The 144,179-nt window shown below is 47.4% G+C and overlaps 3 protein-coding genes and 2 long non-coding RNA genes across 5 annotated transcripts; 4 read left to right on the forward strand and 1 right to left on the reverse strand.

Moving 5' to 3' along the window:
- Nucleotides 1–13,384: 13,384 nt before the first annotated feature.
- Nucleotides 13,385–36,313, forward strand: LOC126538334 (phospholipid-transporting ATPase ABCA3-like). Its single transcript, XM_050185195.2, has 7 exons — nucleotides 13,385–13,579; nucleotides 15,247–15,425; nucleotides 21,063–21,191; nucleotides 24,074–24,191; nucleotides 30,857–31,011; nucleotides 33,654–33,809; nucleotides 35,657–36,313. Exons 1-7 carry the CDS (start codon nucleotides 13,393–13,395, stop codon nucleotides 35,978–35,980), a joined length of 1,248 nt encoding a protein of 415 aa, XP_050041152.2. The 5' UTR covers nucleotides 13,385–13,392; the 3' UTR covers nucleotides 35,981–36,313.
- A 2,595-nt stretch (nucleotides 36,314–38,908) lies between these two features.
- LOC126538322 (phospholipid-transporting ATPase ABCA3-like) lies at nucleotides 38,909–68,144 on the forward strand. The gene is made up of 12 exons (XM_072286881.1): nucleotides 38,909–39,102; nucleotides 42,570–42,622; nucleotides 45,588–45,856; nucleotides 46,886–47,073; nucleotides 48,351–48,511; nucleotides 50,309–50,605; nucleotides 55,881–56,159; nucleotides 58,105–58,402; nucleotides 61,282–61,465; nucleotides 62,993–63,183; nucleotides 66,506–66,848; nucleotides 67,983–68,144. The coding sequence occupies exons 1-12, from the start codon at nucleotides 38,909–38,911 to the stop codon at nucleotides 68,142–68,144; spliced, it is 2,619 nt and encodes an 872-aa protein (XP_072142982.1).
- Nucleotides 68,145–70,695: 2,551 nt separating this feature from the next.
- LOC129386720 (phospholipid-transporting ATPase ABCA1-like) lies at nucleotides 70,696–97,109 on the forward strand. The gene is made up of 3 exons (XM_055074846.1): nucleotides 70,696–71,270; nucleotides 74,863–75,076; nucleotides 96,588–97,109. Exons 1-3 carry the CDS (start codon nucleotides 71,053–71,055, stop codon nucleotides 96,960–96,962), a joined length of 807 nt encoding a protein of 268 aa, XP_054930821.1. The 5' UTR covers nucleotides 70,696–71,052; the 3' UTR covers nucleotides 96,963–97,109.
- Nucleotides 97,110–100,097: 2,988 nt separating this feature from the next.
- LOC126539321 (uncharacterized) lies at nucleotides 100,098–104,057 on the reverse strand. The gene is made up of 3 exons (XR_007601281.3): nucleotides 103,961–104,057; nucleotides 101,442–101,553; nucleotides 100,098–100,258 (listed from the first exon to the last, which is right to left on the reverse strand). It is a non-coding gene; the product is annotated as an uncharacterized lncRNA (long non-coding RNA).
- Nucleotides 104,058–130,006: 25,949 nt separating this feature from the next.
- LOC129386721 (uncharacterized) lies at nucleotides 130,007–136,520 on the forward strand. The gene is made up of 3 exons (XR_008614022.1): nucleotides 130,007–130,115; nucleotides 134,471–134,559; nucleotides 136,399–136,520. It is a non-coding gene; the product is annotated as an uncharacterized lncRNA (long non-coding RNA).
- The last annotated feature ends 7,659 nt before the right edge of the window (nucleotides 136,521–144,179 follow it).

The raw sequence follows: 144,179 nt of genomic DNA on the forward strand, positions 1-144,179 counted from the left end.
GTCAAAAGCAACACAGAACCGGGCATTACATTACGTGAACTGACCTGTAGTTCACACAAAGGAATGATCGTATAAACACGTGAGGAGCAACTGCTAACTATCGATGGAGTTAAGAAGCCCACCAACCTGAACTATCTAAGGGCATCGCACTTCGTTTATTCTGAGAAAATCAATAAAATGTGCATAGGTGCGTGCAAATATATCACATTTGTCGCCGCAACTTCAGCGATGGCTATTAATGGCGCAAATTGGGAATAACACAGGGCGCGATCGAAGAAGCGCGACTCGGAGACGTCTATTCGCTGTCCAGTATGCACAATTTTGTGACATTTAGTGCGATCAGAAATACGTTCTAAAGGCCATAATAAAACTCAATGTAGTTTCACCTTCAATGCATCCCATTTCAACTTACTGAAGCCACACTGTAAATATAAGTCATCGATTCGCATACCAGCTTCTAATGTTTCTCAGCCGGCCCCTTACACAGGAGAAGGATGATGTGTCGAAAAATACGTAACGCGAAACCACCAGCATTTCAAAGAGGAGCAGGGCAGATTGCTTATTCCTGTCGATGTACTCGGCCTTGCTCTGCTTATTACCCTACGCTTTCAACCCTTTTGCAAGAAATTTTCTGCCACACACACAATATACACACCGGGCACGTACCCAGAGGGGGTCCCGAGAGGGCCCGCCTCCTCCCCACCCCCGAAATTAAGCGGCATACTCCCCCTCCCCGCCCTCGTCACCACTTGTCACACACATTTCTAAATCGCCGACAAGTCAATCTATTCGGTGGTCAACATTCTGCTGCCTTTTACAGCGAAAGCTGTATATGGCTAACCTTCCGTAGTTTTTTCAGCGTCCGTCAACAGAAAAAATCACAATGTTGGGCCGATCTAGGTGATTGTGCAGAAAGGCTCCAAGCTCAATGGCACATACCCCTGTGGGCTCAGAAACCTCTAACGCGTCCTTCGGTATCATCGGGATGGGCCCACGTATGGGGAGTGCTTAACGCTTGCTTCACCTCCGCCGTGGGTTGGCCCGGCATTGCACTACCTTCGGGATGCACCACCTATGCGGAGCGCTTAACGCCTGCACCACCCCCGCCACGGGTGGGCCCGGTATTGCACTATATTTCAACGCCTGCGTTACCTTCGCCGCAGGTCGGCTCGGTATTGCACCACCTTGGGGCCGACCCGCGGCGGAGGTGAAGCACTTTGCTTTTCGTTTGAGAGCTTTGACTGTCGTCAGCTTTCGCTGTCATTCCATCTTCACAGAGTAGAATGGTTGTCAATTTTTTTACACCTTTTGGATGGCGGTAGCTATCGGCCTTTCCTGAGGTTTGAAGGCCAGTTTTCTCCTCAATTCGGTGCCCGCGCCATTAAGTTTAGTTGTTACCATCTATTCAACGAGCACGCGCATCACTGTTGCTTCGTTAGTTCAACCTTCTTTGTCTATACTGATCCAGGGACCAGGAAAGCGATTCGGTTCGTAGTCAGCCGGTCTGTGTGCTTGTGCAACGAGTTACAGCCGGAGAAAACGCCACTTGCGTTTAACTTTTCCTTTTGCTTCATTATTTCCTCGAGTGACAGCTCGCCGCAACGCTGGCAGATCTTCGGAACCATATACCCGCGATATGGGTTAGATAAGGTGGAAAGTAAGATAACGTGAAACAGCGTCCATCATGAGAGCCTGCAGTTACCATTAAACCCATAAGCAATATGTCTGTTACATATTACTTCCTCCGGATTTTCCCTAATTGTACAGCACTTTTCGTACAAAACTGGCAACTGCAAACAAGAGTCGCAAGGAGTTGAGAAATTAAGCGATTTACTAAGGGAGAAAGGCAAGGCAACAGCCAAACAGGAAAGAAAACTGAAAATTAACAAATTTAGCCATTGTTTGTGAAAATATTTATGGATTAACATCTTTTTATTTAATAAGGAAGTTGTAAGAAACGCCGCTGTGAGGGTAGAATCATTCCGTGTGTTTTGAATGACGCATCCACAGTTATCAGTCTAGCCGTCTGATGTAGCCACTCCTCTGCTGGGGTTATGTGGGTGTTTTTCTAACCTTGCGAAGTGAGTGCAGTACGTCTAGAACCGCAAACATCCTGCGCTGTACGCGCTTGTACAGTACTGGTGACCACGCATCGCAACCCAACTTCCCAAATAACAACACGAGTCGGTTTTGGCACTTAAATTGGTAGAGCAGTAAACGAGAGATCGAAAGAACTGTGATTGTTCCACAAATATATATATATATATATATATATATATATATATATATATATATATATATATATATATATATATATATATATATATATATACCTTCCGGAGCTAATTCAAACAACACTACTAGACAGCTTTATATTACACTTGCACTTCTTTGCTTGTTCTTGGCAGTGTTCCTCCTGCGCTTCTTTCATGCGCGAGTTCATATGATGTGGTTCCTTGTTTGCCAAGTAACGGAGAGATATATTTCGTAGGCGTACCTGTGAGATACACCTATTTCAATTCTGTTTTGCGGGTTTACGCGTCCTTATGGGGAATGGTGGGCGTTATTCACATTTGAATTAGTAGAGGTACCGCCACCCCCCACCCCTCATTTGCATAGAAAAGTTACCTTGGGTTACCCCCTCCCTCCCCCCTCCCCCACACACACACCCGAAGAAATATTCTGGGTACGTGCCTGATACATACTGGTATCATTTCAATCACCAGGTTGTTTAACGTTCACAAAATTGCGAGTGCGCGACATTTTTTGCATTTCGCGCCTATCGTAATGCAGTCTACATGACCGGGCTCGATCGCCTAACCTCGTGCCCTGCCACTCAGCTACATATCGTCGCGAGCTAGAATTGTACTATCGCATGACATATAGAGCCAGGCTCTGCTGTAGTTAGCGGCTGAAAATAGTAGTCTGATCGAAGTTACGTTACTGTGGTGGAAATATGCTCAGAACGTCAAATGTGCGCTGCTTTTGTCATTTTTTAACACAAAATAGTGTCGGCTACCCATTTTAATGTTGAAAGAAGTGCCTTGATAAAAATTGCTTTGTTTCGAGTGTATGCCCGAAGGCATTTTACTTGTGTGATGGTCACAGCCTGCTTAGTGCATGGCGGGGAAAGAAAAGGCGATCCTGTCCTGTTTTATCCATACAGACCAAGTCCAGAAGATAATGGCTGTAGTCGAGACAAGGCACATTGAGTTGCAGACCAGTAAGGAATTTTCGTATCGGGACATCTTCGAAAGACGCCACGTCGAGGATTACGAGGCAGACATGCCTGGCATTGAAGAGCTCAGGTTGAAGGACAAGAAGCAGAAGCACTGGCCACCCAAAGGAGCAGCGGAAGTAAGTGGAAGGAACGTTTCACACTCAGTGTGCCGATTGATACGAGAAGTTGGACTGAAGCTATCATTAAAGGCCTGCCCATCGTTAAGTGTCGCTTAAAGCGAATACATTTTTTAGGTGATTTAGCCCGTTTCTGTGGTTGGTTGGTGGCAGAACTCGGGAAGAAAGTTATTCGTTGGCTCAATCACTCATTCACTCGTTCACTCACTATTCGTTCGTTCGTTCGCTCGCTCGTGCGCTCGTTCGTTCGTTCGTTCGTTCGTTCGTTCGTTCGTTCGTTCGTTCGTTCGTTCGTTCGTTCGTTCGTTCGTTCGTCCGTCCGCCCGCCCGTTCGTTCGTTCGTTCGTTCGTTCGTTCGTTCGTTCGTTCGTTCGTTCGTTCGTTCGTTCGTTCGTTCGTCCGTTCGTCTGTTCGTCCGTTCGTTCGTTCGTTCGTTCGTTCGTTCGTTCGTTCGTTCGTTCGTTCGTTCGTTCGTTCGTTCGTTCGTTCGTTCGTTCGTTCGTTCGTTCTGCTCTGCTCTGCTCTGCTCTGTTCTGTTCTGTTCTGTTCACCTACATTCACAATCAACGTTGATGCTGTCTGCATGGTTTTAATCACCTCTATGTTTGTTTTATGTTTATTTGAACAATCCCTGCTTCACACAACCTGCACACACCCTTCGCCTCCTCTCTACCACTATCATGACTAACTACTCCTTAGGACACTTTCACTCTTTCCCTTAGAGGTCTGTGCTCCTCATCCTTGTCGAGGAGAGTGAGCTACGTGTTATGTGTAACATAAATAGGAGCGCGAGGTGCACAGTGCAGCTTATGCTAAACCGCCATAGAAAATTTGTGCCGAATATTTTGCACAGAGGTGGCATTTTGTATAGCGAGTTTAGTAGCATTAATTCGTAGCATCTTACCACGTTCGGTTGCATTGATTACGATTTCCCTCCGCAATAAATTCCAACTGCGCGTCGTGCGTGCAGACGCCACTCACTTGTTTCGATTCGGCGGCAACGGGTCGGTTGAGCGCATCTGTCCAGAAAAAGTCGAGAGAGAGAGAGAGAGAAAATGATAAATGAAAGGTAGGGAGGTTAACCAGGACCTAGCCCGGTTGGCTACCCTACACTGGGGAAAGGGAAAGGGGGACGGAAAGATTAAAAAAATAAGACAGAGAAAGTCCACTGGAGATATCAGTCGGTCAGATATCAGTCGAAAACACGGTGTTCGCCGTAGCCTTTACACATGGGGCATGGTAACCCACATTTTGAGTGATAAGGGCATATTTTCACGGCTTATTACCACCAGGTCATATTCCAGTGCAAAACAAAAAGAAAGTTCGCATTTCGGGGGATGCAGTCGAAACACTTATTTGTTGCGGGCGTAGGCTTCGTGCGGATCTCTGTTGTTCTGCGGTAGTTCTGACTGACTGCTACTGCTTTGCTTATCTTCCCTCAGACTCACTATTTGAGTGGTTGTGAGGCTGTGCGCAGCCGTTAATTCTTTCTCCCCTCTGCGGACATGCTCGCTCCGATGCCTTCTCAGCGTCGTAGCGTAATTGTCGCGTTCATTCTGTACACGTCCAGCTGTTGCTTGAACAGGATGACACAGCTAATGTCATTGCAGTATTCCGTGGCGCCTACGTTCCGGCTCACCGCACCTGCTTTCCCGTCTTCGTGGTGCTAAAATTCAATTTTAAAGTTCTAAGGTCCAGTATCCCGCAGCGATGTACAGACTATGGTAAATACCGCGGGAAAGTGGAACGCGTGAAGGAAAGGGGCGCGCTCCGCATTAACTTCTTCAAGACCTCAACCCATCAAAAGTGGCAGTCACCTTATGGCTTATGACAAGACCTCCTTACAACAGGATTGGCCATATTTTTCCTTCAATTTTATTTTTCACAATAGTTGCATAATTCTGTGTTCTACCATGCTTCTCTGTTTATAATAGTTTCTGTATTTTAACCACGTGGTTTCGGCACATCACGCTAAGAAAATTAGCCTATATTATAGTCTCCCTGGAAAAAAGAGGGCTCTAAGAAGGTTAATTTTGAACATCTTGGTTTTTTCAGCTTAGACCTAATTCCGAGTGCACAAGCGTCTTTGCATCCTACGCCAACCGGATGCACTCACCGTGGCCGGGAATCGCATTTGTCTCACTTCGCCCTCGTCTGCTTAACTCCGTAACCGTTGTTTTGTCTCGCGTTTGCCCGACCCGGAACGCTCCCAGAGAGAAACCTGAGCACCTCATTTCGTTTGCGAATATTGTTTCTAAATGTGCCTTCCAAGGTACTACGAAGGACGATGCACTTTGCTTCGTTGGCCGCCTAGACTCCCATCCAAACTGGTTCATAGCAGCCGATACAATGTCTGCAGCGGCGAAGCGTCAGTTCTTTATCGTCAGGGGTAGGCCCGTGTCACCGGGGCGCACGTAACACCGCCTCTCAGTGCGCCTTTGGCGTTCAGCTCGCGTCACGTTCGTTGACAACGGGAGGAGCCCATGTCACCTGGCCCCGATCTGCGTCTGCGCTGCCGAGCCATGAACAAGAACTTCCGTATAACATGCGATTGAATATTTAGCACTTAGCGAACTCGTGCTAACAACGTCTCATTGTTTATTGGTCTGAGGCACTGGATCGCACGGATGGCTTCGTTCCCTTTGGCAGGAACCGTCCATGTCAGGCCTGGTGATGAAGCATGGGTGAAGAACATCTACTGTAGAAATGAAATTGGAAAAATTAAAAAAGTAAAGAAACACACCTAATGAAGCCGCGATTCGAACAGAGGACTTCACACTCGCAAGTGCGATGTTTCGTCACATCGTCGAAAACGAAGAACGGAGAGTAGGCTTATCTGCTGTCGATTAACGCAAGTCGCGCATGCGCACAACGCTCGGCCAACCGCATCAAATCAGGTCCCCAAGCCACGGCTGGTTGCTAGCGGCAGCAGCCAACGCCTACGCCGCCGCTTTGTCACATCGCGTTCTTTTCCGCATTTTGTGCTACAGCTTTCAAAACCGAAAAATATAGCTGCGGAAAATGTAGCTAGTTGAAAACTGTTCAACATGATGTTTTCGCATGCGGACCACAATCAGGCATGAGAGATTTAGCTAATAAAGTGATTATAAACATAAGCGAGAGGCTTTTAGCATTTAAAAAGTTTGTCTTTTACCTTCCGCAAACCGAGGGTAAACGAAACGTTCACCAGCATGCACAAGGTGACTACCAGCTCAACTCTGGTCGCTTTTTTGTGCAGCTTGGCCCTTTAGCTGCGACACACGGCATATATATATATATATATATATATATATATATATATATATTAGAAACGAAGGTGCACACTTACGAAGATTGCATCTTTAATGGTGTTAACGTTACGGCCGGGGTACGGCCTTCGTCAGAATAAAAAGTTTTTAATATATATATATATATATATATATATATATATATATATATATATATATATATATTTCAGGCAGGAGGAGCACACATGCTAAAAAGATGTTTTAGTCTGAGGCGTAAGCAACAAGTAAACGTGCCTTTTTCTTATGTGGGCTCAAGTAGTGGTGGCAATCACGGCAGTAAAACAGGCGGGCACCCAAAGGTTGTTTAATGCATTTCCGAACCGACAGGGGACCATCGTGAAGGTCAGCCTCCGGCGATTTCCGCATCCGAGCATGCCGGACGACTCGGACAACTACCGGGCGAGTGTCTCGTACATCCTGGGCATCGCCTACCTGCTACCATTCTGCATGCGCCTCAAGGGGATAGTCCAGGACAAGGAGACCGGCATCAATGTGAGCGGCAACTACTGAGGGTTTCCTTCCCGCACCCTACGCGTGCAAACACACACAAAGAAAGAGAAAGAAATGAACACAACATTATTTGATTTGATTTCACCGTGGAATAACTGCGACTATTTCAACTTCACCGAGGATAAAAAGTGAAGGGCAGAAGAAAGCTAAAATCAACAGGTCGAAGCGCCTGTCGCATCCGAGCAGCACATGCTTCGTTATAGTAGTGACATTCTTTATTACTCCGTCTGTAGGTTTCCTTAAGTACAGATAACGAAGTTTATTTGACCTACGATGTTTCTGCCCGATATTCAGATCCAGGCTACCTTGAACAGGTAATCTGTCCACTCAGCGCTGGGCGATGTTGTCGTTACCCATCAGGTATCATACACCCTTGGTCGATAGCTTTCGGGGAGCCTTCAATTTTGCGTGAAGTAACGTCCAGCGGAGCATCTCAGCGGAGTCGCGGAACCTGCTGTCCGCGGGATTATCGAACGAACATGCACTGAACGTTACACGGTGGAAAGCCTCCCACAGAGAATATATTCTGGGGTATGTATAAATGAGACTTGAGCTTATGCGCCTGATCTACGTGCTTGCAGGAACTGCAGATGATCATGGGTTTGTCTAGTCTGGTTCACACCCTGGGTCACCTCATCACGGGAGTGGCACTGACAATGCTATACTCCGTCATCCCCATATTCTGCATGACCGTGCTGCCGAGTGGAGGACCTGCTGCCAACCACGCGTACCTTCAGGGTGCCAGTGTCACGTTGCTTCTGTTTGTGTTCTTCATGTTCTCCGTGATGCTGTCATTCCACGCGCTCCTAGTCGCCACCATCTTCATAAACAGTAAGAATGCGCATATTGTTCCCTCGCGTAGGTGGTAATTGATGTCTTGATCAGCAACTTCTGTTGCACTCAAGTTCGGCGTACTCAGCGCTGCAATGGTGGTGCAGGGGCGGTACCTTTCTGTCGCTTATCACAAGGTCGAGGATTTGATTCCCGGCCGAAGAACGGCCTAGCTGATGCCTTGACGGGGGCAGGATACAAATGCGCTAGTGCATGCTACGTGCATTTTGTGCTCTTCAAACAACTCCGGGAAGTCGAAATTCGTCCACAATCTTCTAAGTAATTTCTTTTATTTTTTTTATTTTGGGGGGGGGGGGGGGGAGTTATAAAAGTTCAACGACACATTGCTCCTAAAAATGTATAAGTTGTCATGAATCATAGGCGTTTCACTGCCCACAAACAAATAATCTTAGTTTGGCGAGCACACAAAATGTCTTCATGAAAATATATAGACGCTACTGATCAGTCAAAAGCGCTTTTTGCAGATTTTTTGGTGTCCTGAAGCACGCTTTGCAGATTTTCTGGTGTCCGGATTTTGGTTAACTCCCAAACAAAAAGCGTTTTGCCTACCACTCTAAGACTAATTTGCGCCCAACTACAGGTAAATAGCATCAACTCTACGTAACAAGCAGGGACCTCAACGTTGTGATTTGGAAAAAAATTCGAGAACGGAACTTGGCAAAATGTTAGCCAAAGTTGATTTTATATTGTTTCATCTCCGCATCTGTAAAGAGCGCGATATTCAAATCTTCCCCGCCTGCTTCCATGAAAGACGTTGAAATTATAGGCGAATATCTTCGTCCTCGTCGCCCTCAGAAGTGTACGAGAAGCGCTCAAGTTCGTGCTTGTTGCTAAATTAGCGCTATATTAAAAGTCTGCCTTTGAAAAAAGTTTGTCCTCGATTCTCCCAAATTTCCCAAATTAAGTTCATTGACGTGAGCTAACGCATTCTTGAAAAATTGGTTCTTTCGTTGTGGAATTACAAAGTGTGATATGTGACCATATTGTGAGACGCTGACGAGGAGGACGTTTTAGACTTGGTAAGAAGAAGACGACGCTCTGGATTTCGCGCGCTGTTTAACACCTTGTCAGCTGGCAGAATTATTGTAAATATCCTGTAAATATACTTATGACTTCTTTTAATGCCTTAACATTTTTGTTGGAGGTTCCAGGATGAATATCAAGATGGATTTAAGCAGCGGGTCCTCCTTGGCTGCATCTACAATGCAAGCTCAAGGTGAGGATGCTTCGGGCACGTCGGCACCCACGCTTACCGTCATTCTCTCACAACCCCGCAACCAAGACCCTTTTCAGGCCCTGACGACACTGATGTTGAAGACTGCCTTTAACTATATGAGCGGTTGAGCGCAAGACCATCATGCTCGCTAATTTGATATTTTACCTCGCGAGCACGGCACGCGCCTGGTTTCAGACCGACGAGGAGGAACTTACTAGCTGGGATATTTGTAAACAGAAGCTCAAGGATTTGTTTGGCGAGCCTGTTTGACGTCAGCGCACCGCCAAACAGACCTCGCTTCGCGTGTCCAGACTTGCGCTGAATCCTACCTCACGTGCATCCAGGATGTCTTCGCTCTGTGCCGCAAAGTGGATCCGAAGATGTCCGAACCTGCTAAAGTCCCGCATGTCATTAAGGGCATAGCAGATGATGCCTTCCACCACCTTGTGTTCAAGAATTCTTTCACGGTGCAAGCCGTTATTACCGAATGCCGGCGGTTTGAAGAAGCCAAGAGTCGCCGCATTGCTCACCCATTTCCCCGTCTACCCAACACGGCTGCTACGTCCACCTACGAAGACCTCCGCAGTCCGCCTACACCCAATTGCTCTGATGACATCGTACATATCATCCGATGTGAAATAGAAGCTGGACCTCCTGTCACGACCACAACCCATGGCCTAGACAATGGCCAGGCAACCATCTCATTGATCCAGTTCGTCGTGCGCCAGGAATTGGCCAACGTTGGTTTGACTAACTTCTGCTCAATTAATTGGCCTGACTACACTCCGTCCAGCGTTCTCATACGCAACCGCAGCCTGAACGCTCGTACGCGGTATTTAACCCGGCCAAATTGCGCACGCCAGACGAAAGGCCTATATGCTTCACTTGTGGCCGTATCTACCATATTTCACGACCCCCTGTCCTTACCTCTCTTCCGACAACCCTCATGCTGCTCCTCGGCTCCCCCCGCAAACACAGCCAGTAAATTCTGACATTTCTCTTCCTAGTCGCTCTAGCCACTCTCCTTCGCCAAGTAGCCGCTTCTCCCGATTGCCCCCATCTCGTCAATCCCCGTCCCCTAGCTCCTTCTGGCACACCCATCCAGAAAATTAATGGGTGCAGCACCTGGAGAGGATGCGCCCAAAACGACCCGACGCGAAAAATTCTCTTCTGACCTTGCCCAGACATCGTAACCTCATCAAAGTGAACGTGGATTGTGTACCTATTACGGCTCTGATTGACACTAGCGCGCACGTATCTGTGATGAATGCTAAGGTTCGAAATTGTCGCAAGAAAGTCCTCATTGCTGCCCCTTCGGCTGTGGTCCGAGTCGCCGATGGTGGAACAGCAGCCTTTATTGGCATGTGTCCGGCTCGCGTGAGTGTCACCCAACATCATACTTCTGTTTTATTTGATGTTCTAGAGCACTGGGTCCTCAGGACCTAATCCTGGGACTTGACTTTGTCTACACATTCCGCTTTGATAGACCGTTCTGTTGGCGTTGCGCAACTCGCTGTACCTGCTGCTATTGACCCTCCCGATAGTGCTCCGATATGGCTGTGTTCCACAGAGCATATTCACCGCCCTCGTCGTACCGTTACCTACATGGGTGTTTCACCCGTTCCACCTGTACCAGACGGTGACTACATCGTATCCCCTAATACGGATGTCCTGCTCTCGCATAACGTCATTTTTAATCACACCGTCATTACCATTTCAGGCAAGTCCTGCCTTCCGTTTGTGAACCTTGGACTTTATACACAAGTACTCCCGCGCGGAATATCTCTGGCGCAAATCACGCCGGTCAGAGACTACCACATTTCGGCTTTAACTTGTGACAGCTCGTGTGCAACTCTTGCTTCGCCTCCAGCCCCTTCAGACTTGAATGCGCTAAATAAATTGATTGCTCCAGACCTTCCGCCCCAGCATGCTCAAGAACTAAGTTGCCTCATTGCCTCGTACTGGGACATATTCGACCTTGGAGAGCGCCCTCTAAGACAAACATCTGTCGTAAAACATCGAATAAACACCGGTGATGAGAGCTCGATCCATCGGCGGCGACCCTACCGCGTCTGGCCTACTCGTAACAACATTGAACCTTCTTGCAACCCATGGGCATCCCCTTTGTACTAGGTAAAACGGACAACAGTTGGTGATATTGCGTGAAATATCGATGCCTCAACAATACAACAGAGATGGACGTCCATCCCCTACCACGCATTGACGATGCCCTGGATTGCCTGCATGGAGCAGAATATTTTTCATCCATTGACCTTTGCTCCAGCTTCTGGCAAATTGCCGTCGATGACATGGACCACGAGAAGACTGCTTTTATTACTCCTGATGGTTTTTATCAGTTCAAAGTGATGCCTTCCGGTTTATGTAATGCCCTGGCCACATTTGAACGAATGATGGGCGCCCTCCTACAAGTTTTCAAGTGGTTCATCTGCCTCTGTTACCTTGGACGATGTGATCGTTTTTCCTCCGACTTTTGCGACGCAACTCAAACGCCTATCGACGATCCTATCTGTTTCCCGTCACGCGGGGCTACAACAAATTCATCCAAATGCCACTTCGGTCGTTGTGAAATTTCTATGCCCGGGCATTTCGTTTATTCTTCTGGTGTACGCACTGCATGATCACGATAAAATACGGGCAGTCAAATACTTTCCCGTGCCAACATGTGCCAAGGGCGTTCGCAGCTTCTTGAGCCTCCGCTACTACTTCCGTCGGTTTGTCCGAAATTTTGCGGACGTTGCACGCCCTCCTAATCAGCTCCTCAAGAAAGACGCTGCCTTCAATTGGGGCCCTGAGCAAGCTGGTGCTTTGACCGAGCTGATTGGGCTGCTTATACCTCCCCTCCAATTCTCGCTCATTTTGAAGCGTCAGCTCCAACCGAAGTCTGTACCGGTGACAGTAGCTACGGTATTGAAGCTATCATGGCCCAAAAACAAGGGCGAGAACGTGTTATTGCCTACGCCAGCCGCGTTCTTTTTCCTGCTGAGCAGAAGTATTCTATCATCGAACGCGAGTGTCTGGCTCTCGTTTGGGCAGTGTGTAAATTCCGCCCCTATTTGTATGACCAGCAATACATAGTCATCACTCATCACCACGATCTGTGTTGGCGTTCGTCCCTGAAAGATCCTTCAGGGCGCCTTGGCCGCTGCGCTCTGCGCCTTTAAGAATACAACTATTCAATTGTATACAAAACCGGCAAGTTAGATTAAGATGCGGACTGCTTGTCGCACCATCCGGTCGACCCACCTGACGTTTCTGCGACCGGCATACTTGCCACCGTTCTCTATCTGGCTGCTTTTCGCGATATTGCAGCCGAACAACGTTGGGACGCCTCCTTACAACACCTTATTCAACGGCTCACTTCAGCGACACCCGATCCCGACACCCCTTCGCATGTTTGAACTTCACGATGACATATCGTACCGCTCTAACACGCGCCCGGACGGCCCTGGCCGACTCTTCTTTGTGCCTGAGCATCTGGGTCAGACTTTTCTCGCCCAGCTTCACGATGTACCGACTGCCGGTCACCTTGGTGTGTCACGGACTTATCACTGCATTCGTTGGCGCTTCTTTTGGCCTGGTCTACACCATGACATCTGCCGTTGTATCGCTGCGTGTGACCTTTGTCAACGACGCAAAATGCTGACCACACTCCCTGCTGGCCGCCTTCAAGCACTTGATGGGCTGTGTTATAAAGGGTCGTCTTTTTTAAACGAATTATCATTGTTGTAATCGCCGAGGAACCTAATGAAACACAATGTGTGTGGTTACTTTAGTATAATAGTAACGCTGACTTCAATCGGAGTAGCAGGTGAATATCATCGTAGCTATAAATTGTAATGTTCTATGCTACTACGTGCCACAACAGCAATATAATTATGAGGTACGTCGTATATTTGGAGACTGAGAATTCATTTTGACCACCTGGGGTTCTTTACATGCACCCAGTGCACGGTACACGAGCGTTTTTGCACTCCGCCCCCATCGCAATGCGGCCGCCGTGAATAGGGTCGAACCCAAGACCTCGAGCTCAACAGCCAAATGCCATAACCACCGTGCAGGGTGAAGGGGAGCTCGGGAGCTATAGCTCAGGATAAAAATTACTACTGCACGTAATATGCTCGCACTCCATTTGCAGCAAGCATGGCGGTCATGTTTGGCGTGTTCTACTGGGTGGTTCTGACTCTGGCTGTGCCGCTGATGATCATCGATGGCATCACGCCTTCGCTGGCGCATTACGTGTTCACTTCAGAGTCCAGAAAGTACTACTCGTCTTACACGCCCTGTCTTGGCACTTACTGGATCCTTAAGATGATAGGCATCGCCGTTGACTTCGATGGTGAGTGCGACACCCTTTCGCCATAGGTTTTCAACGCGATAAAGAAAAAACATTGCAGGCATAATAAGGTACTTTAATGAGCACTTCAAACAAATAATGAACGCAATAACGCAGCATACAATGTGTAATATTGTTACAAAGATCACCCATGCATTCCTGTGCCTACTTCCACTTCACAGCATCCTTCAGCGATCCTGATACTGCAGTGGGGACCCGGCGACAATTGAATAAATTTCGGAATTCGTCTCAACAAAGCATTGCCATCTTGAAAGCAAGCAAATTATTGACGATGCTCTTATTATTCGCAGTAGTTTTGCCTGCAAGTCTAGGATCGCTGAGTTTCATTCAGTTACAGTTTTCGGAAAATTTATCCTCGAATGCTGCATCCTCCTCCATAGGGCTGCATTGTATCCATGGAAATCTGGCCGTTTCACTTGCATTCTGTTCATATGCACCGAGACGGTATTTCTAATACGAGATTGCAATACGAGATTTTTATTATTACGAAATTGAAGTTGTATACGAGATTTCTATTACGATATTGTATTCCTTTCAAATAAATCCTTCCTCTAAGTAGCTGATTACGGCTATAGCAAAGGTGCGGCCTCGTGCGTTCCAATTACTAAAGCAGAAATAATGTAAAATGAAAATCGTTACAGGATATGAGCTCCGGTGAGTGCTTGTGCCTTCTATTTTTCCGCAAGCACTTATGCCGACCTGAATGCAATTGAAGCCACCACTATCTGTCAAGGCATAATAGGTCGATTGCAACTCTCTGCCAAGGCCATTGAGGAAACAGGACGAAGAAGACTATACATGTCGCACGCGCAGTGCTGTATAGGTTTGTAAATTTAAAGGTGGTAGCCCAAATGGTTCGCATGCGTTGTGCGAAATGCAGTGAAACTCGTTTTGACAACCGCACTACCGACGAGCATGCTTAGAACAATACAGGCTGCAAGCGTCTGCGTAACCTTCTACAAAAATGGCATATAACGAACGACCAGACCCGTTCGCCTGCATTAGAGTGTGTTGACGCAAACAGAATCGAGCGCGCTCCGACGTTCTAGCGCGTCATTGCCCAGCCACGCGAAACCAGGCTCCGCCCCTTCAGTAGAAGTAGGAATTGTTTTGCATTGGGATCACCTATGAATGACAGCGGCTCGAAACCGCGAAATGTTACATTACCAGCCATTTACGTTGTGTGCTGCGGCTTTGCTGTTAGCTCAGCAAATTTTTCCGTAACTGAACTGCTAGGCGAGCGTGACGTTTCGTGTTTAGCGACTACGCTATACAAAAATGACCACAATAGGCGTAAGTTTGATGTCCGTTAGGGCTCTCTGCACCTGGAAAAAGACAGTAGGCGGCGCCAGTATGTAGCAGCGGTTATAGTTTCATTGGATGTTATATAGTGATAGCTCTGTTGCAACAATATCGCGGCAGTAGTTGATCATTCAATCATTAAAAGTGGTAATGCAAATGTCGATTCTATTGCAATACCGTCGTTCGAGCCAGCCACATGGATCTTACGGCTGTTTTCAACAAATTCGTTTAAATGCCAGAGCCGGTGCCTTCATAGACTATGTCTAATTGAAGGTGGTTCGGCATTGTATACCTTGCCCATATTTCGATCTCGACGCAGATTTGGAAAGACTCATGTCGTTTTTCAGGAGCTGCTGGCTGGGATCTGTTCTGGACGTTCGCATTCGGCTTGGACAGCATCACCATCGGCTACGTGGTCACCACGATGGCCGAGAGTTTCGTCTTGATGCTGTTTCTCATCTGGTACCTGTCCGCAGTGCTTCCCTGGAACAGCAAGACACCGCGGCCTTTCTACTTCTTGCTGCAAGTACGGGTCTCGAACCTTCCTATAGCCGACACGCACCAGGCTAGGAGAAGCCGAAACTTTGCGAAAAGGTTGCTCGGTACAAGCTTTCGCTTAAAATGTTTATTATTCATCGAACGTTTTTGCGCTTTCAATTTCTGGAAAGAGAAGCTTCCAATGAGCCCTATGTAGGGATTGTGGTCATATCCTTCAATTCGTATTTTGTTATAAATAGCATATTTCTGACTGCAAACACTTTTTTTAAACATATACACAATATATATTCGACTTACGCCTCTGCTGATAAATCAACTGTCCAGGAGAACATAATTTGTATAAAAGGCCAAAAAAGTAATACCTTATTTAAGCTAATCAGATCGGTTAACTTACTAACATAAACTTTAAAGCAAACGCTTACATTCGAAAGTTGAAAGCACTAAGTCTCAGAGAAGCCTAACTGCGTGTCTCTACATTTCCGGAAGGCCATGTGGATCTATGTAATTGCCGTCAAGTTACCTATTCAATTCAGTTCCTTACGCACGCGACGCTTCAACGCGCGGCTAGCTGTCAAACCCATCTCTGAAGTAGGAGAGCGGCACAAAATTAAGCCGCCACCGTGCTTAGCCGTTCCCACGAGGTGATGCGGCATTCTGTGCATCTGCCGGTTAAGCGCATTGTCACCAGAGGCAAAGCGCGCCGCTTTATTGCAGAGTTTGGTAAAGCTTCACTTTAAGTCACCCTGCTACGTCACAGCGGAGTTGGACAACAAGCATCACCTCGCATTCCTGCGTGCTTAATGTTGTCGAGTGAATAATTTGATGGCAGTTATTGGTGCAAAAGCGTCAAATAGCACATTGAGCGAAAAAACCGGCCTCTGTATTCTGCAGCGGCGAACCGGAACCTAAAGTTCCATTGGCTGCAACGCCAGGTCACGAGCGCACCTCGACAAATTTCTATTCGTTGCGAAGCCATGGCACGAACGCGTTTTGACGGAGCAGACTGGGCGAAAAAGAACACCTTCTGCCGTGCTGGCGAGCCAGTTTTTGCGTGAGGGGAGAGGGCATTAACGTGACGCCACGTCACCCTCGTTCTCGCTCTAGAAATCCGGCGTGTGGCGCCCGAGCCAGCACCCCAAGCTGCTGCTGCTTGCTGGCTAGGCCAGCACGTATGCTATGGAAGCATCAGCATCGTCGGGGACCGCAACCTCGGCAGTAGTGAAACGTGGCCGTCCACGCCAGTACACTGCAAATGAAATACGCAAGCGGCAGAACGCAGCAAAACGAGCGATGAGGCAGGCAGCGAAAATCCACTATTGTCAACTCGCCCGATACACGGGGGGCAGAACGGGCAGCAGCGCAACGCGCTAGGAGGCAGCACCAAGCCATTAACGGATCGCCAAGCAAAGCGTATCAAGTGGCCGGAGGACGAAGCCCTTCGACAACGCGAAGCCGTAGCGCGAGGGGTTACAATACGAACACAGCATAAAGCATTAATGCATTCGCATTCACGACTTATAGGAAGTGCTTAGGTGTCCTCGGATTTTTTTCTTTCTTCAGGAATGGGGTACGTTCCGGAAAGTAGGATCGCAGAAATAGAATTTCATGCCAATTTCATTTACCTTTAATTAGAAACCTGCTCCGTAATATTTGTATTCAGGCAGTTAATTGGTGTAACCTGCTTAGTGAATTGATAGCTGCAGTCCTTCTAGCAAATGACGGCCCCTTGGACAGGCAGTTCATCTGCAGCGACGCAATGGGAGTGAGTTTAATAGGTAGTTTTCTTAAAGGCTTCGAATAAAATACGTACACTTGTCACGGAATAAAACGCGACATAGAGCATTTAGTTGAGCCTTGCATATGCGCAAAGTATTGAGAGTACTATGTCATGTCGCTAGCAATCTGGTCACCAAAGGTGACGCGGACTACTATCTAAGCGTACGCGACAATATTACGTCACTGTGACACGAACTACAGCCGGTAAAAACAAAAGTATGCGCGTTAGTTAGTCCTAAATGGACGCGTTTCATTCCATGAACGCTGTGCACACTGCATAGTACACACCACAAGAAAAACATAAGCGGTGGTATGCAGCATCAGACACCGCGTGATGATTGTTTAATGAGAATAACCTACAATTTTGGAAGGCTCACCTTTAATACACCGTTATAACGAGTAACATTTACTGCAATAGCAATTATACAGGCGCTCGAGACGCTTTTGCACCGTCGCCACTGTCAGGCTGTCCTGCTGTCGACGACGCATGCGCAGATGCGGAGGTTTAGATCATATAGTGTTTCATACAATTACTAAAGGAAACAGCGCCGCTAGTGTCTACGGGAGCTGCAAGCAGGGTGGTGCTGTGCTGCCAGCATGGGAACGATGTTGAGTATATGAATTTGCCGAAACTACATCCTTAAGGGTTTCGTGGCTTTGTAAGGTCATAATTTTCAACAATGTACTGCGCTTTAAATAATTAAAGAAGCATAATTAAAACTGTCCGACGGCAGGATGCGAACATAAGACTTCCAGCCCAGAGGCCGGATATTGAAAGCATTACGTCACGGAAGCAGGTGTTTCTCGTGAGCAAGCCAGCGTGTTGAGACGCTTGGCACGTTTCGATTTGACGACCTCGACTGGAGGAATCGCTGCAATTAGTAGGGATAATGCACGTTTTCAGTGTCTCATTGCCTTATCCATTTAGTAAACGTATAGACGGCTACGAAGTTTAGGTGCGAGAGCAAGATGATAAAACGTGATAAAAAAAGCCAAAACAGTGTGATGCCACAAGCACTAAGGTCACACAAATCTACGTACTGACTATCATATCCATGGTGGCTGAACAATCGCAGCGGCAGAGTTCCCTCTGGTAATTATTGTAGGCAACTCTGCGATTTAGATGGTCTACCGAGACACGGAGTGCGTTCGGTTGGAATGATTACGAAACCAAATGGACGCACTGTCAAAGCTCCACTCAATCAGCTCAGTGGCAGAGCCATGACGGCGTCTGCCTTCCGCTGTTACTAGGGGAGCTGTGCGCTCGCAGCTGTAGGCATGCTAACTTTCCTGCAGAGCTGCGTTTCATATGCCCTGGTCAGAGTGAAATAGACAGGAGACGTATTCTCGGACGGTCACTTTTGGCGATATCGCTTTCAGCGTGCGCTTGTCGTCTGGTCGTGCCAAACCGGATGAGCTGATAGGATGGTTGAGCACTGTGTCTCCTGAAAGCGATAGTACGCTGAAAGTGGTTATCCGAGGACGCGTCCCCAGTAAGCGTCAAGTTATCGCTATCTAATATTTCACTGGGTATAGGCTAACGGCGACGGTTTCCCGTCCGTCTCATCTCGTACGCCATCGATGTGCGAAGCTTCCAAATCAGTTTGAGGCGTCTCATTACGTCAATGTTGTGAAACACCTGGGAGCTGCCAGGATGCTCTTCTGCCCAGCAGCAGTTAGCTGCCTTGCGTGCTGCGTGGTGCCAGCATGTTGCATCCGCGTATGAATGCAACGCAGTCCGACGAGTTCAGGCGCACCGCTGAGCGACACCGCCAATTTCTTACCGTGGCAGCACGTTCGACATTGATTGTGTGGCAAGTTATTGCGCAAATGGTGTCTGTCTGTCTGTCTTTCTTTCGTCTCGTCCTACTGAAGTCTCCTCCGATCAGCCGAAGACTCAACACAATACAGAAAACAAAAAAATCGCCGACTTCATCATAAGGCTTAGCAGAAAAACCTCAGCGGCCAGGAGGAAAATAGCGAAGATTTAGAACCTTTCGTTGCTGGAGTCTTTCATAACAATAATTTCACCGAAAACACTAAGCACAGGATTGTGACGTTTTCTGCGATATCGTGTGCAGCTTTAGCTATGCGTATTCCTGTCGGATCTTACACAGAGAAGAGTACACGCGTGACTACAATGTTTGTTCACAATTTCCACAGAAAAACCTTTGCTGAGCAAAACTACTTTGCTCAATCATTCCTTGTAAATTTCAAATCCCGGTATCGTCGCGCTATTTCTCTACCACTGTATATTATGCTACACTAGTCGCATTAAGACTCACCGCATTCTACTGAATCCTGCAGGTCACGTGACCAAGTTTGTCACGGTCGCAGTCAGTCACTTTTGTCGAAAAGCTGTCGTTTTGGATCAGTCACTCCCTGCTCGGTCATTGAACTCTGCGGCGAAGCTCTCAAGGCTGCTGAACGAATCAGCAGTGCACGAACAGGACGTCTGATTGCGCTGATGTTTGTTTTGCGCGCCGATGGTGGTGGGAGCTGACACGTGCGTCACTGCCAGTCGCGTTCTTTGTTCTTTTTTTTTTGATGCAGCAGGAATCACGAAAGAATAGCTGACCCAACTGACAAACTTATTAAGTCGCCTTGACGAACTCGTCATGGAAGTATAGGTAGGTGATGAGAGCGCCAGAACACAAGTGACAAGCAATGGGAGGCCAGTATGTCTGAACCGACGAGATGTAGACTCTCGTACGGCCTGTCGGTGCAGATGACAGAAATGTTTCTATGTTTAAGGTAAACAACAGCACTTACTGCGCTGCCTTTATGCTGCTCGCTGATGAAGACCAAAATTTTTGTGCGAAAGTAGGCGCCAACGGCACCATTCAGTAAGCATTTCAGTGTGGCGACTGGCAGACAGCGCTGTGTGATGTTTTGTCGTACGGAGCCTACGCCCAAGCGCTCGCAAGAAGGCTCCAAAATTGGTCGCCCAGACACCTAGTCCTGTTATTTTCTTCTCCGTTTTTCGTGCTACTTTATGTCATGATGGCCGCCAAAACTCGCTGCTTGAACGCCAGTCACAGTCGATCCCGCTGCCACTGCCAATCGAGGATGTGAACGCGCCTTTATGCGCACTTTGGTAACAAAGGCATCAAAAAAATAAAGGCTGGAACTTGCCGTTTTCAACGCTCCCGCGTCTTCTCGTAAAAAAGCGCAAGTTGGCGGGGAATTTCCGCAGTAGTGAAAAAAGAAAATACAACAGTATCCTCTTCATATATATATATATACATATATATATATATATATATATAGCTTTTAATGAAGTGGCAGTAACGCTCTCAGTAAATTATGGCATGATTGCGCTAATTTCATTTGTGTAAGTTGCGATTGTACAAACAGACGACGTTTTGCTGCAAGATAGTATACGTGCACTCAGAGGCATAGCTTCCTGCATTTTTTATGCATCTGTCGGTCGTTCTTTTCTGTACATCGTTCTCTCTTCTTTTTTTTTTGCTAGTGGGATAGCTGCATACAGTAAACCTAGATCGTTTCTGTTATGCAGCGCCTAGCAACACCAGCTCCTCCATAACCCACTCCAACCAACCGTTTTCTAGCTCAAGTTCTTCATCGCGGTGAGACTTGTGACGTCGGCGTCTATGCGAAAGAAGAGATGCCAGGGAAGAGGCGTCCTTGTGACTGTAGGGACACACATGTTGTCCAAGTTGTTCTTTCAGCTTTGTTTCGCATAGGAAAGCTGCCTTCAGCTGTGATGCTATAGACTCTCCCACCCCTCCTTCCCAAGACTACCGTGACTGCGTCCTGCACGGAGAGTTCTCTTCTGAAAGAAAGACGCGGAACTCTTATAAGGAGCTTGTAGCACGCAAAGTCAGTCAATCGCGTAAACGGAACATTTCGTCAATACGCTCCGCAGGTCAGCTACTGGATTCCCTCAGAACAGACTGCGGACAGCACCCGGTCTAAATACAAGCGGATGCACTCGCACCACGAGGAACCACCTGAAACGTCGCTGGTCGTGGCCAGTATTCGGGCGGTGACGCTGGTGAGGCTTGAATCTGCCGTGCTTTGCCGACTCTGTCATGCCCAATCTGTTTATGTTTACTCTGTTTTATTTGCCCTGGTGGGCAGATTACGTTCTGAACATGTGCGAACTTAGTGATCAAGCAAAATTAGCATGGTAACTAGCGCACTGCTCTTGGTCTTTTTTTTCTTTTTCTTTTTTTTTTTGCTTGAGCTGGGGTTGAGATTGAGTTGCGTTGGCTGGCAACCATGCGTTGCCAGCCAACGGAAGAGATCGATGGTCTGCTATTGAGCAACAAGGAGCCTTGGTTGCATTCCCGCGCTAACGTAAGCCTATCATGTAGCAGGTGATACGCTCTTCGTACCCTTTCTCTGTTCTGTATATGTTGGAGATAGTGCGCCGATCTCAAAAGCTGTAGAGCACATGAGAGAAAGAGAGGCAACGAGATCTTGTTCCAGCACCGGAGCTCAATCTCCACTGACAATTATTTTCTTCGATCTCTGGCGCCAGCTAAGCTCCCACGCCGCTCGTGGCGTCGCCTGCACCTCGTCTATGTCGCTGGCGCCACAAAGGACCGAACCAGGCTCGGAGTTCTTTCAAGCGTTGCCTTGCTATGCGTCGATGCCGTCAAAACGCCAGCGACGATTTTGAGCAGTTCTTGGCGTTTCGGCTTTTCGCCTCTTACAGGACGTCAGCCGACGCCGGCAGAAGCGCCGACTGTTGGTCACTCTCTTCAGCTTGTCGGGGCACACCGCCAGGCATGTAAATTAAAATGTACTTTTACGAGATTGATGTGATCGTCCGGAGCAACATGCAAAACATACCAAGTGCAACAAGTTGCAGCGCTTGCGAGCAGCCTGGTACGTCACCTCTTATCCCCGGACCCCGGCCCCCCTACTAAGTTGACCACAATCGGATACCACTGCGAGAAACCACGGAACATATTTGGATTCGCAACCTCGTGAAAAAGTCATAGCTTATTTTGGATAAATTTCTGTATGAATCAACGTTTAACGCGACTGAAAAATGCGACCGTGCGCAGCAACCACTCGCGTAGTTCACCTCATCGCCTTGCAAACTGACCCGCAACAATACGTCCACTGTAATAATCCATGTAATTAGTTCAAACTTATTCATTAATAAATTGGGGTTAGTTATTATCTATTTCGATTTTCATGAAAGTAATGTCCGCATCTCCGAGTATCCAGCTCAACTCAAGAAATAGAATTATGTTATCTGCCACAGGTGATCTTAAAATTCTGTATAATAATAAATAACGTACATAGCGCCATATAACTTACTATCCGCTTTAGCAACGTAGTCAAGAAACCCAGTTCTTCCAATATTTAAACAAAGGGGAGAAAGGTCACTTACCTGCGCACCCTGAACATGGAATGGGGTCCATTATCCATTATCATGACGGTCAACTTCTGCGTGCACCGAGGCGGTTCGACCTTAAAACTTAAAACACCGGAGCGTGTGGCACACGCTGTTTAATACAAATTAGCGTCACGAAAGACTGTTTCGTTTAGCATAGCATATCTATTTCAGTAGTGCAAAAGTCGGACAAACACGTGTTATATTTCATAGAGAAGGTGATAAATGCAAAACAGCAACTCCTGTTCAACAAATGAAAATAGTTAATTCGTAGCAATCTTTCGCTTGGTGTTCGGTGTCCCTTTCGGCCCCGTTCTGTTCGTCCTTCCGTTTCGTGTAGTGCCATCTAAGCTTGATCAAGTGAATCTATGTGAATACACCAACATTGCACGTTTACCAACACTATTTGTGGGCGCACGAACCTCCCACGCGATATTTTGTTATAAAGCCGCCAGGTGCCTACACACATCTGCCCAAAGCCCAAGCTATTACTAGAATTTGCTAGAATTCACTACATGGCGCTTGCCCACTGAGGTTTCTGCCCCAGTTTTGTACAGCGCAGCTATTAGGTGCCTGTTCCTGCGGTGAGCGTCGACGTATTACCTCGTAAACACGCGAACAAGCACAGCAACGGACGAGAGCGAACGTGGAGCGCAGCGGGAGATGAAAGAGGCGATAGCGAAGAGAGCACGAGGGGGAAAGCGCAGGAGGGAGTATTGCGAAAGCGGGACAACAAAAGCGCAGTGCCGCACAAGACGGACTCTGCGGCGACGATGGCTACGAGATGGCGCCAGAGAAACGCGCGTCGTCTGTAAACCAAAGCGCTGCATGAGCGCTGGTCTGTCTGCGGCGGCTGCTTTGAATCACGCCCACGTGGCTCTCACGCGCTTCGTCTCGCGATCTCCCGATTAGCGAGGCAGTCGCGCCACACTTCGCTCCGTTCGGAACGTGCCACACGCGACAGATTGTCCGTGCCAGCCAATATATGCCGAAATGAAAACATGTATTGTGCTACGCTCAAATTTTGCATTACAGAGTATCGTAATCATCGGTGAAGTTTTTTTTGTACACGTTTGGGGTTCTAACGATGTCAGTTCGAGCCTTTTATTGTGTCATATGTTGTCATTCAGAGTAATACGTTTCATTTTAAACACTGGACATTCGTAACAAGTTGTGTTCACAGGGGTCACTTGTTTTTAATGAACGCTGTGTCGATGTAGCCTATGCGACGCGACGACACGCTGAACGCCGTGCAACTAAGATGAAGGTATTGTCGCTCAGATTTATAGCTGGTAGAACACGAGCACGAGTGCTCATAGTAATTCGGATAAAATGAATGAACCAGGAAACTCATTGTTTTCGCTGGTAAGCATGTGCAACCAATTATCTCTCATCGTGCACGTTTCCAGAAAGTTTGCTTATCGTCGCGCACAATTCATCTGTAAATATAGTTCTTGCGCAGGCTCTTCAAGTTCCAAGTTGTACACACTTAGCAGCCAACTCAAACGCAATTTCTTTCTATGCAGAAATTCGGACACTTGACAGCACTCGACTCCGTGGACCTCAAAATCCTCGACAAGCAAATCACCGTCATCCTCGGTCACAACGCAGCAGGCAAGACCACCATCCTCAAGACATTGGCCGGTTTGTATATGTCTCTGTAGAAATCATCACCGCGGTAGCAAGTACATGCGTTCGAAACGAGAAAGTGTGAAATGAGATATGCAAATCTCCCTATCTATGTATGTACTTTTCCAACCGCTTTCCGGCTTACCTGGGACATTGGGTAATCCATGGTCAAAGCCCAGGTAGCAGAAACCGATCTAGAAGGTTTAAATTTGGGCTTGTGCAAGCCAAGAAGTTGTCTACAATCTGGCTTGTACAAGCTGAGCAACAGCGCTAGAAAACTCCACAAGCACTCCTGAAGCAAAGCTAATGCTCCCTCCGTATTCTTCTTAGGGAAGTCTTGGAAAGCAAGCTGTTCGTTAGGCTATATGTAGAACTTACTTATGAAGGTTTATTTTTTTTGCCCGAAAAAATATGAAGCTTCACTGCAAAAAAAAAAAGTTAACTAATGCATATGTTAATCGTCCGCTAAAGCAGATCGCTTCCATAAATGTGCTTTTCTTGGAACAGGTGGCGTGATGCAGAATTTCTAGGAAATGTACATATATTCAATGCGACTGGCTTTGCCTTCAAAATTTAAGCGCGCCAAAAGATGCTAATCTGAAAAAGTTCAGCAATGTGTCCTACGTAAATGCATGCTTTTGCAAAGGCATACATTATTAAAAGTAGCCGCATAGATTCTACAGTTTGTCATAAATATGTAAGAGTACAACGTTGAGGGCCTGTGTATGACATGCAAACATGTAAACATGCATTTCAGCACTGAAATTAGATTCTTCAGAAATGAATAGACTATCGACAGCATGATTACGCTTTGCAAGGGAACAGAGCTTTAAAAATTTGGGTATACTGCTAACACAGGAAAAATTCATGCCAGACACAAGGGTGTCGAACGAGGCACATTGAAAAGACACCTTGTAAACATACTGTAAAATTCTTCTTCCAAAGCCAGCATTTCATAGCAATATTTAAGGGACAGCAAAAACAGCAAAATACAAGATTTTAATGTTGCATATTATGTACATGTGCTTTCCTTGTGAGGATTGTGACCAAATATATGCATACGTAATGAATGGCATGCCATGCTTTGCATTCTTTAAGTACAATACATATGTTATGAATGACATTTCTAGAAAAACTCTTTCCGCATTTTGACAGGATAAGACCGAAGAAGAAAGGCATGTGAGCTGGTGGAAGGCGCTGTGGCTTTAGAAGAATCTGCGGTAGTTAAAGAAGGGAGGACAAGGATAGACTCACTTACAGGAAAACCAGAAATAAAGAACGGCGTGCTTAGCATAGGCATGGCTAAGAAATAATCTCTACATATATCTTTAAATAGCGAAACACTATGTAACGAGAGATTTCTCCCCATTGACAGCTGTCAAGCGTATACAACTGTATATTTTCAGAAATGAACAAACCATTTTCAAGAATTTTGGGAGTAATTCCATGCTAGATGAACATGCCAGTTATGAAATTACAATATCTCGGGAAATCAATTAGAACACATCATGTTTAGTTGCTTGTTTTATGCATGCCTTTTCAGTGATTGTCCTCGTTATACAGAACAATGGCGAAAAAAAAAATATGACACGAACACTCACCATCATTCAGGTACCAAAATATAGAAGTATAAGCATAGTGCCAGAAGACCGGTATAATTCACTTTATAACTTAAAATGGCAATTCATGTTCACCCAAAGCATCTCCCATGTTCTTTTGCTGCACGGAAGTAAACAGTTATTATTGCTTTCCATTACTTTTCATCTTGTAAGCAAGCGGACCTGAACATCAGTTACAACTGTAATAAATGCATGTAATGCTCCTAGTCCGGTTCCAAATTTTTTTTTGTCGGGTATAGAATCCGCCAGAATGTGTACAAGTTTCCCTGTGACCATATTAAAGCACAATTTTGCTACAGGATGCATAGATGGTCCTTGGAAGTTATCTGGCCATTGTCAACAGACATTTGAAAATAACATGTGATAGTTGACCTAAGTAGAGTTTAGAAACCCAAGACAAAATATTATTGCGTTATCATTCACTTAAATCTTATATAAAACTAAGTCATTTTAACGAGAGGTAAAAGTGCTAGATGAAGCTGATTTGGTTAATTATATCAGCGCAGTCTAAATTTCTCTTTAAATACTAACTGAACACTAAACTTAACGTAATATGTCTACTCCTTGTCCGATCGCAAAGCGCAACTCTTGCACCAGGTGGCTGCTGTTTGGCGAATGTCATGAGTCGTCACATTTTCCCACGTGGTATATCTTCGAATAGCTTCTGGAATAACAAACCATCTAGTCAAACAATGCAAGTAGCACACAGCATCAGCAGTTTTTCCTGATATCTGTACCATTGTCACATAAGAACGACTATGCGATTAAAAAACATTTTATGGAAAATCAGTTCTATGCGACTGCAAATGGGAAGACGGCTTATAATAGAGAAACTGTCATCCACTCGGCTTAGCTACACTGGGTGGATAACAATTTTCTTTTTCAAATGTGTCTATCTCTTTGTATATATTTTTTGTTATTCCAAACGCCGTGAATATTGTAAGAGTCACCGCACTTATGCTTATTCAATCAGCAGCCCTCTAAACTTAACTTCAACGACACTGTAGACATGCAAGTCCCTGAGGCTCTTTTTCTGCCGCTTGCTTAGCGTGGTAAAGTTTCCACCCAAGCTGTCCGAAAATCATGTGTAGGGTTCCTGCAGTAAAGCTTATTAAGTCCCGCCTCCACGTAAGGGAGAACCGCTGTGTCTGAAAAAAATAAACATGCGAACAAAATGAATTCAAAGCATAAAACGCAAATATAAATATGATGGCTTTTACAATGACTGCAAGAAGGCAGAGATGAAAGCCCCAGAAAAAGTAAGCAGAACAGCAAATGACGCTGGATGATATGCGTTATAGAGAAATTACTATTGCAGCAATATGTGCACAAAAACTGCAATGTGTAAACAGCAATGGTGTAAAAAAGTCACACCTTAAATCACTGCCTAACAACAACTCAAAAACATGAATCCAATGAAGCCACAAAATGCCAATAAAATAATAAAATCACCTTTACGTGCATATGAAAGGCATTTGTTGCCCGTGGCACGAGTTATTTATAAAGAAAAGGTGCTGGTATTGTACATACATAAAGCGTTTCCTTACATTGTATCGAAAAGCAGGATTGGAGCTCTGCCTGGATCTAATGTGGTAACATTTTCTTTGTTTCTCCAAGGGCAGCTCGTAATCTGCCATGCCATTCTGCCAGTTTCGTTTGGAACACTGAGAGCTGCTAGGACCCTCTTATTTGGATTTCTTATACTGTTCTCATGTCTGTCATTAGTGCGTAAATGACTGAAAGCACTAAAAAACTGACAAGAGCCAGGAACATTTTGACAACTTCGACGGTAGCTAATAACATGCCACGCAACGCACCTTCAGCATGCATAACTATACCCTATATAGCTGCGCATATTCTCTCCTTCCTCTAAGGTCTCTAAGTCCCAACCGAACTCTTTTTTGCTAGTGTCATCATTCCCAATTTGAGGTGCAACGTGTCTCGAGATTATGTCACTGTGATTGGTATTCTTCGCTTAAATATTGACCTCACTGAACCGCGGGCAGCATTCACCTGGGAGAAAGCTTGCATTTCGCATATCTTCATAATTTGTATCTCTTAAGCGCTTGGTTAGTACAGGAAGAAGCATCAAAGGCTATTTTACACAATGGGCAACAACGGCGTTCACAGAAAGTCTTACTTTGTTCTGATGCGCTGCTTTGATTCTTGTTCTTCACAGAATAAAATCAATGAACGTATATAAAAAGCACGTGCCTCTACGTCTCGATGTAACCAGTCGGAGGGACGCATATATTATCCGCATTGTGTTGCAGTTCTAACGCCTTCAACAATGTAATATACATCACTAACCAGTATAAATCACGTTTACATAAAAACAGCACCAGCTTAAAAAGTTGGCAATCGTCGACTATGAGGAAACTACGCGGCGCGTTGGTGACAAGCGGTTCCCGCTGTAAAAACTTCAGCACTGACAACTGATGAGAACGGAATTAAATAATACTGCGCCAACCAAAATGTAATCTCAACTAGAATAGTTTATTAAGTTGTGCCCGCAACATCAGACGTGCGGCGAGGAAATTTGAAACGAAATTGAGGAGTCGTTCCACTCTGTGAAGGTGGATGACCAGTGAAGCTGTAGCACATCACACAGGGTTAGACAAGGGTAAACTTTTTTTTTCATCATTTTGTAATGGCAGTGACGATAGTTTTGTGATTACTGTGATATAGATTGATTCGTTCGATTACAACCTTATACAGAATCTTGCTGCAACTTAAATCTATACAAGAGCTGTGTTGAGTAGTTGTGTTGACTCTGAGTGAACCATTTCTTGTCTGGACTTGAAATGTCCTCATTGCAGTCTCCAATGATGATCACAGGGGTAGTGTCATCACGGCTAGCCCATGCAAAGTGCGTGGTCATGAACTTCTCGATATCCAACTTGGGTGTGCCTGGAGAGATATGCGCAGTGGTTATCACAATTCTGTCATTCGTTCGCACGGCACAGACGTCCATCCCCACAGTCGCTGGCATTGTCTTCTTGCGAGTCAAGAGGTCAAATGTACGTACATTTTGACCTTTGCGTGTATGGCAACGCCTCCTGCTCGTAAGTCAGGCCTTGAACCGGACGGGGCTATTGTATTTTTCACTTGATTACGGGGGTATGAGCCATTGATGATCGCAGTTATCGACATGTTGTTTTCTATGTTGTATGCGTTATTAGAAAGTATGTAACCACTGTTTGTTTCATTTTGATGAGTCTGTTGTGTCTGCCTTACGAGGCTATGAACCATTGCATTTTTTTCTCACTTAAGGGGGTATGAGTGCTTACGAGGGTATGAGCCATTGATGATGATAGTTTTGTTGGCGCACATATACAGCTTCGCTGTAATAACTGACATGCCCTAATTAATGTGAAACAATAATCGAAGATCTCAATGGTGGTAAAATTGTGCACCACAGCTTTCAAAACCGGTAAAAACATTGATCACTTACCCGAATGATGCGTCACCTTCAACGCAGAAAGACACAGAGAATGTGATGCACGCATAGACTTGACCTATTGAACCAGTTAGGACGCGAGAAAACCACGTGGAATCAGTGCATGAGAGAGCCAGCGTTGGAAGCGGCCAAGCCACAAAAGTGCAGCAACTGTATCGCTACGCCATGCTATATTAGCATGCGAAACTTATACAGCTAAGTTGTCTATGGCTAGGATCCTGGGAATTTCTTGTGCCTCAACGGCGACAGAAAACGATAATCATCAATGGCTCATACCCGTAAATGCAATAGCTCATAACCCCGTCGAACCCACGTCCCAAGGGTTTCCCAAGGACAGCAACCCGATGCTTTCTTTAGCAGGCTGCGCCACAAATCCAGTGGGTATATGTGCTGCTTTAAAATGAACCTCTCGCCTACTTGGGTCACTCAGTATGTGCTTCTGGATGTGCGGCAAGCGAGGGAACAATTGAGCGTTAGCAGGCACTGGTGCTTGACGTTTGTCGTCTCGGAGGCCCGCGCGGACTTCTCGGCAGCGCCCCTAGAAGGCGCTGGGGAAGCGAGAAAGAGGAAAATAGCGAGAGCTTGGTGGCGCAACCCACCGCCCCGTTCCAAAGGGGACGCTGATAACATCCATCCATCCATCCATCCATCCAGAGGAGTCCCGCTGGAGTACACGCCTAATATATAACTCGCTTCAACGGTGCTAATACTTTGTGTCGCTATATTGATTCAACGCTAAACGCATTGTCAACGAAAGTCAACGAGAGATGGATTCTGTCGAATTTTTGTTGTAGGCAGGCATAGGAGTGCTAAAAGAAACCATGAAAAATTTCGATGTCAGCATTTTGTGGGAAACTCTTGGCATGGTGACTCGGCGCGGCTTTTGAAAGCGCTACTGTAGTTCGTCTTAAAGGAGTTATATTCGCTATCATGCCTCTGAACGTCTTTGACAACATTTGCAACGCTGCTTTCTTGCGTTTTTGTTTGTTTTACCACACTGAGATGAGGCGTTAGCTCGAAGAAACAAAGGAAAACATGTCGCACTGCTTTGCTGCAGGCTATCCTAGTTCAGAAAAGGGGCTACATGCGCTATAGGTTTTAAACTAGGCACTTTTGAATGAATCGCGCCGTTTAGTTGCACACAGACGAATGCGCTAAGGAAAATGCACGTTCCCATTTGTTTTATCACGTTCTGAACACTGCGATGCGAAGTGACGCCTATATAGTACCGAGGCACCATCCTAGCGTCCCACTGGATGGGTGATAATCAGCATATGCATTCTAACTAGTCAGTAACTGGTAACTGCTGCACTCAGCGTTGGAAAAGGCAACAAAAAACTGCAAGCACGAATTTATGTCCTAGTTATTTTGTCTTTGTTTTTGTCTTTTACCACCTGCAATTAGTATTTAAGAAACTTTGTGCAACTTACCAGCACGGTGAACTAACTCTACGGCCTGTTTTACACATTATTTTCTTCGTTGCTTCGTGGTGATGTTTCAAGGACTTTGAAAATAGGGCCAATCGTGTTCGTACTCAGATGGCTGCTTATTTTCGTCCTTCTCTTTACGCTAGCGTGCTTCTTCCTTTTGCCCCGGCGCAGGCATTGTGCGTCCCACAAAAGGATGCACTCAGGTTTGCGGCTATGACGTGGTGACTCGTTCGTCTTTTGCGCGGAGGAATATCAGCTTCTGTCAGCAGGACGATGTATTCTTCGCCGACCTCACTGTCTACGAGCACCTCATCTACTTTGGACTGGTACGACAACAACTACACCGCACTTGTTAAGAAAATTCATAAGCTCGATTCGCAAAGGTAATTTTTTGCTCCGGAGCGCTGTTTATCATTGGCCGACCGCCTTCGTTAATACAGTGTCACGATTGGTTGGCACTTGCTCTTATGAACAGGGACAGCATCACATCTGTTTGTCTACGGGCCCTCACTTTTCGTGCCCTCATGAGGTTTTCCTTGGAGGGATGGGGGAAAAGGAGGGTGAGGGTAGGCCGATTTATTTTTAAGAGAAAACATTATTTTCACCGGTCCACTACAACACCGTTTAGCGTAACTGCCCATAACGAGCAAACTAACCCCCCCCCCCCCCCCCGAAATCTGTGACGTGCAATTATAGTTTTTGCGACTCCTCGCAACACTTTCTAAATAAACGCTTCAGTTTTTCAACATTTCCTCTCATTCATGTCGTAAACATTGTTCATGTTTTTTTCTTGTGTGTGTGTGTGTGTGTGTGTGTGAGAACACGAGCTGAACTTCAATGTTTTCCTTGCGAGCAAGTTGGATTCTACAGATGTCAGTTAAACATGGGCGCTATAGCGGGAAGCTAATGCAATTTGTTTCTATCCCATTTCTGTCATTAACAATATCTTATTGGTCAAACATGTTTCGGACCACCCCACTTCGCTTGGCTGTCACCCGGCATCATGAAAACCACGACAACTCCTCGCGGTATATGACGTGTACACATGATCATGCATGATTAGGCAGAACAAAAAAAACTTCCACATCGTGCCTTTTCGTCCTTTTCCACCCACTAATGGTCAAAATGTTTCGCGTTTGCGCCGAGTTCGCGTGTCTGTCAGGCGAAGTCACGAAACTGCGAGAATTTACCACGTCAATGTGACGTGTATGCACGAAACATGCAATAATATGTATTTTCTTTAAATATTTACCTCCCCCATTCCGAAGGTAATAAGAGATGGCTGCTCGCCAATCACTGTAGCACTGGATACTCAGAGCGGCTAGGTAGAATGGATTTCTTAGCATATCAGTAAGCATCTTGCGTGACAGTATAACGTTGCCAAGCCCTTTCTGCACGTATACAAACTCACTCTTCCAACTCTCTTAAGCTTCCATTGCACGTCGCCACTATTTTCGACCAGCCAGTTCAAGCTGAGCAAAGAGAAGTGGACGAATCGCGGACGCCGGTACCGCCCTCCTCGTCCGGTTATCTACTTTCACTGCGCTTTACCTAAACCGTCTCTACTTCTGCGTGCTCCTCGCACGTTGTCATCCAGTTAGATTTTAAAAAAACTTCCAAGGTAGGCGATATTATTTGCTTTGGAAGCCAACAACAGTGACCTTGTCTTGCTGAGAAGAACCTTTGATTGGGCTGTTCAAAGAATACTTCGGGTCTCCGCCGGATGCTTGCGGCTGTAGTTAAGCAAATCTAACACCATGACATTGGAATAAAACCAAAAAGAAACAGTGTTGCGTTATACGGCTGCATAAGTGATTAAATACAAGACAGGTAGTTTTCTACACAGCAGCAACTTTCAATAACCCGTAATGCCATTTCTGTGACTGGAATATTCAGAGAAACTATAGGTTTTCTCAGTGGTGTCTTGCATCTCCCCTAGGGCGCCAGCCGCGCCCCATGGCTGAATTCTCAACCCAGAAACACGTAATGTTCTCAGACGATGACAGCACTGCTAATGTGGCTTTATTGAATGCCTTGAGCTGGCTCGGGTTTAAATAGTAACTGCTGCGACGCTGACAGATCTTCGTTGTATTTGAGCTATTTTGCCAAATTTACAAAAGCTTAAAACAAGTCACACATCTCTCTGTCTTCCTGAGACGCCCCTTTTATTCCATTGTTTTGAATATTTGACATTCAAATGAGAACGATGGTAACAGAAACGTCTCGACAAAAATTTCTCGCCTTCAATCCACTACCAACACCGCTGAATAGCACTTAATGTGGTGGGAAAGAGCCAGTTGGCCATCGCTGCATTCCTAGTTTTCGTTTTATTATAACCCCTTTCGCGGAGTAGTTTGCTATGCAGGAACTAGATGGCGCTACCGACGGCGCGCCACGCGTTGCCTCAGGCGAAAGCGTACATACGCGCACGAAGGCGAAACTATTACCACTTCTACCCTTCTACTGTGCGATAAGCTGTCAGAAATGCAAATGGTCGATGGGTAACCTACTGTGCTCCATTTATGCTTCGAAATGTGGAACGGTAGAGGGTTTGTAGTGCAGTAGTTGGCTGTAAGAATAATGACAGGCTTGTAGAAGAATGGAATAAATCTGTGTTGTCAAGTTCATGGACCGCTCCTACTCAAGGACTGCCTGTGCGGCGGGCCCTTCGCAATGAACAGCTTTCCCCAAGGATAAAAAAATTCAATCATCTGCTCGCTAACCTCCAGAAAAAGGACCTCAACGCCGCAACCCTGGAAATAGGGAGTACCGCTCGTTAAACAGTGGTAAATTGGTAGCGTTGTTTCCTGGCATAATAAGTTTCTCGCACGCTAAGTACACGCACCCCAACCCGCACACACGAGCTTCCGCCAACTCTATTACCCACGTATCCAGAATATATGCATGGAATCAATACTCTGAAGCGCGGGTGAAGGTTGCTGACACACTCTTTTGACCTTCTGCGCAGCTCAAGGGTGTTCCGTACTCGCTGATCAAGCACCGAGTCGAGGAAGTGCTCGATGACCTTTACCTCACAGACAGCCAACATAAGCAGCCGCGCCACCTGTCCGGAGGCGTCAGAAAGAGGCTCAGCGTCGCCATTGCCGTCGTCTCGCGTCCCAGGGTATATGCTGAACCGCCCTTCTCGAGGGCACTCCTTGCGATCGTATATAGTCACTGCTACGCCCTGTAATTTCCCTAGCTGTGTAGGATCTATTGAGCAAATCAATGCATTTTCGCGTTTGTCGCTGAAAAGACAAACCAGACTTTTTTTTCATTTAAAGTGTGCTCTTGATCTTTTCAAGAGCAGAAGCTCTTCAGGGTTACGAACTTAGTATAAGTGAATGGGTATAGGAGTCTGGATGCAGTTCGACTTCTATTACGTATCGAATAACATGACTATAGCGTCCCAGTTTAAAGGTAAACGTTCGTTTCACACTCGTGCTTGAAGGTAAGTGTCGCCTTCGCTCATGTCAACAAGTGCAGCTCGGCTCTTACGCTACTCGCCCAAAGGACACCCTCCTTCAGGAAGCCAGAAGAATGATGGGAACCAAGGAGCTCGATTTGCCATATTCGTTTCGCTCATTGCACACGGTGGTCTCGACCTCGGCAGACTTCATGCCATGAGGCAGCGTACAAGGCTTTACTGATCATTTGCCTACAGCTGTGTTCACATACTCCTGACGCCTGCAGGTCAGACTTTTCCACATCCACTGCCACAGCCATGACGTGCGCTGGCTAACACTCCGGAGGCCACATCTAGTACAAATTAAAAAAACACACAAGGCGCACTTTCGCCTCCATAGCTCAGTGGAAGAGCGCAGCACACGTAATGCATAAGGTGAGGCTTCGGTTCCCAGTGGCGGCAAGTTGTCTAATCGTACACTTTCATTCGCTTTTTCCTTATTCTTTCGTAATTTCAATTTAAACGAGCAATCCATGTCCAGGAAGGTTTTTCTTGGCCCTATTGTATGTTGGCTTCATATTGTTGTTAATATGCTTCAAAAAATTTAGCTAACCTATGTTAGTAATGAACCTGGAGGTTAATGTCAAGGACTTTAACTTTCGGAGCAAGTGTCGTTTATTAAAAGTTTATAACAAAGCAACGTTTAACCTTTACACGAGATGGTCTGCCGGTATTAACCATCATTTTTATCCACGACAGCCACTTCGGCCTCGGAAAATGCAACGAAATGGTGACATCTATAGGCTTCGAGAGGTGTTTTTCTTGTCCTATCCACGCATTCAATCCTAATTGATTGGACCAGTCCACCAGACCTTGAAGAAAGCCTTTGTGATGCCTCCCGAGAACAGAATAATTAATTTATTTCTCAAAAGACCACGTTCAAGCAAATCTAATGAAAGTTACGCTGTTCCTCTTGGAGTTCTGTTGTGCTTTCGCAATGGTGCCCCAAACACAAGCTACGCACAGTTCTTCTAGACAGTGCATCATAGTCGTCACGTACCTCTGTTCGTTTGCCTTCAGTCTTGCCAAATCGGTTAACGATGGGACGTGACGCTCCCGTTTACTTGTTTATCACTGTCTCGCCGGATTCTATTATTAACAGGCGCTTAAGTATAAGGTGTGATCCCGTAATCTACAAAGTCATCTGAGTAAATAGTTGAGGCAGTTCTCGTTCCCTCCGCAGCCTATTTTAGAAACATGAATTTTCAAGCTCAGGCTGACTACTGATACTGCGTTTCAGTGCCATTAAGAAATGAGACCATTTAAAGACAATGGTGGGAACGCGTAACAATAACGCGTGTGATTACTGCTTACTGCGAAAACCTTCGCACGTGCTGCTTCCTTAACTTGTGTGCACATAGAAGCCAATGTGCTCAAAGTTACTGGAAAGCCAACGCTATTGCTCCTCCATTCAACGGCGCAATTTCCAGTGCCCCTTGCCCATCTCAAACGCAAGCGACGGCACTGGCTGCCACAAAAGCTGCAACATTGGGTGGTGCGCGCAGGTGATCCTCCTGGACGAACCGTCAGCGGGCATCGACCCGGAAAACCAGGGCGACCTATGGGACCTGCTGCTGGATATTCGACAGACGTGCGCGGTGGTCGTCACCACCCACGACATGCAGGAAGCGGACGCGCTCGCTGACCGGCTCATTATAATCGCATACGGACGAGTGCTTTGCTCGGGATCGTCAACCTTCATTAGGAAAAACTTCGGTGCGAACCGCCAGACGATCACGTGCATAATGCTAGTACCAGGTCACGATCAAACCAGAGCGCGAAAGAAGGCAACACATAGTTTAAAGCGAAGAACATTTCGCCGCACATAACTTACGACTTTCAATTTATGCCGCCGGGAAACAAGAAAAAAATCCTCACTTGTCAAATGCGCACGTATTTCCGTAGAACAACAGCGAAACGTTTATAAAATCAAAGAGTCACGCTTCACACTACGAAGCAAATCCCCAGGCATAATTTTTTTGTTCTATATCCTCGGTCAAACTGAGTATCACCAGTCGATTATACGGAATCTTGTAACGTGGTCAGGTTTCGCACAAGTTCGGCGGTGGAATGAAGTGAATTTTACTTACGTGTGCTACTACACAGTAGCATTGAAGGGCCCTTAAATGCGGCTACACTGCCGCAATAATTTTGCCGTAAAGCCTCAACTCAAGGCTTAATTTTTGAATGTATTCGCATTCCTACCATTCTTATTATATGACGTGATTTATACATGCAATACAGCGGTATTGAATTACTTATACACTCGAAAGGTTATGCACTCCAGAACTCCATGACGTCAGAGAATGCGGGAATGTTTTATAAAGTTGAAGGTTCATTAATGAGAACCAGATTCCTGTATTCGCATTCCAGAAAAAAAAATCTTCCTTGCGGCATATATAGAGTTTTCCTGTTCAAAGATATTCATACACGCATTTACTCCGTAAACATTTGCACAAGCGATGTCATGGTAACCGCCGTATCTTAAAGGCATTAGTCAAAAAGAAAACTTGTTGTTTTCCCAAACATCGAACGATATCTTACACCTGAATAAAGTGCTAATCTCTGACGCACTAATCTACTAAATAGCGTGCGCTGGTTTCATTTTCCGTGTTTTGTTTCGCTATTGGGCATGGCGATATTTTCTTTTTCATTTACTGTTTCCTTGTTATCGTTCACATGTTGCACTTCCGAAGTATTTTTTTTTTTAATTATGGGGTTTTACGTGCCAAAACCACTTTCTGATTATGAGGCACGCCGTAGTGGAGGACTCCGGAAATTTCGACCACCTGGGGTTCTTTAACGTGCACCTAAATTTAAGTACACGGATGTTTTCGCATTTCGCCCCCATCGAAATGCGGCCGCCGTGGCCGGGATTCGATCCCGCGACCTCGTGCTCAGCAGCCCAACACCATAGCCACTGAGCAACCACGGCGGGTTCCGAAGTATTGTCGCAGTAGCACTACTTTTCGTGATAATCGGAGTACATATTTACAAAGAGTTCAAATTATTTGTAACAGCGAGTTCTACCAATCCTAATGCTATAATTAGTGAAAGTAGTTGCCCAGTGGCGAAGATAACTTACGAAGGAATAGCTTTGTAAGATCTCTCCCAGCAGAGCGCTATCTTCCTTAGGCCAACAACTTCTTGAAAGGAGCAATTGCCCTAACGAAGAAAGATCTGAGGAGTCCCGGTTCGCCCACTGTTGATCAATTTGCATCCGTCTTCCTGTGAGCCACGGCCTGTATTCGAGAAAGTTCTCTCGCTGCAACTGTTCGCAATGGCAAATAATTGCCAATCCTGACGCTGGACGTATTGTTTGCGAAGGCGACCAGTCAACGGGTACCATCATTTACGAACGAAAAGCTTTGTCAATCGGGTCCCATTTGTTTGCCTGAATTACTCCTGCAGGCGTAGTTAACTTACAGAACACTAATTTGCATCAGACCTGCAAATTCAGAGTCCGTCCTTTTAGAAAAGCTCAGAACATCCGTGGTATCTGCGTAACATCCCCAGCAGCCGTGTTGTGATGATTCAAGCAGTGTTTAGACTGATTGCTATACGCGAGACAAGCTTCGTCATAAAGCCTTTTACAAATAAGGCCGCATTCGGGGGATCGTGCGCGAACTGCGCACGCATTCGACGTTCCAATACCACGCTGGTTGATCATCATGTTCTGCGCAAATAGGCTTTTTTGAAATATCCTCCATACCGCTTTAGCAGGTTATAAATTTTTTAAAAATAACATTAGTCTGGCGTGCCTGCCGTAAAGGAAGCGGTGTGGTTAGGGATTCAGTGTCAAAGCCAACTGGTTTTGAAACACGTATTTTACTAAAGCTTGCTTTGACGGGCGTGCTCTTTTGCTCGTAGCGTTGCAGAAAATGTGCTCGAGCACAGCAGTCATCAAAGAACTGCATCACCGATGACCACAATGTGCCATCTGAGAGTCATAGAGAAGCAGCTGTAACTGATCTACTAATGAATTCAATTGTTAAAGTGATGAACGCTTTTCTATTTCATTATTCTATAACTTTTCTAATTTCTCTTGACATTTTCCCAAGCTTCCTCAGGCATCACGGTGCTGACACAGAAAATAGACACGCGCAATACAGACTGTATAGGTGACAGTTTGTTTTTCTCAAAGTGGTATGAACAATTTGCTATGTCACAAAAAGCGCAAAGATATAGAGATAGCTCGAAGCAGAAGCTAAAATCAATATACCACTGCAATCAAGTATGTTTTCGAAGAAGTACTCTCTCTGTTGTCGACAGGATTAATGAGGCAAACCGACATAATAATCACCAGGTCTCAATACCTTTTTCCCCTTGCGAGCCTTACTTTCTTTAATTACCTCCTAAATTTACTCTACTGTCTTATCTGAAACCAATCTTACCTCTCCGACGCCGTCAGCCGAGATAGAAAGTGCGTAACACACAGTTCTCACGAAATTTACGTGGTATTGCTTTCTACGGCAACGATGTAGACGCGAGCTTACACGATAAGGTATGCAATTGATTGCGCGCGTCTGATATAAAACTGTAAAGCACCAGAAATCGCAATAACGCCCGCCAAGAGGCTTACTCACGTCGTGAGTGCCGCGAAAGTGCACGGATAAGTAGTACTAGCAACAGCAAGACTCCGCGCTTTCTTTTTTGTTGATGTGACTCTACTCGTGTACGATGCATTGACGATACTAGGTCCGGGCTACCAGCTCATCATTAGCAAGAGCCAGGCGCCGTTCAACTTGGTGGAAGTGATGAAGATAATCAAGAACACGGCACCCGCGGCTCAGGTGAAGGCCGTGCGACCAGACGAAGTGGACATCGATCTGAATGTGGTTGGCACCGAGGGCTTTGACGTCATGTTCGCCCAACTCGAGCGGGCATCTCGTTCCTTTGGGATCGGCACCATCTCAGTTACGGCCACCACCTTGGAAGAGCTGTTCGTCAGGTGCGCTGCGGTGAAATGCCTACTTTCAAACCACCGCTGTGACTAGGGTGCAGCTAGAGCGTTATCACAGGGGTTACTCAATCACGGATAACTCTGAAGTATTCCATCTGCCGTCACTTTCGGGTACACACCAGAGCTGTCGCTGGAAACTCATACCCGCAGCACACGCATACGATCCTTCTCTGGGCCACGTTCTCGGCTGCAGTTGGCATAGCAATAAGCTTGGCTTTGAGATTTAAGTGTAAAACGTGTCACACTTCAGTTAAGTACTACAACAGATATACACAACTGAGCCATATCAGTGCAAGTACCTCAATATACAGGAAGACGAGATAAATACAGGACACAACTCGGAGAATATATTGTTAAGCCCTTCGTGTTGACGGATGTGCAAGGTGCAGCGTCTGAATATTCCTTTAATGTTACGTTTCAGTTGTTCCATCAGGTTGTTAATCTCGACAGAGACCTGGAGGACCGTCTACAAATCAATTTTCTATTCAATTTCTGAACAATATAAAAGTGGCGCCTATACGAGCCATCTACAACGGTCGAACATGGGACGTGTGGATCCAACGTTCCGGCAAAGCAACTTGTATTTCTTTTTTCTCAGGTCAACCACTGCTTTCGTTGGCAGCGTCTATGCAAATCACTCTCCCTCCCCTCCCCCTACTATGAGGGGAGTGAAGTCGTGCGTAAGGTACTAAGAGAGACGCAAGCGAATTCCAATCCACCTTAGTGTAGCGCAAAACTAGGAAAGCACGTACGGAGTTTCTCACAAAGACAGCGAAATTCGTACTAGTACCGGCCACAACCCAGGCGGGATGGCCCGGCTTTCACAGGGCGTTTGTTTTATCGTCTGTGCTAACCAGCGGAGTAGCCGATCGCAGAGCGAGGGCTAATCGATCGGCAACTCGAAGCGCCCCGGCACGTGAAGCGCATGGTGGAACAACCTTTTTGTGGCTCTTCATTCACCTAGCTGGTTTCCGAATAAGATATTCTCTACATTGAAAATACTCAAAACATTCAATAGATTGTGAGTGGACGGGGGGGGGGGGGGGGGGGCTATCGACTGTAGTCATTAAAGAACATAGAAACCCCTCCTTTGTCAATATACCGCATAACCCTAATTTGGAATGTTCCGACTGCCCTCATTCTACTTTGTGCGCCCATTGTTATCCTACCCCGTTGTGTGCCGATGAGCTATGTTAACCCTTCCAAAGAAAGCAGTTATCCCCCTCACGAATACAGTTGCCTACATACGCAAGTCATTACCAGGGGCCAGTTCGCCCCATGTTAATGACTTAACGCTAAAACCTTCCTGCCAACGCCTGTCTATACTATCCGTGTAGCTCAACCCTTAACGCCCCAACACAATGTCCGCTACTAATGATGGGCATCTCTCTCTCTCACGATTCGTCCCACGCACATAGCACGTCGGTGCAGCTGCTGTGCTAAGTCATATAGCTTGAGCTACCCTTCGCGGGGAAGTTGAAGTTGTTTAGGATCAGTTGCCACGTGGTTGTGGAGCACAAAACTATACACACTTACATATTTGTACTATCGAGGGTTCTCTTACTAAAGGCCTAATGAATTCTCGTAGTTGCATTCTTGTCGTCTAAACATGTCCAAATACGTAGATTAAGTATTCGAGAACATGTATTCGAAACTCGCCTATATTGGCTTCTAAACGTGTTGCCCTTTGATTAGCTTAACATGGTCAATATGAGTAACTGGCATCAGGATAGATTTTACCACTCTACTCGCAGAATTTCCAGCAGATGAAGCTTTGTTCAGTACTGGAACACTGTAGTCCTCAAACAGCTTTGCGAATTTACCATTCTAAACTTCTTGAACAAAGTTCAAAAGCCTCGTACTAATTTCTGCGTTCAATAAGTAACTGTCACATTTGGCACTGCCCAGCTCTTTCACTATCACCATGATTTCCCTCCCGTATTAAAGCACTTGACGGATAAAGATGCGCTTTGAAGAGTACCTAAAAACGATAACGCTAAATAAAGGAGGAAATTGTAACAATGTTTTTTTTTGTACAATCATCCCAGTACTTATTATTGTCACGAGAGTGTCGACCGCACAGAGTGTCAGTGACCTTGTACAAGCAAGGGGCACTCCGAAGCGAACAGGGCAGCAAATGGTACTTGACCTGGAAATCACCTTGCACGCCCACGCATGCTGTCGCCGATCCCGAAGCCTTTGCCGCTGCAAGGCCGGTGACACGCCATGCGGTCGACGCTCGAGTGACAATAATCTTTCCGTAGTCTTTATTTCCAACATGATTTCAAAGCGAAATAAAACACTGCCTTGCAAGAAAGTGCTTTAAAGCAGAGTTGTCGCGAATACTGTAAGTCCAATGAAATATGACAAGCCAGCGCCCGAAGTGTTCGACACACCGAAGCCGGATAAAGTAACATACAGCTTGTCCAGCGAAACAAGAAAGAAGGTAGCGAAAATGTTGAAGCTGAAGGCACTGCACTGTAAAAAATATGTAGATAAAAACACTAAAACAGTGTTTATATAGCTGCTGTCTACGTTTTCTCTTTTATATACGAAGGAAGCCCGCCGGCAGAAAAAAAATCTACCCATTGCGGTTTTTCTACGCAACATCGACAAGTACATTTAAGCCATGTCCCTTTCACCCAGACTGAGGCAGACGAGTAACCAGCAACCCTCTGTCTAAGCATTTCGCATCACACGCAAGGTCAACGCTTACAGCGGAGCATTTGTTGTTAGTTTCTCGATGTTAGAATTATTTCCCTGGGCCTTGCCGCTGAATGTAAATATCTGGCATTGTTGCGACCACGGCTTTGGCACCGATTTCTCCAGTGAAACATTAATTGCAGTGTGACGAAATGGCTAGCCTCATAAGCTTGGCTGATGTCCATGATATTTCAGTCGAACGCACGCTGCCTGCCTGCCCAGAAATTCTTACATCAAATTTAATAATTCTATGAGCGGATGGGCACAAGTTCAGTGCACATAGCTTGCGTCATGCAACGTTAACTGAAACATAAGCCGTCAGAATTTCTGAAGTAGCTTCGCTTAGCTAACCTATGGTTTCCCGGCTATATGCCACAACAAATGGCTGCATCGGGTCAAAGAATACGTTGGTAGCGCTCAAGTTATTTTTAGAAATTGCCTTACAGACCCCATTCAGGGCATTGAGTCAAGGAAGTATCAAGAAAAATAAACTTGATTAGTGCAAACAAGGCAAAATAAAACACCGTAAAGTGTATCATAACAACAGTAAAACGACAAAATGAAGTATAGGCGGCATTTAAAGTTTAACGACATCATTACTAAACAAGGTACCGAAAGAACTACGATCAAGTATATTTTGAAATCAGTGCACAATCGCAAAGTATTTTGTGTGGTGCTGTAGAATGCATTGAACTTGGTGGGTTAGTTCAAAAGGCTATGTTGCTTTCTATTTCTTTCTGAATCTCTCTCAGGATCAACCTCAGCGAGCTGTCTGAACATGAGCGGGGCGCATGGTTGAACAAAGGCAAGAATTGTCATTTTTTTCAGTCATTTCAAGGATGTCTTACACGCGCGTCAAATATCAAGGCCAACTTTTTCGAAACGATGGTAAAAAGAAGTACTGACCATCTCGTAGCCAGGTCGATCACTCACGCTTACTAGCCATATATTACCTCGTAAAAGACACGTCAAACCGCTCATATGAAACAAACTCATTGAGGCCACCAGTCTAGGCGTCACAGTGACATCTTTAAATCTACATGGCATGGTGACACCGTGTCAGTTGTAATCTCATTTTGCTCACAAGAGCAAAATAAGAAGATTGACTGTTGGCTCTGGCGACTGGGAATTTGAACGAGCACCAAATGCAAGAATAATGTAGCTATATTGATAGTTCGGTGCATGCCAACAGCCCACACTGGTCAAAATTTTCTCGGAACCGTCCACTACGGCACTTCTATAATCATGCTGCTGCACTTGGACAAACTCAGCCCGAAAGCACGCAGGTATGCCATTCAGCCAGTCAGGCAAGCCAATCAACGAGGCCAGTCAGGCCTGGTTAATTCAATCAGGCCAGTAAGCAATAACGCCAATCAGTCAGTCAGTCAGACCAAACAGGTCAGCAATTCACTAAGGGTGTTACCTGGAAAAGTATTTCTTGCTCGACAGCGAGGAATCAGTATTTCGCTGGTACGTATTTCAATCAACTGGCTCCGCGCTGGATCGCCCTCACTTGCTCCGTTGCCGAAGCACCGATTCGGGCATAAATAAGACGAGAAGCATACGTCACTTCCGCTCGCAATGGGACAGCGACACTGGCGGGCATGGAAGTGCACATAGCAGTGGTTGGTTTCTGTGACATGTGCGCGCAGTCTTCGGGTATGATCCACTCAGGGGCATTCTTTCTATTTGCTGGCAGATTCGTATTGCTGAAATCCGACTACTTGCTCCAGGATTTCGGCAGCAGCTCCAAATCGACCAGTGAAAAACACAATAAACCAGTTGGTTATTAAACCAGTCAGGCAAGTAGTCAGTCAGTCCGGAAGGCAGGTCAGATAAGTCAGTCAGTGAGACGGTGAATCACTCAATCAGGCAGTCAGTCACGCAGTCAGGACGTCAGTCAGTCAGTCAGTCAGTCAGTCAGTCAGTCGGTCGGTCGGTCGGTCGGTCGGTCGGTCGGTCGGTCGGTCGGTCGGTCGGTCGGTCGGTCGGTCGGTCGGCCGGTCGGCCGGCCGGCCGGCCGGTCGGTCGGTCGGTCGGTCGGTCGGTCGGTCGGTCGGTCGGTCGGTCGGTCGGTCGGTCGGTCGGTCGGTCGGTCGGTCGGTCGGTCGGTCGGTCGGTCGGTCGGTCGGTCGGTCGGTCGGTCGGTCGGTCGGTCGGTCGGTCGGTCGGTCGGTCGGTCGGTCGGTCGGTCGGTCGGTCGGTCGGTCGGTCGGTCGGTCGGTCGGTCGGTCGGTCGGTCGGTCGGTCGGTCGGTCGGTCGGTCGGTCGGTCGGTCGGTCGGTCGGTCGGTCGGTCGGTCGGTCGGTCGGTCGGTCGGTCGGTCGGTCGGTCGGTCGGTCGGTCGGTCGGTCGGTCGGTCGGTCGGTCGGTCGGTCGGTCGGTCGGTCGGTCGGTCGGTCGGTCGGTCGGTCGGTCGGTCGGTCGGTCGGTCGGTCGGTCGGTCGGTCGGTCGGTCGGTCGGTCGGTCGGTCGGTCGGTCGGTCGGTCGGTCGGTCGGTCGGTCGGTCGGTCGGTCGGTCGGTCGGTCGGTCGGTCGGTCGGTCGGTCGGTCGGTCGGTCGGTCGGTCGGTCGGTCGGTCGGTCGGTCGGTCGGTCGGTCGGTCGGTCGGTCGGTCGGTCGGTCGGTCGGTCGGTCGGTCGGTCGGTCGGTCGGTCGGTCGGTCGGTCGGTCGGTCGGTCGGTCGGTCGGTCGGTCGGTCGGTCGGTCGGTCGGTCGGTCGGTCGGTCGGTCGGTCGGTCGGTCGGTCGGTCGGTCGGTCGGTCGGTCGGTCGGTCGGTCGGTCGGTCGGTCGGTCGGTCGGTCGGTCGGTCGGTCGGTCGGTCGGTCGGTCGGTCGGTCGGTCGGTCGGTCGGTCGGTCGGTCGGTCGGTCGGTCGGTCGGTCGGTCGGTCGGTCGGTCGGTCGGTCGGTCGGTCGGTCGGTCGGTCGGTCGGTCGGTCGGTCGGTCGGTCGGTCGGTCGGTCGGTCGGTCGGTCGGTCGGTCGGTCGGTCGGTCGGTCGGTCGGTCGGTCGGTCGGTCGGTCGGTCGGTCGGTCGGTCGGTCGGTCGGTCGGTCGGTCGGTCGGTCGGTCGGTCGGTCGGTCGGTCGGTCGGTCGGTCGGTCGGTCGGTCGGTCGGTCGGTCGGTCGGTCGGTCGGTCGGTCGGTCGGTCGGTCGGTCGGTCGGTCGGTCGGTCGGTCGGTCGGTCGGTCGGTCGGTCGGTCGGTCGGTCGGTCGGTCGGTCGGTCGGTCGGTCGGTCGGTCGGTCGGTCGGTTAATCGGTCAGTCTGTCTGTCACTCCGTCAGTACTCCGGCTATTCATCTTCAGTGCAACTTTTTTAGAAGTCTAGGATTCCAACAACACATGCAAGCGGACATCAAAACGTCTATAGGAGTGTGATCCCATATCGGTCAGTCTTAATCGGTCAGTCTGTCTGTCACTCCGTCAGTACTCCGGCTATTCATCTTCAGTGCAACTTTTTTAGAAGTCTAGGATTCCAACAACACATGCAAGCGGACATCAAAACGTCTATAGGAGTGTGATCCCATATCGGTCAGTCTTAATCGGTCAGTCTGTCTGTCACTCCGTCAGTACTCCGGCTATTCATCTTCAGTGCAACTTTTTTAGAAGTCTAGGATTCCAACAATACATGCAAGCGGACATCAAAACGTCTATAGGAGTGTGATCCCATAACAGCTATTGGTGTAGAGTTCATCTTATTGATTTCTTTACCGCGTAAGAGGCCAAGAACACGCCGTTGCCACACCCTGTCGGTCTCGATTTTCAGACGACGACGTCACCACGGCCAGCTCGTTGGTCTACGTTCGACCCGAGTTTACGCGTACGCTGGCGGCGCTGCTGTCCAAGCGTGCCATGTGCCTGTCGCGAAGCTGGACCACGCTGGCGCTTATGTGGGCCGCGCCCTTCGCCGTCTTCTGGGTGCTGCTGCTCTTCGAGAAGTCTGCATTGCACGGAGTCACACCGTTGTTCACCGACCGCGTCCTGGTGCCCTTGACGCTGGCCGGTGCGGAACTCGACGAAATCGACTCCCCCGAGGCGAGTTGGACAACACGTGTTCTACTGGGCAAAAAAAAAAGCTGATCGCTGAATTATAAAGTTAAATACTAATAGCGATATATGAAGCTGCGATTGAAAAAAAACTGTTTCATAACTCCGACTGGTGGGCATCTGCGCCCTATTCGTGACGCAAAATCGTCATACGGCCCCTAAAATTTCTATCGTCACCTAATGTCACCTGCCAACTTCGGCTACGTTGTAATCAGCGACACCTATTCTGCGACATACTAATAAGCGACCCGTTATGCGTCTCGTGCGGACTGCGCGACCATCCCTTCACATTGTGATTATCCTTATCAATTGTGCAATTACTGGCTAGAAAAACAATAGCTGACGCTGTCCTATCTTCCACTGACGAAAATCACGAGTCTCCTGTCTGCCGACTTGATTTTACTACGTTTATTCGGCGTTGATGATCTAATACAGCCATTTCCCCGCACGTGCGTCGTGGCCGTTGGGCTTGCAGTATTTTTTATCACCTAAGCATAAATTAAACCATAGGAATGCAATGACAGTTTCATCAACTTTGTTCTCCATCTTCGCTGGACGAATCGGGCTTCAGTATATCCATTGGACAAATCCAAACACGAGCACGTCAAAAACGATTTGAATGTGTTGTTTCGTTTCAAAGTAGGCCTGCCTTTATGGCTTGATTGAGGCTTGGAAATGTATAAACGCAACATAAAATATGGCCACGAAAGGAAAAAAAAACGCCTGAACTACAGCATAGAGTACAGCCTATGTACGCGCGTTGGTCGACTAGGATATACTGAGGCCATTCCACGTTTCGGAGATCGGAGATGTGCTAGGAAAAACTTTACGCACCGCATTGGGTCAGCGGCTATAACGTTGCGCTGCTAAACACGACGTCGGACATTTAAATCCTTTTTTTAGCTTTTTGGCTCTTAAAGACTTTTTGGCTCTTAATTGTGTATCGAATGACGACTTGTGTTCGATGTGCGATTTGCGTAGGCTGCGTTTTCAACGCCCGCGTGCGTCTTCGTGCAGGCGTTCGTGCAGTTCGGTCGCGACCAGGTCATACCGGCGGCCGCCTATCGCGCTCTCGTCGAGCAGCAGGGCGCCACGGTCACCACCTTCCTCGATGCGCAGGAGCGGCTGCTGTTTCTGGCGAGCCAGGATTTCGTCGCCTACTCGCAGCAGCTGCTCGTCGGGGCTGTGTTCGACGACAACGGCACGTGCGTGCGGTGCCGCTGGTTTCACGTTCTGTGCTATAGCTTCTCGCGTGAAGCGATCCGAGATGAATACGACTCCTCGCTGCGCGTATGTGAAGACTGTGTCGCGACTCAGTGAAGAAAGAAAAAAATGAGAAACGGTGTCAGAGGAATGTTCCGAGAGAACTCCGGTGAAGCAAGTGTATAATTATTCTTGTAAACTCTTGGAAAAACACTAGAAGGCTCACCGACAACTGACATAACCGCGCAGGTCTCGTGCAGCGGCAAACGCGCGCTGTGCGCGCAACGCCATGCGCTTGCGAGCCCTACAGGCAGGACACATCAGACTGGCTTGCCCCGCAGCATTTCCAAAAAAAAAAAAAAAATAAGACAGCTCTGCCGCTAGTAGGTCAAAGGGTTCGAAGGTGAAGTATGGTGGCTCATGCAGCGTGATGTGAAGATACACCTATTCTTTAAAGCTTCGTCTGGTGACATTGCACTTCGATCATTTTCAGCAAAACATTGTGTTTCAAGTTTAACAGTTCGCAGTGCTTTACATGTGCGCCGTATGCAACAACCTTCGTGCACTTAGCAACCAGAAAGATAACTTATATTTGGGAAGGCAAAAGCGCATTAGGCAACGTCGCAAGGATGTCTGAAGCCACAAGACGAAGACTAGGCAAATCCATGCACTAACTTTCATTTTCATAGTAGCGTAAGGATCGCAGAATCCGTTTACTGCAGTAATTCGTATTCATTTGTAGGAAACGCTTGCGAGCCATACACGCGAGGTGACCTCCTTCACGGATTTAGCATGTAGCCGCCTTGTTACTTTTTTTTTCTTCTTTCGCATTTTCTTCATCAGCAAGAGAAGCCAGCTAGATAGTGCAGCGTAAGACGAATGCCTGTGTGGCGGCGCGATGCGCACATACCGTAAGGTCGTAGGCACCGCGCCTACATCAACTTAGTGCCTCAGTTCACACAGCACTGTCATAAAGGTAAATGTAGGCAAGAAATTGAACTTTTTGCACTTAGCACAACGGCTATTGTATTATATGGTATGGACATCCCGGATTGGGGAAAGTCCACTCAATGCTGAAGAATATATGTATATCCATTCACTGGAAGCCTCAGTAGCGCCTGCGTTCGGTCATTTTTCTTTGGTGAAAACTGCAGCATTGAGGACCGCGCTGGCAGAAATTGTGCACTTTGTAATTGGGCGTTGTCGTATCTAGCGTCTCTATCGCACGTCTGCGTCGGTGCGTGTGACGGACAGTGCACGGCGCGCGGCGGGTTCGCAGTGTGGAGGCCTGGTTCAACCAGTACCTGCGAGGCGGCAAGGCCATCGCCATGAGCATGGTGCACACGGCCCTGCTGCGCAACTTGACCGAAAGCAGCAAGGAAGTGACGCCGGGATTGGTGCCCGCCGCGCTGATCTCCTCGTCAGACTCCGTGGTCCAAGGTTTGACGCTCGCCACCTTCTCTCACAACCGCGGATTACCTGCGCATTCTTTCAAAAATGCGCCATTAAGAATGGAACCAGCGTAGGAAGACCGATAAGAACGAGCGCGAACTCGCAACTTGGTCATTGAAATGAAACGCAACATTTTGTTTACCATATTTTTTTTCTCGCAGACAAATTCCACATAAAAGCACCTGATAAATTTTGAAATGAAGAAAATAAAGCAGCCAACACCGGGATTGTCAATAACTCGCCTGACAGTTGCACAAGTTCTACGTTAGTAACGCCTGGTTGACGCATGTCTCCAAGCATTATAATATAAAAATCTTACTCCAACTATCACGTCTGTTAGAGCCACCCGTCAACACATGTTGTGGGGATGTGAAATATATCAAAATAAAATGACAGTCTCCCCGGAAAATCTAAGGGCGCGGTGGTCGGCGATGCTGCTCAGCTCATAACTGCAAAACCAACTTTGGGCCATCCAGCGAGCCATGAAGGCCACACGGGAGCAGCAGCTCCCAGTTGCCATCTAGGCGGCCCCAGGCCCGGGCCTCCCAATCACCGGATTCCAAATAAAATTATCACACACACACACAGACAGACAGCTATCAATAACAGACACATGATTTGCGTGCCTTCGCAGCCGCTGTAACCGCGAATGATTAAATATTATTGGTTTCATTGTCGCTTTACTTCCTCCTTTTCAAAACTTATCAGATAGTCAATGTAAGAGACACTACAAGTATACATATTTTACGATTCTTCGTTGCCAATAAATCAGTTGCTAGCCTGCGGACGTGGTTGTCGGTCTTTTACCCTGGTCCCGTCTTTAACTGCACACTTTTCAATAATGCAAGCGTATCAGCTGGCCCCGTCGTAAATAGTTTCGACCTCTTTGTATTCACATGGCACGCCTTGACTCGATCAAAAAAAAAAAAGGGGGGGGGGGGGAGAGTTGATCGCTGTTCTTGGCGCCTCTACCTCTAGCCAGGCCGTGGTTGTGCATGCCAGTCCATGGGCATGAACGCATACGCGGCCCACTAGCCGTATCATGGATGTAATCTGCGGCGGGTGCGAACTTTGAGTGAGCCGCGACAGCTGGTCGCTTCTTCGTGAATAGAAGTATTATTTTTCACGGAAGTCACGGAAGACAGCTGGTCTCTTTTTCGTGAAGGGAAGTATTATTTTTCACCGAAGTATCTTATTGGGCGAAACTATGCGTTCCCTTTTTGCCACAGATGAAAAAGTGAAGTCCCAAATGCAATACGAGGGGAAGCTTTAGCACCGTAAGACAGAAAAGAATTAATTTATTGGCCGTAATACGAGTCAAACACAGGTTTTTCATCAAATGAAAAAATTGCATAAATCCCGCAAGTCTTCTCTTTAACGCTCCTACAATACAAGAAACAAAGTTCTTTATATCTTAATGATTTAGTACTGTTTTTGTGTATAACCAAATGTGGTGCATACGCTGAAGATACGACTCTCATATTTCGTGGAAATGCAGTCGCAGGAGCAGTTCTTGCTCTGGGGGTGACGAGGTAAAACGCTTGTCGGACGCATGAAATCTATCAATCTAGCCCAACATTTACCACAGGAAGTACACGATTTACAGCTCTGCATGAAAGTGTGTCGACAGCACATGATTACCAATTCGCGTTAATAACAGCGTCCTGAAGCAAGTGGACCGGAAAAATATAATGGAACTAGAACGGTAAACTGCACGTTAATAATTAAGCCGAGTAGGTCGCCGACCCGCGCTGCTGCCCACTCGTCCTCTACACGCTCACGCAGGCACCTTGGGCAGCCTGGAGCTCGTGGTGTCGGCGCTGTCCTCGGCCAGCGCGATCACGACGGCCGCGCGTGCCCTGTTCCTGCCGCTGGCCGCGGGTCTCCTGGTGGCCGCGTTCGCGCTGTTCCCGACGGCCGAGCGCGTGAGCCGTGCCAAGGACATCCAGATGATGACCGGCATGTCCGGACGCACCTTCTGGATCGCCAACTACATTTTCGACCTGCAGACGTACCTCATCGTGTGGGCGCTCATGGGAGTCCTCCACGCCTTCTACTACGCGGTCACCACTGAGACGTCGAGTGAGTCTGTAGGCACGGAGGCGGACTTTTAACCTCGCTTCCGGCACCGCGGATACTTGGATGGTTTGAGCGTGACAATTTCACCGCCTTTGGCTGACACAAAGCTTTTGAGTTTATATTTATTGCGATAATGTCTTACTTCCAGGTATTTTTTGTTGCGCTATTGAAAAAAAAAAGTCTGTCGTAAGTCAGCGCTGTATCTTGTCGCCTTGTTTTCCCATGGTCCATGGTGTCCTCGTGTTGCGAAGCTCAAGTCATAAAGAGAACAGATGAGTGTAGAGCACGTGCGCATTTTTTTCTTCCTGGCATGAGTATAATCGCGAGATTTTGGAATGCACCACTGTTAGTTGGTGGTGCTGGAACCATTCTAAAGACCGGTGGGATGCATTGATATATCTTGAGCCTTTACTGCCACTATCGCACCAGAAAAATAAGCCTAATATAAGGCGTTCGTTTTTAATAGTGGGGCGCACTTTACATTGACTTGTTCGATTTTGTATTCCTCAAAAAAAAAAAAAAATTCGGCACCTCTTTAGTACACCTGTGTAAATATTCATACATCGAGCCACATCAGCGGAGAGTGAAACCTTAGAAAAAATTCTATGCTGTCTTCGAATGTTGTCGTTAGCAGTCTTCTCAAGGCTCATGAAAGCCTAAAGACGTTTTGCATGCACACCGTCAGAAACTGCAAGAGCACTCTCCGCTGGTTACCGCAACAGCGTCCCGCTCGATACCAATGGTCGCTGCAACTTTGGTACTCGGTCGGCAACTTTTCGCTTAGATATTTTTGCTCGCAGGCGTGTGAGGACTCTTTGTAAGTACGCTAACATGCATAACATCCCCTGTCGTCAGGAGTGGGCCATCACTGAAAGTTGTATTCTACGTAAGGATCCACCTGTCTTGTGCAGGATTTCTTTTTCTGAGTTCGTGAATTACATGCGCAGAAGCGGCAGCGCCTGTTAAAGCGGTGCGACGAAGGGTGCATTATTGCTGCCACTAGAGACACCGATTCATCCGCATACCCTTTCTCAACGCACTTTAAACATATTACCTATCATTATATCATCACCATATGATAATTCTGTGATATCCTAGGAGGGCGTGTCGCCTTACATGAGGTGTGATCAAGCGGTGGGAGGTGGGGGGGGCACAAGTAATCTTCTCTTTAAAACTTTAACCCTTGCTACAAGTTTCAGTTGCTCGACTACTTAGCCCTGCTTCCCTCTTTGTCCCGGCAAGTTCACTAGGCTTATCTCGACTACCTAAGCTCGTGTTTGAGTGTACACACATCGACACAGGGTGAAGATTAGCCCATGTCGAGGACAGTATCTAAGGCTATGGAATAAAGCTGAAACATAACCTGAAGATTGCTACCGATCGAAATCCCTCTTCATGACTTTCACGTCCGTGTCGCAGTGACGGTTGTCAATTTAGTGGACTTTCGCTAAATCTAATAGATTTCTGGCTTACCTAAAGGTCAGAAGGCACCACTGGCGAACAGTGGATTTCTTGCTCAGCTGCTTCCCCATGGAAACATTTATATAGCTCAATTAATTTAGGCCATTTCCCCGTCTAATCGCTCACCGAGTAAAAATCACAATAAATTTTTACTGCGCCATTATGCCTTCATTTGGCGGTGTTTCTTTCAAAGGATTCTACCGTAATTGGTCCGCCTTATACTCAAATGGCAATAACTCCTCGGACAGCTTTGTCTTTAATAACATTGACGTCACGATGAAATAATTTTTTCACGCCACTCTTCCGGTAGATTTTACCTCAGAAATCCCAGATAGATATTCAACTAGGATGTCCTCGACTTAAACAGAGATAGGCATTTTTTTTTATTAGTGTAGCCGCTAATAACATCTGATATGCGCAGACAGTGCTACCGTTTATTTGAACTAGGTCGCGAAGTCGCAGACATAAAAAATGCACTTACACGCGAATAGTCGGTAAGTGTTTATCATGACGACAGTGATGACTTACTGGAACTTTAGTGTATTACGCTTTTATTGTTTAGTTCTTCCTAGACGTCATACTTATCATATTCTACCTTTAAGCGTCCTCTGGCGGTGTCTAGTCTGTGGTCGAAATGCAAAAAAGGCGAAATAACTCGGTTTTCCGAAAACGGCATGACGTCTCCAGATTTCGCTCTCTTTGAGGAAGTTTGATCCATTCAGATGGTCAGGTACTCAGCTCTTCAGCTCGTCTTAGAAGTGTGGACAAGTGTAGGTGTATATACACCGTGTAAATAAAATTGTGGTGAGGCGCATCGAACTCGGGCAAGGGCCCTCGAGGAATCTTGCGATGACAATATATTGGCGCCAATTCCGTATCATTTAATTATCTCTCTCTCTCTCTCTCCCTCCATATATATATATATATATATATATATATATATATATATATATATATATATATATATATATATACGCTGTATAAATTGCGAGGTTTTCGGCATATGGGCAGTTTCTAGCAACAATATTTATATCCAGATTCACTATCGCTGTGTGCGCTCACCGATAGCCTCGCAACTTAACAGCGTCTGCAGTTGATTTCTTTGATAATCGACGAAGCAGTCACTCTGACAATGCTGCCGGACATGTTAAATGACTGGCAGAAAAGTCACTAACACAGTCGAATTTACTCCAAAAAGATGTTTAACCTTGCGATGGCTAAAATCTTGGTATATTTTGCGACTGTCTCGCCTAATTACCAACACAGCGTGGAGGCATTAAATATGCGTGGTTGCTATATTTATCGCGTGCGTCCGCGGAGTTCTTTATACCGCATTTCGCAAGAAATCTGATGTTGGCGTGGGACATCGCTCGGCGAAAAATCATCCCGAACCACAACCACGCAGGCCCTCCATGTGGTGCAGACGCGTTGCTGAACTAATTGAATCCCTCAAAGTAAAATAGGTCAGCAAAATCGTAAAGTAGGACCTAAACACAACCTAAAGGCACGATAGCATTGGAGGTTTATTTGAATATACCAGAAAACAGAATATTGTTAGCGAAAGACACAAACGCCAACCCGTTTTCTGAGTGACGTGGCCCGTTCGGTTCCTTGCAACCACAAGATGGCTACGTTTGCCAGGAAGCGTGACAAGCAGTCAGGGATCTTTGAAATCTATCGCGTTCAACCAATCATTTTTCTAGAGGATTCGCAAAGCTTTATTACTATATCCTTGCGGATTTTCTTTGTAGTTTTTAATGAAATCATTTAAAGAAAACTTCCAACGTTTGTTGCAGTGGCGCTGGTTGCGGCCGTTCTCGTGTTCTCCGTCGTCGCGCTGCCTATCGCCTACATGGTGTCGCTCTTTGCCAGGACTCAGCCCGGAGCTTTTTCTTTGATTGCGCTGAGCTTTACGATTATTGGTGAGCAATCTTGTGTTCGTTGGATTCATACAAAGTGCTACGTTTGTTGTTGTTGATGTTGTCGTCGTCTCTACACCAAGATCCAATAACAAGCGCATAAAGCACTAATAGTAACGTTACTACCGCAAACACAAAGAAGCCGTATCGTGTTAAGATATCACTAACGCAGCGGTTATTGATTTAGGTGTGAGCCAATAAACCTACGAACAAGTGTAAAAACAGGCGCCTATGTCTGATAATTACTTTATCGAAAGTCGCTTAACTAGTTTAATACCACAATGGGAAATGAACAGCAATATATAAAAAGCAGAAAACAAATTATTCTACATAAATAAATGTCGGATTGTAATCTCATTACCATTAACGTTAAGAAAATGTCTGCTCCTTATGAATGCAAAAAACAAACCACGAGTGTATGGAGCCTTGACATTGTGCTAAACTTTGATGAATCAATAAAGCGTCATAGCTCTCTCAAGCACTGAATAATAAAGCATGGCTGTTTTGAAAGTCAACTTACACATGCACCGTTCTCAGCTATCAGAACGAACAAACTTAAAAATAATCTTATAGCATGAGCCCTGTAGGGGAACAGGTGCATTGTATAGAGACGCAAATGAAGTTTTTCAGTGCGTTCTCTTAAACATATTAGTACAGGAATTCGCTGTTGCGATGAGCGCTCACTCAGTCACTTACAACATGTTTGTCCACGCCTACACGAAGGCATCTTAATCGGTGGGGTAAGTAATCAGAAAACTTTTCCCATGTTATCTGATAAGCGTTGGCGGCAAGAATGACAAGGTCGGAACAAACCACCAGGGTCGGAGAAGTTCGCAAACAGGCAATTTCTGCACCCGCACAAATGCCTATTCCCGAAGGAAGTTGTTGCACGAAGGCAACAGCTCTATAAACATATCACTGTAAATACCATAAAATACTATAAGGGGTAAAAGCACACATGAGGTTGCCACATTCTTCGCCTTCAGCCGGTAAGCTAGCACACTACTAAGATTGCAGGGCGGAGAGAACGAAAACTTACCGAGGCACTTACGTACATTAAATGCGCGCTCAAATTGAGCGAAGTCAAATTTGAGCGTGGGCCAGTCATATTTTAGGGGTGGGTCCATTTATTTTAGGAGTGGGCCTGGTTGGTATTGTCCGTGGGTTAACTAAATTTTCAAATTGGGCAAAGCCAATTTTGGCTATGGGTGACCAACATTTTTGGGATGGGTCAAGTAAATTTCCAGAATGGGTCAGGTCCATTTTGAACGTGGGTAAACTTTCGAATTGGGCAAAGTCAATATTTTTGTGTGTGGGCCACGGCGTCCGTCCGACGCCATGGCTGTTCACCGTGTGATGTCGCAGTGCGAGACGCAGCAGCTCCAGCGCCGGCAATACGATGTCATCACTTGGTCACGTGGGTTTTCTTGACATCGAGTGTTATCGCCGGACGCTTGCCGGATTTTCTGCTTCATGAAGCTTCATGTCCAACTTTACATTACTCTTACAGAAGGAAACTTCCACTACCTTTTATATATAGAGCATAAGTAGATATTCTAGAAAGCATCATACTTATCTAAATGGAATATAGTCATTTTGTCTATGCATGCCTGCGTGGAATAACAAGTTTCAAACGCCAGTTAGCTTCAAATTGCATCGCAATGTGTCCGTTGGCTCGTTGTCTACGGACGGCAGACAGTCCGTTTAGTTGGACCACGGACCTTCCGTGCATTGGCCACGGAAGTCCACCAGCTCGTTCGTGTAAACAGGAAAAATATTTTCCTATAACAGAGTGCGCCTCCAGTGAGCCATACAGGCAACATGTATGCCTGTATAACGCGGCTGCATTCAAGCCTCGCAGCGTACGCGTCGATAGCAGGCTGGTTGTCCACCGGCAGGCACAGCGCTCATGTCCAACGGGCTGATCCGGTTCGCGGATCGGCGACACCGGGGCGAGGACCTCGTCAAGCACGGCGTCTACGAGTACGTGCTGGCGCTGGTGCCGGCGTTCGCCTTCCCGCGCGCCCTGACCAAGGCGCTGGAGTTGGACGCAGAGAACCAGGACTGCCTGAACCGGCGCAACACGCTGCTCGCTGGCAGCAGCCTGCTGCGGCACGTGTGTAGCCGCGACCCCAGCTACCGCTTCCTGGGAACCGGCATCTACCACTGCTGCCACAGTGGGTCCCTGTGCGGAACGTGATGTAGCCCGCGACGCAGAGTCTAATTCAATGAAAGAAAAGAAGAAAATAAAAGATCAAGGAAAAACACAGAGTGCACAAGCGAGAATACGACCCGACGAGGCTGGAGCGAACGACTGAAATTTCGTGATAGGAAATTGCAGTTGTATATAACCTCCGGCATTAAACTTAACTCCTTGCTTCAGTATCTCCCCGTGCGGTCTTATTCGTCGAATGCGTTTGTTTTTTATTTTCGATCTTGTAACAACCGGTACAGCTCTGAATCCTGTCGCGACTTGCGAGTATTTACTCGCCCTCGTAAATGGTACAGCTCTAAAGTTTGCAGAAACGATTGGCACAGACGAACACCCGAAGTCGCGCTTACAACTGCAGATTGCGAGCAGACCTTTCGCCAGGCTTGTTTCTCGCACAGGACGAAGTAGGGGAAAATAACAAGGACAGCGCTGTTTCTCGACTTCATTTCTGTTTTTTGCGCTCTTATAGCTTCGCCTTTCAGAGCCGCACGAACTTGGCCACTTCAACACACTCTCGCAGTGTATTCCAATTGTTGCGTTTTGAACTGACAATTCACTACAAGTTGAGAACGTAGGTTCGCTTATAGAATAGCTCGATCGATGCTCAATCAGAAAAAATGTAGCTGAACAGAAGAATAATTATGCTTCGGCAGCGTTCATACTCGTTACGCTTTGATTGGAATCGTATTTCTGTAGGCCTAAACAGATACGCCAGCGTTCATGGGAATTCACAAATAACCAGAAAAACACTTACCGAAGAGATTTACTAACTGGAGAGGCTAGTAATCAGGTGAACACTGCCCGGTATCCAGAATAACCAACCTCGCACATCATGCAGGTAATGAGTGCCTGAATACTTTAGCACATCTTCTTTTTTTTTCAGTCACTTCCACGACAATGAAGAATTTTCGAGCAATCTAGGTCAAATGTGTTCTTATGGGATAAAGCACGGATCTTCACTGAGTCGTCAAGCAACAGCTGTTGAATAATTTAAGAGTTCATATAACACGTTTTACCATGCAATTCTGATATCGCTTTTTACCTTTTGGCTAGAGTGCTGTTTCATTTACTTCTTTTTGCATAGTGGCTTTGGAGGCTCACCAGTTATTTATTATCAGCTATCTATATCCCTTCCGTTAACATGGGCGTCTGATAATACAAAGACTTTCGTGGCCCCTTAAATATTGGCGCACGAAGACTGTTCGAGGTTCCTAAATCCATGGGGAACTTAAAGCACTCTACTTGACGGAGTGAAATCTGCAGCCTATCTTCTTTCGGCAGCCTATCGTTTTACAACAATTAAGTGCGATCCCACGGCTTGTGCCTCTTCTATTTTCTGCTGGTCGCTGTTCCCAGTGCATTCGACGACGTCAACACGTATATACCCAGCCAGTTTCTCATGTTTCTGCCTATTTAATTACCTTATTTGTCTAAACAGCAGGGGAAGAGAACAGTCGGGCTACTGACATTGTATACGTCATTATTGACGTCACAATTAAAAGAAAACTATCAGTCACCTCAGCCGTATTTCCTTCGCTCACGTGCCCCTTATATATTTGCCCTAGTCGAGGCACATGCGCTATAAATAAATCAATATAAATAATTACTTAGATACTTGCAATCCTGGAGAACTTAATTTGGGTAAGTCAGGCAACATCTCTGAGAGATAACATGTGGCATATATTTCAGCAGCAAAATGTGTGCCATGATACGAGAAATGGCATCGAAGACAGCAGGTGATTAAAAGCTGTATTTATACTAGGGATCTTGCAGGATTAGGACGCGGACGACTCACACGCGGTAAGAGTTTAAACGCTGGGAGGGAAGGGCTTCGTGCCTTTTGCTAGCATTGCGTAGGCCGGTGAGAGGACGAAGAAGATTTCCGTCTCTTCCCCGCTTTGCACTGAAAGTGGAGCTGGCCAACAACACGGACTGGGAGCCGCTGAGCCCGTTCGGGTTGCACAGCAGTGGCATCCTGCCCGAGCTGCTCATCATGCTGGTGGAGGGCGTGATGCTGTTCGTGCTGCTCGACCGGTTGGACTCCGGCCGCTTCCTCTGGTCGCCGCGACCTCCTGCTCCCGCAGGACAGGGCGCCGAGGCCACCGCTGCCGACGAAGAGGTGCGAGAAGAGCGGAAGCTGGCGGACGCGGTGGTCGCCAACGGAAAGTTCACAAGCGTCGTCATGGCCGCCAGGGGCCTCGAGAAGAAGTGAGTAGTAAAACACGTTGTGGGGCTAGTTGGTGCATAGCTTTCAATAGGTGAAGCGCCAATCGTGACGGCACACAAGAAGAAATAGAGACAGGACAAGGCGCATTGTCTTGTCTGTATTTGTTCTTGTGTGCCGTCACTAAATTGGCGCTTCACCTATTGAAAGAAGTGAGTAAATGCACACTGAGTCGTGCTACGAGAAAAGAGTCAAGTCGCAACAGTCACGTGGTGCGCGGCCTACTCTTACGTGATTGTGTTAGCTGGTTGATTGGTCTGTGGTATCATTTGTCGTCCCAAGTGTGAGGCGGGGACTATGAGAGCAGACACCGCGGGCAGGAGGCATCTGTATGATTGCGACCGGCTCAGTTTTCTTAGCGCCCACAAAAGCCTCAGGAAACTTGAAGTTCTCGTAATGATATTTTGCAGATAATTTGATTATTCAGAAGATTTATTATCTTCTTTTATCGCTGCAAAATGCAATAGCAATACTAGTTGTCTAGTAATACCTTTTCGCCTTTTGCATCACCATGACTGCCAGTGAAAACTTTTAAGCACCCGTCGTTCAGGAATTCTTCGAGCTGAATAAGCAAAATCGAATATTTTCTTCAATGCAGATGTATATTCAAATGTCGAGTCTAGTATGGCAGCGCAAAAGCTAAACGCAAAATGCTTGGCATTTTTCACGTCATCGCACACACACCTTACAGGCTTTACATAGCTGCTTTTGATTAGTGGCCGCAAGAGTCTTGCTTTCCGCTTGGGTCCCAGCAGAACACAAAGAAAACTTTGGATTCTTGGGTGCGCATGCCACTTGGGTCCCTCATCTCAAGACTTTCTATCGAGAGCTTATTCCATATCGGCACATTAATCTCTTCTCCACTAGGTTAAGAATTTATATGCTAGTGACTTTGATATTGTATAGCAAGTGTTTTGCGACACTGAGCAAGGCTTTATCGGGCAACTTGTCCACTCTTCAGTCCCCGGCGCACTTGTCCATAGCAAGTGAAAAGACAAGAATACAGGGGAGGCTTCTCTTGAAAAAAAAACGTGGCGCGCATGTCGGCCATGCCTTCGCCTTTCCACAACTAGTTCACTTAGTATTTTCACCGAAGCTTGAAAGACGTATCCCAGTTGTTTAGTAAACATCTCAGTGTTTCCAGCCCTAGTTTTTCAGCAACCGATGCTTGCAGGACGAAGAGCCCAAATCACCAAATGTAAAGGCCGAAGAGCACTTGCAGCACATACGGTTGAGATGAACAGGTCCAGGAGGTACATCTGCCTGATAAATTCAAATCGTCACTTCGCACCACCCTTAACCACCATCCCCTCTATGTAGGGTGCCCGCATACATGCACGCGCTCAAGCGCTGGAGTTAGGGTACGTATAGGGGCTCCCTACTTCATTGTGTGATTGCGCGCCATGGCCGTGAATATGCACCACGAAAGGTTGAATGACCTCGTTGACACCTTTGCGATAGGTACCGCCCCCTATTTCACGAACACAAAGCTCCCTGGCGGGGCAGGACTTTCACTACAAAGACGCACTTGCTCATGGCAAAGGCGGGGCACGGATATAATCATAATTAGGAAGAGGGATAAACTTGGAAAAGGCAATTCGGTGGCACATGTAGAAATATGTTCTCTTTATGGGATGCTTGCAGCTACATTCCTGGCTTGTCACTCAGCGTGCGAACGGCTGTAGCACAAAGTTATGCCATTCACACCAGAGAGCTGTAGGAAAGCTCTTAGGATTACTTCCTGACTGCCAGGCCTCCGCTGTGCCACCCTGCTTTGTGCAGCGAATACACCCGACTCACAGTACAATTGAATGGCTCGCACCATGCTCCAACTGCATGGCGTTGGGAGCCCACTTCAGACAAGAACTAGAGGTAGATGCAGCTTGCCGAATACTACCGTCCGTCAGCCCACCAGGGCAAGCGGAAGCCAGGAAAGGAAACGCATCAGTACTGCTCTTGTTGTAGAGAAGCCGAAGGACCGCGCACACACAATGCTTCTGGGAAAGCGAAAGTATTCCGCCTCAACGCTAAGTAAAGCTGCAGCAGGTTAAGCTGGATTGACACGATGGAACCAAATGACCCGGACGAGAATGACGTGGCTGAGCCGCAACAAATTGCACTGCCAGCAGCTTATTTGCTTTGTGCTTGTGTGCGACGTAATTGGGCGGCAGTAACTGGTGTGATGCTCATACTCAGAATTTGATCCGTCGTGTCAGTGCAGCTTAAGTGACCAGAACATAGCCGGAAATCAGTCACGCTCGCAGCAAGGAGGTCACAGCTCCTCCAGGCTCTGCGAAGAGCAGTGCTTCGAATAAACTCAGGGAAAGGAAAATGACACATTCACCCAATCGTAGGAATCGCTACAAAGGAAACCCATACGCGTTCCTCGAAAGAAAAGCCTCGCAGTTGAAGAAAAATTCGTCCTGGGCCGGGACTTGAACCCGAGACCACCGCCTTTCCGTGGCAGCAGCTCTGCCATATGAGCTGACCTGGCGTCTAGCGGGTTTCCCCAGAACTATTGTGTCAAACTCTTGCCATTGCTTCGAGTTGTTCACAAATTCGACTTCGCCCTGCCATATTCTAGCCGCCTGGTCATCTGACGTCCTCTGCTTGTCAGTAAATTTCCACCTTACGAACTTCGACAGTTCCTACAATGAATAGGTGGTGTCAAAATCAGGTATCCATCGACAGCTCCACGGGAGTAACAAGATCTGATCTGTTTAGAGCGTTGCAAGCGACAGACGGGGTTTCTGGAGCTTGAAACACGTCAGGATCGCCCATGTTTACGGACACCGCTTATGGCAGCTCGGCCACCCTGCCGCACCCTTCCTAGCCAATTGTCACGTCGGCGGTTCTTGCGCAGGTACGGCACGACCGAAGCGGTGCGCAGCGTGTCACTTGCTCTGCGCACCACCGAGTGTCTCGGCCTGCTGGGTCTGAATGGCGCTGGAAAGACGACCACGTTGGAGATGCTGGCTGCTCTGCTGCGGCCCACCAGCGGAGACGCATACATTAGCGGCCTCTGCATGTCACAAAATCCCAGGAAGGTACTTATACGGCAGGACGGCACCTGCGAGTGTACGTGGGGTGGGACAACACGAGAAGCAGCAGCTGCAATCCGGTGCCCGAGAAACACCTCTTACGTCAGAATCGTTCTTAAGAGAAAAGTTAAGCCAATTCTTATGCTATACGTATTATAAGCAAAGACGGCCGGCCAACGCCAGCGAACTCTTACGAACAAAAAAAGCTTCGTGATCTTGGCCCTTCTTTTACAAAGAATCATTGCAATTGTTCGTTTTTTCTCTCTTCTACATAGTCTCGGTGCCACAATGACGCCATTATCACTTGGCGTGGCAGACGACAAAGCAATAACAATAAAAAATAAAATGGTACATTACAAAAATATGGCCACAGGTTTTCATTCAAGGACACCGAGTGTTGTTAGTCACCTCCTGAGAAGTAAAATTACTCGGCAATTATATTTTCGCGTTGACTGTTTCTCGAATGCAGAGACCGTGTTCCCTCTCATGCTGGGGACCACCCTTTTAATAGCCTGTTTAAGGGTGCTATTACATCATTATCACACCCCCTCCTACTCCCTTCGAGCAGATAATGTGATGCTAAGTGTTGAAACAAAAAAGCTCGAATGCAGCATCTTTGTTACATTTGTTTTTAATTTGGAAAAAATGAGATTGTACGTCCGCGGCGCTTGTTATACCGGCGAACCACTGGAGGCCACAGAACTACGTTACACTTACTGGCACCTTGTTGATACTACATGGCCTTCGAGCTTGCTTGCGGAAATTATTGAACGCACGTTAAGAAACTGTGGAAAGCCTTTACGTATACAAGGGGCTCAACACAAGACAAAACGCACAATTGTGATTTCCTTACCATGAATATAAAAGAGATAACACTAACCGCACACCGGATAGGTTTAAGCGAGCATGCCTCTCCACCCAGTTTGCATCGACGCCTGATCATTAGGAAACAGGCACGGGATTCAATAAATTCATAACTTCTTCAATTAGCATGCATATGCGAAGCTTTCTTGTCGATTTTATAACGAATCGCCGTGCCCCCTCCATGGTTGTATCGAGATGCGAACGTATATATTATACGTGGGTTATACTTCGCCATCAACGTGCCTTAAATCATTGCTCGTACTCTTGGTTCACAAAGCCCAACGCAGCGCTAGGTGTGACCATGCACTCTAGTTATAAAGGCCACAGTTAAGTCGCTTTTAACCAGCTGTGTAAGCTTGCCTAGATTTAGAAACATTGACATTTAATCGAGCCTATAGCCTTCTGGACCACATACAATGCTAGGACACTCAAAACAGACAGTGCTTAGAAAAAAAAAGTACGTCCTTGCAATGCCATTATGATTAATTCACATGGTTCTGTTTCAACGAAAACGTCGGCAACACGAGCTCTAATTTCCTATCCAAGGTAGTTGTTTGGGCGGACTGGCACTGCACGTCGGAATAATGTCAGCGCGAAACAGCACACGTGTATTGTTCTCCTCTGTGCCACGCCAATGTAAAAAGGCTAAACGATTTATCTCCCGCACAGTGGCAGTCAGGCGTGGGCTACTGCCTCCAGTCGGGCGGCCTGCTCGAGCAGCTGACGGGCTCCGAGTTCCTGCGGCTGATGGCCAACTTGCGCGGCATACCCCTGGCCACCGTCGAACTTATCGTGAGCAGCCTGCTACGCGTCGTTGGCATTGACGAGGACGTAGCTAGGCTGCCGTGTGGATCGTACAGGTACTGCACCGTTGGTCGTGCACGTTATAGACTGAAGGCCTGGCGCTTAGCTGCCACGCTAACGTTTTTATTAGGGCGAAAGCCCTTCTAGGCTCACGGTGAAGTTTGTGACAGCAGACCTGACCGCCGGAGGGTCCGCGGGAACGTCATCATGCCATATGAAGTCAGATTAAAGACAGATTAAAGAACGAGAAATGATTGATGGTGACAGCTAGTGAATTATAATGTTATAATAACGATTGGTAGGGGTTAATAATGACTAGTAATGACTAATAATTAGACCAATTCTTGAATACGCCTCGGTGGTATGGGACCCGTACACCCTGAAGAACATTACACACTTGGAAAACATTCAAAGAAAATATGTTAGATTCGTAGTCAACTGTTATAGCTGGCACGTATCTCCGACTGTTCTTATTAACAAAACCAACCTGGAAACATTAAAATTAAGGCGGTATAGGGACCGACTGGAATACATGTATTTACTTTAACATTATATGCTGGGAATAGATAAGGTTATGTATATTACTTTAGTTACCAGGCGTGCAAGACGATCTAATCATCCGAAAAAAAATAATTTTCTTGCAGAACAAACGTATTTAAAAACACGTTTTTTTCTCGGACGATGGGTGAGTGGAAGGCGCTCTCCGCCATTACAGTGGAATGCCCGACCGTCCAGTCATTCTACAACGTGCTGAGCAGCATTTAGACGTGGTATTATATGTATGCGTATGCATATGTATATGTACGTATGTGTATGCATGTACAAATGTACTTTTTTTGTTTTTGATTTATATTATACCCAAGTGCTTCTTTCGCTTGTTTATCATTATTTGTAGATTTTTGCTGCTCAACCAACCGAGCATGCGCGATATCTTTCAGCATACCAGTATGAATGCGACTCCTTGTTATAAATATCGCGTTGTTATCAATATGCTCTTTACAGCTCGTGCGGTTCAACGAATATCCGTATTCTTAAGTATATTGAAATTTTGTAAAGATTTTTCGTTGGAATGCTCTGTACGGCTCGTGTGGATCAGGGAATATGTCTAATCAATAAAGGGATAATCAGACATCCACCGTTCGTAGCAATTGCTACGAACGGGTGGATGTCTGATGGGTGATGTCTGAGGGAATATGTCTATTGCAATGTGTTGAATTCTTGTAATGATTTTTGATGTTCTTTGTTTTGTACATCTGTATATTGCACTGTCCACTCCTGCCCAAGGCCCAAGACTAAGGCCGGCAGTATCCTGTAAATAAATAAATAAATAAATAATGACTACTAATGACTTGTAATGACTACTGATGACTACGAAATGACCAATATGTCCAACGACGGCTTATGACCACGGTTGATAAGAAATCACTAGAAATGCTTACTAGTGAGCAGTAATGACTAATAATGACTGAAATGACTTGTAATGACGAGTAATGACTATGAAATGACCAATGTTTCTAACGACAACTTGTAAAGACTACAATTGATTAGAAACGACTAAAATGCTTAGTAATGACCAGTATTGACTAATAATGACTGCAATGATTTTTAATGACTACTAATGACTATGACATGACCAACATGCCTAACTACGGCTTGTATTGACCACAGTAGATTACAAATGACTAAATATGCTTAGTAACGAGCAGTATTGACAAAAAGATAGAAGACAAAGAGAAGAGGCCAAAAGAAAGAGGCGAATGGAAGAGTAGCTTTTCACCGTTCACCTCTTAAGGGAGACCTTAAGAGACGCTGTAATTTTTTTTTCCGACGTAAATTGTACGAAGTACTCGAGAGGTAAAAAAATTTGAAGACCCAATCCACTCTGCGAAGGTGGATTGCCAGCGAAGCTGTTACCATCCACTTAACCTATTCTAGTCTAACGAATGAAATGAGTACGCCGTAAAATGCAGTGTATGACCATTTATTGCACAACGACATTCACGACGGCTTTATGATCGCTCTGGCATGCACTGAGGTTCTCGGTTTTGACAGTTGCCGCGTTCTTCGCCAACGTTAGGTCGACACACGAGTCGTGGATGGTGGTTGGTAGTTTCTTTTCTGTGTAACACTTTAGTACGAACTCTTCCAAGACAAAATCTACGAGCCACTTGTTTTCCTGTTTTGAAATGTCGACGTTAAAGCCCCCACGTTGACGAAAGGCGTAGTGTTATCTCTCGCCAACACCGCGACTTGCGTTCGCATGAACCGCTCTACGTCGGCCTTGAAAGTGCCCGACGAAATGTACACGATGAAAAAGACGATTCTATCGCGGGTTTTCACGGCACCCACATCGCCGCAGTCGACGGGGTCAGACTTAAGCGTGTACGCGGTCACGCACGCTTCTTTTCTTGCGTAGATGGCGACTCTGGCAGATTGGTTGTGACTTCGTTTCGCGGCCGTTATGCCAACGTAGCCGGTCACTTCGGCGACTATATATATGTCCGCCCACGTTTCCGAGAGACACAGCACCTGAACCTCGTTGAATACGAAGTCATAGGTTATATCTCTGGAATGAAGACCAAACGGTCTCACGTTGAGAGAGGCACGCGAGATCGAGTGTGGTTCCCGCAACATCGCAAGGCACGCCTTCGTGACGGTGGCCAGGTGAAGGGGCCGAGTTTTCTGTGGACCGTCACGAAAGAATCACCGGTTGGTAGAGGTAAACAGCTTCGCTGTAAAACATCGTGGACGCCGCCTTTGACCGAATAGCGAGGGCGCATGCGCGGCAGGCGCGCGGTGGTTTAGAGGGTCTCCCGAGACGCACAGCGCGTTTCGCTTAAACAGCATAAAAAGCGAAGTAGGCCCACCATCAACCCATGCAAAGATAACCTTTATTCCCAAGCCAGGCAAACCGCTAGATCTAAAAAACCTACGTCCGATTTCACTCACTTCATGTCTAGGTAAGCTCTTCGAACATGTCATACTAGAAAGACTCCAACAGCATATGCAAACACATGATCTCTTCCCTCACACAATGATTGGCTTCCGCGGGCATCTATCCACGCAAGACGTCATGCTTCAGCTCTCTGAAGAAGTCCTACACCCCCGGCATGTCAAACGCACAAGAGCCATACTAGCACTCGACCTGACCAAGGCCTTTGACAATGTGGAACATACCGCAGTGCTGAACGCCTTATCCGATCTACACGTAGGCGGGAGAACTCACGCCTATGTCACAGCTTTCCTACAGGCCAGGACTGCGGTCCTTACTGTGGGAGAACTGACAATAGACAAGGTCCAACTGGGTAGCAGAGGCACACCGCAAGGGTCAGTGCTCTCGCCACTCCTCTTCAACCTTACTCTCATTCCCATGGCCAGAGACCTGGCAAATATTCCCAACCTCTCGCACTCCCTGTATGCAGATGATATTACCTTGTGGACCACTACAGGCAGCATAGGCGACATGGAGGCGACCTTACAAGCAGGGGCCGATGTGGTGGTGGAGCGGGCTATGGCAATAGGTCTCGCATGCTCCCCGACCAAGTCGGAACTTCTTGTTCTTCACCCCCCCAAGAGTCGCACAGACCCAACTCCAAACCCCAGCATCCGTATCCACATGAAGACGTATTCCATTCCAGAGGTCACACAGCTACGAGTGCTTGGCATGGTCATGCAGAACAACGGCAGACATACGGCGACCTTGAACAAACTCACCACCACAGTACACCACACTATGCGCCTCATTAAGCGGATAGCCAATAGACACAATGGGATGAGAGAGCATGACTTGAGAAAGTTAGTGCAGGCTTTTGTCATAAGCAGAGTACTATACTCGCTCCCATACCTACATCTCAACCGGACGGAAACGGAAAAAGTGGATGCCCTTATACGTCAAGCGTATAAGACCGCACTTAACCTCCCCAGGCACACGCCAAACGAGCGCCTCCTTCGCATGGGGGTACATAACACATTTGATGAGCTCACGGAAGCCCATCGCACCGCCCAAATTGAGAGGTTGTCCTCTACCACCACAGGTCGGCACATCCTGGACAAACTAGGGCTAATCCCCACTTCCAAGGCCCATCAGACATGTCCTTTACCATCGGACATACAAAACTGCATCACTATTCTCCCCCTGCCTAAAAACATGCACCCCGTGCATCACGAGGCACGCAGGCAGAGCAGGGCAAAAGCCCTCTACAAACAACACGAACACGACCACCTCACTGTGTGTGTCGACGCCGCTAGTTACCCACAGAAACCAGCCTATGCCGTAAGTGCAGTGTCCCATCAACTTGGTTACATCACAGCTGCCACAATACACGCGCGCACGTCCATAGAGGCGGAGGAGGCTGCCATAGCGCTGGCCATCTCAACCACCGCTGCCGAGGTTATCCTTAGTGATTCCAAAACTGCAATCCGCAACTACTCGAAAGGCCGAGTTCATGACCCGGCACTGAAAATTCTCAATCATCAGACCCCCCTCAGACCAATTAAGCTCATCTGGGTGCCCGCGCACGCAGGCCATCCAGGCAATGAGATGGCCCATTCTATCGCTCGAGTAGCCGTCAACCGAGCCACGCCGTCCGATGACCTGGATAACGCCAGAGACCGATTGGTCGAATATCACGAGATCACCCTCCACTACCGCGAAATGCGGTTGAGATACCCTCCCCCAGATAAATCCTTAACAAAATTCCAACAAAGTACCTGGCGCCAGCTTCAGGCACAAACTTTTCTTTCTCCAGCTTTTCTCGCCCTGGTTCATCCAGGCCTATATAAACAGGAATGTACGCTCTGCGGCGCACCTAGAGCTAACTTCCATCACATTATGTTCTTATGCCCTGAGCTCCAGCCACCCTCTGAGTGGCAACTCACCGACGTAGAGGGATGGGAGACCGCGGTGTCTAGCTCCAACCCAGCCGACCAAATACGGCTGGTGGACTGGGCTCTGAGGGTCGCCGAGGGCCACAAACTCCCGGACACCCTACGCGCTCCTGAGCCCCCTCACAAGTAATGTTGTAAAGAGGCTCAAACAATAAATGTTTACCACCACCACCACCACCATCAGCGCTCCATTCAATAAGCTCGGTGGTGGAGCCAGGCCATATTTGTGCCTGCTGCTGCTGCCATGGGCACAGTGCGCACGCCGATATAAGCACAGTATAGCGTTCTTGTTCAGCTGCTGTGTTTATGCACTGCTCCCCGTGGAACGGGCAGTAAACGTCTAGCTAGCGTTATCTACTATTTCCCTTAGCGCTGACTAACGTCTACGGTTTTCCGTTGATCTCATACACAGAGATATGTTTAACCCTTTTTTATACATCTTTCACCTCATGTTCTGCACCATCAATGTGCGACGCCTGCAATGCCACTGGGGGCGCTCTTACTCACGCCAGTGCTGTGAAACGCGTGGTAGCTGCCAAGGTGCGGTCCCTTCTACCCTCTAGCCTATAGGAGTCGCCTTGCGCGCGGTGACGCTTCAACATGTCCCACCCGCGTATAGTCAGATTGCCGTCCGAGGAGTCCAAGCGCAATGCTAAACCTTGCTATTGCTTTCAATGCTTCGGCCTTAGGGCGGAACTGCTGCATGGGCTGTCGTACAGCGAGCTATAGTTAAACCAGTGCGCGCAGTTCTTCGTAAAGAACCTGATGAGTGACCTGTGCGAGTTATGGTTCATGACTGCCAAATGGATTGCCCATATGCCGGCGTCTCTAAACATTTTAACTCTTGTGATCTTTGTCACTGGATGCAGCCGCAGATGATGGCAAGCATCCTCTGCAGATGCTAGGGGAGAGCGAGGGAATACGGGGTCCTCATGACTTTGGCCCCAGGCCCATATTACGGAATGTATAAAGGTCGCCCCAGCCTGAATTTTTCGGAGCAAGACTGCCTCCGCGCGAGTAAGATGGCGAGGAAGACAGCAGACACAATGGACTTTATAGTGCGAGTGTGCCGTCGGATTACAGATTTCCGGGTTACGATATTCCACAAAGGGTCGATGAGTAGCCCTGACATTTTCCCCGAGAAGTATAGGCAGGATTTCACTATCCTGCAAGAATGCGCTCATTGGTTCGCAACATGATGGGGTAGTTATACAAAACGAGAACGAAGCATACATTGGCACAATCGACGTTCTTTGTTTCTACGCGGACTACAAAGCCGCTGTTATGAACCATCAAGCTGGGTGATCCCATTGGTTGGTCAGTTTGTCACGCTTTGGTCTATACACTGCGCCAACATATTTGAAAAAGAAACATATCTCAGGAGTTACACATTTAAAACTAACAAGAAGCGGCACCAAAATGGTGGAGCTACGCACTCATTACAATGCGTGGCATGACGTCAGCATGAATGCAAATACCAGTGGTACTTTCTTGTCACCACGCCTATTCTAATTTACGGGGTTCAACATGCACTATGTCATAACTGAGCGTGCGAAAGGTACCTGTCTTCAGAACGTCAATCTCGACCACTGCTAATGAAAGTAGTCGCTGCGCTGACGCGGACAAGTCTTGTTGTGGAAAATTTGTCGGAGCATAGCGACACCCGTTGTTCGACCACTTTTAATATGGGCCGGTGCACCACGTGCCGAGAGCCTCCCCTTTAAAATAAATTGTGTTTGGGGAGTTTTACGTGTAACATCCCCAATCAGGTTATGAGGCACGCCGAAGTGCTGAACTCGAGGTTATTTTTACCACCTGGGTCAAAAATAAGAAACGTGCACCTAAATATATGCACACGAGCGTTTTTGTTTTTCATTGCGGTTCCCAAGAAATGTGGCCGCATCGCGTGAGGTCGAAACCGTGAGCTCGAGCACAACACCGCTACACCAGCCACGGGGCTGCCGGGGAGAGAGAGCCTTTACGTCGCTTTGGAGCGTAGAACAAGACAATCGATGATGGGATCGATGAACATTCCGCGATAGTCTCACTCGAAGGAAACATGATTTGTCTCCGCCTATGTCTGAGGGACCGCTTGACCCCGCCGCTCGAAGGGACCTGGGGGATGATGCGTCCTTTCACTCATCTTTACGCGGCATAGGTAGCGAAAGCGAGTGAGGACCTGCTAAAAAAGGGCTTCACATAGAGATGTGTAGCAGAGCCCTTCTAGCTCATAGACGACCCCATCACAGCAAAAGTTCTGACACCATTAGAAGTGCTGGTTTGCGCACGGCTAACACCTCTACTTTTGATGCTGTAAAACTAAATGGTACTGTGCACTAAGGCGAGCTCAAACTGTAGCTGCAATGAGGGAAGGGGTAATTGCGAACTGTACATTAATTCTGACCATCAGCTACGTATAGGATGAAGTACCAGGCAAGAGGCCCTGTCACCGATAACTATTAGAACTCATTCACACTGACTACTCGCAGTGGTCACGCTACCAAGGTGGTCGCAAAGCGCCCGGTCGCGTATATATATAGCCGCAAATTATCGCTTTCGTCGGAAGGCCACCGTCTTGGGCCAGTCTCTCGCTGCTCAAATGGCGGTGTGAATGAGTTTATTTCATGCAGGTTTCATGTCTTCTGTCGCAGCTCTCATTGTGTTTATCTACCACGAAAAGTGACCAGAGAAAAAAAACGCCATATTCGTTCCCTACAGCGATTGAATCTTACGCTTTAAGGAGAAAGTTGTCAGCTGTGGGGACAAAGCCCAGCTACCTTAAGAGTGCACGAGATCTTCAACGAAGAAGCCTTTTCATGAAAGGCGCAGACTTTCGTCGTTGTATATGCATGAACGACAACGCGCTATTGTGCACGCGAAGGTTTCTAAATATTCTGTAGAATGCCTACAATACGTTGGTAAAAAGAGAAAAAGAATGCTTAATTAAAGCTGATGATGGCATTGAAATCCTAAAGAATCATGTAAGTATCGCACGTTTTTCAGTGATATGTAGCGAACCTGACATGCTGCTTTTCTAAATGACCGACCTTTCTGTTTTCGGACTTTCACTCTCTATTCACAGCCATGGCGACAAGCGCAAGTTATCTGTGGCAGCGGCTCTGGTGGGCCTACCGCGACTCGTGTTCCTTGATGAGCCCGTGGCAGGCGTGGACATCTTGGCGCGGAGGACGATCTTTCAGGCACTCCAGGCTATCATCAAAAAGGGATACTCGTCCATTATCCTCTCCTCCAACTCGTACGTTCAGCGGAGCAGCTTTCCTTAATCAATTTCACGCCAACATGAACCCACAAATTTATTTTTTGTAACCTTTGTTTTGTTTTTCTTACTTAGCCATTGAGCGCATTTTTTTTTCAGACCTCGTGCACCGATTTACAGGGCGCGCCAAGGAGAAAGCAATGACATTTGAACACAGAAAATGTTCTTCTTCTGAGGTCAGCTCGCACTGACAGACAGGGGCCAGGAGCTGCTGGAAACATTTGGGTCCCGTAACTAGGGAACCACCCAGTGGCGTAGCTAGGTCCTCTGGCACCCGGGGCCCATAGGTGTTCTATCACCCCCCCCCCCCCCGGGTGTAGTCGAGGAACGCGAGGATATCAACAAGTTCCGGGTGTCTTCAGACGTATATGACACCCCCCCCCCCCCTCCGCTGGCCTCTTGCACCCGGGGCCCACGGCCCCCCGGCCCCCCCTGTTGCTACGCCACTGGAACCACCCCATCTGGTGCCTGCGTGCACCACCGATTTATTTCGAGCCCAGTAGATGTTGCTTCATCATCATTCTGAGGGCTTTGCTTTCTTGATCCGTCATGAGTACACTGAATTCTAAAAGAAAGAAATGCAGAAGTTGCGTTAGTGAGGGGACACTTATCCGGGTGCTATCACAGAACACTGGATCTTTCTGATTTACACATCGGCTAAAATATTATTGATGTAACGGTTAATTAACTAAGGAACAGTCACAACTAAGACACGTACTAGCCCCCTACTGTGTATGCTACGTTTGCGCAAAACCCTCCATGATTTGCGAAGGTGCCGACGTTGACTCCTATAGCCGTAATATTTTCAGAGAAAAAATGCCCTGTGTAATGCAACTATACAGTTGGTCATGCTTGTGTCTCCGGCCTTGTTCCTACTTCGCCGTTCGTTACTGGGAAGTACCGGGCTCGCAGCGTTAAAGAAAAGAAATGCATGAAGGCAGATGACGATTATTGTTGTGTGGCAGAAGGGGCACTCCAAAGGGTGTAAAGCATTCTCAGAGTGTAGTATACTACTAACGTCACGTTTTGCAGCGATGGAATTCCGGCGCCATCTACTGTCGTTGTGGCGAAATACCCCTGTCACCATAGCCATGACAGATGGTGCCGCTGTTCTGTTGTGGCTAATATGAAACTTTTTAGGGGTCATGGGCGCTGCAAGTGACCCGCGTTTAGCCTATATTTTGAAAGAAACAGACAAGTACCGATCATAAGCGCGGCTACAAACTGAACCCTCCTGCACTGCCGAATGCTATATAGACCGTTTTATCGAGGGCGTCGCACTTTTGCGATCACAGCGCCGTCTATCCTCCGGCGCCATGCTGGTGTGTGGAATTCAAGCTTGAGGGTGCATTGCGAGCGTACTGTTGACGACGAGTGGCAAGTGTTCGCGTTTTCCTGGGAGGTCTAAACAAGGTTCTGCGATTTAAAAAAACTTCTTAGCGTGTCCTCACTGAGCCGTGAACTTCGTATAGCCGCCACGTCTAACGGCTATGGGTCTATACGGCGCGGCCACACCTGGTGACAGTGGCCACGAATATGCCACGATCAACCGCATGCATGCGATGCGTTCAAAGAATATGCGCGCTCTTAGGTCTCGAGTGATGCCTATGTAAGGTTGCCTCACCGACTCAAGAGAGCTGAAAAAACGCACGACTACTCTCTGCAACAGCAACTTTATTTTCTTAAGTAATGCAGCCTGCGAAGCTTGGCGTCGGCCGGAGAGCTTGCCGGCGAGATTCGGAAGCACCGGAGAGTCCGTGTAAACTATAGGGGCCGCTGGCACTCGGTATAGGCATGGATGGCTTTGGTTTCCAGAAGGAAAAAAAGACCACGCCTTCATTTTCTTCGTCGGCACGTACTGTTTTCAAAATACGTCTCCAGTGAACTGGCAGTAAAACATTGACTGCCAAGCGTGATAATCTTGGAACACATTTGAACAGAATAACTTTAATGTGCGTGCATGACGAAATAATTGACGCCATCCATTCGCACTAGCTGACCGACTCGAATGCGCACCTTTCGTTCATATCTCAGTTCGGGCATGGATGCCGAATTGGAAACAATGTTCTAGGGGCACCACCCTGAATCTGACTTTGTAATAATAAGTATGCTTTATTATCATAATCATCATATGTGGATATACACGTGACGAACTTTATGGCCTCAGGTTCTTTCTGTTTATGCTGGCAATCCAAAGCCGACTCTTGTTTTCAAGCGCAGCGGTGGAGCTCACGAAGTCGCCGCGTTTGAAGAGGCACTTGACATTCGCTTCGAAAGCTTTTTTTTTTTTTTTTTTGCAGCCGATTACTATACAGTGGCAGCACGTTGACTTTGTGGGATCCTCATCCGTGTTCTTGGGACAAAGGAACGACAACACAGTAGTGCAAACAATCACAATGGCATTTCTTGCATCTTTCATAGATCAGTGCCTGCTAGCCGAGTTGCTATCCACAAAACATGCCCAAGGGCGCGCGACAAATCTAGGAAGTCCGACTCACCGCGACCGGATAGCGAGCGAATATGTTCGCCCCATGCTGGATCCCAACGCCTGGTGGTTCGCGCGTACGGTCACGCGAATGCTGGTGCATTCGAAGGAAGCCACGCGAGACGGTCTCGCAGAAACATGCATCGGTGCACGCGCGGGACGTCCGCGGCGTTCGCCGACCCGCAGCCAAAGAGGAAGAGCTTTCTCCTTTTCGCAGATGGCGCAACACTCGCGCCATCTCTCGTACTGTGCTTCAACGACACCGACCGCCGCGGGCCCCAGGCCACGAGGCGAAGCCGCACTGCAGGAGACGGGAGCTATGCGGGAAAACAAGATATCAAGGGACGCGTGAGAGTCACGCATCCCCACAACTTTCACCCATCCGAAATCGCAGCATTGACAGACGGAACACGTTCGCATCGCACTTATTCGCAATCACACCGGTATACCGGCGGTTCCAAGCTGGCGCTTGGAGAAACGGCGATCCGCGCATACCACTGCCAGAAGGAGAGCGGCGCGGTGCGCTGGCTCCAGGCTGCGTTCCTTCTCGGCGATATAACGTTCTGTACCTCGTTGCGAAGTTTCAGTGGAAATTAGCCGGGAGTTTATGTGGAATACTCACAAATTACGCTTACCACTCGTATTTATGCACCAACCAGGGGCTGAAATTAAAAAAAGGAAAGTTTTTCGTTCGTAAGTGCCATTTGCCATAGCCTGGCCATCTTCGTTAACAGTAAGTGCAGCGTCAGGATTGGCGGAACATTGCTCTAACGAAATACGGGCCCAATATATTGAGCAGCACCCATGTCACCTGTACCCTTTTAAGGTGGCGGCGCGGTGATGGGGAGATGATTCGTCAGACTAAACAAGTCTTTCGTTTTCGCATACGACGGCGGGATGATTCGCTTACGTGATACATCTCAGTAGTGCATCGTATTCGATCACGGTGTACGATAATACTTCTTTTTTTACTGTTCAACTAAAAGTGTGACGATAAAACTTACGAAAGCTGCACCGACTTTGTTGACGACGAACGGCACCACTGCAACTCGCGCTCGCCAACTTGCGCCGCGCTCTTTTCTTCAGCATGGACGTGTGCGAGGCGAACTGCAGCCGCGTGGGTATCTTGGTCTCGGGCCAGCTGCAGTGCCTGGGCAGCGTGCCGCAACTGCTGGTGCGCTTCGGGCGCGGCTTCACCCTGCAGATCAAGTGCGTCGCCAAGGACGCGAGCAACGCGGCCGCCCTCGAGGAGGCCGTGGCCACGCTCTTCCCGGGCATCCTGCTCACCGACGTGCACCCGGTACGCGCTCGCAACGTTACAACGTACATCACTGCATGGATGGATTGGTTTTACGGACGTCGTCCCTCCGGTCGGTAATCCGTTTGGGACGCTCGCTGGCGCCACCGCCGCGTTATTTCGATTAACGGGAAACTATCCCAGTGAAGCCGGCCGGACATTACTGACCGTGACTCCCGAGTGCTACTACGGCTGTTGCGTTGCCGAGTGCGTAGCACACAGATAGGAAAATAATCACGTGTCCCAATGCAGGGATCAGGCCTCGGTCTCCAAGAGCTGCAGCCCCGTATGCTATAAACAATTGGAGGCGACAATTATTTTTATTAACGCGCATTATTCTCTCGTGGCAGCGCCTAGTAGTTCTTTGAGACGTTCGTTACTTCTATGACATCGCGTGGCATGCGTGCGCAAAAAAACTGCGTTACGATATCTTCGCTTCCCATATAATCCAACACGTGCGTTGGATCTGCATAATTTCACTACTTTAGGCTACGTTTGCCATTGGCACTTAAGATCCGTTGTTATTGCCGCCGACAAACCATCAGGTTTTACAATATGTAGTACCGCGAAAAATTAGTCTTTTTTTTTTGTCTCGGTGTTGCAGCTAACCTGCGACCAGTCCTCTAGCGGCATTCTCATAGCCTCAGAGCTAAACTCGTTCAAATTAGCCGCTAGAGTTGCTTATGTCCAAAGCATAGGCGGCAGTGCAAGCAATTGCGCGGAAACCATCGAAGATTGTTGTAAAAACAAGCGAAGCTTTGCCGCGAAAGCTGTTTCCCCTGCTGAGTCACTCCTCTCAGGTGGAAAGGGTGCGCCATTTAGGTTCCTGAAAGCATTTGACAGCCGCGTCTGCATCACTTTTGTCGTGTACAAAATGTTGCTTTTTTTTTAGCTGCACCAAGTTTTTAAACATCGCCTGTACCATATAGCAAAACTCTAAATCTCGATAAAGATTACTCGACGAGGTGGCCACTACTTCCACGAGAAATCAAAATACTTAAATAAATAATTAACATAACTGGACTAATTCATTTTCTAAATAATTACGGCACATATTTCTATCTACAAATTTTATCTAGTGGGTATGCAAGGCAATATCCACTTAAAATGCATTCTCAGGTGTGCACCTGCTTCGAGATATTTATTTTCAATGTATCCGACGAAAGGCGCTTTTGTTCCACTTACTCTCGCGCTCAATTTATACAACAGCGCTTTCTTGAAAAAGCAAGTGGAAGAATAAGCACACTGTATTTACCTCAAGTTTGACGGCGCATATCTCGGAACCGGTGCCATCCTCAGAATTCGTTCTAAATCAGTTAACTAACAACTGTGCTACGGCGACGGCTGTGAAGGCGTCAAATGATTTGGGTGTTTATGCCTACTAGATCTAGCCTCAGTAATGTTAGCCAGCGCCACTCAGAACCAAGGTGGGCGGATGTGGAACGTGATCACGTAACACGTCATAGTGCGACGCATGCGTAATGCGGAGGTTGTAGGTTCGGCTCCCACCGGCGACACGTTATCTTTTCGTGCACTTTCGGTTCCCTTTCTTTATTATTTTCTACATACATTTCAATTTCAACTACAGCCAACTTCTCCGATTTCCTTGCCTTCATTGTGCCTTGGCTTCTTATGGTCATTACACACACACACACACACACACACACATATATATATATATATATATATATATATATATATATATATATATATATATATATATATATATATATATATATATTGTACTGTAATATAGGGAGCAGTGGGGCTGTGCCTAGGAGAGAGACAACGACGACGAGAAAGAACAACCTTGTTTCGGTGCTCGGTCGGCTACACTACCTCTCGCGGCTCCAACGTTCTAGTCGCGGACGCTTACTACTCAAAGTGCTTCGCAACATTTGGTGGAGGTGCTGGACTTATTGCCAACCTGGAACTCCGAAGCCGGACGATCCCTGTCACCTCTCCCATGCCTGAGGAGACTAGTCCTACCGCGCCACCCATGGCACCGCCTCCAGTCGTCTGTCCTGGTGCGCCACGCCAACGGGATCCTCCCATATTCAATGGCACTGACGATCATGACGTAGAGGACTGGCTGTCATCATACAACCGAGTGAGTGCCCACAACAAATGGTCTGAAGCTGACAAGCTTGGCTACGTCCCATTCTACCTTTCCGGGGTCGCCCATCTTTGGTTCCGCAACCATGAGGCTGACTTTTCCACCTGGACAGCATTCCGAACGGCACTTCAAGAAGTATTCGGTCGCCCTGCTGTGCGCAAACTTCGGGCTGAACAACAGCTTCGCTGTCGTGCCCAACAAAAGGGCGAAACCTTCACGAGCTACATTGAAGATGTAGTTGACATCTGCCGGCGTTGTTGGGGTCTCGGTGCTGGCGCCCGTTATTGCGAATGGGTCGCAAGCCCCAAGGGTAGCGTTGGCCTGGCGGCCTGGGGCACTGGAAGCATCCGAAGGTCCCGGCAAAGCAAGAGAAGACTGGTAACAGAACAACTTGTTTATTCTAACATAGCAAAAGAGCGGCCGGTCAGGTCGACCGAAGTGGAGAGACGGGAGAGCACGTAACTCAACAGTACAAATCGGAGCCTCTCTCCTGGCGTCCGGGGGCAGCTGCTCTTATACTCTCGGCGTCGCGGGCCAGAAGGAAGGTCACGGGATGAGCCCACGCGACGGCGGAGCATGAGCCCACGACGGCGCGCACGGTCGAGCCGAGAGACATGGTGAACCGAGTGTAGTGACGCATCGCCAACCCGCCGACGGACAGACCTGCTGGCTCCTCACTTGGGGAGCTCCGCTCCCCGGCTGCCGCGCTTTGACAAGCGTGGGCACACACACACACACGCACATACGAAGACACGTGGCACTGAAACACGCCTGGACACGCTTGGCGGGGAGGCGTTGCGGCGGCGTCGAACGGGCCAAAATGTCCGCCGCTTTGAACGAAGCCCCGGCGTCCGTTGCATCCGCGCCGGCGTTACCGCGCGTTGTAGGCGAAACGTAACAGACCGCCCCGCCGGGGGAAGGAGATCCCGATGGTCAGGGGACTGCATCCGCTGTCCGGAGGGATGTCGCTCGATGATGCTCATAACCGAAGTCGGGCGTCCTTAGGCGTTTCTTGAGCGCAGCGCACAGAGAAGGCCTCGTTCTCACGTTCAGGTGCACACAGGACACTGCAAAGTGACTTCGGGAGAGTTGACATTTTTGTTCTCGTTTCCGGCAAGCGTTAGAACTACGCCGAAAGTCAACCGCTCAGTCAGCAAGCACGGCACAACCCTCACTAAGCCCTGCCAGGCTCTTTCCCCTTTTATACTGCTGCCTAGTTCCTTACAGTAGTTTAGCAGCACTCAGAACGCGTCCACAAATCGGAGAATTGCACTAGAAAGCACATCATCACTTTGAAACACTACACGAAAGCAATAGGTTAAAAATCCTGCCTCAGGAAGAAAAACATCAGTAACAAGCAATTTTGAGGCTGATTCCCACGTTAGGGGCTTCGACTTAAGCCATCGGCGTTACCGTTGAGAAGCCCCTTTTTGTAACGCACCTAAAAGGAATATTGTTGCAAAGCGAGGCTCCAGCGCAGGAGGCGGCCATTTTTGGGAGAGATGGTCTGCAGCCATTGGAGAGGGCAGTGATCCGTCTCAATGATAAACCTCGAGCCAGCTAGGTAACATGACAATTTCTGAACGGCCCACACGATACACGCACACTCTTTCTCGGTGGCGCTGTACGCCTGCTCACGACTCGTCAGCTTACGACTAGCATACAGGACGGGGTGTTCTACTTCTCCATTTTCCCGTTGGCACAGTACAACGCCCTTGCCTCGCTCACTAGCATCACACTGAACAACGAACCCTTTTGAGTAGTCGGGCGATCGTAGCACAGGCTGGCTTGTTAGGGCGCTCTTTAGGGCGCTAAAAGCTCTTTCCTTTGTCTCATCCCAGACGACTGTTTGCGGCTCTGTCTTTCTTAGAGCATCCGTTAGGGGAGACGCGATATCAGAGTACCTGGGGATGTACCTCTGATAGTAGCCGGCGACACCTAAGAACGACCGAATATCGGTCTTCGTGCGCGGTTGCGGGAAGTCTCGCACAGCGGCCACCTTTATTTCAGAGGGGCGGCGACGACCCCGACCAATCACGTGTCCGAGGTAGACAACCTCGGCCTGTGCTAACTGGCACTTGGGAGCCTTGACTGTCAAGCCCGCATCGCGCAGGCGGGTTAGCACTGCCCGCAAGTGCGCCATATGCTCAGGCCAGGATGCGGAGAATATCGCTACGTCGTCTAGATACGGTAAAGCGAATTCTTGCTGTCCCCGCAACACTTTATCCATGAGGCTTGAAAAGCAGTATGGCGCGTTCTTCAAACCAAAACTCAAAACTTTAGGACGGAATGTCCCCATTGGTGAAATGAACGCCGCATACCTACTAGCCTCTTCTGTAAGTGGAACCTGCCAATAACCTCTGACAAGATCTAGGGTGGAAATAAACTGAGCGCTACTCACTCTCTCAAGGCGCTCCTCGATGTTAGGGATCGGATAAATTTGATCCTTAGTGATGGAATTAAGCCTGCGGTAGTCGACGCAAGGACGAGGTTCCTTGCCCGGTACCTCAACTAAAATCAAAGGGGAGGTATAATCACTCTCACCCGCTTCAATAACACCGAGCTGTAGCATTTTCTTTACCTCAGCCTCCATAATATCGCTCTGGCGGGGTGACACCCGTGTTACGTTTCGCCTTCAACGCGCGGTAATGCCGGCGCGGATGCAACGGACGCCGGGGCTTTGTTCAAAACGGCGGACATTTTGGCCTGTTCAACGACGCCGCAACGCCTACCCGCCAAGCGTGTCCAGGCGTGTTTCAGTGCCACGTGTCTTCGTGTGTGCGTGTGTGTGTGTGTGCCCTCGCTTGTCAAAGCGCGGCAGCCGGGGAGCGGAGTTCCCCGAATGAGGGGCCTGGAGGTCTCTCGGCTCAACCGCTCGCGCCGTCGTGGGCCCCTGCTGCGCCGTCCCGTGACCTTCATCCCGTGACCTTCCCTCCTTCCCTTTTGGACCGCGACGCCGAGGGTATAAGAGCAGCTGCCCCCGGACGCCAGGGCAGAGGCTCCGATTTGTACTGTTGAGTTACGTGCTCTCCCGTCTCTCCACTCCGGTCGACCTGACCGGCCGCTCTTTTGCTATGTTAGAATAAACCAATTGTTCTGTTACCAGTCTTCTCATGCTTTGCCGGCACCTTCGGATGCTTCCAGTGCCCCAGGCCGCCAGGCCAACGCTACCCTTGGGGCTTGCGACCCATTGGCAATAACGGGCGTCAGCACCGAGACCCCAACAACTCGGGCCAGCGGTGCGATTCCAACATCTGGTTGCCAGCGGTGAGATCGCGACAACGGAGGCCAGCAGCGAAGAGATGCGGTTGACTGTATGCTGAGCAGCACAACGACCATCCGGGAGCAGCGCAACGAGCCCTGTGTGATGACTGGTTGCCTGCAGCGGAACGACTGCGCTGAAGTCTTGGCTGCGAGGTTTGGTGAGTGCGGGACTTTCTTCTTCTGAGTTTTGCCAGGCTTTTGTTAGTGTTAGAAACAGAGCTGGTAATTGTGGTTGTCGTTGCTACCGGGTTAGTTTGCGGCAAGACAATAGTAGGCAGTAGAGAAAGCAGCATTCAGAGCAGCCATGGATTTGAAGTCGTTGCGCAAACCGAAATTGTTGGAGCTTGCGAGAGAGTTGGGTCTGGATGTCTCAGACAAACTCAGAAAACCAGAACTGCTAAGGGCTATTCTTGAGTTAGAAGCTGAGGATGACGAGCTGTCGGAATGCCTTGAGACCATTGAGGAGAGGGAAACGGCAAAAAGACAGGAGCGTGAACTTAAAGAACAGAAAGAGAAACAGGAGCGCGAACTTAAAGAACAGAAAGAGAAAGATGAGCGTGAACGAAAAGAACAGAAAGAGAAAGATGAGCGTGAACGAATAGAACAGAAAGAAAAAGAAGAGCGTGAACACGCTTTGGAAATGAAGCGCCTCGAGTTAGAGATGGAACGCGCTCGTAATGGAAGTCAGGCACACGGTGCAGGAGAACGAGTATTGTTCAAAATGACTGACCTGATGCGGCCGTTTAAGCTTGGAGAGGACATTGGTTTGTTCCTGGTTAACTTTGAGCGAACGTGCGAGAAGCAGGGGTTCTCTCGGGAAACGTGGCCACAGCGCTTGCTCACTTTGTTACCCGGCGAGGCGGCCGACGTAGTCGCTCGCTTGGAGAGAGAGGAGGCAGAGGATTTCGACAAAGTGAAATCGAGTCTGCTAAAAAAGTACCGGCTGTCAGCGGAGGCGTTCCGTCGGAAGTTTCGGGAAAATGAGAAAGGCAGAAGTGAGTCATATACAGAGTTTGCGTACAGGCTTATGTCAAACATGCAGGAGTGGCTCAAAGAAGAGAAAGCGTTTGGTGACCACGAGAAAGTTCTGCAGTGTTTCGGGCTAGAACAGTTTTATAGTCGGTTACCTGAGAACGTGCGGTACTGGGTCTTGGATAGGCCAGACGTTAGTACGGTGGCTAGAGCCGCTGAGCTAGCCGAGGAGTTTGTGACGCGTCGGGCTCGCGGAGCTAAGGACGGTCAAAAGGGTGAATTTGGCTCCAAGTTTGAGAGGCCAAAGTTCACGCCCATGAGAGCAAAGGGGGATACACGTAGTGCGGATGCGAGTGAAAGCAGTCCGACCGAACGTAAGGAGACGGCGGCAACCGAAGCCGAACGCAGAAAGCGGTTCGAGATGAGGCAAGCGCGCGTTTGTTATACGTGCCAGAAGCCGGGTCACTTTTCGGCGCAGTGTCCGACCGAACGTAAGGAGACGGCGGCAACCGAAGCCGAACGCAGAAAGCGGTTCGAGACGAGGCAAGCGCGCGTTTGTTATACGTGCCAGAAGCCGGGTCACTTTTCGGCGCAGTGTCCAGAAACAAAAACACAAGTCGTGTTTTTGTCTATATGCAGCACTGACGAGAACATGAAGCTTCTCGAGCCTTACATGCGAGACCTCCTCGTGAACGGGAAAGAGTGCCGAGTGCTTCGCGATTCCGCAGCTACAATGGATGTAGTTCACCCCTCTTACGTAGAACCCGATATGTTCACGGGCGAGTGCGCATGGATCAAGCAAGCAGTGGAAGCTCATAGCGTGTGTCTGCCGGTAGCAAAAGTGCTTATTGAAGGACCTTTCGGAGCACTTGAGACGGAGGCCGCAGTGTCATCTATGCTGCCCCCCCAGTACCCGTACCTATTTTCGAACAGGTCCGATCACCTCCTGCGCGAGAAGGGGCTTTTGTTTGGTGAGGCTAGCATTCAGGCCTTAACCAGATCGAAGGTTCGGGAGCTCGCTGCAAAGGCGGTAGTTGCGGGGCCGACGTTGTTGAACGATGAGAAAGGGTCAGAGGCGCAGCAAGCTGGTATTCGGAGCACGCCCGAACGGGATAAAATTGAGCCTGTAGCATTAAGGGCACCAGATACTGGAAAGGAAATTCCCGATGCGGGAAAGTTAGAAGAGCTTCCGATCGAGCTTCCGGGACTAGGCTCAGTGACGAACAGGAAAGACACCGATCAAGTCATTAGTGACTTAATAAGTAAAGCATCGCTGTCGCCTGAGCAGAAAACCGAACTACACCAGCTCTTACAAGAGTTTCAAGGTCTGTTCTCTGAGAGGCCTGGTAGGACTTCTGTCCTTACTCATGACATAGAACTTACCTCCCCAGAGCCAGTACGATCCAAGGCGTACCGGGTGTCACCCCGCCAGAGCGATATTATGGAGGCTGAGGTAAAGAAAATGCTACAGCTCGGTGTTATTGAAGCGGGTGAGAGTGATTATACCTCCCCTTTGATTTTAGTTGAGGTACCGGGCAAGGAACCTCGTCCTTGCGTCGACTACCGCAGGCTTAATTCCATCACTAAGGATCAAATTTACCCGATCCCTAACATCGAGGAGCGCCTTGAGAGAGTGAGTAGCGCTCAGTTTATTTCCACCCTAGATCTTGTCAGGGGTTATTGGCAGGTCCCACTTACAGAAGAGGCTAGTAGGTATGCGGCATTCATTTCACCAATGGGGACATTCCGTCCTAAAGTTTTGAGTTTTGGTTTGAAGAACGCGCCATACTGCTTTTCAAGCCTCATGGATAAAGTGTTGCGGGGACAGCAAGAATTCGCTTTACCGTATCTAGACGACGTAGCGATATTCTCCGCATCCTGGCCGGAACATATGGCGCACTTGCGGGCAGTGCTAACCCGCCTGCGCGATGCGGGCTTGACAGTCAAGGCTCCCAAGTGCCAGTTAGCACAGGCCGAGGTTGTCTACCTCGGACACGTGATTGGTCGGGGTCGACGCCGCCCCTCTGAAATAAAGGTGGCCGCTGTGCGAGACTTCCCGCAACCGCGTACGAAGACCGATATTCGGTCGTTCTTAGGTGTCGCCGGCTACTATCAGAGGTACATCCCCAGGTACTCTGATATCGCGGCTCCCTTGACGGATGCTCTAAGAAAGACAGAGCCGCAAACAGTCGTCTGGGATGAGACAAAGGAAAGAGCTTTTAGCGCCCTAAAGAGCGCCCTAACAAGCCAGCCTGTGCTACGATCGCCCGACTACACAAAAGGGTTCGTTGTTCAGTGTGATGCTAGTGAGCGAGGCATGGGCGTTGTACTGTGCCAACGGGAAAATGGAGAAGTAGAACACCCCGTCCTGTATGCTAGTCGTAAGCTGACGAGTCGTGAGCAGGCGTATAGCGCCACCGAGAAAGAGTGTGCGTGTATCGTGTGGGCCGTTCAGAAATTGTCATGTTACCTAGCTGGCTCGAGGTTTATCATTGAAACGGATCACTGCCCTCTCCAATGGCTGCAGACCATCTCTCCCAAAAATGGCCGCCTCCTGCGCTGGAGCCTCGCTTTGCAACAATATTCCTTTGAGGTGCGTTACAAAAAGGGGAGTCTCAACGGTAACGCCGATGGCTTAAGTCGAAGCCCCTAACGTGGGAATCAGCCTCAAAATTGCTTGTTACTGATGTTTTTCTTCCTGAGGCAGGATTTTATTTAACTTATTGCTTTTGTGTAGTGTTTCAAAGTGATGATGTGCTTTTTAGTGCAATTTTTTCGATTTGTGGACGCGTTCTGAGTGCTGCTAAACTACTGTAAGGAACTAGGCAGCAGTAAAAAAAGGGGAAAGAGCCTGGCAGGGCTTAGTGAGGGTTGTGCCGTGCTTGCTGACTGAGCGGTTGACTTTTGGCGTGGTTCTAACGCTTGCCGGAAACGAGAACAAAAATGTCAACTCTCCCGAAGTCACTTTGCAGTGTCCTGTGTGCACCTGAACGTGAGAACGAGGCCTTCTCTGTGCGCTGCGCTCAAGAAACGCCCAAGGACGCCCAACTTCGGTTATGAGCATCATCGAGCGACATCCCTCCGGACAGCGGATGCAGTCCCCTGACCTTCGGGATCTCCTTCCCCCGGCGGGGCGGTCTGTTACGTTTCGCCTTCAACGCGCGGTAATGCCGGCGCGGATGCAACGGACGCCGGGGCTTTGTTCAAAACGGCGGACATTTTGGCCTGTTCAACGACGCCGCAACGCCTACCCGCCAAGCGTGTCCAGGCGTGTTTCAGTGCCACGTGTCTTCGTGTGTGCGTGTGTGTGTGTGTGCCCTCGCTTGTCAAAGCGCGGCAGCCGGGGAGCGGAGTTCCCCGAATGAGGGGCCTGGAGGTCTCTCGGCTCAACCGCTCGCGCCGTCGTGGGCCCCTGCTGCGCCGTCCCGTGACCTTCATCCCGTGACCTTCCCTCCTTCCCTTTTGGACCGCGACGCCGAGGGTATAAGAGCAGCTGCCCCCGGACGCCAGGGCAGAGGCTCCGATTTGTACTGTTGAGTTACGTGCTCTCCCGTCTCTCCACTCCGGTCGACCTGACCGGCCGCTCTTTTGCTATGTTAGAATAAACCAGTTGTTCTGTTACCAGTCTTCTCATGCTTTGCCGGGACCTTCGGATGCTTCCAGTGCCCCAGGCCGCCAGGCCAACGCTACCCTTGGGGCTTGCGACCCATTGGCAATAACGGGCGTCAGCACCGAGACCCCAACAACTCGGGCCAGCGGTGCGATTACAACACCCGGTACGCCTTGGATCGTACTGGCTCTGGGGAGGTAAGTTCTATGTCATGAGTAAGGACAGAAGTCCTACCAGGCCTCTCAGAGAACAGACCTTGAAACTCTTGTAAGAGCTGGTGTAGTTCGGTTTTCTGCTCAGGCGACAGCGATGCTTTACTTATTAAGTCACTAATGACTTGATCGGTGTCTTCCCTGTTCGTCACTGAGCCTAGTCCCGGAAGCTCGACCGGAAGCTCTTCGGGAACGTTTACCATCATGCACACCACTGCTTCCCGTTGCTTATAGGGTTTGAGCAGATTACAGTGGTAAACTTGCTGTGCTTTCCGCTTTCCTGGCAGACTCACCACGTAGTTAACGTCCGACAGTTTTTGAACAATCCGTGCTGGGCCCTCCCACTGCACGTCGAGTTTGTTCTTTAGCGATGTGCGCAATATCATGACCTCATCGCCCACCTCAAAACGACGGGCCCTGGCTGTCCGATCATAATAAACCTTGGCCCTCTGCTGGGCCTCTGCCATTGCTTCACCTGACAACTCCTGTGCCCTTCTTAAGCGTTCGAGGAGCTTAAGCACGTACTCTACCACGACTGGGTCGTCGCCCCTGCCTTCCCATGATTCTCGAAGCATGCGAAGCGGAGATCGCAGCGAGCGACCGTACACCAGCTCAGCTGGCGAAAACCCCGTAGCCGCATGCGGCGCGGTCCTTAATGCAAACATCACTCCAGGCAGACACAGCTCCCAGTCAGTTTGATGTTCAAAACACAATGCTCTCAACACGCGCTTCATGACGGAGTGGAGCTTCTCAACGGAATTCGACTGGGGGTGGTGCACTGAGCTGTGTAACAGCTTTACCCCGCACCTTTCGAGAAAGGCTGTCGTCAAAGCGCTAGTAAACACTGTACCCTGATCTGACTGGATTTCTGCAGGAAACCCAACTCGCGCAAATATGGACAGTAGTGCATTGACTATCTCAACTGAGCTGAGTTCTTTAAGCGGCACTGCTTCAGGGAACTTTGTCGCTGGGCAGATCACAGTCAAAATGTGTCGGTACCCCGTGGCTGTTACCGGCAGAGGTCCCACTGTATCAATAACGAGCCGTCTAAAAGGCTCCGTAATGATAGGTACCAACTTCAACGGCGCCCTCGATTTGTCCCCTGGCTTGCCCACCCGCTGACAGGTGTCGCATGTCTTCACAAAGTGGTCTGCGTCCCGAAAACACCCTGGCCAATAGTACTCTTGCAAGAGACGGTCCTTAGTTTTCTTAACTCCTAGGTGTCCGGACCACGAACCCCCATGCGACAAGCGCAACAGATCCTGACGATAGCATTGAGGCACGATCAGCTGATCGAACTCCACTCCCCTGCGGTCTAGATACTTCCGGTACAGGACCCCACCTCTTTCCACAAAGCGAGCATTTTTCTTGGCGATACCTTCCTTGACAATGCAGCGTATGTTTTCTAGGCTGCCATCCTTCTTTTGCTCGGCTATCAAAGCCGACCGGCTGACTTTTAGCAACCTGTTAAGTCCGTCTGACGTAGGCGCGATGAGCAAATCTGTAGATAGCTCTTCTAACTTTCCCGTGTCGGGAATTTCCTCTCCAGTATCTGGTGCCTTTAACGCTACAGGCTCAATTTTATTCAGTTCGGGCGTGCTCTGAATACCAGCTTGCTGCGCCTCTGACCCTTTCTCATCGTTCAACAACGTCGGCCCCGCAACTACCGCCTTTGCAGCGAGCTCCCGAACCTTCGATCTGGTTAAGGCCTGAACGCTAGCCTCACCAAACAAAAGCCCCTTCTCGCGCAGGAGGTGATCGGACCTGTTCGAAAATAAGTACGGGTACTGGGGGGGCAGCATAGATGACACTGCGGCCTCCGTCTCAAGTGCTCCGAAAGGTCCTTCAAAAAGCACTTTTGCTACCGGCAGACACACGCTATGAGCTTCCACTGCTTGTTTGATCCATGCGCACTCGCCCGTGAACATATCGGGTTCTACGTAAGAGGGGTGAACTACATCCATTGTAGCTGCGGAATCGCGAAGCACTCGGCACTCTTTCCCGTTCACGAGGAGGTCTCGCATGTAAGGCTCGAGAAGCTTCATGTTCTCGTCAGTGCTGCATAAAGACAAAAACACGACTTTTGTTTTTGTTTCTGGACACTGCGCCGAAAAGTGACCCGGCTTCTGGCACGTATAACAAACGCGCGCTTGCCTCGTCTCGAACCGCTTTCTGCGTTCGGCTTCGGTTGCCGCCGTCTCCGTACGTTCGGTCGGACTGCTTTCACTTGCATCCGAACTACGTGTGTCCCCCTTTGCTCTCATGGGTGTGAACTTCGGCCTCTCAAACTTGGAGCCAAATTCACCCTTTTGACCGTCCTTAGCTCCGCGAGCCCGACGCGTCACAAACTCCTCGGCTAACTCAGCGGCTCTAGCCACCGTACTAACGTCTGGCCTATCCAAGACCCAGTACCGCACGTTCTCAGGTAACCGACTATAAAACTGTTCTAGCCCGAAACACTGCAGAACTTTCTCGTGGTCACCAAACGCTTTCTCTTCTTTGAGCCACTCCTGCATGTTTGACATAAGCCTGTAGGCAAACTCTGTATATGACTCACTCTTGCCTTTCTCATTTTCCCGAAACTTCCGACGGAACGCCTCCGCTGACAGCCGGTACTTTTTTAGCAGACTCGATTTCACTTTGTCGAAATCCTCTGCCTCCTCTCTCTCCAAGCGAGCGACTACGTCGGCCGCCTCGCCGGGTAGCAAAGTGAGCAAGCGCTGTGGCCACGTTTCCCGAGAGAACCCCTGCTTCTCGCACGTTCGCTCAAAGTTAACCAGGAACAAACCAATGTCCTCTCCAAGCTTAAACGGCCGCATCAGGTCAGTCATTTTGAACAATACTCGTTCTCCTGCACCGTGTGCCTGACTTCCATTACGAGCGCGTTCCATCTCTAGCTCAAGACGCTTCATTTCCAAAGCGTGTTGACGGTCGCGCTCTTCTTTTTCTTTCTCTTTTTGTTCTTTAAGTTCACGCTCCCGTTTCTCTTTTTGCTCTTTAAGTTCACGCTCCCTCTCCTCAATGGTCTCAAGGCATTCCGACAGCTCGTCATCCTCAGCTTCTAACTCAAGAATAGCCCTTAGCAGTTCTGGTTTTCTGAGTTTGTCTGAGACATCCAGACCCAACTCTCTTGCAAGCTCCAGCAATATCGGTTTGCGCAAAAACTTCAAATCCATGGCTGCTCTGAATGCTGCTTTCTCTACTGTCTACTATTGTCTTGCCGCAAACTAACCCGGCAGCAACGACAACCACAATTACCAGCTCTGTTTCTGACACTAACAAAAGCCTGGCAAAACTCAGAAGAAGAAAGTCCCGCACTCACCAAACCTCGCAGCCAAGAATTCAGCGCAGTCGTTCCGCTGCAGGCAACCAGTCATCACACAGGGCTCGTTGCGCTGCTCCGCATACATTCAACCGCATCTCTTCGCTGCTGGCCTCCGTTGTCGCGATCTCACCGCTGGCAACCAGTTGTTGGGGTCTCGGTGCTGGCGCCCGTTATTGCGAATGGGTCGCAAGCCCCAAGGGTAGCGTTGGCCTGGCGGCCTGGGGGCACTGGAAGCATCCGAAGGTCCCGGCAAAGCAAGAGAAGACTGGTAACAGAACAACTTGTTTATTCTAACATAGCAAAAGAGAGGCTGGTCAGGTCGACCGAAGTGGAGAGACGGGAGAGCACGTAACTCAACAGTACAAATCGGAGCCTCTCTCCTGGCGTCCGGGGGCAGCTGCTCTTATACTCTCGGCGTCGCGGGCCAGAAGGAAGGTCACGGGATGAGCCCACGCGACGGCGGAGCATGAGCCCACGACGGCGCGCACGGTCGAGCCGAGAGACATGGTGAACCGAGTGTAGTGACGCATCGCCAACCCGCCGACGGACAGACCTGCTGGCTCCTCACTTGGGGAGCTCCGCTCCCCGGCTGCCGCGCTTTGACAAGCGTGGGCACACACACACACACGCACATACGAAGACACGTGGCACTGAAACACGCCTGGACACGCTTGGCGGGGAGGCGTTGCGGCGGCGTCGAACGGGCCAAAATGTCCGCCGCTTTGAACGAAGCCCCGGCGTCCGTTGCATCCGCGCCGGCATTACCGCGCGTTGTAGGCGAAACGTAACAGCGTATAGACCCAGATATGACCGAAGATGCCAAGGTCAAGAACATCTTGAAAGGCATAGAAGATGACGCCTTCCAAATGCTCTTGGCAAGGAATCCTCAGACGGTCAACGACATCATAACGCTTTGCCAGAGCTATGAGGAGCTGCGCAAACAACGGCTTTCTACGCGCCAAGCACTCGCTCCGGACGCCGCGCTTTCCGCTCTGAGTGATGCTGTCACTTCTACTCCTTGCAGTTCTGAAATTTTCGACAGAATCAAGCAATTTGTACGAGAAGAAGTGGCGCGCCAACTCTCTCTTCTGCCAGTCGCACCAGCCTCAGAGCCGCGCTTGTCTCCAGATCTCCGTCACATGATACAAGAACAAGTCGCTAACGCAGTACCACTTGCTCATCAACCGCCTCCTACGCCTGTGCCACTTACGTACGCTGCCGTTGTCGCTAATCCAAGGCCTCCTTCTGCAGGTAATCAATCCAGACTTACCAGCGGCTTTCCCTCACCTCCGCAAGCAGCTGCAACATATTCTCCTGCCCCCCCAAGCAGCTACTGGCCGCCGCAGCAGCCCGTGCGCCCACCTCGGCAGTATTTCCAACAGTCTCCGCCCGCTGTTCTCCATCCATGGCGCACCCATGACAATCGGCCTATATGTTATTCGTGCGGCCTACCTGGGCATGTAGCACGGCTTTGCCGCCGGCGTGGATGGTATCCTTCGGATTCTCCGAGGGCACACAGTAACGGTTTCGACTCTCCGTCCCGTTCTGCTACTGCCGCTCAGCCCTTCGAAGCCTCGTCTCCTCTTTCCCGACCCTTCAATACCCGTCGGTCTCCGTCTCCCCGTCGGCGTTCTCTGTCGCCGCTCATCCGTCGTCCTGAAGCTATCCGAGAGGAAAACTAAGGACCGCAGTTCCGGAGGCAAGAACTGCGATCTCAGCGAACTCCTCAAGACCTCATTTATTTCCTGCGAACGTCCTTGAAGTTTATGCAGAAGACATTGCCGTTCATGCGCTTGTAGACACGGGAGCAGCAATATCAGTGATTTCGGACCAGCTTCGTCTTACCCTTAGAAAAGTCGCGACGCCATATTCTGCCATTTCATTACGTACAGCAAGCGCTGCGCCGATTGAACCTTTAGGGAAGTGTACCGTGCGTGTCGTTATAAGCGGCGCTTTATACCATGTTGAGTTCGTTGTTCTGCCTCGCTGCTCCCATGCCATGATTTTAGGATGGGACTTTCTGTCCTCTCATCATGCCGTTATAGACTGTGCCCGTGCTGAACTCGCGCTGTCGGCATTCGGCACCAACGTTTTTGAAGATACTGATGACACTTACGGTCGTGTGTTCGTCACCGCCGACACCGAGATTCCTCCATACTCTGCCGCACTTGTACCCGTTTCCTGCGTTGGGTTTTCCGACTCCACAGTTCTTTTCACGCCGTCTAAGCTTGTTGCTCGCCGCCATCCTTTCTTGCTTCCTTTTGCCCTTCTTGCCATTCGACAAGGTGCGAGCGCACTTTATGTATCGAACCTGTTTCCTTGCCCTGCTAGGCTACTCCACAATGAGTGTCTTGGTTATGCCGACGAAATCGAACCAAGCTTCCTTTACGATGTGCCTGACGACCCGGCTTCTCCTTCGGTTGACGCTCTATCCCTTCAAGTTTCTCCTCCCACGCCGCCGTGTGACTCAACATTTTACCAGAGTATTGATCCCAACCTCACTCCAGCGCAGCACGCCCAGATCGTCCATCTTCTAGACCGCTTTCGCGCGTCATTCGACCTACAACAATCTCGCTTAGGCCGTACTTCCACTGTTGTCCATCACATCGACACCGGCAACCATGCGCCTTTACGCCACAGGCCGTATCGTGTATCCGCCACGGAGCGTAGCGTGATCGCTGAGCAAGTTGCAGACATGCTCCAACGCGGTGTCATACAACCTTCACACAGTCCCTGGGCTTCCCCTGTAGTGCTGGTCAAAAAGAAAGACGGCACAATTCGCTTTTGCGTGGACTACCGGCGACTTAATAAGATCACACGCAAGGACGTTTATCCGCTACCCCGTATTGACGACGCGCTAGACTGCCTCCAAGGCGCTGAATTCTACTCATCCTTAGACTTACGATCCGGATACTGGCAAGTGCCAGTGGCTGAGTCCGACCGTCCGAAAACGGCCTTCGTCACACCTGACGGTTTATTTGAATTCACCGTGATGCCATTTGGCCTGTGTAATGCGCCTGCCACATTTGAAAGAATGATGGACAACATCTTGCGCGGCCTCAAATGGCAGATATGCCTGTGTTATCTGGACGACATTGTTATCTTTTCACCGGACTTTCCTTCCCACTTACTTCGACTTGAACGCGTCCTAAAGTGCATCGCCGATGCTGGCCTCCAGCTTAACTTGAAGAAGTGTCACTTCGCTGCCCGGCAGCTGGTCATCCTCGGCCATGTCGTGTCGAAAGAAGGTGTACTCCCTGATCCGGCGAAACTACAAGCTGTTGCCCAGTTTCCCCGACCAACGACTTTGAAAGAACTGCGCAGCTTCATTGGATTAGCGTCATACTTTCGCCGTTTCATCCGCAATTTTGCCACTATAATAGCACCTTTAACGCAGCTTCTTCATGGTGGCAACAACCTTTCAACCTGGTCACCGGATTGCGATGCCGCCTTCACAAAGCTGCGTCGTCTCTTGACGTCACCGCCAATCCTGCGCCATTTCGACCCCAGGGCTCCAACTGAAATACACACGGATGCCAGTGGCGTTGGCCTTGGGGCCGTTCTCGCTCAGAGAAAGGCTGGCTTCGATGAGTACGTCGTTGCCTTCGCCAGTCGTGCACTCACTAAACCTGAATCTAACTATTCTGTCACAGAAAAGGAATGCCTCGCTATAATTTGGGCCATAACCAAATTCCGTCCGTATCTTTATGGCCGCCCGTTTGACGTCACAACTGATCACCATTCGCTGTGCTGGCTGTCGTCCTTAAAAGCGCCGTCCGGTCGTCTTGCTCGATGGGCCCTTCGACTGCAGGAGTACGACATTCGCGTGCTGTATCGTTCTGGCCGAAAACATTCGGATGCGGATGCCTTGTCTCGTTCGCCACTAACAGACGAGGCTAGCTTCCCGAAGGCCTCATTGTCCGAGTCTTCCCTTGCTGCCACGGACATTCTTCTGGAGCAGAAGAAAGACCCATGGATTGTGTCCATGCTGCGTTTTTTGTCCAACCCATCGACACCCACTAACAATCGCGCATTACGTCGCCAAGCACATCACTTCTCCATTCGCGACGGGCTCCTGTACCGTCGCAACTACCTCCCGGACGGCCGCAAATGGTTGCTTGTCATCCCACGACACCTGCGTTCGGATATTTGCGCAGCGTTCCACGACGATCCCCAGTGCGCGCATGCGGGAGTACTGAAGACATACGCGCGTCTACGCCTTCGTTACTACTGGCGTGGGATGTATCGATTCATCCATCATTATGTCCGCTCCTGTCTGGTTTGCCAACGCCGTAAAGATCCCCCTCGTCGTTAAACCGCCCCATTGCAGCCTTTGCCTTGCCCAGCACGTGCTTTTGATCGAGTAGGCATCGACATTTATGGACCTCTGCCAACCACATCAGATGGCAATCGCTGGGTAATCGTGGCCATCGACCATCTTACGCGCTATGCGGAAACTTCCCCTTTGTCCAGCGCTTCTGCACGTGACGTCGCCTGGTTTCTCCTGCGCCACATCATCCTTCGCCACGGAGCTCCCAGGGAATTACTCAGTGACAGAGGCCGCGTCTTCCTCTCCGACGTCATCGAGGCTCTCCTCAAAGAATGCCGCATCATTCATCGCACCACTACTGCGTATCATCCGCAGACTAATGGCATGACCGAGCGATTTAATCGCACTCTTGGTGACATGCTGGCCATGTACGTTGGATCCGACCAAACCAAATGGGACCATGTTCTACCTTTCCTGACCTACGCTTACAACACCGCCACGCAGACTACCACGGGATTTTCGCCCTTCTTTCTCCTGTACGGACGCGAACCTTTTTCGACAATGGATACTATCCTTCCGTACCGCCCTGACTCCACTGAAACAACTCCCCTATCCGAAGCTGCTGCACACGCAGAAGAGTGTCGCAAGCTTTCCCGTATATTTACGTCAGAAGACCAGCAACGCCAGAAGCACCATCGAGAAAGTTCCAATGCTCCTGTATCCTATGCTCCTGGCTCGCTAGTGTGGCTTTGGGTTCCAGCCTCTACCACTGGAAAGTCTTGAAATATATATATATATATATATATATATTTCAAGACTTTCCAAAAAAAGAAATAAAGTGGAATACGTCCTATTGTGTTTAGTTTCATTGTATGAAACGTGTAACGTCAAGCAATGTTTAAATTTATGCCCCGCGCAAGTCACATGGTTAGTCTGATGTAAAAGTTATCGTTATGCCCTACACCATTCCCAATGTCGGCACTGCCGCGCATTACTGTAGCTTTGCTTAGACTACTATTTTCGTTCGCACAACTAATAGAGGTTCTAGATATTTTGTAACAACCAAAATTCTGTCAATCAGTGGTCGTCGGTAAGGTCTGGTAGCTCAACAGTGGCGCTTCCCTCGTGTAATGGTCGATATTTTTTATATTGGAACTCGATAATACTTCCCTGGAACGCCGGCTTTTAACCTAAACGCGGATAACCTTTTTTTCTGTAAGTGGAACCAACATGAATTGTCAAATAAAGCTGCGCTTTTCCACTCAGCTACACGATGTCTGTTTTCGTGCGCTCATCGGGCTTTTCGGCGCGTTTGGCCTAAGTAATGCCTAACCACATATCGCTGCACATATCGTGCCACTGCTCAACTGTTGACAAATTTTACGTGCCAGAACCTCCATATATTTGAGGCATGCCGTAGTGAGGGACTGCGCATTAATTTTTACCACCTATTGCTCTTTAACATGCACGTAAATCTAAATGGACAAGCGTTTTTCTTTTGCGATTCGCTCCCATAAAAATTCGGTCGCCATGTCAGGGAGTTGAACCCGCGACCTCGTGCAATTAGCGGAGCAAAGCCACAACCACGATCCAGACCGGAGGGATGCTACGTGCTAAAATTGAGGCTGAATGGTTCCTGCGTTATTTTCACACGATATAGGGAGGCATGGATAGTCGTTCATCGGCAAATATTCTTCGACGTTTATCTGAAGTGTTCAGACGCATGATTCATGACTTCGCTCTCTCCTCCCACTGATACAAAGGCGGCTCGCCTACCCCTTTCTCTTCACAGTATCTCTCTCTTTCTTTTTTCTCTCTTACAAAAACCTGCAAACAAAGAGATCTTACTGAGCGCTGGCAAAATAAATAAATATGAAGAAGAAAGCAGTAGAAGCATAATATCAATAAATGTACTACACTCTTAGGAAAGAGCTAGTAGTACTAGCTACCTTTACGGTACTAAGTGCTTGCCACATATGTTACTATACCGTCAGTAACTGAAGTTGGTAAAGGCAAGGGTAGTAACAGTTACTAAGCGCTTTTAGTAAGCGCAATGATATTAACTGTTTGACTGCCCTTGCCTTGTTTACCAACTCCAGTTAGCAACAGGGAAGTAACATATGTGACAAGAATATGCATGGCTACATTGTTGTATGATTATCTGAATTATCTGTAAAGAAGCTATTTGTTCTCATAAACTTTCTCTGGTATCGTCTCCTTGGCACAAGCACCTGACAGGGTGGTACAGCTTTTAGGGCGTTGTGCTGCTGAGCTAGAGGTCACGGGTTCGATTCCTGCCACTGCGGCTACATTTCTTTGACAGTGTGATGCAAAAACCCTCGTGTAAGATTTAAGTGCAGCTTAAGAGGAAGCTTTAGCACGGAGGCTCCAATCCAAATACATATGAATGGAAAAATCGTTTTCCTCGGTAACCACTTAACCACATTGTGTGAGGTTTACAGCATGTAAAATATAAAGTTAAAATCTAGTGACTGTTGGAGGCAAGATTGTTATTTAGGCCAGCAATGTATTTATTCACTCTTTTGAAAACGAAACTATCGTGTTTACAACTTTGTAACTCAGCAATGAAGAACCATATCACTATTTTGTGAACTGCATCTAATAGTACAACTAAAGCAGACAAAAGTTATGTATTATACACGGCTCTCAAGTACACCACTAATACACAGGAGAAGTGTTGCAAAACCCCCGTAACCATCGCCCCAAATTCACATAATTGAGGTATCAGAAATGTCAGTTTTATATGCTCTAAATTACAGAACTGCGATATATCTTTATGGTGCATGCAGAGTTACAGATTTGTAAAGTTGTGCTTCTGTTTTTTCTAAATTGCTAATCTCTGTAAATTGTTCCGGTTTTCTGCAAAATTTTGAAAGCCTAAATTGAAATTCAGCTTGTTAAACTCACTATAATTCAACTTCCGCTGTCGAATGCAACAAATCTCACGTAACTCGGTATTGAAGTCCCTTCATGAAGTTTTCGGTGTTTTACATGTATTGAACTTGGTCCCTAGGTAAAGCTTCCTTTCATATAACCGTAGCTGGTCGATATTCATCCAGAATGTTTAAAAACAGCGCTAACGACGTGCACCGGACAACAGAATAGAGGAGGGTACACACGCCGGCGCTGATTTTCAACTGCGTTTATTGAAAAAAAAAACACGATGGCTTTTTACAGCATAACATCAAGCCTGCGCGCATGCTCGATGTGAGAAAAAGCACTTCTCATTCCCAACACATTGCCTCGTGGTCGCGGCTGAGATTAACACCGTTGTTCACCCCGGTTCAACAAGCCCATTTCCTTCAGAGATAAGCTTACCGAAGGCTGACTAACGCACCCACTACCTTTTCTCATTATGTAAAATGCTTCCGCCACTTCCCGTGTAATGCTATTATTGTGCACAAACAGGATTTTTGCGTCATCAAAGAACGGCTTACATAGTGCTCTGCCAGGTTTGTAGATTTCTCGTCTAAATGATTCTGGTGCTCCGATAGCCTCACAATACTGCATGGGCCTGTCTGCCATATATGTACGAAAGGCCGCATGACAAATGGATTTGATAAACAGCAGCAATCTTACAGGGCACGGGCTTTTTCCCATGGTTTATCCAGTCTCTTCACTATGGCGTGCCTCATAATGCGAATGTGCCGTACCCCAAATTTCTTTCGTTTTCTTTTTTTCCCTGGCACAAGTATCACTGTACCTCCACCACGCGCGCCTGCAGGGCCTGTTCCAATTCGCCATGAAAGAGATGCTCCAATGGAGCGTGCTCTTCGCTCGCGTCAACCAGCTGCACCGGTACTTCCAGCTCGAGTACGTGAACGTATCCAGCACGGCACTCGAGGAGGTCTTCATCGACTTCGTGCGCGATACGCGCCGCCCAGCACTTTCGCCCCCAGGCACCGCGCCCCACGACTCTGCACCGGCGGCCGCCAAGGTCCACGCGGCGGCGGCGACGCCGGCGGCGTCAGCCGTAGTTAACGCCGTTGTTCCGGCAGGAACATCCAAAGGGATCGCCGCCGCCACCGCGCAAGCCAAACGTGCTGCGCCTTCCACCAGCGCTGCGACAGCCAAGGGCGGCCCGGCGGCGCGGCCTTGAGAATTTAGGCACTCGAGGACGCCGGCAACGCATCCTTGGGCTCGAACCTTCGCGCGTAGTTTGTGCGTGTTCATACGCGCCGACTTTCCGCCGCGACGAGACTATAATGGCTTGTTTATGCGCATACAAATACATAAGTGGAACTAATAGGTGTCGTTGTTGAGTATGTCCTCTTCTGTCGATTTTATTTTGCGCGAGAAAACAACCAGTTCGCTCTTCTTTAGGCCAACCGCTGTTTGATAACCCACATGGAGGAGACGGATACATCCGCATACAGAAGATTGTGTATAACGTGCCTTCGGGCGTGAGCTTCCCTGCTCACAAACAAGAAAAGCGTGAGAAAAAGCCAAATAGAGGAACCATCCTGCAGGGCGCGTTCATGACGTGCGAACCGCTGCTGCCGACGTCTTGCTTGGCCACGGCGGCCAGATTCCAAACGCATAATTCCACGCTGACTGTGAACGGCCGCAAAGTTCTCTTGGAACGAAGTGAAGTCCGCGATCTCGAGGTGAAGGTCACTCCAGTAAGTGACCACGTAGAGAAAGAGAAGAATTCATAGCCAGAGCAGTGTCTCAAGCCACAGCGACTGGCTGTTGCTTCTCTTCATTTTTGCCTTCTTTTTTTTCTTAATGAATTGTTGAAATTCGCAAATCCATGTGACCTGCACAATTTTTGCTTTCTTCATTACTGATTTGCTGTGGGTTCCTATGTTATTGTTATTACCAAAACTTTTCGCAGTAATTATTTTCTTAACATATGTCTCACTGCCATCGTTGTGCAAATATTTCCTCAAATAACGTTTTGTGCACTCATTCTGTTCCTACAGTATAGGTGCCTAGTCGCTCATAGAATATCTCGTTTTTACCACCAGACCTGTGGCAATCTTGATGCAATGTCACAAGTGCAGTTCAACTTCAATCGTACTGCCAAACCATACAACAAGGCAATTCCTTCTGATTAACTTTCTCAATAGAGATTTCGCATTGTCACGCTACACTATTTTTCGTGTACCATCACTCCAATTTCTTACCTGCATCTGCGCAAGAAGGCACGCGACCTCTCATGGCCATCAGTCATGTGTGGGATGTACTGGTTCCATAAGGTCGCCGAGGCCAAGTAATGTTGTTCTTGGCGATATTGCATAGGAGGCAAACCCGCGGGGAAGGCCGAACGCTTGTGGCTTCTCACCTGTCAAGTAAATGCTGAAGCATCTCACACGAGCAAGAACTTCGCAAACTCCACTACAGTGTATGCGCTGGTTTGTTCCATCTATAATGAACAGGAACACAGCCCAGGAACAAGCAAGATCGCAAACTCTGTGTGCGAGACAGTGCTCAAAATGAACCAGTGCTCTTCGCTGCGGGCCTCTCTAGATTCACGGCCCACGTCCAATAAACATCTTTTCAAGTAGCCGATGTAATGCGGTCACCACAAGGCCTGCACCCTGGATCTGGGATCCCGCACGTGCAGTCGATCATGCCAGCCGATGCGCCCCATGCAGCAGACGCCACCACCACCGGCCGTCCTTAGCTCCGGCGCGCCTCGCCAAAGAGACCCCACTGTGTTCAGCGACAAAGACAACCATGACCACGTCGTCGAAGACTGGCTCACGTGGTACGAGAGGGTGAGCACGCACAGTCGATGGGATGACACCATGAAGCTGAATAATGTGTTCTTTTACTTCTAGGACATGGCAAACTTGCGTATAAAAAAAAAACACGAAATGGACTTTCCCAGCTGAGGCCCTATACCGTAAAACTATTGCAATATGTTTTTATTGCAGTTTCCAGACGTCAACTTTACGTAAGCGCTGACGCCAGCATCGGGCGCTGACTCGCACCGTTGTCTGAACGGGCCAATGAAACGTTCTCCTCGTTCAAAGGAGGTTACTTCTGTTTGCTTTCAAATCGAATAACATTGTCTCGCTTGACAGATTTGTGTTATCTAATTGCCTGACCAGAGGCGAGGAGCGTGCAGATGAGGAGAGGGTTTCAGGTAAGGTGGGGATAGCGCAGTGAAAGTAACTAACCTAATGAGGAGGGTGGTGCCAGCGCCTGCGATTGGCCCACTTCTTCTTGCTTAGCTTTCGGTGTCTGATCGAAAGTCACGTTTCCATGCAACGGAAGGGTAAAAATGCAGCTAAATTGGATCCTCAGCAGAAAAAATGGCATAGCGTTGTCGTGTTTGCGCTGAAAGGGGTCGACACAGTCATACTGCTTTGCAAATTTTTTTTATTATACACAAATAAATTCATTGTCCCCGGCAGCTGCAAGTAGCCACTGCCAAAGCGAGTGGCGAGCAGCCGTCTTCTATTCATTTTGGAACACTGCAGTCACCGGCTATTCCAAAAAAAAAAAAACTCCAATTTTGTTCGGCGTAATAATGCATCTATAACGCGTACACGTCAGTTTGACGCGGTGAGTTTGTGACGTCGCGGGACAGACAGGCGATGTAGGCGCTGCTCGATAACATTTGACCACTTGCGAAGGGGTGATGGTGAAAAAAAGGTGTACAATCGAAAATATTTTTCCTTTGTTCAGTCTAATTACGCATAATCGGCGTTTACAGGTCATATCAGATGAGGAGCGTTGGCGGTTTTCCTTACGTAGTATTACAGACAGGCCCATAAAAAAATTTGACCAATCGTGGAGAGCTGATTCCAAAATTGGAACACGAAAGTTGATCGCGCGCAATATCCCGATGTCATCGTCATCGCCTTACATCGCCATTTTGCAGATTGTTCTACCCTTGCGGCATCCGAGCGCAATGCTTTGCGCAAATCTAAATCACATCACGTGATAGTCACAAGGTGACTATCATTGAGTCACTAGGATTTCCATCTTCGTAAGTGCGTTGCTTGTGGTTTTGATAACTTCTCAAGTAACCTTGCTCGAACTTCACGAAAACACTATCGACAGGTACACATTGTACAAGCGTGTTAATATCACTTATTAGTCCCCGGTTTTGTTTCAAAGGGGCTTCGAAGTGTCCGACGTGTGAAGCGTAGTTACTAATGATGATTGTGCCTCCATAGAAGGAAGCATGTCATGGCGTCCAGACGTGCATGCAAACACCGAAGCATAGAAGGGTCAAGCCTTGAAATGTCGCAGAATAAAGTAAGAGGTCATAGTCTCATTTTCTCGCATTGCTTTTTTCTTTATTATTATTCGCCGCTCCTCACGCCGCGATTAAGCTTCATCACTGTTTGAGCAGCAGCTGGAAGTCATAGTCGCTTAGATGTCGTTTCGGTTTTTTTTTTCATTTTTTTTATTCGATGACTCTCCTCCGAGTTACATCTGCAGACAATAAAAACAACATCGTTAGAACAGAGATCAGGTGTGTTGTTTACCGTGCGATAAAATATGTCTTTCACCCCACAAAACCCCACATATAATTGTGTATAGCCTAGGGACACGTTTGAGCGGAAAAACCTTTTGATAATTATTTACTACATCAGATATTTTGAACTATTAAATCTAATTGAAGCAAGACGCCAGTTGAGTGGCTTAGCCGGCGCAGAACTCGTCATTAGGAACTATTCTTCAAGTAGCTCACAGTAACATGCTGAATGGACAGAATACAAAACAGACACAGACGGGCGTGTCCGTCCAGCATTGGGCGCTAAGTTACCCTATAAGGATTGTAGCTGGGTAGCTTGCAAGACGAATTCACCTGAAATGAATTTCCAGGATGACACCAATTTCTAGATATTATTTCCCAAAGTGTGCGACTAAATACATGGGCATTCCATGTACTTTTCTGCCTCAGTCTATAAAACAATGTGTTGTTAAAAAAAAAAGTAAATGGAGCAACAGTGCATTTTTACGGCGAGTTTGACGGCACATATCTCCAAACTGCTGGTACCCTAGAAATTTATGCCAAGTGGACACGCCTCTAAAACTGGCCGGCTACAATTCCTAAATTGCCATATGTGCCGTACATATGAAATAATTAGCGTAATTAGTGAATTTCAGTTAATTCCTTGAATATGTTTTTCCATTCCTCACGCAATGTCAACCTCTCTGAATAATCCAGCTGAAAAACTAGAATTACGGTACCTGCAACAAGGAATTTTTAAAAATTGCGTGAAAGGTTTAAAAAAATTATCACCCCTGAGTTAGAATGCAAGAGCGACGAGCCCAAGAGTCCATTCTGCTGTTGTGAAAGTCGGTGTGTAGGTTACCGATTTATATTTCTTTGGCGCAAGGTGAAAAACAATAAAACAGAAAGAGATTACGCACACATGCACAGCTGCAAACCACCAGTTATGTTTAATGGCGAAATTATTTCATGACAGAAGCTTTAGTCAAATATTTCTATCCCTGTTTCTTTCTTTCTTTAAATTTAGTTGCGTTGTCCCAAGAACAACATCGCGTGGCTTTACGTTCAAGTCATTGCGCTGCCATCTGGTGCAACACCTGCCTTCGATCGTCTTATTTCCTTTTATTTCTGTGTTGTTGTTTTTTATTGCGTGCTCACCTTTTCCCCAGTGTTTCCCCATGCGTGCACGTGCGACGCTACTTGCTGCATCTTCCGCAGCCGCATCGTCCCGAGCCGCACTGGCAGGACGATGTGCAGCGGCAGTTTGGGTCTGCGGGTAAAAAAAAGGCAAGAGAACACGTTACGGCACGAACGAGTTCTGTCAACGTTAACTGGAGACGCTCCCGATGTGAGCGCTATCGACTAGATAAAATGTCCAGCAAACATAAAATCGAGAATCGGGCACTATAGCAAAAAAAAAAAAAAAAAACGGCCACGTAGAAGTCTAGAACAATTATCTATATGCGAGATAACCAGAGGCCGAATATACAAAGCTCTTCGTCCCTAAGTTCTGTTTTTCGTTGGCTGATCGCCTTCGCTAATATTTCCTACATCGTTATTGGCTGGCGCGAACGCTTTTAGCATAAGAACGTTTTGTGAATACAGGCCCTGATTACTGACGAGCCATAGACATGATTGAAGGAAATTTCTCCGACGAGATCTCGAGACAGAGCTTCTTCACACGTGACGTCATATATTTTTGCACAGACAACATGTATTATAAGGGCGTACTTCGCACGAGAAATGTCTCTACAGTGAGTGCTTACGAATTTGTTTTATTACTTTGTGTTGTCTTTGTTTTTTTAAGTTTTCGCCTCGCCTGGCCCGTCGCGACGTTACTGCTCCTACGTCCTAGTATGATCGTTGCGCTTGGAAAACCGGCTCTTAATTATCCTCCCCACTATATAATGCCCCCTTGCGCCTTCTTCAGCGTCATAATTCTGCTCTCTGAGTTTGTGGCCCGTGAGTCAGACTGACTGCCCGGCGAAGAATTTCAATTGTTATAGTACGAAAACAGTCTCAGTGGTATGTCGCCTGAATCGATGAGGCGACATGCCACTAATCAATCAGTCAATCGAATGTATTTGTACGTTCGGGTCAAGAGTGTATTTTTATACATCGACCAGTCCTCATTGACAACGCTCAACCACCTTTCTTAATCAAGCTCTAAAAGGACAAACGTATCTGAGCTCCGTTAGTAACCTACCTTTCTACTGTTTACCAAAAAAAATAATGCCGCTCTTACTGTGAGAAGAGGCCTGCTAAGATAGAAAAAACGCAAAAAATGAAAGGTGTGTGGCCACACCAACTTTACGCTCGCACTTCAGCTGTTTGCGACGCCATAAATTTCGACTGCTTGTGCATAGGCCTAGCTAAATATATATGTTCGGTTAAGGTGGACTACATTGTATTCTAATTGAGCACAACATTTAACTTGGCAAGTTCCAAGAACATTTACTAAGCCCACAAGCACCCAAATACAAAAAAAAAGATACATTGAAATACCGCTTGTGATCTGACGCAATGACGCTGGGGTTTAGGCGTGATATTGAAAAAAAAGAAAGGGCGCTTCAACCGACATTTTCGAATAATGAACATATTACGGCAAATTTATATAAAACCTAATTATCATACTCTAATTATAATACTCTATCAGTCGGAGCGTTTCCCTTTACATATCCCTTTAATATCACCGGTTAGAACAGTTCTTGGCACCTATACTCCATCTCACAAGTCGTTTGCAGCACTGCCGAAGGTGCAAGGCGTACACAGGCAATTTCCTAACGCCGCGAAATATAGTTCCGCACGTAACTGTCTCATTATTGGCAGAATTAGCGAGTTTTGTTTTCGCTTGGTATATGATGCGTTACAGCAATAGATGACATGATAGGGCCTTTGCGTATGATAATCGCATACTTCGAATTTAGCAGCCGCTAAGCAGACGACACGGCGCGGATGAACACATCTCAAGGGACATTCGACCATTTCAGTGGCTATGGAGTCCTGCAGACTACACAGCGCTGCAAACGACTAGTGAGATTGAGTATAAAACTTAAAAGCACGCGGGCGGTATATGCTCGCCGATGTTAGGATGCCTCCGTTTCAGTACATTCAGAGCTATACTAGCCACCAATAAGACTATACACGTAGTTCCTTAAAACATAGATTCTCCGCGTTTTCTAACCTTAGAGTTTTCAAAGCTACTCAACCTTTGACTGGCACATGCGAGTAGTATTTACACTCCTGTAAATGCACTAGCCGAATTTCGCGCCACCTGATGAACGAATCGACGAATCTCCGCAAGTAAAACCTACTCTTTAAGAAAACGAGCAAAATTTTGGGCCGCAAATTATCGTGGTTTTCTCACTCTATGTTATTTTCGCATCGCATGTCGTCTCGAGTGGCCCATTCCGGTTTTAAGTTTAGGAGCATGGTTCCGTAGTACTCAAAAAGCAAACTGTAATAAGAATTATTTATTGAGTAAGCCGGAAAAAAATCTAAAATAGGCCATTTTAGGGCAAGCTATTCTAAAGTCCCAAACATGATCCAGGAAGAAAGGGAATACTAATAGCGCATAAAGCCAAACAACGTGAAGCCATAAGAGCGGTTTCATGAACACGGTCCCTGGCTTACTCGATTGTATACAAAAAATTAGTGACGAGGTGACGCAGTCTTACCACCACACTTGCAAGGTCCGTCCATGTCTATAGCTCTGGTGCAAAGTATGCTTGTAGAAGGGCGCTGCTCCACCGATCGTCTACAGACGTGAGAATCACATCGGCAGCGGAGAGCCCTTATTTATACTGTGACGCCTTTTGTTTTTCAAGAGGGAAAGGGTGCGCCCGTCGGTTGCCGTGCGCAAAGCCAACCCTGATTGGTTTTCTGCTCTCTTCGTTGTGTTTGTTGCCGTCCGCGCCGCCCAACCACAGGCGTCGTCTGCTAAGCCCAGATGAGCGCGCATTCGGGCCGTCCTGGCACAGCGCCTCCTACACGCACGTGTTATATCGTTGCGCGCTTGAAAGAAAGCACAACTCTAGAAATAAGAAGTAATAATCAAGCGAGCGCAATGGCGGTGGCCGCCGGCAAGTAAACATCCGCGGTATAAGAGGGTTGGGTTCGGGGAAGCCGGTGGTGCGCTGAAATGAATTACAATTCGGCAAAAACAGTCGCTATCAAACTTGCTGCAGGGAAAAAAATGAATAAGAACGGTCTTGAAGCCGGGGCACGGTTTTCGTGGAAGCCGTTGTCCTGTACGCCACGGTCTTGCCAGGGCGACGATGAAAAAAAATACATCTTTTTTTTTTCTTTGAGTCTTTCATTCGTTTCGTTGAACGAACTAACCAGACGAAGGCGAGAAGACAAACGACGCTCCTAAAGTGACTCGAGGCGGGGTTCGTCGACACACTCCATCGGGCGTGCGTCGAGAAGGTCAGTGTGGAGCCCTCACCCACTCTCGTATACCGTACCATCGCAAGAACAAGCATCCCATCCTATTTCTCGGAGACCTGCAAGCCGTGCATTGGTGGCTCTGAAACGTACGTCTGTGCGCTCTGATCACGCTTACTTCGATCGCTTATTGTTGCACATCTTTCAGCGAGCTTTCGGTAATATATGAAATTAACGAACGAACGGCGTTCTTACGAATAAATGATTCGGCTGCCGTGTGTTTACAGTACGGTCGGATTTCTGCGGTTGCTGCTGTAATCTATAGGATCGCTTGTAAATGCGGGGGCTAGCATTTCGATGAATGCAGTTGCAAAGGGCGCCGAGCCCTACATCCCACTCCGTACTTAGCGAAAACTCCTAATTTGCGCTCAAGTAAGTACCTTGACAAAAGAGAGTGTAAGAGTGGGGTTGAAGATTAAAATGCAGAAAACAAAGATAATGGTCAATAGCCTGGCAAATGAACAAGAGTTCAGGATCGCCAGTCAGCCTCTGGAGTATGGGAAGGAATACGTTTACCTAGATCAATTACTGTCAGGAGACCTTGATCATGAGAAGGAAATTTATTATCATTACCTTCACCACCATGACTTGAAATGCCGCAGCTGCAACGTCATCGACGCCGCATACAGTTTGAGAGCGTAACTTCGGTAAAGGAAAGTTCCTGTAATTTTGTTGAGGTTTAGGATTGCTCAACGAAGGAGCAACCTTTATTAATATTATGCCAATGACCACGTATTATGTGCCGGAATAAATGGCAATAGTGTTTTGAATGAATTCATTTGTGCATTCCAATTTAATGCCTAAGCCTTAGCGTTCATTACCCTTTATTACAGTTCCTTACCCTTCCCGACCTTCCAAGGTGAAGGTCGACGAGAGCACGTTGTGTCAGGCAAGCAGCTAGGTTGCATGCGCAGGAGATTGTCGGAGCTTCCGGCAATTCTTGCAGCCCCGAAATCTCTGGGGGTCACCTGGTGCGCTCGAAAGCCGATATCGAGGGAGGTGTCGTCCACGTTAGCGATTCTCTTTATCTGTGCGACTGCATACGTTCGAGAGCGCCAAAAGTACGCCGGCTAAAAAGAATAGTTCCGGACGCCGATCACGACCGGTCTGTTATTTACGCTGTTTCAGTTCTTCGCACGTCACTAGAGATACTGCTTGTTCTGGTGGGGTCTGACAGTGGTAATCTCGATCGCTAATCAGGGTAGTTAAAACGTAAGCGGACAAGCAAGTTCGTAAGTGCAGCGTACAGTAAACGTACAACGCTCCGCGCGCGTTCAGCCAACTTGCACGCTTCTTTCATCTGTCCGTATCCGTATTTGGTGGCTGCAGCATAAACACATTGCAAGTCAAACGAGTTCAAGAAAACTCGTTCAGCGACAGGGACCCGGTCTCGGTGGGATTGAGTGTGCGTATGCCATTCAAGATGGCGATGCCGATGATTACATCAAACGCAGTGGCGCATACCCAATTAGCGGGATCGTCTAAGAATCGACAAAACGCGCCCTGGCTGGATTTGTTTTAAGGAAAAGGTTCTCATTGAAATCACCAGAGCATGCTGTCTTCAATCGATTGTGGTTCTACCTACATCTGCTTTTCAAAAAGATATTTGAGGATGGTGAGCTCGTACTTCGCTTGTTCCAGTGCACTACCTCTCCAGGCTTGGAGTGGCGCCTAACACCGGAAAAAGATGCCGAGAGCGAGTGCGGCTATACTAATCCATGTACAACCAAGTTAGGAAGACCCATTAAGCTTTAACAAATACACTTCTTCACCAGAACATGAATTGGCCTCCCAGGTGCAGTATTCGTCCACTACCTCTCTCATGATTGCTGCAATTATTAACCCATGGTCCTCAGTCCCCAGCAGCTGCGGAGCACCTGACCAAGGCGGCGGTCAGACCTGTAAGGCAGCAGAGGGTTCTAAGAATCCCCTGGATCCGGACAAGCCGCCAATGGAAACTGACTCTCTGAAACTTTAACACCCGAACTCTGTCGAGTGAGGCTACTTAAGCTCTCCCAAGTAACAAATGACCTAGTATAGAAAGGACAAAGAATGAAAGTGTCCAACTCAAGATATAAGATAGAATTCGCGGAACTGTCAAAACTGATGAACAAGACGAAAATAAGGGATATTCGAAATTATAAAGGAAGAAAGACTTAGGAAGCCGTAAAAAATGGATGCAGCCTGAAATCAGTGAGATGAAAACTTGGCATAGGACAAACCAAGATGTATCTACTGAAAATAAGCAGGGTAATATGATCAGCAATCTCGAAGGCATAGTAAAAGCAGCAAAATAATTCTATACTGACCTGTACAGTAGCCAGAGGAGCTACGATGCCTCCATTCGAAGCCGTAATGAACAGGTTGCAGAGGCTCCTCCTATAGCTAGCGATGAGGTCAGAAGGGCCTTGTAAGGCATGAAACGGAGAAAAGCGGCAGGAGAAGATAGAATAACAGTTGACTTAATCAAATCTGGAGGAGATATAATGACTGAAAAACTGACGGCTCTCTATACAAAGTGTCTCACGACTTCAAGAGTCCCAGAGAACTGGAATATAAACATTTTACTAATCCACAAAAAGGGAGACGTTAAAGAACTGAAAAATTATAGGCCCATTAGCGTACTCCCAGTCTTATATAAAATATTCACCATGATAATTTGCAATAGAATAAGGGCAACACTGGACTTCAGTCAACCAAGGCAAAAGGCTGGCTTCAGGAAGGGATATTCTACAATGGATCACATCCATGTCATTAATCAGGCAATCGAGAAACCCGCAGAGTACAATCTGCCTCTGCATATGGCTCTCATAGATTACGAAAAGGCCGATTTCACGATGACGAAATTCGCTGGAGATACCAGCATAGAGGCATTATGTAACTAAGGAGTACAGCCCGCTTACGTAAATATCTTGAAAAATATTTACAGAGATTCGACAGCTACCTTAATTCTACACAAGTAGGAAGTTACCTATAAAGAAAGGGGTCAGACAGGGAGACACAATTTCTCCAATACTATTCACTGCGTGCTTGCTACAAGTATTCGAGCTATTAAACTGGGAAGGCTGAGGAGTAAGGATCGACGGTGAATATCTCAGCAACCTTTGGTTTTCAGACGAGATTGTTCTGTTTAGCGACACTGGAGACGAGCTACAGCAAATGATTGAGTAGTTTAACAAAGAGAGAGTGTGATAGTGGGGTTCAGTATTAATATGCGGAAGACAAAGATAATCATGAATAGCCGAGCAAGGGAACAAGAGTTGAGGATCGCCAGTCAGCCTCTAGAGTGTGTGAAGGTGTACGTTTAGCTAGGTCAATTAATCACAAGGAACCCTGACCGTGAGAAGGAAATTCACAAAAGAATAAAAATGGGTTGGAGCGCATACGGCAGACCTGTCAGCTCCTCATTGGAAGCTTACCATTATCATTGAAAATGAAGGTGTACAACCAGTGCATTTTACCGCTGCTGACATACGGGGCAGAAACTTGGAGACTGGCAAAGAAGCTTGAGAACAAGTTAAAGAGCGCGCAAAGGGCGATGGAATGAAGAATGCTAAGCATAACGTTAAGAGACAGAAAGAGAGCGGTTTGGATCAGAGAGCACATGGGTATAGCCGATATTCTAGTTGACATTAAGAGAAAAAAATGTAGCTGGGCTGGTCGTGTAATGCGCAGGTTACATAACCGTTGGATCATTAGGGTGACAGAATGGGTACCAAGAGAAGGGAAGCGCAGTAAAGGACGGCAGAAAACTAGGTGGTAGACAAAATGACGAAATTTGTGGGTGCTAGTTGGAATCGGTTGGCGCAAGACAGGGGTAATTGGACATCGCAGGGGGAGGCCTTCGTCCTGCAGTGCACATAAAATTGGATGATGGTGATGATTATGATGATGATGATGATGATGATGATGATGATGTATTGTTGTTATTTTAATAGTCTAGCTCTATTCATCAAAATAAACAATGGCCCATTGCCTCTCTAAGAGGACCAGAACTGTACTTACAAAGCTTTTAGTTCGTAAGCGCTGTTCGCCTTTGGCCAAGCCGCCTTCAGTCAAAATATTTTCAATGTTGCGTTTGGCTGGCAGATGCTTTACGAATTTCTAACGTGAGAACTTTTTTTAATACAAATACGAATCCAGGTCTGTGCGGAAGCGTAAAATAGGAAAGGGAGCCTTCGGATATATGCTCGGTGAGCACCTATAAGGGTGACGAAATATAAAAGTGGGGGCGAGAGCAATTCGATTTGTCGTTGTGGATGTGTCGAATTAGAGAGCTATCATTTATAGTGACAGAGGCTACAAATCACCGACGTAGGTGCCGGCGAGGAACTGCGCCGTCGCTGCAGTAGCGGTGACAGCGGCATTCACGCTACTTGCGACGTTAGTGCACCCACTTGCGCACTTAAGACGCGCCCGCACGCCGCGAACGCGAAGTGGGACTGCGTCCGCGCAAACGCGGTAACCTCGCAGCCTCCGCCAACTCGAGCTGGGGTTCATACGTTGGCTCCAGCGCATCCCGAAGGGCGCCAGCGCGGACGGGGTCGGCATCAATCTACCGCGAGGCGTGGTGACGTAACGCCCGCACAGTCCGCTCGCTGCAGTGCGACCGCGGCGTGCCGGGCGGGGGACGCCCTTGGACGAACACCAACGCGGCTCGTGCGACGAATCGGGAATTAAGTCGGCTCTCGCTGCGGGAAGCGGCTCCGCCGAGCCGACGAGTACACCAGACAGCGGCGCAGCATAGAATGGGCGCAGTGCGCATCCTTGCCACCTCTTTGCGGGCAATGGCGTAAGGGCGAGAAGTGGACATTAATTTCGGCTCAACGCGGCACGCACATTCAACTGCGCATTCCTTCTGTGACCGTTCGCATTCTGCTCTCTCTCTCTATCTCCTACACTGCCCCCTTCCCACCCCACTGCAGAGTAGAAAGAAACAAGCAAGCAACTCGTGCTTGCAGTGCCACGTTTACACTGCTGCGGATGCGGTACCTGGAGAGAGGTGCTTGCGCAGTGCGGCGTCACAAGCGCGGAGACCATTTAAAAATTCGTTTCACTGAGCCACGCATAGGAACGCTTCCACAGAATGAAATTTCCAGCGCTCTGCGCGCCTCAAGTCTCTCGAGCTGCTGTTTTCTTTTCTCGCTGTTGCTTCTTCCTAATTTTATCTTGCCTCAGTGGAAACAAGCAGCCGGCAGCTTTTGCAAGTGCAGATAACGCGAGACCAGATTATGGGAAGAGACCTATCTTTTTTCTAACCCGAAGTAACGAATTATGAGTTAATACGGGGTTTAGCGCCGATTTGATAGTGCCTATAAATGCCTATTTGTCCATTTGTGGCAATTTCTTACCTTGACATCTGAGAATGCTTCAAGAAAAGCCTTTCTTCTTTATAGGGGGGAAGGGCAGGATGAAGGGGGAAGGTATTGATGAGCGATGAGGGGGTTTCCTCTTCGTTTATAATACACTTTCGCTTACTAATTTTTATGACTCCTGGGCCGCTAGCTTGTACGCGTTCGAAAAGCCGAAGTTCAGTTTCGCCTCACGCGCTTGGATTGAATGCCCAGGCCGCGATACCGGCGCGGCCTGGACATTCACCTGAGGCGAAACCAAACGTCGGCTTTTCGAGCCCGTACAAGACAGTGGCTCTAGTAACAAATTGGAAGATGTTGTTCCTTGTGGCAACATATCTCGGAGAAGAAGCGCTCACACTGTGAACGTTAGTTTATCTTGGAAGCGTATGCGAGCGGCCCAGCGTCTCCTAAGGGCTCATCGCAATGCCAAAAAGAAATAGACTACCAATAGCCTCCTTATTCGCCAGTGGCCAGGCGACTCATCATGCTGCACTGCCGAAGAAGGTACCTTGTGCCGCCATCCAAGCGGAATATTCTTGCCGTAGATTAGTATCAGCGTGTGATACTCACCGACTCAAATGCGGCAATGAAACTTTCAAAACAGAACGTCCCTTACGTGCAATTACCGGCGACTGCGATGCTGCGGCGCTACGTACATTGGTCCGCGTTTGCAAACATCTCTTAGGCTAACGTTGTTCATACACGCTTAGTGCATAAAACGAGCCATCGTTTCCGAACAATTACTGGTGCTTATGTGGGCTCTACCATGCCTACAATTCGGCTCCAAGTTCCTCTTTTAGGCTTTTAAAACCAACTCATCAGCGCCTATAAATCCGTTCTCAACCAGTAACTAACGGAAGAATAGTGAAGCGACAGCAAACAACTGAACGCGCTCTGCAGACAAGGAATGTATGCGGGGAACCAGAGGAAATAGAACTCACTGTCTGTCTGTGACTTCTAGCTTCTAGTTATAGGAAACGATTTAAGGAACTCCTGCCAACTATGAACAAAGATAAATTTTATTACTCCTCCTCCTCTTACAACCTTCTATATGCTGCGTGCGCGGTATGGCAAGAAACAAGTACTTCTCTGAACCGTCAAGTTCACGCCACAATACTGTGCTCCCATAGACACATGGAACACGTAATGCTCCTACAGCTTGTTAATGAGCAACTTCCACACCGGAGCAGCTGAGGAACAAGTACACCGTCATTTATTTAACTGTCTACGGAGCAAGGTAGCCTTAACGAAAAAAAAGAATGTTGCTTACCTATCTTGGCGGAGTGCGATTTGGGGTTAACAGTGAAACGGGTGTTGATTGTTCTTCTGCGAACGGCACCACAACAGAGCATGGATACGAAGGCGATGTGACTGAGCAGGTAAAACCCTTCATATTCTAATTAGTCCTGTTTTTTGGCGTGTGTGACCTTGTGCTGTCGTTTTAAACCCTTATTCGCAAATAACGGAAGTACTGCAACTAACTCGTTTTAAACCTCGTTGAGTCCAGTGAAAACAAAACGTAAAATATACGTATATATACGCGAACAATACGACAGGCGACAGACTGTACCAATATCAGGTTCAGTGCGCCATCGATTAAAGTCATTTCTGTTTGTTCATATTTCCGAGCACCTGGCAGAAAAGCAGGCGAAATCGACGATCAAGAACGGCACGTGATGCAATATTCGTTGTCTAAGACTATTTTATATCCTTTAGCACGAAACCATAAGCCTGCCGGCACAAACCGGCACAAATAACTGCGGCCGTCGATTTCCTTTCCAACTTTGGCGTGTGCAGTTATTTTGGTGGCATCCCTCTCATGTTCCGCACTCCTTCGATTCCATGTGCGCTTCTCCGCACGCCCCTGGTCGCATCCTATCGCCGGAAGAGGGGGTAAGCCGAGAGGTGCGTCTGCGTCTGGCGGAAAGAATCGCTGAGGGACGCGCTTTCCCACGCCTGGCCAGACTCGAAAACAATGGAGTGTACGTGTATGCGAGTATACCGGTGCACGCATGCAGCCACGAAAGCAATCCCTGCTTACATGTCTTCGTGCGTAGAACAATAACTGCGTACCATTTCGACGGTTTTGCCGCGCAATTTACACGTCGTTTCGCAAGGATTTCGCCCATATTCCATAAAAATATCTGCAGAAATGATACTGAAGTCTTGTAAAATTACTAAGTTGTACCACTGTGAGCAAAACTTGGAGGACAGAGCGGAATGAAACAAACAATACATTTTTTTTTTCTTGTGCGGCCACATGGCACATCAAGACGGCAAGTTGGGCTAGTTGGTTGGGATTCATAGTAAGGTTCGTTGCAGCGCAACACGAGACGAGGACAAAAGAAGATATAAAACGACGACACGACAACACAGCGCCTTGTCATCGTTTTATACCTTCTTTTGTCCTCGTCTTGTGTAGCGCTGTAACGAACCTTACACATGGCACATAATTGGCCAAACAAGTGCACGAATTTTCTCCTCTGTAGAGTCTGCCTTTAGGCGTAATAAATATGGTGATAAACATGCACGAACAGATTTGTTTGCTGTCGGTAATAGTCCAATAGAGGACGGTAGCCATGTATCCCGCTTTTTATGTCAGGAGGGCGTCCTGGGCAAAGGCCTGTCGCACGAAGGTGGCGAATGCGGGCTTGATGAAGGCGAGGTCAATTCCACCGCAGGTGCGTTACGTTCACATGCTCAATAGGGGCGGTGCAGAACCGACAGGAGGAAACACGCGGATCACGGTATTGCTGCGGCCGCAAGCAGGTCACATCCGATCTAGTGCAACCACGACAGGCAGCTTCTGCTACGTCACCTGCCTTCTGCGAACGCACACAAGTTCATACGCTAAAGGCTAATGCTAGGTCGAGGTGGCCTGCTTACATGCCATTCCAGAAACTTTGCAATGCTTGTTTCGTGCCGAGAAAAACTTAGTTTGCCACAAGATTGCATCTAAAGGGTACGAACACTTTTTTCGGAATTCAAATTTCCCGCCACCCAACTGGAGAAGGGGTGACGTTGCATACGCCATCACCACCCTTTCCTGCCGTCGGTAAGTAAAATGGCGCCCGACAGGCGGCGGTACCGAGCCATATTCTCATTGGTGGCGGCAATGGAAAAGAAACCTGCCATGAGTAACTACTGAAGAGGAAGAAACGAAATCAAGAAAGAAACAATTTATGATAGCTCAAAGGGAAGCTCATTACTTTTCGAAGCGAGATCGAGATGCCTTAGAAAACGCACCTCTAAAGCCAGATATAAGAAGGAAGAAGCATGCGCTTGCTGCGGTAAATCTAGGGAAACGATGGAGCATGTTTTATTAGAATGTGAAAACGTCTGTCCAGCGGTCGATTTAGGCACCACTGGCCTCCTTGAAGCCCTTTGGTTCAGCGAGAGCAGTGGAAAAGTAAACATTTCCACAATAGAGATTACTAAGAGGCGATTGAAGATTGGTGGAAGAAAAGTAAGGAACCGACAAAGAAACGGAGACGTCGAAAAGCAAAGTTCGCAATAGGGTGCCAAAAAATTTGGTTGTGGGAGTTCATAGCAGTTCTTTTTTTCGGTTTTTTTTTTTTAACCTGGGTAGGACATTAAGCAGTATAATAGCAAGAGCTCGGTGGCGCAACCCACCGCCGCGTTCCAAAGGGGGCGCTAATAACATCCATCCATCCATCCATCCATCCATCCATCCATCCAGAGTAGTGGATTCGCCCCATGCAGCTACTTTTTGGTAAAGTGACGTAGACCGTTAGGGCGTCCCGCGACATCGCATGGAAGTTGAATTCTCTGTTACTTGAAGGTTGTGCGAGTTTCGCGAGCCCACAAAACCATCGCAACACTACGCGATAACAAAACTACTGAAACGCGAAAGCGTGGGCGACGCAAGGTTGAGCGGAAACGAAACGTTTCGGCCACACGCGTCCTTGTCAAGGATAATTTCAATGAGTTCTTTTTGTGAAAATGAAATAGGATTGGACAAGTCGCATTTCAATTCATCTTACAATACGAGGATGTTTTTTGCAACGAGTGGTTGAGCACTGGTGACAGAATTTAGCTGAGGCGTGCTTTTGTCATCAGGCAAGTGCTTGAATGTCCCGGGGGAGTCTCTAATCATGCCTGCATTTACCTCACTTTCTCGATTATCAAGGCTCTGTTCGCGACAATATTGACGCCTTTGAGATTCTCTGGCACTAATCTATCACTTTAGCTTCACTTAGTATTTGCCTTTAGTGTCCCTTTAACAACGCTGCTAGTCTAGACAAGGAAAATATTCTTTTTACACCAAGGAAGGGACTTCCCCAACAGCTTTCATGCTACGATAACGATCAGCGTGCGGTGGCGTGATCATATCAAATTAAATGTCGGGCAACGGGTTTTGGAGACCAGAATTTGCTTTGAAACGCAATAATATATTATTGTAGTATAGACGTTATCCTATGTATACCTCATTGGAATGGACGGCAACTTATATGGTGGTTTTTCTAATCAACAATCTTCATTTTTGTTCTGCGTATCTGTTACGCGTATACCTGCGTCCTGCGCTGCAAATGACGTGTAACCGCGTAAGCGCGGTGGTGCTAAGTCAGTACATGGCACGCCAGCAAAACATATTGCACTTGTTTTACTTTGGTCTCGTGAAGAGGTAAACTGTTCTGACACTGTTACAGCTTGTAAGGAATGCCGGCGCCTATCCTCAGTTATTGTTGTTGTTGTTGTTGGCTCATCCTCAATTCTAATAATGTTCAGTATCAATTTCGGCACTTTGTTGTTGTCCAAACTTGCTGACATGTTATTCTATGAATATGGCGTCAAGCAAAAATGCGTATTCTTAGAATAACAACTTGCACTGTGACACGATTTCCGTTTCAGTTCGGTGGGCTCATTGATCAAACATTTTAACATTGAGCTTAGAACTAACTTTAAATGATAAAATTTGCAGTCTGTTCGTATAACACAACCAACAACATTACAGAAAACATATTGAAAAACTGAACGACCGAATTTCCGCAGCTCTAGGAAAATCATGGCACTTTTAAACTAAGTTTGGGTAAAACCAACCTGTGGTAGCTGGCAGCAATTACGAAGCTTGTGCAAGGGCCACACAATGTATTTACTTTAAATTAAATCGTAATTATCGATGACTGCTACATAAAAGTCAGCTTGCTGTATACCTCACTGGAATACACAAGTGATAGGGTACGCAGTTTGTTTCTCCCGTCGCATTTTACCGTATGAAGGCCAGCCAGAAGTTGGAGGCCAGCTATAAGTTTTTGACGCGATAGGGTTAAGGACATCTTACTGCAAAAAATTCTGCGTCGAGCGTCAAACGTCGTTTCGGCAAAAATGGTTTCGAAGCATGCATACCCAACCACGCGGGCCGTCCACGTAGCGCAAGGAAGTTACTGAACTAATTAAATTCCTAAAGGTAAAATACGTCAAAAAATTGTAAAGTACGACTTACACACTACTTCCAGACATGATAGCGTCGGATTGTAATTTCAATATGCGACAAAACGTAGTACTGTTACGGGGAACCTCAAAAAACTCAGATGTATAAAAGCTCAATTGGTAGAGCATCGCACGCGAAGTGCGAAGGTTGTCGAATCGTTCCCCGCCTGCGACAAGTTATTTTTTAATCCACTTTCATTTCCATTAATTTATCGTTTCTTTATTTCATTTATTAAGCACAAGTAATTTCCCCTATGCTGTCCTCGGTGTCAGTGTTTGTTGGCTTCTTATGATATGACTAATAAAAATTGGGCCCCTCGGTTAACCCCCTTTCTTCTCGTTTATTACATAACGAGGGTTTCGAATCCGGCAACATTGATGCCTTCAGGTAGCATGTGCGGGTTTATTGACCGGTTGCCGTCACCCAAAAAATGATCACGTTCTCGGGACGCCTGCGGCAGAAATGATGTCCCACGTTCGCCGCCAAGGTCTGTGAGTGGTGGCGCTGGCTAACACTCCCAGGGTTCTACTAGGAAACATAAAACACCCAAGAAAGTGGATGGGGAAACGGCGCCGCGGTAGCTCAATTCGTAGAGCATCGCACGCGAAATGCGAAGGTTGTGGGATCGTTCCCCACCTGCGGCGTTCGTCATCAGCGTTTCCCGGTAAACGTTACGGTTACTTTAGCTGCAGTTGCCGGTAAGCGTGAGAAGCAGTCAGGGATCTTTGAATGTTATCGCGTTGAGCTCTCAAGAGAGGAAGCCTTAGCTCGAGTGCTCCTATCTGAATACATGTAAAAGGAGAATTGGTATTTCTCGGCAACCACTGCACTAAATTTGGCGACGTTGGTTGCATTTTGAAGAAAAACTTAGAATCTAATGACTGCCAGTTTCTAAATTTTAATTTAGGTCGTCAATTTATGAAAGAAAAACGGCAAAAATCAAATATTTTCAGTAAGCAAACCTATCAGGTTTACAACTCTGTAACTCAGCAATGAAAAATAATACCACAATTCAGTGAATTACATCAAATTTTACTTCTAAAACAGACAAAATTGGAATGTTGCACATGGGGTCTCAAAAAATTTAGTAATATGGAAATACAGCTTTTGGAGAACCCTTGTACACAACCTAACAATTCACGTAAGATATAAGTTGATATGTCGAATTTGTCCGCTTTCAATGATATAACGGTTGCCGTTTAAACAACCGCGAAATCTGTTCTTGATGCAGAGCTATTTATTTGTAAACTTCATGCATCTATTTCTTTCTTAATCTTTCGAATTGTTCTAAATTTTAAATCAATATCGGGCTTCCAACAGTCGCAAGAATTTAACTTTCTCAAGTGCAAGAAATTTCATTAAAATGGTTTCAGGGGCTATCTCAGAAAAACGTTTTTGCGTTTCACATGTATTTTAATAGGCCGCGTCGGAGTTGGGCCCGAGCTAAAGCTTCCTCTTAATGGCGAAAGTGTCCTCCCAATTTCTGCGGCTTCGGCGGTGAAATACGATGGCGTTGTTCAGCAATGCAACCTACTTGGGAGCGCCGAAGTGGCTGTATGACCAGGGCTTCCGTGAGAACAGGCAGGTGGCATCGGTGATGGATTATCATAAGAACGCCACTAACAAGCAGACGTTTAGCACTCCCGAAGAGTGTGAGAAGTCGTTTAGACAGCTTGCTTGTTAATGATGTAACAGTTATTCAGGTTGTAACACATTTGCGAAGTACTTTATAGAGTTATTTTTTTTTTTTTTTTGTTCGAAACAAAGTTCAATTTGTTGTGAGCATGTAACAGTTTTCGCGAGTCGATCTCGGATATAGTGCAATGTAACATAGCGGCAAAAAAAAAAAAAAAAACGCGGTGCCACCGGTGTGGTGCCACCAGTGGTACTGGTAGTAAGGGGAGGGTTCTCACACGCTTCCGCCATGGCAGCCTGCGTTTCGAGACGCTCTGGATGAAACGCGCTGCGCCTCTGGTCAGAGACGCTGCACGGCCTTCCAAACTGGTCCATGGGGAAGTGGCGTTCGAGAAACCGCTTGACTGTACTGGTGGTACAGTTAGGTCGGCGAGGGTGCCCAGAGAGAGGGAGGATTGTGAAGAGAAGAAGGCGCAATTTTCTGCAACCCTTTTCGAAGCACGGCTCCGCTCCTCAGTAAAGATCTCGGGAGCTGCAAGAGGATGGCGAGGCCCACGTGATTTTGCCGAGCGGATGATGTGATAGAGGCAAGCGATGTTAAACTGGGCGTCAGCCGCTGCATATTAAATACCTAAGCATTTCTATGGTTACCCAACGAGAGAACTTTCCGTGCGTGTCTCCTTCGCGTACGACGATCGCTTCCATGATAGAGCCGGCCAGCTGTGGAAGAAGACGATGACGACCGCGCGAGAAAATAGCGCGTGGAAGACGAAGTGCGCCGCATCAGTCACCGCTTCGAACGCTCCTCGGACCTGTCTGCGGCTCCTGTTTCTTGGCCAGGTTCTGGGTGGTATTAGGCTTTTCTAGGCTTATTGCTTGATTTTCCTATTATTCTTGCGCCTGCTTCATCCTAGGCTGATGCCCAAAAACTGCCCCGGCAAAGGTTTTTCCGCTTGGACAGCATCTATTCCGACAGACGAATTACCCCTGGATTGGTTTACCCTCAGTGGCGTGAGAAGCATCCTTGTGGCTCTGGTTCCTTCCAATGGAGGCTCTATACGGCTGACCAACCTCCAGGCTGTCCGGAAATCTCTCCGCGCTGCCACCTCTGCATACCAGACCATCACACAAGTGAGACAGTTCGGCCGCGGAGGTATCGTGTGCACATCACCAGACACGGCCTGTGTCATGGATTTGCTTAAATGCTCATCGTTCGCGTCACTGCCGGTGAGTGCCTTCATCCCTGCTCCCCTCGCATGCACCAAGGGAATAGAGGCGTCGATGCTGATCTATCTCCATCAGAAACCTTAGATAGATTGACTGAGACTGGAGTAATTGCACTTTATCGCTGCAATTGAGTGGTAGACAATAAGACGGTCCCAACAGAATCAGTGATTGAAACATTCGCAGGAACTTCCTGTCCATTAGAACTAAAGGTGTGGCCCTTTGGGTTCACAGTTGAACCTCTGGCATCGTGTCTGCTACAATTTCGTAATTGCTGGCGATACGGGCATAGTAGTGCAAGGTGCAAGTCAAGTCAGCGTTGTTGCAAATGCGGAGAAGAGCAGGATCGATTGTAGTTCCCAAGATGAGCGACGCTGCCTCTGTGGTAGAAGTCCCCAGCCAATTATTCTAAATGCTCTGTTAGGGCTCAGGAATTGCAGGTGGTAATTGACAGACGACATTGTTCCAGGAAGGAGGCGGTAAGCATCGTGAAAGAAAGGGCGCTTGGTTATGCGGGTGTTACTGGTGTTACTGGAAGCAAACTCTTACCTCGGACGTATCGCTAACAGCCACTATAGGGGCCGCTGTAGAAAAGACAATTACAAAAGCTATGGAACGGCTGGCAATGAGCCTTGGTGAATGTTTATCAAAGACCATCTCTAGTAACTTATCTCATTTGATGCAAACCACCTTAGTCCGGCAATGCCCCAAACAGTTGATCCCACGCCACAAACCAGTGTTAGGCGTTCAGATACCCATTCTTCTAATGACGGTGTTGAACTTCCTTCGACTTCCTCTTCCATACGGCCTGCCAATGATAATCTGGTTAACACAGATTTGGAAATGACAGATATGGAACAAAACGCTCGATCGCATAAAAGAACAATGTCACCAATCAATGATTCTTCCCCCGGTCCTCACTCAAAAGCTAAGAAAAGTCAGCCCAGTGCTATACCAAAAGAAAGCATTCCACAGAAGGCAGTTTCGGCTGCGGCACTTTCTAAACCATAGGGTTGCTGAAAGTGCTTCAGTGGAACTGTCGCTCTTTATATTCTGCTTCAGTAGATTTACCTTGTCTGACTACTCAACTTCACACTAATTTAATTTTTTTACAAGAGACTTGGTTAAATTCAGCAAAGCATTTTCAAATAAAATTTTACTTGTCATTTCGTCTAGATCGTCCTACTAGAGGTGGCGGATTAATTACATTTATTTCGTCTCAAATTTGCCATAAAGCCAAAATTTCATTTCAGCTTTCTACTCCTGAGTATGAAATCGTAGCAATACAGCTGAATCTCCCTGGATGTAGCCCTTTTACCATACATATGCAAAATATGCATTTACTATAGTAAATGCATATTTTCCTTTTGGCGTACAGGACACACGCACACTGGACAGGGTTTTTAGTTCTTGGGGACGAGACATCCTGCTGTCAGGTGACTTCAACTCTCACCATATATCATGGGGAGTAAAAACAGATTTGTACGGCACCAGATTATGGAACTGGGATATGGACAATTGGTTAACGTGTGTAAACTGAGGATCTATTACGTTTATGCGGGGTAGATCATACTCTGCAATAGATCTTACATTTTGTGGCCCGAGTGTCTATCTTCTTGGCCGACTGTTGAGTATGCGAAAAGCAGTGATCACCTTCCAGTTATTTATGAGGTACCATGCCTTGTAACGATTATGAGCGATCAGGTGCACACTTTCATTAATTACAATATTTTTAGAAAATGCTTAGGAAATACTCTTTCATCGCTGTCTGACTCGTGCACTAAGCAAAAAACTACCATTAACTGTTCTGCCTTGGAAGGTTCTCCCAAATAGTCTAAATTTGAGATTCGTCTGAACAACAGAAATTTATATAACCCTTGGTAGAATGAAGAATGCGCTCGTGATTATAGAAAGAGAAAAGCCGCTTGGAAAAAAATTATTACATACCCAGAGTCGCGAAAATTCGAGCGATTATAAATTTTTTCGGGCCGTCTTTAAACATACGGTTTCAAAAGCCAAAGGCGAATACGACTGCAGGCATTTTGACTTCCTATCTAACAATAAAGATAAACGCGCTTTATTCAGTTTTATCCGCAGTAGAAAAGTTCTTCCGCGTCCAACCATATAGACTCCATACTCTTAAGTAGTGATGAGAGGAAACAGTCACTAGAGGAAATCGCGAAGAGATAAGAAATTCGATTTACTTTGGTTTTGCCGCATTGATCCAGCTTACGAAGGATATCAGATGATATTATAGAAATTACCATTCTAGAATTGTCTCAAATCTTGGAGCGACTACCAGATTCAGCTCCCAGAGCAGATGGGGTAACCTCTGCAATAATCAAAATTTTATTTAAGGCAGCTCCAGGTGACCTTTTAGGTGATATAAATCCCTCAACTATATTTTTATGGATTCTGTCTGAACGAAAAAGTGCTAAAATAATTCCAATTCTTAAAAATAATGGGGAAGGATACACAATAGATAACATTAGACCAAACGCGCTTACCTCAATTTTGGTGAAGTTAAATGAAAGAATACTATATGCCCGTATGCTAACATTTGTAGACACCAATGACTTGCCTAATTGCTGACAAATTGGATTTCGACCACCGTGTTCAATTTGGCATGCTCACTTGGACTTAGAGAGTAAAATTAAATTAGCTCGGCGCCAAAGACGGATAGGTGCTATTGTGACACTAGAAGCCTACGTCAGTGTATAATATGTAATATTATTATATATATTACGAAATCTAAAGTTTCCAAATTACCTGCTAAACTGGGTATGGGAATTTTTAAGTGGGAGGAAATTCTACTGCGCTCTAAGAGGCTTTTCTTCGAGCATACGTAATCAGTCACGAGGTGTTCCTCAAGCAGCTCTCATTTCTCCATTATTATTTAACGTTCTGATGAGTTCCACTCCTCGGCATCCAGACGTAGAAGCATATGTATACGCAGACGACATTGCTTTCTATGCACCAGACAGCGATATTCACTCCCTACATTGTCGACTACAGAACTATCTCTACGCCAGAGAAAGCTGGTTAAACAAGATTCGCCTTTCACTTAACGTAAGAAAATGCTCAATATTGGTTTTTCCCCTTGACAATCCCGTTATTATATCCCTATCCTGCTGTTTCGAGACTATACCTCAAGTGGAGTCGGTGAAGTACTTAGCCGTAGTCTATAACGGCTCCCTCAGTTGGCTTGGCCATATTGACCACATAGTTAAAAAAGGAATGAGAGCAGTTGGCATGCTACGTAAGCTATGCAACAGTCGGTCGGGGATGCGGAGAGACCGACTACTATTATAATGATTTATGAAATGTACATGCGGCCCATTTTAGAATTTGTATCTGTGCTCTTTTCTGGTGCGCCAGTTTATAAACTACGCCACCTTGTTCTGACTGTGCAGGAAACCCTGCGATAGCGCTGCGGATTACCGAAATTCGTGGCTAATAATGTATTACATCAGGAAGTCACGTTGCCCTCAATATTGTGTCGATTTCGGTTGGTGACGGTGCAAACATTCTCAAATATGTGCGAGTCCTGTATTAGAAGATTGGAAAGCATATTCATTTCCCGGCCTGCGTCAATTTTTGGAGTACACTGGCCCCGGTTTCATAGACCACAGGTGGTTTTTGTACAAACATTGATTAACCCCTTAAATGGACGTATTTGGGAGGCGCCACCTATTTGCGATGTGCGAAAGAGTGTGCCAATAACCTCTGATGACACCTACCCTAATGGCGCAAAATTTCTCTCGGAATATATTAAATGGACTATTGCAAGATCCTTTATTGAGTTTAGGTATAAATACAGTCATCACAATAGACACCTCGCGTTGCGGAGAAAAATCTGGTATTCGCATTTTCGCTCCTGCTCTAGACTGGTCATTCTCAATTGGGATTCCGGAGTACTTATCTGTATTTCAGGCAGAAGTTCTAGCGAGAGTTACGTGGTGACATGGCGAGATCTGCAGCCCTTATGTAAGCTAAATTCATCTATATCGAAGGCAGTGATAACAACGGATTTTTTTTAACTTTGTGTACACCGCTCGCAACAAGCAGTGGTACTAGCCTTTTGCGTACACTTAATTTTCTAGTGCCTGACCACATAAATTTAATTAGATTACTTTGGGTGCCTGGTCGTAGAGGATTATATGTGAACCAAGATGCCCGACAGTCTCGTGAGATCGGCCCTCAATGGCCCTGTACTATTACTCCGACGTCAGCTTACCTAGCTTCTACTAGATACAGGAGATTTGCAATTGCTCCAGACTTTTTGAATCCAGCCATAGCAAAGTTTTCAGAATATTAACACCTCCTATTCCTTTGGCACAAAAATTCCTTTCACACCAGAAAAACTTAAGTAATTTTTACCCGGTACGCTGTCGAACATCGTTATCAAAATTTTATCGTCACAGGGCTGGTCTGGCACCCTCCCCTGTGTGCCCATTCTCTGCAGTAGATGAAACCATCGATCATTTTTTTCTTATTCTGCCTCCGTTTTTCTGCTTTAAGGAGCCTCTTAGAAGCAACCTACACGCAACTTGGTTTAAATTTCTCCATTTTATATATCCTTTCTCTAGGAGCCTCCTCTTTTGGCAACTACCACAGGGATGTCTGCTGAGCCGTGGAGGAATTCATAGTTGATTCAAGACGTTTTCCTTAACTTCTTCAAACATTCTTTTTTATCCGTTTCCACATGACACTTTAACCAGTTTTTGTACCACCAAAATCTTTCTAACACGATCACGTACCCCCGCAGTGGGTACGCGCCATCGAAGAAGGAAATCCAATCGAATCCAATCCAAGTGGCACGGAAATTTGTAGGCGGACCAACTTGAAATCTGGGGGTAGGCCAAGTTAAATTTTGGGATAGGCCAACTTATGTTTGGGGACGGGCCAAGTTGAAATCTAAGGGTGGCACAAGTTAAGTTTCGGGAGGGGCCAAGTTGAAATGTGGGGGTGGGACAACTTAAACTTGGAGGTGGGACAACTTGAAATTTGGGTGTGGCCCTACCTGAGATTTTTGGAGTGGCCCAATGTGCAATTGAACACTGCTGAGAGTCCTTCGAATCTTCGCGGGCAAGCGACCGCGTTGAGACGCTTGGCGCGTTTTCATTGGGCCTTACCGAGGTGCAGCCAGAACCCAGGCGAGGGCTTGCGTGGACAAGGAACGCCGTGTGCATAACACAGGCTTGCGAGAGCGGCAGCGAGGGTGGCATGGCTTCGCGGCGATGCATTCTCCCCTCACACAGAGCCTCACGCGCTACTGCGGCAGCTGCTGTTCCCTTTCGAACGCTCTGCTCCTTCGAAGTGCGCTCGTGCCCGGCGTTCCAGCTCGATTGGCACGATTGCATTGAAGGGACCGGACAATACGAGAAAATCTGACAATTGTCCACTAAAAGCTAAGCATTCTTTGCCAGCGCAAAGGTCATGGCTAGACGTCCCTAACCTTGGAAAACCAATGAAGCAAAACTAAGCAAAAACGAAGTCACTAGTGAGCCAAACAATGCTCACGCTTAAATAAAGTTGGCTCCAATCCAATCCAATCCAATTACGCTTTAGTAGAGAATCCTCAGAATTTCTGCAGTCTTCTTCCTCTAGCGAGAATCGCATGTGATTACCTTAGTATGTATAAAAAAATAGCCTAAAATAAGAACCAAACGGTCCACACAAAGTTTTTTAGTTGACAGGTCTTTAGTTACTAATTTTTGCATATTTTTGAGTGAGATTTCTGCAAAATATCTGAAATGATCACGGATGGTAAAGCTGTGATGCGAGGTAGCATGCCAGCTATATAGCGTTGAAGTGCGCCGTTGCGAATCAATCGCTATATTTTTGGGGTTCGAAACTAAATCCTGAACTGTATTGAAACCGAACACCTAAGACCTTTTCCTTACTAATCTAATGGTACAGAAAAAACAATAACATTGACTTAGCACCCTACGTATTAAAACACATGTGAGAGAGTTTGAATTTCCTCATATAACCCAACACGGATACCTAAATTTTCATCAAAAAATTTATACAATTCGAATGATGCCGAATAAAGAAATAAAAACGGCATGTTTGGCGTGAAATTTCGATTGCACATGAGCGTTAGTCTAGTGTGTCACCAGTATATACTTAACGCAATTGAAAGATCCTCTAGTGACACTGTATATTGATATTCTGAAAGCCACTATAGACGAAGGTATTACCGTACAATAGATTTCGTCAGTAACATTGTGATGCAACAGCTGTAGATTTTTTTTTCTGTTTGTTATTAAGCAGCTTCGCTTTGCGCCGTTTCTCTTTCTTCGTACTGTTGTCTTGAATTTTGTCTAATATATGGCACAGACCACATGTTGAAATAAATTCTCTGGACAGTTTTTCTAAACAGCGCGTACGGGCACGGTCGTGGTTGGAAGAAGGAACGTCGTCTGTTTGCTCAGTTAATATTCTCAATCGTACTCGTCGTGCTGTAACAACGTTACTGTCTGGCGGTGGCATGGTGTCAACCCCATACCGCGCCGAATTTCTTTCGATGCCGAGCTTGCGGTCCATTATAACGAACGAAAATTCCAGTAGAACATAGCTACGATGACAATCGAAGTTTGGGTATAGCCGAAACGCGTCACGCATGAGGCGCGTACTGCAGTCGGGCTGCTTTCCCGCGTTTCCCTTCGGACACGGTGCGCCTTGTGGTGGTGCCACTGTGAAGTTCGCGCATACCCAGTTGCATATGCACAGTGATCCACGTTCGTCAACAAAGAGCGGCGGATACCCACGTCAACAGCCCACATTTGAGAATTTACTGCATTCACGGGCTACACGAGACCCTTTTTGTCCGCGCTGAGGCAGCAGTGTGCTCATGGCGCCAGAAAGATTCCGGTCACGTATTTTTTACCCTTAAGTTAACCATGCAAATCTGAGTCTTTTGTCCTATGGTATACTATAAGCACATGCTCTTTCCATGTTCCCACAGATATAAGGAATATGTTCGGCGTGTCGAGCTCATTCATGCAGCTTTCTTGCTGTATTGGCAGTAAAATTCACTTTTCAAACATTCTCTAATTCTGCAGCAAAACTAGTGCCAGCTGGAGAGTTCTATATAGTTACAAGTTATTGTAACTCTTATTGTTTCAGAAGATTCAGAATGCTTGACCGGAAGTACTTTGGGAACTCTGTTTGTAAACATAAAATAGTCTGCGTGCACTGTCCTTGGGGTGGGCTACAACAATCGTGGTCCGCGGTCGACGCAGATTGCGGCTGGTCTGCCAAGGTGGTCGCACTGCAGCGCCGACAGCCTCGGAGCTCCGTCGCGTGGCGAGAGTACCCCGCAGCTCCACCAAAAACGTGTGACGGGGCGTCTAATGGATGAAAAGGAAGCACTATTTATAAACAGACACCATTTGCAGAGCTGGCCAAGATGGCTGAACACGCGCAACGTCCCGGCCATCGTCGTCTTTTTCGTCAATCCAAGGAGGTGGCTCGTGCCAAATATTAAAGGAGCACTAAAGAGAAAATTTAAACATGCTAACCTAGCTACCTAGATGAACAACTATAGGCACAAATGGCGAAAGAAGCTTCCGGGGCAATTTCGACGTGGCTCTACAGTGTTTGAAGTGATAGAAATAGTATTCCAAATATTGCCATATATTTTTGCACATCAGTTCGGTGCGTATTGTTACGGCTGTATATTAATAAGCCTCTTTAAGCAATATTTCAGTCTGTTTTGCATTGTCTGGAAACTAACCGCAACTTTTTTATGACGGCGTTACCCAAAGTCTAATCGTTTTCGTGAGCCGATCCCGAAGATAGTGCCATCTAACCCAGTGACAAAACGTACCGTGATTCCAGTGGTAAAGTGAGTTTTCTCGCATACTTTACTCGTGACAGCTAGCGTTTTTAGACGCTGCGCCCCTTGTCGCAGTCACGGGTGGACGCGGACGCTGCACGGATTTCCAGACTTGTCCTTGAGGCAGGGGCACGCTAAAATTGGTTATACCGTTGAGCAAGCTTCCAAAAAAAGAAGGCACCGTTTGCCTCTCCAGTACCGGTGTAAAGTGTAACGCCGTCCAAAACACTTAGTGCAACGTATAACCTGTCACATATGACCACCTGCTCACGCATGTTAAACACATTCGTGGATAGCAATCGGACTCGGTTTTTAATATTTCTTCTGATGCGCTTACGGTATCACAAACTTTTGCTCTCAATTGTACCTATGGAACAGACCTTTGGTGGAGAGCGATAAAAAGGTATTTACAGAAAAGTATTGCTGAAACGTTAAAATGCGTGCCCGCCAAGGCACCACGGCACTTGGTGGGCCAGAGTGCGACGGACATGGCTGGTGAGGACATTGCCTGGCGATAAAGAAAGAAATCAACACGGTGAAGCAATAACCTATAGCCATTCTATGATAGTGAGTCAAGGAGAGTAGAGAAATCACGCATTTCATTGCAGCGACGCTGCAATAATAATAATAATTAGATACGACGAATCGAGTGTCTCGGTTCTCATTTGACTCTAGTGTTTTGTGATGGGCTCATTGGAAAGGATTAGAAACAACACTGCCCTACTCAAGTTTGGGCCGTATAATGTTCTTATAGGCTAGTAATTTCATAAAAGGAGGGACAGAGCAAATGTTATGCCAGGCACATTGTTAGCAGAATTGGTTATGCGATTGGTTTGAAGTGACTAACGCCAGACGTATGCACCAAGGTATTCGGAAGAATCTGCAGGAGTTATAATGCAATTGTAGAAGGTTTAAGTTGATGAAGCGAAGTTACGATGGTGGTGGAAACTAACTAGCGTGGTTTTGCTTGCATTCAACGTCATATGCCGAGTTCTGACCCATTACTGTATCATAAGGAGATCATTCTGGATATTGGAAGCGTCCCTCAACTTGTTAAAGGGCGGTAGACAACACATTGATCGGCTATCAGAGGCAATTTCGAGGTAACGTCAAGTTGTAGGTCATTTAGGTAAATTAGGGAAAAAAAAGAGGATATACAAAGCAACAGCTCAATTGAGCATACTATACTTAATCATCGTGACTACTGTCTATATTTTATGACGCCATTGTATTTATTATAACTATACGCACCAATTAACCCCAGGCTGGGTACTATTGCAATTTTTAAAGCAATGACTCTACCTCATGTTTAACATGCGTAAAGATAGCCAGCCAGCCTCTTAGGCTGGTCTTCGATGCTTAGGGCCATTTTGTGCACACAGGACTTCTGGCGCTGAGAAAAGAACTTAACAAGCGTTCTATTGGCGGAATGAGAGGGAAACATTAGTTTGTTGCACGTGGTTGCTAGCGCCAGCAAGTCTTTTTAGGGTGTAAGATGACCTAAAATATAGTGGTGTAGTTGCAGGTAGCTCATGCGTTTGAAGAAGTGGATCGAATGATTCCCCGAAAATAGAAAGAGTGCTAAGTACAAGTGGTTGCATCCCCTCAAAGTTGTTGGGAGCTCGGCTAAGCAGAGACAAGTGATACACGTTTTGACAGGTTGAGAACGGAGAGTCAACTGGCTTTGTTCCACAGTAAAAGCAGGTTTGCCGAGTGGCTGTGTAGGCGCAGCTGTTTGGCAGCCACCTCACTTCCGAGAAAGAGCAGGGGTCAATGACCCCCACGTGCAGGCCAGGCGAGGTAACTGGGTTTCCCAAAAGCGGGGACAACGTGCAGTGGCGGATGGTCGCTACAGAGTCATTGCGAATTACAGTTAGCTAATCTTGAACCTAAAAGATTTTTAAGTTGTTCAAAACGGCCTAGTGAACAGACATCATTTGATCAATTCTTGCACAAAAAATTATGTGTCGCTTAAAATTTGCTAATGCTTGACGCGATACAAATTTCATTCTCTCTGATGCGAGGTATACCATTCCATAATGTGAGAGTCAGATTGAAATGATTTGAGAGAAGATCCAAAAAACACACACCGGACTTGCCTTGACAGTAAAACATAGATGCTTTCAATACACACTACCACGGCGGAGAGCAACAGGTTATGCGGGATAGCGCAATACAGATCTTTAATGTCAGCGAAGACGGCGTGGAGTCTCTTAACATTAAAAATATTATCCATACTCTTAACCAGGAACGGATCGGCAATCACCAAATGCTTCGATGTCGTTGCAGTTGGTCCAAAATCCAGTTTTACTACGTACCGCGTTCTGAAATGATGACCCTAAAGGGCATCTCGGGTTTGTACGTCTTGGCACTAAAGCACGTTTCAAGAAAATGGCTCGTACGTTCAGAAACGTTCTTAACTTACTTGGAAAAAGATTTAACTGCTTGCAGACTTCCTTGGCTTCGGCTTTCACTTTGGAAATGCTAACCCGGTCGCGGCAAGCGAATGCAGAAGTGGCCACTGCACTGACTTAGCATCAATTTTCTCACCCTGCAAGCACCGTTCCCCTCAAGCACTTCTTCAGACTAATCGTCACAATGCTCCTTTGCCGTTCGCTCACTATTCAGCAAATTTTCAAAGTTACTTCTGCTACAGGAGGGCATGCAGCGCAAAAAAACTTTATTAAGGGGTATGATAAGCCTTAAGATAAGAATAATGTAATCACTGCAATATTTGATTATGCCTTGCGCAATTCTTGTTCGTAGTCTTGTCGAAAGGCAACATTCAAACAAATTAATCGCTTAAGTAATGACAGTCACCATGAAGGGAAGAAATCGTCGATTCACTAATGACCGACAAGTCCAATTTCGCACATAATAAACAATACTATTGTGGAAGCGAAATCTTCGCAACAAGCGTAACAAACAGGAAGGATTCTGGCTACGGGGGCTGCGAAGTTGGTGTGGCTCCCCATCCCCAACGTAAGCGAAGGCTCGTGCACAACCAACGTATGCAGCGGAGTACGGAATCACGACCTCTAGTGTTGTACGGTACTTGCCGTGCAATGTTTTCTGGGGTTTTTTTTTTTTTTTTACATTTGCATCGCTCCTTCTCCCCGTCTCTGAGGTGAAGTTGTTCAAAGTGTTCAAATTAATGCGAGTCTCTAAAGGTGCCCCTTACTAACAGTTGCAACCGAGTACCTCTGCATGCCTCACCACACAGTACACGACGCGAGAAATAGAACCGGCATGTCTGTGGCCAAGAAACCCCGAGCACTCGAAACGCCTTTTATTTGGCCGCACATTAACACATCAATTACAGCTGTCCGACATAACATAAGTAGTCCTTCTTATTATGCATTATCGGGACAGCTGTGAAAACCTGCGCGCTCGGCACTCCATAGCATGGAGTTGACGTCACTGGAATTCCTTGATAAAATACTCAATGACGCACGCAGCGATAGCCGTGTGGCCTCCTGCACGGTAGCGACGCGTGGTGACGAGAAACGCAACTCTGCACACTCATGACCCCACTTTCCCGGAAGAGAGACACGTATTTGCTCATAATCTACCGGTCACGTGGTGCGGGCGCCGCACGTTCACATGGGCAACGGTGCCTCCATTGGCTGCCGTGTTTGCACGCGGCACCGTTCTCGTGCGCACGACATCGCAGGCGCTGGAGCCAATGGCGCCGCTTTTGCACTCGGCACTACACAACACCGCGATTTGGCTATAAATGCGTTGCCGACGTAGTAAACAGCGTTAAACAGTCTCAGAATATACGGAGAAAAATCTTTTTGAAGAAGATAAACTTTTTTGGAAGAAGATAAACTTTTTTTGAAGCAACATGGACAAGCCGGCATGCAAATGCGGAGGTAAGCTGTATGCTTTGTAAATGTACTTTTCTTTGATTTCGCAGCAGAATTATAAGACACATGAACCACCAAAAGATGCGTCTCCGGGCTGTGAGTTTTACATTGCAGTTGCGAACTTCGGTGGACAACCATATGTAGTTTCGGCTTTTGTTAGAAAACTTGCGTACTAAGTGTCCTACATAACGGCTATCTGCGCTATCTCTCCCTTCATACATACTGTCATACTTATTTTTTGGCTGCCACGGAGGGGTCGTAGCAACCTCCGAAGCGTTGTAATGGCAGTAACATGAGCCCATATAATTACACTGGTAATCGCCGGTTACACACAACAGTAGCGCGATCGGAGATCGTTGTTCGAAACCGACTTTCAGTTTGCGTTAAGCTTCGCCTCACGCGATTACTCTAAGCTACGCATAGTCGTCAACCATGCCCGCCAGAACGACTAAGCTTCTGGGGCGCGATCGGAGCACTGTCAGACCTCGAATGGATCGATTCCGAACGGTCGGTAGACAACGACAAACGTTGCTTGGGTGGCATATTTTTATCCACATGTCAAAATAACGGTTATGCAGTCCCCGGAAGCATAGGAAACATGTAACAGACTTTGTAAATAATACAGCTCACAACGGTCACCCAAGTGCACCCTAGCGCTCACTAGCTAGTCAGCACAAAAGTCTTGATTGATGTGTCACGAAAGGAACGGATACACGTCGCCACCACTGCGAACACCGAACACTGTCAGACCTCGAATGGATCGATTCCAAATGGTCGGTAGACAACGACAAACGTTGCTTGGGTGGCATATTTTTATCCATATGTCAAAACAACGCTTATGCAGTCAACAGTCACCTGAAAGTGTGGCCGCGGGCGTACGCTGGATCAGTCACTTCGCAACTGCTTAGCTGCACTCAACGCACAGGTGCCACACGCGCGCTTATCGCTCTGCAGCTCCGCCCTATGGAAATTCCCTGCTCTAAAATCAGCGCCGCAGCCTCGTGGCATGGGCACAATGCACGTAGATAAGTCAATCTCCTCAAGTGGCCTCGTGATCCTGCCACTTTGTTAACGTGTTTTCAGTAGTCGGTACTGCAGTCTGTGGCTTCGACCTTGCATGCATGGGTTGCCGCTCCTAGACAGCACTGTTGTGCACTACAAAGCGGTGTATTTGCAAACATGCAAGTGGCTGACACTACGCTCGCGCTTCCTGTTAGCGGAGGCCAATGCGACGCACTTGCGTTCCTATCCTAATGCTAATAGGCGGTATAGCAGTCTAGATACGACGTGGAATTCCGCGATCTTCATCGAACCGCACGACAAATTGTCAGGAGGACAAGAATTAGCTCAGGTGGCTTGTCCCAACGGCAGAGTTAGCACTGAGCTTGGCATCATTTAATGTTGACGCTGCACGTAAAGGAAAAAAAAACAGATTAAATGTACTGGCAGTTTTATGGCGAAGAATGGTAGCCTGAGACGGTGGAACAAAATAAAACACATGAAAAAGAAAGGCACCGTAGCACTTCCAGCGTAAATAGAGTACACCGGGTCAAACAGAAGTCAGAGTCCGCGGTGGTCGCAATAAGAGGAAGGGTTCTCTTGGCAGCAACAAAACAGACTACTGTCAAGACTTTTAAAATCTTAGGTGATACAAGCCGCACGCCACCACCGCCGGCGACATACAATACTTGCCAACATTTCTTGGGTATAACAGATCAAACAAGTGACCCTATCCGATTGGATTAGGCGAAATGACAAAGTCGCGTTAAGCATAGGGTAAATTAACTGCGGTTTTAATTCAAACGTAGAAATATGAAGGTAAAAAGAAGTGAAAAAGGGACAAAACAACTTGTCACTGGTGGTAATTGAATCCACATTATCCACATTACGTCTGAGTTATTCTACCAAATGAGCTGCTTTATCGGGCATATCTACATGTGTACAAGATTTTACCCTATAAGAGGATTAGCTAGTTGCGCTCATAAACATGCCGGCGGATCTAGAGACTCCTTTTTTTACTCGCTGTCCGATGTCATTTTATGGCACCTTTAAATTCATATAATGTGGCTACTTTTCAGTTATTCCATTAGCTATGGCGAAGTATTCCTCGCAAGTTACGCAATGCGAACGCCACAGTCTTGGAAAGATTTCGCCGTCACCAAATAACCATCATATGGCAGTGACGACTTCGCATCTCGTGCGACACTGTTAAGCGTGCTACCCGGTGGGAAAATGATAGTCACTGCTCACTGTAAATGACACACGAGCGGGAACTTTGAGAACCGGCGTAGTGCCTGGGCATGACCTCCGAAGGGGCGCAGCTTCATCGTAATCTAGCCCCGTATTGACAAAATAAAAAAAAAGAACTCGCTGCCTGGAATTGTTTCTGAAAGCAAATGTCAGCCAATCATAATGTAGGAGATATTATTAGCGAAGGTGGCCAATCAACCGCAAAGCGCACTTACGAGCGAAACTCTTTGTGAATTTGGCCCCTGCTTCATATCCACAATTTACCAGCAGCCCGCGTCGTCTGCTTAGGTGCTCTTCAAGGATTAAAAAGAATACTGAGATGCATAACGGCCGAACTGGCTGCGAAAGTTTTATGCTACTCATCTATAAGCAATATAGTCAAACGGAGATTTCGTTATTGTTGGCACGCTTTGTTTGCGATGGCCCGTGCATGCGAACCATGCTTGCGCAGTCACACGTCGACTGCGCAGCATTTCAAGCGTTCTGGGCGCGCTCCTTATCGGAGCGATAGCACACGGACGATGTGCACGCAGCATCGCGAGAGACAATGAAGAGCTGTTCAAGTCAATGCTTATCTGTACTCATTCGTTTGTCGAAGAATAGCAGGGATAAAAGTTCACCCCTTTTTTACAGGACAATTAAATTAAAGCTATCAGTAAGGTTACAAACCAGTTACATTCTTCTGAAACATTATCCTTGTATGCGCAACTTGAAAATCTCTGTGAATTCGTACCTCTCCCGTACCCCCGCCCCCTCCGCGTTGTTACCTACGAAACAAGATAGCTATTTCGTACGACGCCATATTAGCTGCACGATGCACTTTAAGTTACAATATACAATACGGCGGGGGGATTTTGGGGTGAGAGGTTAACGAAATGCTCACAGTCATACGATCCAACGAAAACATAAATCAACAGACCCTACCCTTTTTTAATTTCCGCTTCGTTTTGGTGACAGTGAAACCCTGTCCTAAACCGATTCTTCACAGCTGCTATGGCCTTTACAGTAGATATGTTGGGAAGCGGCTCCTAGTGAACTTATTTCAGCTGTTAAGAGCTGGTACCAGTTGTTACTGGGACGAGGTTTAGACGGCCTGCAACGGCGTCTGCTTGGAGCTTGAACCTGGTTTACCATCAAAGAGAGTCCGGCAGTGAAGGCGAGATTATGTAAAAACAAATAGCAGTGTTTTATACATCGTTGCGGCTGAGCGGCGCGCTCCAAGACCAAAAATACAGAAACATTCGACGTGCGTGCTCCAGCACGCAAGGGCGAAGATCTCTGCCCTTGCGGCCTCGCGCTGGTTTTCTTATACCCTGCACAATCCGGGCAACCTCATTCTCTCGTGCTCCTCGGTAGAGCACCTTGTCAGCACACTGATCAGCCCACACAGTGGAATTCCCAGAAAAACCACTCACCGGCGTAGAGGTGGTGAGCGTAGGTCACGTCGGGTCAACACAACAATCCACACAGAGAAATTCCGAGAGAAATCATTCTCTGGCGTAGAGGGGATCAACGTAGGACAATGGAGTTTAGGATTTGCACTGGTGCACTGGTGCATCAACCCGTCGCATACACCCGACGAACAAGTCTTTTCATGTTGAAGAGCGTGGCGATTAGGCACGTCGAGTCTCAGGCGCTTGGCATCCGTCCCATTCATCGCGGCACACAGTGCACCGTAAGGCAGCCTTCATCAGAAGAGCAGGCATACGTTACTGTCATTCACGGTCGCATAATACGCCTGCAATTTCTTTCCCAAGCAAAGTTTAACCGGCTATAGCGACTAATAAATACGACATATCGGTCATTTAATGTAAATGGTAATAGCAAATAATTTTCTCTCTTATTCCGTATTATCGTGGCTGCCACACCTTATCCGCATGCTCCTACTACCTCGCTGTCGAGCTGATCCTGATGAACGCTGAAAGGTTTCCGCAACTCCTTTCTGCCACCTTATCAGTTTTCGACAAGCGGCTTGCTGCAATCTAGCTATCTCCGCCTGCACACAAATGGAACAGCAATGTGACACACACACCGCTGATTGCTTTGACAGCACGTTTACTCGTCTCTCAGTGCTTCTTTGTTTTTGCATCGTTTTTTTTTTCTACTCGTAGATCCCAAGTGCGTGTGCACCACACAGTGCAAGTGTGCCACCGGCGGATGCCCCTGTGACAGGTGCAAGAAGTAGCAGCTCGCCTGGGAGGTGCGTATACCATGGTAAACTGCACAAAAGTCCATCGCGAGTGTCGTCTAGAGATACTTGTAGAGGTGTGCACCCGTTAACTTTTGCGGAAGCGCACAATTCCAAGGCATTGTTGTGTGTTTGGTCAGTATCCACTTATAAGGCTTGTTTTCTTCTTTTTTTCTTCGAAGCTAATAAGCTTTGCTCCTCAGTGAGGTCTGTTGTGTCTCCAATGTGACCTGTATTGGACCTGTCGCTGGAGCAGGTTTATTTCTCCTTTATTTAAGAAGATATCGTGTGGGTAACTCTGCTTCCAACAAAGCGGTCCTCTACCTTTCTCTTTTGTCCTCTGCATTCACCTACGTGTGTTCGGCTGCCGACGAATTGCTTTCACCTTGTAACAATGTTAACGCTTTAAATAAGGTAATGAAAAAAAGTGAACTACCTAGAGGTCGGGCTGGGCTAGCTGTTTGACAGCGTTGTGCCCGCTACTAATATTATTCTGTACTGAATAAAAATAAACGAAAAACGTAGTTACCCTAATAATTGCGAAGGCTACTCACACGCGACTCTATACATCAGGCTCGGCCGCGAGCTCTTCGGCCTCGGAACTTTTGCTGTGGATAGCACGCCGTTTACAGCTCTTTGCGGATGCAATTAAAGTACAGTCACAAAGCAACGGTGATTGAGTTCTCGGTTGGCATTTGGTATCACCTGACTGTCCGGCCACGTCACCTATATAACGCTCGCGCGCCGAACGTGACACACTCTGTAATATGTATTCTTATTTGCAACAATAGGCGTTACGTCCGACCGAAGGCGGCAAGTGCATCTAAGATGATAAAGAGGGATAAGGGTGATAAAGGCAGTTACGAGGCATCTCTATAAACAGCACCGCCTCACATAACGCAGAACCTAGAAGCTTGAAGGCATGCTACTCCACCCCCCTCGTAGTTTCTGTGTATCAATATACCAGGCATAAAATGACGCACCACAATACTGGAATTTCGACCACCCTAACGCGAAGTGCAACGTTTGAGGGCGCATGAACGTGGCTATCCGAAACCTCCATGGCTTTGCAGGAGTTTGCTATACGACGCCTGGAGATAAAGACTGCAGCGTTGTTAGGCAGGTATGTAGTGTGTCTATATCTGGCCATCGTAGCCAGTTATCAACTCTCCTGCCTTAAATGAACTTGGTCCAGCAAGCGACATCGCTCCATTGGCTTGCTTTGTTACCATGCTCGGCTCCATATCACTCACTAAGTTATCTCCTCTCTGATATATTACATTTCACTTTATATGTTTATGGAGGAACCGTATATGGAGAACAGGCACATGCCACGCTTGCGCTTATCACTGGAACGCAATCGATAGTCGTTTTCTACCCCCCCTCCTTTTTTTTCGACTGTCTTATTTCTCCATTCCCATCCTCTTGAGCATCTCAAAAGCTGCGTTCGACTTGAGGGCACATAGACTTTCGTGTGAGCAGTTGCAGTTGCGCACAGTAGTGTGGGTGAGGAAATGCGTGCAATTTTCGGGAGATAATTCAGCCTAATTCGCGCTGAAATGAACCTGAACATTTCTTTTTGCGCTTCTTAGGTCATGAATGTGGCTCTATCGGACTTCTTTTGGTACACAGCCGGCATGGCGTGCTTGATGCACCGCGCCTGCACGTGTGTAAATCACATAAACGTTACGACTCCACGTCATGACGTCTGTTGGAAGTGACCACGTGTTCTGTGCAAGTCAGATCCCCGTTTATCTCACTGTTCGTTAAATCGTATTCGAAATGTCTTTACTTTTTTGGCCTTTAGTGAGATATGATGTATGTGAGCACATATTCATGTTTTCATTTCAGACTCCGGCGCTTGATCCATGGACGCTTCAAGTCGGCCTCAAACCTGAACGGGTGCTGCAAAGAAAAAAAAATGCAGTAGCTATTCTTGTTTCGAGAGCCAATAAAAAAAGGTAGAAAATGAATTACTGTCTCTTTTTGCTTTATTTACACTGTGCGGCACGAAGAAAATTTTACATTAAGTGATTCGCTGCCCGTTTGCGTTATAGCTAAACACAAAATTCAGAATGATGCTTTGCTGGGCGACTTGGCACTGGCTTCCTGAAGCGAGCGACGCCTAAAAAAAAAAAAGCTTTTATGAAGGTAAGGAAGGCTGGCACAGTGCGGATTATCAACTGAGCTTTTAACTGACATCACACAAATATATATGCACTGCGCGGTCTGAACAAATTACTCAAGCACAGGCGAAAGTAGGAAGCGACAGAACAACCTTCAGCACTGCCCATACAGATACTCTGAGGCACGCAACGGGATAGATGGTCCAACAACGCACATTTCACCCGACTTGCTTATGAAAAAGGCTTCTTCAATCTCACGTGCTGCCTTGCCTTTGTACCTAAAAAGCAATCTGGCCTCAAGACCCACCGCAGCGCAGCAACATTCTTTCGCAGCGCAAATAGTACAAAATTCGGCTTCGACGAAAATTCTGGTATGATCAGCACTGGTAAATTAGCCATAGCTGTTACCTTCCTTTGTCTGACTTCTAATAACTTGCATAGGATTGTTTGTGCCAGCTCTCGCAAAGACCTTGCCGGCGGCCATATTAATTTGCGACGCAAATGTTTAAACTGGCGATACGCGCAAATGTTAGGAAAAGCATTTCCTTTTCCACTCGCTGAAAACATGAAAAGATGATATTCACTGAAAAAATGAGGCACGAGTAAGCGTCAGAGATAGGTCTGTCTGCCAATTTGGAAGCGAGATTTGGTCTTCCGATTCTTTTTTCTTCACTGTGCACAACCTGCAAGCATAGATTATTGGTTTCCAGACATCTGTTTGATTATATTTGCTTCATTTGCTGTACAATGGCTTAAACAAATATCAATAAACTTGCCCAAGAACAAGACGTCGCAATTTTCAGTGCACATCGAATCAATTTTACTGTTCTGAACTGTAGAGAAGAAAAACAACCGCGCTAAGTGCACCTAGGGGTGATTGTAGAGTACAGACCTAAAGGAAAGCTGAAACACCTTTCGAAAAAAATGAGCACCCTGCGGCATTCTACAGTTTTGAGTCCACTGAACACGAATATCTCGCAAGGTCGATTCAAATAGGTCGCGAAGCTTCGGGCGAAAAGCGGCTCAGTACAGATTGTCACCGACATCAGCAAGGGGGGTTATGGGAGCAGCGATTGAAGCGCGACTATGTTTGGAGGGAACAAACATTGGGAAAGAAAAAAGGTTCTTTTTAATTCAAGTGAGACAGTTAGATTCATGCAACGAAAATAAAATTCCTGGTCAATATTATATATTCCTCACGAGCTAGGAAATTCAAGTTTATTCCATTTTATTATTATTAATAAATGCATTTATTTTCAGCGGCCATCGTTAGAGGGGGCGCTGATGCCATTATCACTCGCAATGCAATGCACATCTTGAAATGGGCAGAAAGGCGCACTCGTAAAGTTCACCTGTTGAAATACGCCCCCCCCCCCCCCCCCTCACAGTTTGTGCTTTCTTGCTTGTCGAAGTTTGTCTGAATTTGGTGACGTGGGTAGCTTCATCGCTTCTAAATCTGTTCAGTCAAAAGCAGTGAGTTACGACCGCCAGATAATTGTGTAGTTGTTCTCGTGCGACTGCGCCGGCCGACGGGCTTGGCGTCCGACGATAGGACCAACACTCTGCACCCAAAGCTTTCGTCGGCCTTCAAAGAAAGTATGTTCTGTGCAGGGGTGCAATTTCGACAACCGTACGGCTGGCTTTTCCTGCATCGCTTTCCGCGCTGAAAGCTCGAAACGCCGATTAAGTTGAATGGCGGGGCATTTGAATATGTAGCTCCAAAAGCACGCCAACAAAACAAATTTCGCGCTATCGAAAACAAAATGACGTCACTTCTGCTTTTAACGGACATAGCGTCACATTATTTTTACTTCCGCCGGAAGTGTTCCCACCACATACAGATGGCGCTAAGCCCCATGAACCGCCGATGGACCGCCATGTTTTGAACGTATGGGCTCCTATGGAAGCTTCGCTACCAGGTATATTTACCTTGTATCTCGTTTAAAACGGGCGGAAACAAACGCTAGCGGCTGTTTTTTGCGAGAAAACGGGCACCAGCGCCCCAGGGCATCGCGCGAACGCCGCTGTTGCCCGTGATTGGTCGGGACCGCTGTGACGTCGTTCACGAGGATCGCCGGTCGGCGCCGCCATTTCAGAGCGTAGCACGCTGTTCTGGTCTGGCTTCACAGCTGAGTTGTAAGCATTATGGAACGTTCTCGCTGTCTCGAACAGCTTGCATTTTCGCCGTACGTGTTCGAACCGACAGCCGATACGGAAAACGATGGCGGCAACGGCGATGTTGAGTGTGCCAACAGCGAGAGCGATGTGCGCACCTTCTCGCACGTTGGAAACCTTAGCTGGTCCGCATGTTTTTGTACGTATGTTTTGGTACGTATATGCGTATGCAATGGTATCTCAGTGGCTCAGTTGCGCTGCTGAGCCCGAGGTCGCCGGTGCGAGCCCGGCCACGGCGGCCACATTTCGATGGGTGCGGAGTGCAATAGAGTTCGTCTGATGCGCACTGGGTGCACGTCAAGGGACACCAGGGGGTCAAAGTTAATTCAGACTCCCCCCACTCCAGGCATGCCCCATTCGTGGTTTTGGTGCGCGAAATTACGGAATTTAATTGCACATAATTCAACGTGCAAAGGCCGTAGTTAAAGGAAAAAAGCAGAAAGAATGCGCTCATGACAAAATCCGGACTTGTCATATCGGCGCCGAAACAAAGTGTTGACGCCCGACTGAGAAACGTCCAAGTCTCTCCGTCTCCCTAAACGAGCACTAAAAAGAAATATTGAAGGTCTGATAAAAAGAAAACTTAAATGAGCTGAGACTAAGGCGTTTTTTCAAAATTCTATTTGCGTCAATCTTGCGGTAAGTGGTCGATTATTGAAAGAGAAAATTGCGGTCAAAGTTCTGTTTCGTTCTCTTTGTTTTTTTTATACAGCCAATGCTGGTACGACTATGTGACGACACCAATTTCAACACCTAATATATATATATATACGAGGACTGTCCGTAAAACGAGGTTCCCAAGGAGCTGCACTCGCCAGGAACGCTGTTAGGCGGGATCCGGTGACACTGGCGTGTGTCACCGGATCCAAAGAAAACAAAGCTTTTTTCTTATAACGTGGTGTGATACACGCTCAAAAAATGAACAAAAGTGAGAGGTGCATGACATATACAAGTGTACTAAACACAAAAGTTCACAGACAGTGAAATAACAAAAAAAGCGCTGGAAAACGCGAAGGCCTTTCATGCACACACACATATAAAAAAAACAAGATTTTTATATAATGCCCTCAAGACCGAAATGTAGACGAGCTTCTGATATATGCACTAAGATATTGCACAAAACTGGACGACTTGTATGACAGTCATGACAACTAAAGAAAGGAAAAACTCACTGTTAATGGCAAAACAATGACACGTAAAATACCTAAAAAATAGAATAAAATGCGGATTGATTGAGGCCATACCAAAAAGAAACAAACAAGAGCATACTTATAAACCTGCACGAAAGCATATGAAATGCGTGACATGTTCATGACTACTGAACCAATTGAAAAAGACATGGCAGAACAAAAATAACATTGTACTAAAAACTGAAATGCACATTATCACATTACTGTGCCCTTGGCCACAACTTGAGTAACGGTGGCAAGGGGGAACAGAAGGTAGTCGGCTTTTGCAGCAGCAAATAGAAAACATTCGAAGAAAGGCCTATTCTTCAATATATAGTAAAATAGCAAAAGGTAACATAAGCCAATAACACGACTTTTCTTTCCCCTCGAATGCAATTCTTAGCAGTAAAATTACGTCACTTTATGCACTAAGTCGTACGTACTAGGCACTCCTAATAAACACGAACTGCAATGCTCTGCATTTAGGACACTTGCAATGCTAATGCTGTCCATAAGAAAAAAAAAGCGTATCATGCCTACACATGAAGGTTGTTCGCGCGGTTTTCCCATCGGCGATTACTGAGATAATATACAAAGACGAACAGTAATTTTTCAGCTGTTAGTACGTTTGTAGAACGTGACACACAGAAAAAGCACTGATGGAGGAAAGGAAAGCTAAGTTACTGAAGTTGCAGAATGAGACTTGGCACAGAAAAACGCAAGTCATAGAGCAGGTGACAATGACGAGGAACATCTGTTAGCTTTCTCTACCGGTAAAAGGGAAGTGTAGCACATTCGAGGCGCAACGACGTTCGGAGGCTCATGGAGCACACACATGGACAGGGCTGTGTTCGTGTACATGCGCCTTCTGATGTCCTTCGCGCTCACCTGTTGTCTTTAGGCACCCGAAACAACCTTGCAGGGCTTGTTCTTAAGGTATTCGTGCACCACTGCATGGTGCACGAGCGGTACGAGTCGTGAAACGGGTGGGACATCGCGGAGCACAAGCACGCATCTATCGGGGACCGCGAAACTGACGAAACTAACCACACCGGTCCACGCACAGCAGCGCACGTTTCCCGATAACAGCAGATAACGAAACATGAAACGTCATGCAACGGGCTAAGCTGGCGGCGGGCCGCCGGGCGCGCATGGGGCGCGCTCGGAGACAGTTGAAGGCGAGGGAGTTACGAGGGAGTGATGAGGGATGGCGAGGGCAGAGAAGTTTGGGGGGGAGGGCTTGGCCATCTGAATCGACGCGCGGGCGCCCGACGGTCTACGAGGCCATGCAAGGGAAACGGATTTTCTGCTCCCCCCTCCTCATAGATGACGTCAATTACCTCTGCCACCTAGAGTCACTGGAAAAAAAATTCTTTTTTCCAGTGACTCTACTGCCACCTAAAACCCCTTGATAATTTGAAAGTAGCGACACTCTCCTCCTCACGGCGCTTTCCTCCTCGATTCTCCTCGCCCGCCGGCTGCGCACGGCGCGCTTTTCCTCCTGGGCTCCCGCGGACGGGCCGCAGGATTCTATGGAGGCGTGTTATTTTGAGCCAGTTGCGCGCCCCAGTGGGCTTGAACATTTTGAGAAATGCTACTAGCAGCATCGATAATGCTGGAGGCAATGTTTATGAGGAGGTTGGTTTTTTCTTAAAGCCGTATGAACGGGGTATACCGATGTAAAGGGAGCTTTGAGGCGAGTTCTATACTCCAGACAATTCTCCTGCCACATGATCAGATGCTTTACTTCGTGCGTGTGATCTAGTCTTGCTTGTGACGCATCCCTTTGTGTGTGGCTTATTAAGCGAAAGCCTTAGACCTCTGTTTCAAGGTCCCGTTGTGAGCTACAGAAAATATCACGTGACCGAAGGAAGGCGGGAAGCGAACCAAAGCATGTGCAGCCGCGTATAAGATATGATTAATGATTAGCAAAGTAATGATTGATTAGGGATTGGTTTAAGATGAATTCGGGTGTGTTAAGGAGGATTAAAGTCGATGAAGGTGCATTAGGGTGAATGAAGGCGATTTAAAGTGCATAAAGGAAGACTAGGTTGGATTAAGGACGATTCTAGTGTATTAGGTTGGATTAAAGTGCGTGAAGGACAGGAGTGGATTAAGAAGGATTAAGGTGCATTAACAACGATTATGGTGGGCAAGGGTGAATTAAAGTGAATGACGGAGTATTAAGGTGGATTAAGGAGGATTAGCGTGGATTAAGGTTAATGAGGGCGCATTACGGTTGATTAAGGAGGATTAAAATGTATTAAGGCGGGTTAGAGTAGATTAAGGTCGATGAAGGTGGGTTAGGGTGCATTAAGGAGGATTTTCGTGGATTATGGTTGATTAAAGGGAATGAAGGAGGATTAAGGTCGATGAATGTGGATTCGGTGGATTAATGTGCATGAGGATGATTATGGTAGACCAATCGGTCTTAATACTCAATCAACCCTAATTCACCTTAGCCCACCCTAATCCACCTTAATAAAATCTAATCAACCTACATCGCCCCTAATGCAGCTTAGCCTACCCTATACGATCTTAATCCTCCTATATCAACTCTAATCCATCATAATCCACCTTAATCTACATTCATCCACCTTAATCCTTATTCATGCACCTTAATCCAACTTATTTTTGCTTAATAGTCCCAATCTACCTTAATACACCCTAATCTAGCTCCACGGCCCCTAATCCACCTTAATCTACCCTAAGCCATCCTAATCGGTCTTAATCCTCCTTTATCAAGCCTAATTCACCTTAATCCACATTAATCGACCTTAATCTTCCCTTATCCACCTTAATCTTCTTTAGTACACTCTAATCAACCTTAATCCTCCCTGATCTACCTTATGTCAATCGCTAATGATTCATTAATTAACTTGGGTAATCTTTCTCTTATACAGGGGTGGACATGCTTTGGGTCACCTCTGACCTTCCTTGGGTCACGCGATACTTCCAGTTTACAACCTTGAAACATAGAGATCTAAAGGCTTTCGCCTTAAAACTAACAAAAACTCAATGTTGACTAGCTAACGCTCATCACCTGCAATACCACGGGTGTACTTGCCATAAATGTTTTCAGGGCGCAAAGCAGAATCTATAATGCTGCCCTTCCGACTGACTAACAACAGTTAGCGACGTGCGAGGTGATGGATCCGCCCCAGAATGTTAAGCATACTGAGGCCAACCGCAAAAAAAACGCTGGTGAGCAGGCCGGAAGAATGAAAAAAAAAATGTAGCATTACGGGATGCTTTGCTACGGGCTATAAGAAAGACGCCTCAGCTCGCAAACAACGCTGTTCCTTTGTCGGAACAAAGTTCTTTCAGCCAATGTCATGCAGCCACTGCTTCCTGCGCAAGCCGTCACGCTTTCCTTGTGGTATAAAAACGGCATAACCATCTTCAGGCTTCTTGCTGCAGTTATATGCGCAACAGCCCGGCATAGCGCTAGCGCATAGAGCAGGAAACACAGCTTACAACGTTCGCTACGCCGAGCTAAAGCGCCGAGCCAGCTGTGCTCAGGAGGAAAATGGCGCGAACGAAAAAGAAAAAGACAAGCAAAACTCAAGATTCGCGCGTTTCCAAGGGAAACGGCAGGGAGACCAATCGTCGTGCAGAAAAACGGGGGCAAGACTGGTTGCCGCAGGGGAACGCGCAAGGGGTGAGGGGGCTGCGTGGTGGCGGCAGAGTTCAAAGAGTGTCGCTACTTTCAAATCAGCAAAGGATTTTACTGCTTCCTGGAATTACTCTATATGCTACCAAAGGTAGCAGAGTTGCGCGTCTGTTTTATCACACCGCTAGCGCCTCTATTGGCAGAACGTCATCACGTGGTAGTCAAGCAACCGTGCATTGCGGAGAAGCAGATGCTCGGGCCAATTTTTGTATTTTCCGACGCCGCCGCTGCAGCGAACTCGATTGAAACAAGTTATCGCCACTCAAATTCAGAGCGAATCCGGCCGATCTTGGCGTTCGCTGCAAGGTCGATTCAAATAGGTCGCGAAGCTTCGGGCGAAAAGCGGTTCAGTACAGATTGTCACCGACCTCAGCATGGGGGGTTATGGGAGCAGCGATTGAAGCGCGACTAGGTTTGGAGGGAACAAACATTGGGAAAGAAAAAAGCGTTTTGTAATTCAAACGAGACACAGTTACATTCATTCAACGA

This window comes from Dermacentor andersoni, chromosome 3 (genome assembly GCF_023375885.2).
Source record: "Dermacentor andersoni chromosome 3, qqDerAnde1_hic_scaffold, whole genome shotgun sequence".
Taxonomy (NCBI): Eukaryota; Metazoa; Arthropoda; class Arachnida; order Ixodida; family Ixodidae; genus Dermacentor; species Dermacentor andersoni.

Excerpts from the sequence above, each read along its gene's own strand:
- LOC126538334 (XM_050185195.2), top strand. The coding sequence starts at position 13,393 with ATGTTTGGCGTGTTCTACTGGGTGGTTCTGACTCTGGCTGTGCCGCTG. Across the intron at positions 21,192-24,073 it reads GTATTCGGGCGGTGACGCTG|AAATTCGGACACTTGACAGC; the intron begins GTGAGGCTTGAA and ends CTTTCTATGCAG. Across the intron at positions 24,192-30,856 it reads CATCCTCAAGACATTGGCCG|GCATTGTGCGTCCCACAAAA; the intron begins GTTTGTATATGT and ends GCCCCGGCGCAG.
- LOC129386720 (XM_055074846.1), top strand. The coding sequence starts at position 71,053 with ATGACCGACCTTTCTGTTTTCGGACTTTCACTCTCTATTCACAGCCAT. Across the intron at positions 71,271-74,862 it reads ATTATCCTCTCCTCCAACTC|CATGGACGTGTGCGAGGCGA; the intron begins GTACGTTCAGCG and ends TCTTTTCTTCAG. Across the intron at positions 75,077-96,587 it reads TGCTCACCGACGTGCACCCG|GGCCTGTTCCAATTCGCCAT; the intron begins GTACGCGCTCGC and ends GCGCGCCTGCAG.
- LOC126538322 (XM_072286881.1), top strand. The coding sequence starts at position 38,909 with ATGAAGATAATCAAGAACACGGCACCCGCGGCTCAGGTGAAGGCCGTG. Across the intron at positions 39,103-42,569 it reads TTGGAAGAGCTGTTCGTCAG|GATCAACCTCAGCGAGCTGT; the intron begins GTGCGCTGCGGT and ends AATCTCTCTCAG. Across the intron at positions 50,606-55,880 it reads GGTCACCACTGAGACGTCGA|GCACAGCGCTCATGTCCAAC; the intron begins GTGAGTCTGTAG and ends GTCCACCGGCAG.